The following is a 119943-nucleotide window of genomic DNA, read 5'->3' as shown; positions in this document are numbered from 1 at the left end:
CCAGTCTCATTCCATACAGGATAAATCAAAAGGAACTTGGGAATCTTTATTCATAACAAGGGAATACCAAAATTCTTATGCTCAAGCTAGTTTAGGAAACTGCACTCACCCAAGGCCACATTTCTTGGAGAGCCAAGGAAACAAGACACCCTACTTATATGCTGGCTCTGTTGCTGACCTCATTGATTATCATTCTGTAAAAGCAAATGGCTGCCTACCCCAGCATCAGGTCTTCCCTGGTTGCCCAAACACATCCTCTTGGACCCATTTCTCATTTTCTATGGCCAATCAGTCACAAATCCTTTAAGCTTTACTTTCAATGTCTATTTTTGCCTTTCTATTGTCTATCATAATAATCTTCTCAAAGTACCACTGTTCCTAAAAGGCACTACTCAAACTCTCCATGGGCTTCCCAACCTGTTCAGAAGTAAAGTGTAGATTCCCATCTGGTCCACTCTCTCCTCACTGACCCTGATTATGGGCCTCATTCATGCCCTTCCCCTCGTCAAAACTACCCTTTCCTCTTCACTCCAGCTCTCCAAATATTATTAATACCCTTTTTCCCACGGAGTGCTCCAGTCACATGACCATCCCATTTCTCTGACATTGTAAGATTCATTATTTGTTGCTTACTTTGACAATTTAATTTTTTTTCCTTCCATTTTGTCTTAGCTATTTTATGTTATTTTCGATTGTGACAGGTCAATGAAAACAACTGAAGGACATATAGTAGCCTCTTAAATGAATGAATGAATTTATCAAATAGTACTATTTCTGGGGTGAAATACATGTTCTCTTTGAAAAAGAAGGCCCTATATAATCTGGCCTATGAATTCTAAGGCATTTGTGTGTGTAGAACATGAAAGACCAATTCTAGACATTTTCTTGTTTATTTTGGTTAACTTTTATCCACAAAGTTGTACTATGAAATGGGCTTTTTGTTTTCTTGCTTTCAACATAATGCCAGTTCATTGCAAGTAAATTGCCAGTTCAATGAAATAGCATATACCTACCTGCAGTGACTATGGTTTCAGAAGCTGAAGTTGGAATATAGAGTCTGACAAATGATTTTGTGCTGTTTCCAACAGCAAGAGGCTCCATGGGGGAGATAATCTGGTGACTTCAAAAACTGCACTCTAAGAGATATTTCAATGATTTGGAAAACTGAGATGACATATATAAAATCAGGATTTTCCTGGAAAATCTGGAATGGTGGCCACCATGCTCTTCAATGACTCACATTGTACTAGAGTTATTGAGGATACAAAATGTAAGGCATGGAATGTTCCTGCTACTGAGGAGTTTATGGTATTGTTAGGAAAATAGAACTTCCATAAAGAAAATAGTTACAGGGATTTTAATAAACAACACTAAAGAAAATAAAATCCTACAAGAATTTTCACCAATAGAATGTGCCAAAGCTTTGTTTTAAATTATTATTATTTATTTAAATTCAATTAGCCAACATATAATACATCATTTGTTTCTGATGTAGTGTTCAATGATTTATCAGTTGCATATAACACCCAGTGCTCATCACATCAGGTGCCCTCCTTAATGCCCATCACCCAGTTACCTCATCCCCCCTCCTACCTCCCCTTCCTCAACCCTCAGTTTGTTTCCCAGGGTCAAGACTCTCTCATGGTTTTTGTCTCTGATTTCTTCCCCTTCAGTTTTCCCTCCCTTCCCCTATGATCCTCTGCACTATTTCTTATATTCCACATATGAGTGAAACCATATAATTGTCTTTCTCTGATTGACTTATTTCACTTAGCATAATATCCTCCAGTTCCATCCATGTTGATGTAAATGGTAAGTATTCATCCTTTCTGATGGCTAATATTCCATTGTATATATGAACTACATCTTCTCTATCCATTCATCTGTTGAAGGAGTGCCAAAGCTTTGTATATAGTATTTCAGATCCTCACCAACCATTTGAAGAGGGGATTTTTATTTCCATTTTAGAGATGAGGAAATTAAGCTTGGAAAAGTTGAATGACGTGCTCAAGTTTACACAGTGGTAATCTGTGGAGGAGGGATTCAAACCCAAGTTCTTTCAGGCTCCAGAGCCTCTGTTCTTTCCATTCTGGTGTTGATCCATCCTCTCTTCTACTGTACCACAGCAGAGCTCACAAAGTGATGGTAAAAATTGTTATTTATAATTTAAAACATGTGCACAGAACCAAGACTGATGGGATTACTAGGTTTTCCTCTTTTTCAAAATTATCTTAAAAACTGTTATAATATTTTATACATAAAAGAGGGAAAGAGGTGACACTAAAGATAGAATACGTTACATTTGAACCACCCATGCTTTGTTGGCTCTCATTTAATTAAATTGTTTCTCTTCTTTGGCAGGCAATTATATGGAATTAGCAAGATGAATAAAAATAAACTGATTCCTGATTTCCTGGAAGTAGTTTCAAGGGGTGATGTGGAACTCATCTGTGACTATATTACTAAAATCCATTCCATCCTTGGAAACCTTAACTTTCAGCATCCAAAGACTGGGAATACACCTCTCATTACTGCAGCAGAAGAAAATCTAGCAGAGGTACCATGTGATGTCCTGGGGCCCATGGGTAATCTTCTAAGCTAAGGAGTCCAAGAATGAGCTGCTTACAAATAGCATAATCACTTACCTCTATAAAAGAATGCCTGAAGGCAGGCTTCAAAGGGAATAGGAAAGGGCTTAGAATGGGGACAAGAGGATGAAAAAGACAAATTTCACTCAACTGAGCAGGTTGATGCCTCTATAAGTTCTTGAGAGTCTAAATGCAAGTGGACCCTCAACCCTGCCTAGCTAGCCATCTAAATAGCCTCTCTCTTAACTATATTCTTAGCTTTTTTCTCTTTTGACTCCTTTCTATTAACACTTTTTAAACAAATTATAAAATGTAGCATATATGTTAAAATATATATATACAACCTAAAGAAAAATAATGACATTAACACCCATGTACCTACCATCCAAGCCAAAAATTAGAATGTTTCCATGCCTCAAAAGCCTTTTATATTCTCCTCCTGAATTGTGTCCCCCACCCTTCATAATCATTATTCTGAATTTTGGGTTAATCATTTCCTTTGTTTTGCCATCTCTGCTTATATTCCTAAATAATGCATTATTTACATTTTCCTGTTTTTGAACTTTATAAAAACAAACTCATACTACATGTGTACCTCTGTAACTTGTTCCGTCTCTTTGTTATTGTGTTTTTGATATTCAACCATTTTGAGACATATAACTGTGGTTTTTTGTTTTTACTGCTGTCTAGTAATACATTTATGCCACAACTTATCTGTCTGTCCTACTTTGAAGGACATATGGGTGCTTTCCATATTTATGTGATTACAGACAACAATGCTACTTTCCATTAGAATTTAATATGCTTAGGTATCTCCTTTCTGATGACACATAAATAAACAAACACCTCCACTGATCCCACATCCTCCTCCAACCACATCTTTTCCTCTCTCAGACTTCTTCATCTGCAGATCTATGTCAAGAACTATGAAAGATCTAAGATTTTACTCTGCTTATAAGCTAACAAGTTAGCCTGCCCCAATTTCTTAGATCCTTGGCATAAGGAACAAAACTGGTTCAGAGACAAAGGGCACTTTATTACTCATAACAATAGGATTACCAGAGTATTATCAGTTTTGTATCATTTCCCTCATCCTAATTCCCATAGGACAGTAGGAAGAGGACCAGATGACCCCTGTTTAGACAGTAGGTTAGATTGCAGCAGGAGAGGAACTCTAAATTTAGGGAGCCCAAATCTTTTATAATGGGTAGTAAGCAAACCTACTCTTTGCTTCCAAGGCTGTTCACTCTACAAACAAGCTTGAAAAGAATGTCTGAGGCAAAGGCAGTCAGTGCCTCTGCTCATACAACTTGTAGAAATGTGAGAAACCCAGAGAGACTTGTTTCCTAAAAATATTTACATTTCACTTCTACATTGTCTTGGCTCCTGGTGAATTTTCCCATGCACATACCACTCTGATTAATCTGACCAACAGAGGCTGGAACCACATCCATTAATTTGTCTCATACAATATTCAGTCAAAGCTACTATCAATAGAACTCCAAGCAGTAGAATGAGGCCATTTTGTAAACTGGTGTCAACCATGCCATCAATGGTCCTGAACCCCTCCAGCTGAACAAATCCTGTCAACCAGATGGCTTTCTCCTTAAGTTTCTCTGTTGATCTTCTCTCTTGGTCCAAGGCATCAACCCAGGTAAAGCAGTCTGTAGTAGCCATTGCACAGACTTCACCTTGACCCACAAGGAGGAAGTCTAGGGCAGTTCTATCATTCATAACAACCCTGGCCAGTGACTTGACTGCTGACCTGAATGTCTTGAAGGGATGAGGTGGTATCATTGATAACTTTAGCTAAAGGCAGAAACAAATTTTGTTCTACTTTTTCTAACTGGACATCTGTCTGAGGGATAATTGTCCACAAGGGGCACATAAATGACAAGTCAACTATCCCCCAGGGAAGCTCCCTCAAGTAACCAATGGTAGCTTCATTTTGGGAAAGCTCTGAAGTTATCTGAGGCTACATCATCTACTGATGGTATTTACTTAAAGATTTGAAGGTCTCTTTTGACCACCCCTAAAGCATAAGTCATTATGTTTTCAGGAGCCATATAAGTTAATGCCAGGTTTCTCTATAAGAGGTATAATCTTGGGGGTACCCCTTGGGGACAAAAATATGGTGTTCTCAATTGTTGGGCTCCTTTGAGTGGGACCTGCATTAGTCAGGGGGCACAGGTTGACAATGTCTCCATGTGACCTCTCAGATGGCTGGTTAGTCTTAGGATTCTCAATTTAATCTGAGTAACTGAGTCTGGTCCTTGATTTGGGAGGATTATCAGTCCTGTTTGTCCCTGCTAACAGCCAAGCAGCATTCATCCACCCCCACAGAATGAGAAGTGATGGCTGCGGGAATGGGAGTGGGAAGAAATCTGGAGGTGTAGACAGGTGTTTTACATGGAAGGTGTAAGAGGTGGGGTTGTTGACTGCAGTTAGTAATAGACTTTTTTGTAAAGCTAAGGGAACTGGCAATCAAGTCATGATCAGGGCTGTCCGGCAAGGAATAGAAGACCCAGTAGTCAGTCACATGTAAGGTGCTTTGAACAATTTGGGAGAAACTCTCCAGGACATTTTCTTTCATGAAGAAAATTTCCTGGGTGTTTCTAAAGAACAAAGGTCATCAATGTCTCTCCCTTCCCTGTACTTCATAAGGTTGAAAATGCTCTCTCTTTAGGTACCCTCAACCACCACAAAGTCTGTGTATCCCATTTCAGTGGCTCAGCTTCACCCCATAACAGTTCTCTACTTTGTGCCCAGTCTGTGTTGGTGGCTGTGTTGCCATGTCTAATATGATGATGGATTAAAGCAGCAGTGGAGGAAATCTGGGTTGTATAGCATCAATCAATAGTTTTATTCCAGTCTATCTCATCAGAGAATGGACGCTTGCCACGGGCTTCTACATGACTTGACCCAGACAGTTTGCTTCCACAGTTTATGGCCCTAAAAAGAAGTGTTTTTAATCCGCCAGTCTGTAATTTTCTAAGTGGCAGGTCCAACAGCCAGACCATTGGCAGCAGCCCAAGAATCAGTAAAAATATAACAAGGCTCATCAAGGGGAGTATTGGCCAGAGCTATGGGAACAGCCTTGAGTTTTACCCACTGAGTGGAACAACCATGTCCCTTGCCAGTTCTGCATAGCTGGCACTGAGGCCAACCAGCTGCAATAGCCCAGTGCACACATCAGGTTTCATCTTGACTGAACCATAATTGACACAGGCCCAGGCACTTAGGGGAATCCCTATGAATCAAAGTACCCTTAAGCCAGAAGTTCTGCTTCAGGTGGTGGAGTGGGGGTGGGGGGGTAGAATTTCCAGCAAAGGAAAAGATACCATTTTTTCATGTGAAGCAAAGATGCCAATGTGTCCAGGCTAGTTACATTCTTAAATACACCATTTCCATTGGACAAATAATGTTTGTTAGGCCTTTCCTACCTTGTTAGTCATTGAGTTCTGGTTTCCCCCAAATGGAAATATTGGACATGAGACCCACAAGATCTCCTTGGATTAGGCATTCAGTTTTGTTTTTTTGTTTTTTTTTTAAAGATTTTATTTATTTATTTGACAGACAGAGACACAGCGAGAGAGGGAACACAAGCAGGGGGAGTGGGAGAGGGAGAAGCAGGCTTCCCGCTGAGCAGGGAGCCCGATGCGGGGCTCAATCCCAGGACCCTGGGATCATGACCTGAGCCGAAGGCAGATGCTTAACAACTGAGCCACCCAAGCACCCCTAGGCATTCAGTTTTGACAAAAACCTACTAGCAAGCTAATATCTGATTTTATTTAATTAATTAATTAATTAATTTTTTTTTTTTTAAGTAATTTCTACACCCAACATGGGACTTGAACTCACAACCCCGAGATAAAGAGTTGTATGCTCTACTGACTAAGCCAGCCAGGCACCCCTAATATCTGCTTTTTAAAAGTGATATCCCTAGTAGACATGCCGAGGAGGCAACAAGTCCAAATCCCAAGAAATGCCTCCAGATAGAGACTGCCCCCCTTTGCCAGAAACTCCCCAATTGGCAAAATTATCAGTCATAGGGACTCAAAAGGATCAGTAATTCTAAAGATACTAGCACTTCTCTACATACTAGCTCATCATGATCAAAAGAATCCTCTTGATACTTAATGGGATGGGGAAATATACATAATATATTAATTCCTATTACACATTCAGATCGAAGCCACAGCAATAATCCACTGAATTGGCCCAAAGGGCCCCACTTATAGAATCATATTAGCTTTCCTTCCCTACTACAAACTTTGCTCAAACACCATTAGCTGAATTCAGACACCCACTTTTCCCAAGGGACTAGACAGAATGGTGACTTGAAATCTGAATCTAAGAGAGCCATAAAAGTTTGAGTCTCTCCTTCCCCAGTGTTCATCACATAGCCATGTCAGTGGCTATGACCTTCAGGCCCCTTTGAAGACTGGGTGTCCTTGGCCCCACTTAAAATGATCTTTCTCCTTAAAGCAGCTGAGGTCAAGGTATAGGGGGAGGGAGGGATTAGGAGCATGGTGAAAGAGAGTGGCTCCAGACCAATAAGCAGAGGATATTTACTTTTGGTTTCCAGAAGCATTGAAGCTTCTTGCTGTTCAACAAAATGAACTTCCAATGTTTTTGGTCCATACAAAGCTCTTTATCAGGTGGCAAGGTCATTATTACTGACACCATCTATTTTAGCCTCAGGGATCCTTGACTTAGTGGCCATAGCCATATTGCTTTCTGACTGGAACTGCAGGGTTTGCACCCTTTGGTTGACTCCAGCTTGGCTTTCATAGCAAGGCCTTTTTTTTTTTTTTAATTTTTTCAATTTTTTTAAGGATTCTATCTTAATCTGAATCATTTGCTGACCTTTTGTCATGATAACATCTTTACATTTTCACCTGGTTTTAACATAAGGGATAGGGGAGTTTTCCAGGGTAGTGGGGCTAATCACAAAAATTTGCTAGATTTCTTTGTGTCATTTTCTCTCTCTCTAATGGGTCATCTTCATTAGTATTATAACCCAATCCAGGCCAATAAGAACCTGAACACTACTTCTGTGCTTTATCATGGGACTTGTCTGTCTCAAGGAAATCTTTCCAGGAGGTCCAAAGCTCCCTTACAGTAGCTGAAACACACTGCAAAAAATTCTGAGACTTTTATCATCATTAAATGGATCTAAGCTTGTCAGCAGGAAGGGCTGAGCTATAATATAACTATTATCACTCTTTCTTAACAAACATAATGCATCTCACTACCCAGATCCCAAATGAATGAGCCAAAGTTCAAAGCCTGGTTTTTGCCTGTATCAGTCATGAATTTTCCTTCTTTCCTGCTCAGTGGAGATATCCATTGCTGTAACTGTTGTCTGAAAGGGAGTAGAATCTTCTGCCCACCCAGGACAAATCTTGTATTATTTGTTATAGTGGCAGGGACCTGAAGCCGACTGCCAGATTGTTGAGGAAGATAGCAGCCATAGAAAAATTATCAAAAACCAGGGAACAGTTGTTTTTTGAACTTATTTCCTGTTACCCAGCCTTTAACTACCTCCCAGTTCCTTAAAGAGGCATTGGTAGTCAATAAAATGGAGGATCATTTATTGCCCAATTGACCATACAGTTTGGTCAACATATTTGCTACCACTTCCCATGAACTTTCTATAAATCTCATTAGTTACCCCATGAAGCCCTCATTCTTCCTCTATCATTTCTATCTTTCTCATCATCTCATCTTTTGCAAAAATTAGTAACTGTGAAGCATCTGAGATTTTTCCTTAAGTTAGCCTACCAGTTTCAGTCTGGCAGAAGACACGAGACTCCTGGGTCAGAGGAAAATGACAGTTTACTATTCACAACTGTAATGGCCAGAGTATCAGCATTTCCTTCAGTTTCCACAAGGCAACATAAAGAAGTGATACCTGTACATGCAGTGGGTTGAATAAAAAGAGAGGAAACCTGAGCTTAGGAAAACTGAGTCTTTTACAATAGACAGTAAGCATGTTTTCCCAATGCTCCCAATGCTCCAGAAAGAGACACTATCTCTATCTTGCAAAGTCATTCACTATATACACTTCTTTGAAAACATGGTCTAGAGCAAAGGCAGTCAGCACATCTGCTCACAAAACCTACAAAAACACAAGTTCCTGGAGTTTCTGGAGAATTGTCTTCCAACAGCCCCTCTAAAGAGTGTTCTTCTGGTCAATCCTCACTGCCTCCACTTTCTCACCTCTTCAAACTACTGCAGTCTGGCATTGTTCCCTACCAGTCCACTGAAACTGCTTTTGCTGATATGACCTATAATGTCCTTTATGACCTTTCAGGTATTAGCAGCATTAGATACCAATTTTTCTTGAAATGCTTTCTTCCATTAGCTTCCTTCTGGTTTTTCCCCCACCTCCCAGGCAGTATCTCTCCAGTCACATTATGAATTCTTTTCTTTCCATCCATTAAATATTGGTGTTCCTTAATGATAAGGGGGTGGCTCCTAATTCTGTATCTCAACTCACATCTCTCACCTGAATACCTTTGTGTGTGTGTGTGTATGTGTGTGTGTGGCAGATCTCAAACATAGCATGTCCACATTGTCTTCATTGTTTTTCTCCCCAAATCTAATTCTCCTGAGGAACACCAGCATCAGTGCTTTCCATTTTATTAAATAGCATCAGCATCTATTTATCTTAAATCATTCATTTACTCATTCCTAGACATTTATTCATGTGATAAGATCTCTTGCAATGTGGACTTACATGCTAGTGAAGGTGAAACACAACAAATAAGGAAACAAAAAGCACTTAATTACATTACAAATTGCTGTTAGTGCTTTGAAGTAACCAATAGAGTGAATCCTCTTTTAATAAGGTGGTCAGGAAAATCTTCACTAATGTGGTTACATTTATGCTAAGACTAAAGTAATGATAAAGGATGACATTTGAAGAACTGTTGGGGAAGAAGGGATAACGGAGATAAAGCCTCTTGGTTAGGAAAAAACTTGCATATTTGAGGTAAAAAGGTGACTAGAACTTGCAGCGGAAAGGGGAAGAGTAGCATAAGATGAGGCTGGAAAGGAAGGCAGGGCCCAGACCCCGTAGGACAACCAGGCATGCAAAGGCATTTTTTAAAACTGCTTTAGTGAGATATAATTCACATACCATACAATTCATTCATTTAAGGTGTGGAATTCAGTGGGTTTTAGTATATTCACATGAATATACAATCGTCACCATGGTCAATTTTAAAACATTTTCATCATCTCAAAAAGAACTACCCACCTCCCTGCCCCCCCAAAAGAAACTCTGAACCCTTTAGCTATCTCTTTCTATCTTTCCTCCTTTTCCCTGCCCTGGCCCTAAGCAACCACTAATCTACTTTCTGTCTTTAAATCTTCCTATTCTGGACTTTCATATAAATGGAATCATACAGCATGTGGTCTTTTGTGATTGGCTTCTTTTACTTAGCATACTGTTTTCAAGGTTCACGTTGCAGCATGGATCAGCACTTCATTCCTTTTCATAGTTGAATAATATTCCATTATATGGGTATACCACATTTTCATTATTCATTTGTCCATTGATGGAAATTTGGGTTGTTTCCATGTTTTGGCTATGATGAATAAGGCTGCCACAAACATTTGTGTATAAGTATTAATGTGGTCATATGTTTTCATTTCTCTTTCATTCCACTTCTAGAATTCCTAGGGGTGGAATTACTGAGTCGTATGGGAACTCTGTGTTTAATCATTTGAGGAACTGCCAGAATGTTTTTTAAAGTGGCTATACCATTTACAACAGTGTATAAGGGTTCTGATTTCTTCAGAACCTTGACAACACTTATTATTTTCTGACTTTTTGAATCTATCCACTGTAATGGGTTTCAGACAAAGGTATTTGGAAATGGAGAGACCTATTAGAAGGTTGTTGCATTGTTTCAGGCCAAAGATCATGGTGGCCAGGTCCTCAGTGGCAGTAGGGAAACTAGACAAAAATGGACTGAAGTGAAAAACTTGGGGATTATCTTGATTTCTGGCTCACCATCAACACCCATATCTAAACGGTTCTATCTCCTAAATATTCTTGGATTATGCCCTCAGTTGCTACAGTTCTACTACCACTTTCCTGATTTGGTACCATTTTCTCTACATGAGGCCACTGAGTAATCTCATTGGTCTCTCAACTTCTGCTCTTCCCACAGTGATTTTTTTGAAGTGCTGATCTGATCATGTCATCTCTCTGTTTAAAATCTTTCACTGGCTTCCCATTGCCCTGAAGATACAACTCTAATTCCTAAAGGGAGTTGGTAAAGCCTTTCAGGATTTATCTGCTGTTGACTTCTCCATCACATTTCCTTACCCTCCATCCCCCATCCTGAGCTCCATGTCTAATTTAGACTTCCAGAGCTTTGAATGTTATTTGTTCTTTTGTCCTCTGTATTCGTCATCTTGGGCTTTCCATAGCAAAAATACCATGGTTGAGTAGCTTAAACAATAGAAATTAATTTTTTCATAGTTCTGGAAACTGGGAAGTCCAATATCAAGATTCTGGCCAATTTGGTTTCTGGTGAGAGCTTTTTTTCTGGCTTATAGATGGCCACTTTCTCTCTGTGTCCTCACTTGGCAGAGAGAAAGAGAACAAGTTCTCCTGTCTCTTCTTATAATGACACTAATCCTATCAGATCAGGGCCCCATTTCTAGAACCTCATCTAATCTTAATTACTTCCTAGAGGCCCCCTCTCCAAATACAGTCACATTGGAGATTAGGGCTTCAACATACGAATTTGAGAAGAAATAATTCAGTCCATAGCATCCACTGTACTTTGTTTACACTATATCCTTTGCTTGAAACAATCTTTCCGCTAGCCTTTGCCTAGTTAACTAAGTCTGATCCCTCAGTTCTCAGCTTGATAGACATCATTTTCTCCACGAAGTCTTCCTGGACCCTCCAAGACAGCTTAATTCATTTCTTCTAAGTGGCCACCTTCAGTCTCCTATATTTACCCTATCATTGCATTTATCACACTATGTCACAATTGCCTTTTTATATGTCTCTGTTCCTCATTAGTTTGTAAATGCCTTAAAGCTTGGTTCCTGCCTTGTTCATTGTTGGAGTCTCAGCACCAAGGACAGTTCTTGACCCATGTTAATCACTCAATCTTATTTGTTGAGTTGATAAATTATTGTTGATAAATTATGTATCAACATTTTGAATAGCATTTATTTGCTCCCTAGACATGCTTGTGGAAATATTTGTACTTTCAAGAATGTATGTCTAAATTTGGGGGGTTTATATTTTATTTTTTTTAAAGATTTTATTTATTTGAGAGGGAGAGAGAGTGCAAGAACAGGGGGAGGGAGAAGCAGACTCCTGCTGAGCAGGGATGCTGGGATCATAACCTGAGCCAAAAGCAGATACTTAACTCACTGAACCAACCAGGAGCCCTGGGTTTTATATTTTAAATTACAGATCATACTAATAGGACTTGGATGCTTTATGTGGGTTTAACATAATATACTCACAGACTTCTAGTTTTAAGAAAAGAATAGTATCCCCAAGGGGTGCCTGGCTGTTAGAGCAGGTGACCCTTCTTTTTTTTTTTAAGATTTTATTTATTTGAGAAAGAGGCAACACAAGCATGGGGGAGGGGCAGACTCCCTGCTGAGCATGGAGCCCAATGCAGGGCTCAATCCCAGGACCCTGAGATCATGACCTAAGCTGAAGTCAGATGCTTAACCAACTGAGCAACTCAGGCACCCCAAGCATGTGACTCTTGATCTCAGGGTTGTGAGTTCAAGCCCCATGTTGGGTATAGAGATTACTTAAAAATAAGATCTTAAAAAAGAAAAGAATAGTATCCCCAAATCATCCATGTCATGGAGATTTTTGTTTTCCTAACTTAAAAAAGGCAAATAGCAATCATCGGCATTCAAATCAATTCTTCATTTTTATGCCCCTCTTATTCTCCTTTCCTACATCATGAATCAAAGCCATGTCTAACTAAGTTTTCTGAGTAGCCCTGAAGATACTATTTGCACTCAAAAATGTAAATAAGAATGTTGTGGTGTTGCAGGTTGTTGAATTTCTTCTGGAAAAGGGAGCAGATATCACCCTTTGTAATTACAGCAATCAAACCGCAGTTCATGTGGCTAATTGCGATGTGCAAAGACAACTCTTGGCCATCAATGGAATCCAGGCTCCCCAAATGCAACTTCTACAAAGTTCATGGCAAGGCGATCTTGAACAACTTCAACACTTGCTGGTAAGTTAAATTGATGTTTGTTTCTGCCTTTGGATAGGTGGGTAGGTGAATGGTAAGAAAGGACTACATAGGACTCCTTTTAAAGAAAAATAAGTTCTTTGCAAATGCAGTCCCAGAAAGTTTCAGGAAGAAAATAGGAGAAAGAAACAGGATCAAAGAGGATACTAGGGTGGAAAACAGGATAATAAAAGAACACAGCAGCAGCCTATTTCCACCTTCCTCCAGCTGGATGTTAGAATCACACAGCACCCATGGGAAATGACATGCTCCCAGGATGCCCCTAGAGAACTGCTGTCAACTTGCTCAGAGGAGTTCCCTTGACATCATTGCCATTTGTACAATTGCTGTTTAGATCCCTTTGGACCAGCTGCACTTATTATCTTTATCCTGAAAAGGGAATCAGAGAGCCTATGCTTTGCATAATATTTAGTTGTAACCAGAGGAGTTAAGAGGATATGTTTTTTAAGTGCTTTCTTCTAAAGGTATTGATCTTCTTGTTTAGATCTTCTAGCCACAGATATGCTTTCCCAAAGTAACTTACAAAACCATATACATAACCAAGGACTTTAATTGTCGGTGACCAGCAACTGTCTATTCTTGGTATTTACCTTCAGAGATACTGTCAGATCACATGATCTTCCAACTGAAAGAAAATCAATTGCTGCTAGGAAACAGTTTCTTCTAGTCCCTATGGTAGAGACACAAACAGATAAAGAGAAAGTGAACAGAATTCTGGTCACCTAGAGTTCAAAGAAATCTACAACAAAATCCAAAGGACTCTTTAAATTCTTTTGTTGTATTAAACCATAGTCTAAAATTGCCATATGTCATAACTGAAGCTTAGAACACTTTTGAAAGACAATAATTTTATTTCAATGGTATTTGTAACAGTTGTTATAATCCAATATGTTTTCATAACCACATTTTTTCACCCTAAATATTAGCAGCCACTTTTTGAGAAACTGGTGCCTATAACTGAATCCAGAACTTAATAAGCAGATATGCTGAATTAATGTGCTATTGCAAGGCTACTCTCAGCTCAAACCTTTCATGTTGGTTCTAACTAATAATAAACATTGATATAAGAGGTAGTTTCTTTTCAGAGACTGAAAAAAAATATTAACTAATTAATTCCCACAGCACCCCTCTGAGGTAATATCATTATCTTTAGTTTGTCCCTAGAGAAACTGAGGTAAAAACATTGACTATACTGATATGGCATAAAGTGAAGTAGAGATGGAAATTAGTGAGTTACTTTGGTCTACAAAATAAGCAATTTGGATAATTTGGCCTTACAGTGGTTTTTCAGTTCTGAATTATCCAAATTAAGTTTTACTTTCATTAAAGCAGCAAATATCATCTATATACCCACCTACATTTGACTGTTCATATACAGTTAAATGAGCTACCTTATTATTGTGGATCATTCATTCACTACACAAATATTTATTGAGCGTGTGTCAAATTCTACTCAGTGCTTTTCGTATTCTATCTCCAATCATCAATCCTCTCCCTGCCGCAGAGGCTGGGAGTCTGCTTTTCCTTCTCCCTCGGCCTCTCCCCTGGCTCAGCTCATGCTCTCTCTCTCTTGCTCAGTCTCTCTCTCAAATAAACAAACAAAATCTTGAAAAAAAAAAAACCCACAGAGAAGACATTGTTTTTCCTACTGACAGCTGAGGACTCTGAAGGTCAGAGAGTAGGATTGCCAGATTTTGCAAACAAAAAAATACAGGACATTCAATTAAATTTGAATTTCAGATAAATACCAAATAAATATTTTAATATAATTATGCCCCCAGTGAAAATTATTCATTGCTTAACTGGATGTCCATTGATTTAATCAAGTGTCCTTGGGCGCCTGGGTGGCTCAGATGGTTAAGCGTCTGCCTTCGGCTCAGGTCATGATCCCAGAGACCCGGGATCGAGTCCCGCATCGGGCTCCCTGCTCCTTGGGAGCCTGCTTCTCCCTCTGCCTCTCTCTCTCTCTCTGTCTCTCATGAATAAAAATAAATAAAATCTTTAAAAAAAAAAAAATCAAGTGTCCTTGATATAACCTTATCAGTGAGGTTAAAGAATGAGCTTACGGAAGTAAAATTCAAACCCAAGTCTGTCTGTCTCTTAGGCCTGTGTTCTTTCAATTCATCAGCCCCTCCTCAATATAGATACTGAGAAAGAATGTACTGAGGTTAAAATGAAAATTTGGCTAAACAAGGAAAATGCAAAGATTAGTATAAATAGTCACACAGTAAAAACATAACAGAAATTAAGCTTCTTGTTTTTAAAGGCATCTGAAGAGTTCCTGGATATAAATTTCCCAAACCAACATGGCTTGACCCCTCTGATGCTGGCTGTGAGGGATGTGGATCTGTTTGAGGGTCTTGATATGTCAACAGTCTACAGACCTGTGGAGGTTCTGTCTGAGCTCCTCAAGCATCACGCGTGAGTAAGAGTGGTCAGTCAGCATCAGTGGAAGAGGTTCTATGTCACTGTTATTTTTAGAAGTCACTTGTAAACCTAAACATATAGATTGCTTTTTGCAGTCAAATGCTCTACCACTGAGCTATACCCCCATATAGATTGCTTTTTAAAATTCTACATATTGGGGTGCTGGCTGGCTCAGTCGGTAGAGCATGTGACTCTTGATCTCGGGGTTGTAAGTTCAAGCTCTGCATTGGGTGTAGACATTGCTTAAAAATAAAATCTCAAAAAAAATTTTATATTGAATTGAATGCACATGCATGTTCATAAAAGAGACTTAGCAGTTGCAAAGTGATGTACAGATGTTAGATGTTGCTATCTATTATTCTTAGGATGTTGACTATTTTTTTGTTTAAATATTATTTTGATAGTTATGAGGAGTGTCAAATATTTCTTGAGTATGTAGCTCCTTACCCCCAAGTTGTTACTAATTATTTCAGAAAACATTGTCAATTATCAAAAGCAATTTATAGTAGTGATTTCCAGTTATCTAAAAATTATTATATGCCCCAAAATGCTCTTTAGGAGGAGGGTAAGTAAACAATTAGCTTTTTTTAAAAAAAAAAAAATCAGGATTAATATACAGTTTTTCATGTTGGAATTGCAGTTTCCTAATACTGTTACCTAGATATCTTATCATCAAATAAGAACAGATGGCCCAAATTCTTTCTCAGTATTTCATGAGAATTTTGTTTTGGGAATAAAAGAGGAAAAGGGAACTACAAGAACAAAAGTGCAGTTAAGAACATGAGCTATTGTAAAAGGATCAGTTAGTATAATGGGATAAAGATGAAGGTTTGAAGCTACCTTAGACTTCAGAGTTAAGAAACAACTGAGGAGATTGTTTAACACGGAGATTACTGGACACCACTCCGGAGATGGTGTTCAATAGGCCTGGAGTGGGGTCCGGAATATAGGAAATCAAAAAATGCCACATTGAGAAACACTAATCAAGGCAAACGAGCAAAGTCAAGTGCCAATGAGTTAAGTGACTTACTTACTGCCACATATCAAGGCAGTGGCTGTCCCCTGATTCTTGGTCCTATGCTATTTTTTTGAATCATGACCTTTGATGGAGAAAAATCCATAAGAGAGTATTGTTGCAGATGATAAAACATCAAAGAGAAACGAGAAGATCATGTAGAGGGATTTTATGACAAGATCGCTCCACTCAACCAGAGCCTGTGAAATAAACATGTCAGCTGAATTTTAAAGAGAGATTCTATGCCATTCTACTATTTTGAATGATAAAAAGCTAGCTGTTAGCATTAGAAAAAAAGAATTATCAAGAAAGTAAGCAGTTAGCTAAATCACTGGAAAGAAAAAAACCTATCAAGTCAGCTATTTGGAATGGTAAGACAACAGTTTATCAGGATGTTTCAATCTTTACTTGATTTACTCATCATTAAAGAATTATGAAAACTTTTGCCCAAAGTTGGACATTTTCTGCAAATATTGGAATGTTTTTAGGATGGGAGTGGGAATAAGATATACAGCATAATCCTTTTACTTAAAAATCTTGAAAAATTGTCACTCTCTCTTACATTTTGAAGTTATTATTGTCAGCTCCAAACTATGTTATTACTTTTATTTATTTGATGTCAATGTTTTTCCCTCATATTGTTTTTTTAACAGATTTAACTAAATTATCTTTGATGTTGATTCTATTCTTCCTAGAGATCCTAAACTCTGTGATTTTAGTGGAAAATCAGCAATACATTATGTGTCACAAATACAAAGTTTTAGGAAACAGCAGTTATTGGACATTCTAATGAATTCTATGCCAAAACCAGGTAAATACTTCTATCCCACTTTCCCCTTATTGAAAAGCCTTATTAGAAATCTTTCTTTTTCTACATGTATTTGATGGATTCATTTAAAAATATCAAGGCAACAACAATTTATGGAGCAGTGACTATATACAAGGCCCATGACTAGGTATTCTGGGGGATGCAAAGAAATCTAAGACATAGTCCAAATTCTTTTTTTTTTTATTATGTTATGTTAATCACCATACATTACATCATTAGTTTTTGATGTAGTGTTCCATGATTCATTGTTTGCGTATAACACCCAGTGCTCCATGCAGTACGTGCCCTCTTTAATACCCGTCATCAGGCTAACCCATCCCCCCACCCCTGTCCCCTCCAGAACCCTCAGTTTGTTTCTCAGAGTCCATAGTCTCTCATGGTTCGTCTCCCCCTCTGATTTCCCCCCCTTATTCTTCCCTTCCTGCTATCTCCTTTTTTTTTTTTTTTAACATATAATGTATTATTTGTTTCAGAGATACAGGTCTGTGATTCAACAGTCTTACACAATTCACAGCACTCACCATAGCACATACCTTCCCCAATGTCTATCACCCAGCCACCCCATCCCTCCCAACCCCCACCACTCCAGCAACCCTCAGTTTGTTTCCTGAGATTAAGAATTCCTCATTATTGATGAGGTCATATGATACATGTCTTTCTCTGATTGACTTACTTCGCTCGGCATAATACCCTCCAGTTCCATCCATGTCATTGCAGATGGCAAGATTTCATTCCTTTCGATGGCTGCATAATATTCCATTGTATATATATACCACATCTTCTTTATCCATTTATCTGTTGATGGACATCCCCTAGGCTCTTTCCATAGTTTGGCTATTGTGGACATTGCTGCTATAAACATTGGGGTGCACGTACCCCTTCGGATCCCTACATTTGTATCTTTAGGGTAAATACCCAGTAGTGCAATTGCTGGATCGTATGGTAGCTCTATTTTCAACTTTTTGAGGAACCTCCATACTGTTTTCCAGAGTGGCTGCACCAGCTTCCATTCCCACCAACAGTGTAGGAGGGTTCCCCTTTCTCCACATAACTGCCAACATCTGTCCTTTCCTGACTTGTTAATTTTAGCCATTCTGACTGGTGTGAGGTGGTATCTCACTGAGGTTTTGATTTGGATTTCCCTGATGCCGAGCGATGTTGAGCACTTTTTCGTGTGTCTGTTGGCCATTTGGATGTCTTCTTTGGAAAAAAAGTCTGTTCATGTCTTCTGCCCATTTCCTGATTGGATCATTTGTTCTTTGGGTGTTGAGTTTAATAAGTTCTTCTTTTTTTTTTTTAAAGATTTTATTTATTTGACAGAGAAAGCACAAGCAGAGGGAGAGAGAGGGAGAAGCAGGCTCCCCGCGGAGCAAGGAGCCCAATGTGGGACTTGATCCCAGGACCCTGGGATCGTGACCTGGGCCGAAGGCAGCTGCTTAACCGGCTGAGCCACCCAGGCGTCCCAATAAGTTCTTTATAGATTTTGGATACTAGCCCTTTATCTAATATGTCATTTGCAAATATCTGCTCCCATTCTGTTGGTTATCTTTTGGTTTTGTTGACTGTTTCTTTTGCTGCGCAAAAGCTTTTTATCTTGATGAAGTCCCAATAGTTCATTTTTGCTCTTGCTTCCCTTGCCGTTGGCAATGTTTCTAGGAAGAAGTTGCTTTGGCTGAGGTCGAAGAGGTTGCTGCCTGTGTTCTCCTCAAGGATTTTGATGGACTCCTGTCTCACATTTAGGTCTTTCAACCATTTTGAGTCTATTTTTGTGTGTGGTGTAAGGAAATGGTCCACTTTCATTCTTCTGCATGTGGCTGTCCAATTTTCTGAACACCATTTGTTGAAGAGACTGTCTTTTTTCCATTGGACATTCTTTCCTGCTTTGTCGAAGATTAGTTGACCATAGAGTTGAGGGTCCATTTCTGGGCTATCTATTCTGTTCTCTGTTACATTGATCTGTGTCTTTTTTTTTTTTTTAAAGGTTTTATTTATTTTTTTGAGAGAGAGAGAATGAGAGAGAGCAGATGAGAGGGGGGAGGGTCAGAGGGAGAAGCAGACTCCCTGCCGAGCAGGGAGCCCAATGCAGGACTCGATCCAGGGACTCCAGGATCATGACCTGAGCTGAAGGCAGTTGCTTAACCAACTGAGCCACCCAGGCGCCCGATCTGTGTCTGTTTTTGTGTCAGTACCATACTGTCTTGATGATTACAGCTTTGTAATAGAGCTTGAAGTCCGGGATTGTGATGCCACCAGCTTTGCTTTTCTTTTTCAACATTCCTCTGGCTATTCGGGGTCTTTTCTGGTTCCATACAAATTTTAGGATTATTTGTTCCATTTCTTTGAAAAAAGTGGATGGTATTTTGATAGAGATTGCATTGAATGTGTAGATTGCTCAAGGTAGCATTGACATCTTCACAATATTTGTTCTTCCAATCCATGAGCATGGAACGTTTTTCCATTTCTTTGTGTCTTCCTCAATTTATTTCAGGAGTGTTTTATAGTTTTCTGAGTACAGATCCTTTGCCTCTTTGGTTAGATTTATTCCTAGGTATCTTATGGTTTTGGGTGCAATTGTAAATGGGATCGACTCCTTAATTTCTCTTTCTTCTGTCTTGTTGTTGGTGTATAGGAATGCCACTGATTTCTGTGCATTGATTTTATATCCTGCCACTTTACTGAATTCCTGTATGAGTTCTAGCAGTTTTGGGGTGGAGTCTTTTGGGTTTTCCACATAAAGTATCATATCATCTGCAAAGAGTGAGAGTTTGACTTCTTTGCCAATTTGGATGCCTTTTATTTCTTTTTATTGTCTGATTGCTGTGGCTAGGACATCTAGTACTATGTTGAATAGCAGTGGTGATAGTGGACATCCCTGCCGTGTTCCTGACCTTAGGGGGAAAGCTCTCAGTTTTTCCCCATTGAGAATGATATTCGCTGTAGGTTTTTCATAGATGGCTTTTATGATATTGAGGTATGTACCCTCTATCCCTATACTCTGAAGAGTTTTGATCAAGAAAGGATGCTGTACTTTGTCAAATGCTTTTTCTGCATCTATTGAGAGGATCCTATGGTTCTTGTTCTTTCTTTTATTAATGTATTGTATCACATTGATTGATTTGCCGATGTTGAGCCAACCTTGCAGCCCAGGGATAAATCCCACTTGGTCATGGTGAATAATCCTTCTAATGTACTGTTGGATCTATTGGCTAGTATTTTGGTGAGAATTTTTGCGTCCATGTTCATCAGGGATATTGGTCTGTAATTCTCCTTTTTGATGGGGTCTTTGTCTGGTTTTGGGATCAAGGTAATGGTGGCCTCATAAAACGAGTTTGGAAGTTTTCCTTCCATTTCTATTTTTTGGAACAGTTTCAGAAGAATAGTATTAATTCTTCTTTAAATGTTTGGTAGAATTCCCCTGGGAAGCCATCTGGCCCTGGGCTTTTTTGGGGGGGGGAGGGGGAGATTTCTGATGACTGCTTCAATTTCCTTAGTGGTTATAGGTCTGTTCAGGTTTTCTATTTATTCCTGGTTCAGTTTCAGTAGTTGATACATCTCTAGGAATGCATGCATTTCTTCCAGATTATCTAATTTGCTGGCATAGAGTTGCTCATGATATGTTCTTATAATTGCTTGTATTTCTTTGGTGTTGGTTGTGATCTCTCCTCTTTCATTCATGATTTTATTTATTTGGGTCATTTCTCTTTTCTTTTTGATAAGTCTGGCCAGGGGTTTATCAATCTTGTTAATTCTTTCAAAGAACCAGCTCCTAGTTTCATTGATCTGTTCTACTGTTCTTTGGTTTCTATTTCATTGATTTCTGCTCTGATCTTTATTATTTCTCTTCTCCTGCTGGGTTTAGGCTTTATTTGCTGTTCTTTCTCCAGCTCCTTTAGGTGCAGGGTTAGGTTGTGTATTTGAGACCTTTCTTATTTCTTGAGAAAGGCTTGTATTGCTCTATACTTTCCTCTTAGGACTGCCTTTGCTGCATCCCAAAGATTTTGAACAGTTGTGTTTTCATTTTCATTTGTTTCCATGAATTTTTTTAATTCTTCTTTAATTTCCTGGTTGACCCATTCATTCTCTAGTAGGATGCTCTTTAGCCTCCATGTACTTGAGTTCTTTCCGACTTTCCTGCTGTGATTGAGTTCTAGTTTCAAAGCATTGTGGTCTGAAAATATACAGGGAATGATCCCAATCTTTTGGTACCAGTTGAGACCTGATTTGTGACCTTGGATGTGATCTATTCTGGAGAATGTTCCATGGGCACTAGAGAAGAATGTGTATTCTGTTGCTTTGGGATGGAATGTTCTGAATATATCTGTGAAGTCCATTTGGTGCAGTGTGTCATTTAAAGTCTTTATTTCCTTGTTGATCTTTTGCTTAGATGATCTGTCCATTTCAGTGAGGGGGGTGTTAAAGTCCCCCACTATTATTGTATTGTTGTCGATGTGTTTTTTTGCTTTTGTTATTAATTGGCTTGTATAATTGGCTGCTCCCATATTAGGGGCATAGATATTTACAGTTGTTAGATCTTCTTATTGGATAGACCCTTTAAGTAGGATATAGTGTCCTTCCTCATCTCTTATTACAGTCTTTGGTTTAAAATCTAATTTGTCTGATATAAGGATTGCCACCCCAGGTTTCTTTTGATGTACATTAGCATGGTAAATGGTTTTCCACCCCCTCACTTTCAACCTGGGGGTGTGTTTCGGTCTAAAATGAGTCTCTTGCAGACAGCATATCAATGGGTCTTGTTTTTTTATCCAATCTGATAGCCTGTGTCTTTTGATTGGGGCATTTAGCCCATTTACATTGAGGGTAAGTATTGAAAGATATCAATTTAGTGCCATTGTATTGCCTGTAAGGTGACTGTTACTGTATATTGTCTGTGTTCCTTTCTGGTCTATGATACTTTTAGGCTCTCTCTTTGCTTAGAGGATCCCTTTCAATATTTCTTGTATGGCTGGTTTCGTGTTTGCAAATTCTTTTAGTTTTTGTTTGTCCTGGAAGCTTTTACTCTCTCCTTCTATTTTCAATGACAGCCTAGCTGGATATAGTATTCTTGGCTGCATATTTTTCTCATTTAGTGCTCTGAATATATCATGCCAGTCCTTTCTGGCCTGCCAGGTCTCTGTGGATAGGTCTGTTGCCAATCTAATGTTTCTACCATTGTAGGTTACAGATCTCTTGTCCTGAGCTGCTTTCAGGATTTTCTCTTTGTCTCTGAGACTCTTAAGTTTTACTATTAGATGTCGGGGTGTTGACCTATTTTTATTGATTTTGATGGGGGTTCTCTATGCCTCCTGGATTTTGATGCCTGTTTCCTTCCCCAAATTAGGTAAGTTCTCTGCTATAATTTGCTCCAATATACCTTCTGCCTGTCTCTCTTTCTTCTTCTTCTGGGTTCCCAATTATTCTAAAATTGTTTTGTCTTATGGTATCCCTTCTCTCGAATTCTGCCCTCGTGATCCAGTAGTTGTTTATCTCTCTTTCTCAGCTTCTTTATTTTCCATCATTTGGTCTTCTATATCACTATTTCTCTCTTCTGCCTCATTTATCCTAGCAGTTAGAGCCTCCATTTTTGATTGCACCTCATTAATAGCCTTTTTGATTTCAACTTGGTTAGATTTTAGTTCTTTTATTTCTCCAGAAAGGGTTTCTCTAATATCTTCCATGCTTTTTTCAAGCCCAGCTAGTATCTTTTTTTTTTTTTTTCAAAGATTTTATTTATTCATTTGAGAGAGAATGAGATAGAGAGAGAGCATGAGAGGGGGGAGGGTCAGAGGGAGAAGCAGACTCCCTGCTGAGCAGGGAGCCCGATGTGGGACTCGATCCCGGGACTCCAGGATCATGACCTGAGCTGAAGGCAGTCGCTTAACCAACTGAGCCACCCAGGCGCCCAAGCCCAGCTAGTATCTTTAAAATCATCATTCTGAACTGTAGTTCTGACATGTTACTAATGTCCGTATTGATTAGGTCCCTGGCAGTCAGTACTGCCTCTTGTTCTTTTTTTTGAGGTGATTTTTTCCGTCTTGTCGTTTTGTCCAGAGGAGAATAGATGAATGAGAGAACAAAATGCTAACAGGGTAACAACGTCCCCAGAAAAATATACACTAAACAAATCAGAAGAGACCTGAAACTGGGGGAAAAGAAAGGGAAAGAAAGAAAAAAGAAAAAAAAAGTAAAAATTATAAAAATGAACAAACAAACAAAAACAAAACCAGAATATGATCAAATATGATCAGGCTGGTGCATAGATCAGTGCCACACACTAGATTTTGGGCGTATTTTGGTCCGTTAGAAGAAAGTGCCTCCCAAAATTTTAAAGAAAGAAAAACTTATATATGTACAAAAATAAGGGTTAATACGATGAAGGGATGGAATATGACTGTAAAGATGAAAATTATAAAAGATTTTATAAAAGGAATTAATAAGGTAAGAAGTTGGTTGAAAAAAGAAAGAAGAGGATTTAAAAAAAAAAAAAAGGAAGAGAATGTGATCAGGCAGGAGACTAGAACAAAGCCATACACTAGAGATTTAGGGTATATTTTGGTCTGTTAGAAGAAACTGTATCCCAAAATTTTAAAGAGAGAACAACATATATATATATATATACCAAAAATAAGGTTAACTACTATGAAGGGATAGAATATGACTCTAAAAATGAAAAATAAAAATGTTTTTTAAAAAAGGGATTGATAAGATGTTGGTTGAAAATGGGAAAAAGAAAAATTAAAAAAAAGTTAAAAAAATTAACTTTGAAAGAGTAAAGAATCATGGTAAAAAAGCCATGAATTCTATGTGCAGTATTCCCCTAGCGCTGGAGTTCTGCCGTTCTCACTGATTGGTAAACCTGGTCTTGGCTGGCTGTTCTCGCTGATCTTCTGGGGGAGGGGCCTGTTGCCGTGGTTCCCAAATGTCTTTGCCGGAGGCGGAATTGCCCCGCCCTTGCCCGGTCCGGGCTAAGTAATCTGCTCGGGTTTGCTCTCCGGAGCTTTTGTTCCCTGCAAGCTTTCCGTACAGCTTTGGAGGCCGAGAGTGAAAATGGCGGCCTCCCAGTCTCCGCCCCGGAGGAGCCGAGAACTCAGGGCCCCGCTCCTCAGTGCGCCCCCAGAGAAAAGCAGTCAGTCACTCCCGTCTCCTCGGTCTCCGGCTGCACTCCGTGCTCACCCGGCCTGTGACCGAGCTTTTCTATCTCTGGCACCCGACCCCGGGTGGAGTCTCCAAATCCAGCAGATCCCTGCAGTGCGCTCCCGCACCTCTCCTCCCGGGGGAGGAAGGGGAGTCTCCCCGGATCTGCCGCTTGTCGGGTCCCTGCTGGAGCAGCAGTGGCCCGACTGTGCCGCGGATCACGGCTTATGGCAACTCCGAGCCTAGAGCCCGCGCCTGGGCTCTGTCTCTACAGCCGGCTTCCCCGCTCCGATACCTGGGAGCTCTGCCGCACTCAGGCACTCCCGGTCTTTCTGTGACCCCGAGGGTCCTGAGACCACACTGTCCCACGAGGCTTCTACCTCCCACTTAGCCAGTGGAGCGATGTCTCTCAGCGGAGCAGACTTCTAAAATTCCCGATTTTGTGCTCCGCGGCTCTATCACTTGCCAGAAGCGGCTGACGAAGGCCCCCTCCCCCGCCGTCTATCTTCCCGAATATCGCCTCAGATTCACGCACGTCCTACCTTCCAGAAAGTGGTCGCTTTTCTGTTCAGAGAGTTGCTGCTATTCTTTTCTTCGATCTCCTGTTGAGTTCGTAGGTGTTCAGAATGGTTTGATCCCTATCTAGCTGAATTCCTGGGACCAGAAAAAATTTAGGTCTCCTACTCCTCCGCCATCTTGCTCCTCCATGGTCCAAATTCCTGAAAGTGTTCAGTATGGTCAGGGAGGCATCACGTAAGTCAGGAGAGAAAGAGCTTTTTGTGAGCTTGAAAGGGGACAAGGGACAGACCATGGTCCTTAAATGCTAGATAGGATTTGGAAAGAAGAGAGAGGCACCTGGGTGGCTCAGTTGGTTGGGCGTCCAACTCTTGGTTTCTGCTCAGGTCCTGATCTTATGGGTTGTGGGATAGAACCCCACCTCGGGCTCCTTGCTTGGTGGGGAGTCTGCTTGAAAGAGTCTCTCCCCCTTCCCCTGCTTGCTTGGATTCTCTCTCTCTCTCTCAAAATAAATAAATAAATCCTTAAAAAAAGGATTTGGAAGGAAGAGAAAAAGACACAAGGTTTGATATAGGTGGGGAGAAAGAGTCTGAGCAAAGACACAGAAATAGAGAGAAAAGTAAAATGAAAAAAGTTCCACTGAGCAACATGTGACCTTGTGAAAGCTGCTTGGCTTTCTTGTCTGATTGGCTTTTATTTGAAGCTTCTGGTCAGGGAACAAGGCTATCCCTAGTAAGGTTTCATGATAGAGGTGAGACCCAATCTGGTCCATCATTGAGAAACGATGGGATTTGATTTGGTGGAGCAGAGGCATCATGGTGTAAGTGAGCCTCGCTTATCCGAGGGGCAAACAAGAGACTAGAAAGTTTGTTTTGGGGAACAGGAATACATAGTCAGATCAGATACCTAAAGAAACTGGGTCCATTGAAGACTGATTGAATGCAGATTTTTTTTTGATAAAATAGAGTCACTAAAGAATTTTAAGCCAGGGAATGATGAAAGCCATGTTTTAGGAAAATTAAACTGTTGTTATTGTGTAGAATGGATTCAAAGGAAGGGACTCATAGCAGGGAGCTCTATTAAGAGACTGTGGAAGTGCCTGTGTGTGATGACAAGGACCAGAAAAGAGTCCCGGGCTTGGTGTGGGACTGTGCCTGACGTGTGCTGGGTGCGGTGAGCCCAAGAGCTGTTGTAAAAGAAGAACTGACGGAACTTAGTGATGTAAAGCCGACAGAGACAAAAGTCGAGAGAGTTCAATCAAATATGATTCAGCCCTGGGAAGGGGGGAGATGGAAAGACAATCAGCAAAAGAGAAGACCACTCTGGTTTGGTGAGGATATTGAAGGTAATGGGTTCCAAAGCATTGCATTTGTTGGAACCTTGGGACTTCCAAGTAGCGATGTTCTGTAGGACAGGGCTGTGGGAAGGGATGATTTGGTATGTTCGTTTGGGAGGTCACTACAAAAAGGAGATTGTGAGGATCTGGAAGTGGGTAAGATCACTGGAGGATTGCAAGGGGCTGAGCCCAGGAGGCATACCCACAGTTAGAGAGTGGTGTGCACATAGGGACCCAGGGCAGTGAGAAAGAGAAGAGGGAACTGGGAGAGAGTTGCTAGAAGCAAGGAGTGGGAAAATGCCAACTTGGAAAAGAGGTTGCAAAGCAGATGTGGTAAGGAAGTGTGAAGTTTCAATGACAGGATAGAGGCAGAAGATAGATTGCAAGGAGTAAGGAAGGAAAATTTGGTAAAGAAATGGAGGATCTGAGCAGAGACAAATCTTGTGCAATTTTGTATCAGTTACAAAATAAATGGAAGAGCCATCGAAATAGGAAGAAGTTTTCATCGAAGAGCCTGCCTTTATTTGAAGAAGTCACGATAGCAGGAGGGGGATGCATATGAGAGCAGTCCCAGGAACTAACGGGGAGTTCACCTTTTGGTGTTCAGAACTCTGCCAATTTAATGTGGCTTCAAGTGCTAGACATAAAATGTGCCTGGTCTTGATAACTATAGAACAAATGTAATTTCCAAACCCATTGTTAGGGGTTTCACTTGGCAACTTTGCCTAACTTTTGTTTTTTTAAACAAACAAAAACCCATCCATTTTGTGGACTCTTGTACTCACAACCTTCCTGTGAAAATTGTTGCCTGAAGTTTCATCAGGATCCCAGACCACTATTTTAGGAAAATCTTGGACAAAATGGAACTGGTTTTAGAACCAAGAGCTAGATCTTTCTATGAAATTGATAGAGATGAGTCTTATTACAACACATTATTCTGTTTCTTTTGGCAGAAAGACATGCTGAATCATTGCTTGACATTTGTCATGATACAAACTCTTCTCCAACTGATATGATGACAGTTACTACAAACCAAAATATAATCATCAGCAGCAGTGAGGTAAGATGTTCTCTTTAAAGAAACTAACAAAAAATGGATAACCTACTCCATCTACAACTTCATTTGTATTGCTTGAATATTTTATAACAGTCACATATTACAATTATATTTTTAATCACAAAGTAATTGAAAGCACAATTAATAAGACAGTGTTCCACAAATTTAATCTCACAGCAGTAATTAACTAATCAACTCGGAGTCTTGAGCATTGTGTGTGTGTGTGTATGTGTGTGTACATCTAATACCACAGAATATTGAACCCATGCTAAATAATAAAATATAGCTTGTGTTTATGTGTGTTAATGTGGAAAAAGAGAAGACCATTAATCTGATCATTTCAAATCCATCAGAGGGTACCATAAAGAAGGTGCCTCTTCTTGGCCCCAGTCACAATCCCCCCAGCCCCCCCCCCCCCCCGCCCCATCATGATGAATGAATCCACAAAAAGTCCCTCACAGGTCAGTAACAGTACTAGTAACAAATAGTGTAATCCATAGAAAACTGTGAACTGATACACAGTATATACAACAAACTGGTAACAGTGGTTGCCTCCTGGGAGAGAATTGGAGACGAACTGTGCACTGTGTCCTCATTTGTACCTTTTCAATTTTTATAAAAATTAACATAGCCCAGACAGTTAAAAATATTGCTATCCTATATTTTTTTGGTAAGAAAAAATATGGCCACAAATTGTTTATTTTTAAAAGTTAATGGGGGGGGGGGTGCCTGGGTGGCTCAGTTGGTTAAGCATCTGCCTTCAGCTCAGGTCATGATCCCGGGGTCCTGGGATGGAGCCCCGTGTTGGGTTCTCTGCTCAGCAGGGAGCCTACTTCTCCTTTTCCCTCTGCTGCTCCCCCTGCTTGTGCTCTCTCGCTCTCTCTGTCAAATAAATAAATAAAATCTTTATTTAAAAAAAGTTAATGAGGTATGGACTATAATATTTATCAACAAGGACTTTTGGAGATGGTGGAGTAAAGACTTTTCAGTCCCTTTCTCCTCCGAAAAATCATCCCAAAACAACAAAGAAAACAAAAACCAAAAATTTAATTTGAAAAAATTTCTTGGGGCACCTGGGTGGCTCAGTTGGTTAAGTGCCGCCTACAGTTCAGGTCATGATCCCAGGGTCCTGGGATTGAGCCCCGTGTAGGGCTCCCTGCTCAGTGGGGAGTTTGCTTCTCCCTCCTCCTCTGCCCCCACCCCGCTTGTTTTCTCTCTGTCTCTCAAATAAATAAATAAATAAAATCTTTAAAAAAAAAAACAAATGTTCTTGTTTTGAAATAATTATAGATTCATAGGAACTTATAAAAATAGTACAAAGACATCCTGTGTAAACTTCACCAGCTTCCCCCAATGGGAACTATTATCATAACTATAGCAGATTGTCAAAACTGGGAAGTTGATATTGACACATTACAATTAACTAAACTACAGACCTTGCTTGGATTTCACTAGAATTCGCATACATTCCTTTTTCTTTCTTTCTCTGTGCGTGTCTGAGTATACAATTCTGTGACTTTTTTTAAAGATTTTATTTATTTATTTATTTTAGAGAGAGAGTCCCCATGCTGAGTGGGGAGCCCCACGGGGGCTGATCCCATAACCCCGAGACCATGACCCGAGGCGAAACCAAGACTCGGTCACCCAACCAATTGAACCACCGAGGCGCCCCTGGTTCTGTGACATTTCATCCCTTGAATCACCAGAATCAAAATATGAAACTGTCACCACAAGGGAATTCCTCTCCTACTACCCTCTTTATAGCCACACCCTCTTCCTTTCCGTAACCCCTGGCAACCACTGATCTGTATACCATCTCCATAATTTTGTCATTTTGAGAATGTCATATAAATGGGATTATCATACATAAAAACTTTTGAGATTGGCTTTTTCTACTCAGCATAATGCTCTTGAGATAGATCCAAGTTGTATCAAGTTTCTTTACGTTGCTAAGTAGTATTCTATGGCACAAATATTCACAGTTTGCTTAACCATTCACCTGTTGAGAGACATTTGGGTTGTTTCCAGCTTGGGGCTATTATATATAAAGCAGCTATGAGCAATTGTGTATAGATTTCTGTACAAACATGAATTTTCATTTCTCTAGGATACATGTCCAGGAATCCATTTACTGGGTTATATGGTAAATGTATGTGTAACTTTTAAAAAAACTGTCAATTTTTCAGAGTGGCTTTATCATTTTATATTCTCATCAGCAATGAATGAGATGTCCAGTTTTTCTGTACCCTGGCCAGCATTTAGCACTATCAGTATTTTTTTTTAAACTGTCTTAATAGATGTATGGTGGTCTCTCATTGTGGTTTTAATTTGCATTTCCCTAATGACTGATGTTGAACATTTTTTCATGGGTTTATTATTCCCCATTAGCATAAATTATTCAAACTTTTATCCATTTTCTGATTGGATTGTTTGTTTTCTTACTGTTGTGTTTAGAGAATTCCTTATATGTTCTGGATATGTGATTTGCAAATATTTTCTACTAGTCAGTAGGAAGAACTGGCTTGTTATTTTCACCTTTGTAACATGGCTTTCATCAAACAGTTTTTCATTTTGATGAAAACCAATTTATCTATTTCTTATGGGTCTTAATTCTCATGTTATATCTAAGAATTCTTTTACTTGATCTGGGTCCTGGTTACACAAATGTTCAGTTTATAAAAATTTACGAGTCTATGCACTTTTCTGAATGCATGCTACACTTAAATTGAAAGTAATGCCAAGGGGAGGGGTATGCTTTCAAATATCTGAGAAAAGAATTGTTTTCAACCTCAGATTCTATATCCAAACTATAAATCAAGTATTAGGGTTGAATAAAGACATTTTTCAGACATACAAACACTCAAGCACTTTACTTCGCAAATACCTTTTAAGGAAGCTACTATGTGCCCTATTAAATCAAAGGAATAGAGGGGCAGCTGGCTGCTCAGTAGAGCATGTGACTCTGGAAACTGGGGTTGTAAACTCAAGCCCCATGTTGTGTATAGAGATTACCTAAAATAAATAAATAAATAAATAAAATCTTTTTTAAAAATTAAGGGAATAGATAAAAATAAAGAAGGAAAATTGGACCCATGATGCAGGCAATCTGGAATCTAACACAAGAGAGAGAGAATCATTGGTATAATGGAGAAGGCAAGTTCCAGGGCGTCAGCCATGTATCTGGTCTAGGGAACAAAGAGCTGAGATAATTTGGGGTGGGGGAGGGGAGAAGAGCAGGATAATGGAGATTTCCAGGAAGGAAATGGAACTAATATATTATCTGATATATTTAGCCAAGTGGAGAAATCACTGGAGGTTGGAAAGATTTAGGCATTAAAAAATATATAAGAAAATGAGTAAAACAAAACAGAAATAAAAACGGGGTATAAGAGTATGAAATTGTCTACTATAATAAAAAATCAGTAGGTAATATTTCATTTTCGTGACTTAGAAGATAGCAGAACAATAGTATTATCTAGAGATCTGGAAGAAAACACCAAAAGAAACAATTAAAAGACTGGAAGTGGTTATCTCAGAGAGAAAGGGTGGGGAAGGAAAATGATGACCTTTTTGTTATAAGTTTTTTTACCATTATTTGACTTTTTAAAAATATGCAAGTTTGATAAACATTGAAATTAATTAAAAATTAAAATATAGAAATGGTTAGGGCATCTGGCTGGCTCAGTTGGTAGAGCATGCAACTCTTGATCTTAGGGTCGTGAGTTCGAGCCCCACATTGGGTGTAGAGATTACTTAAAAATAAAATCTTTAGGGGTGCCTGGCTGCTTCAGTTGGTCAAGCCTCTGCTTTCAGCTCAGGTCATGGTCCTGGAATCGAGCCCCACATCGAGCTCCCAGCTCAGGAGGGAGTCTGCTTCTCCCTCTCCCTCTGCTCCTCCCCCTGCTTGTGCTCTCTCTCTCTCGCTCACTCTCTCTCTCAAATAAATAAAATCTTAAAAAAAATAAAATCTTTAAAAATATATGTATAGAAATGTTTAAATCAGGACTCCTTTGGGGCATGGGGGATGAGGTAGAATGGAAATGTGTATTTTTTAGTACTATTATTACTATTTTTTAATATTAAAGAACAGCATAGGGGTGTCTGGCTGGCTCAGTTGGTAGAGCGCACGACTCTTGATCTCGGGGTTGTGAGTTCAAGCCCCACGGTGGGTGTACTTAAAATCTTTAAAAAATAAAAGAAACCCAGCTTATTTAATACTATTGGAATATTTTCCTGTGTGCCTTTATAACTTTTTAGAACAGGTTAAAAACCAAAAACCAAACCAAAGTTGCTTTGATACACTGGTCCTCCACAGGGGGTGATCTTGCATTTGGCAACATTTGGAGACATTTTTGGTGTCACAACGGGTGGAGGTGGCACTGGCCTCTAGGGGGTAGCAGTAGGGGCTGCTAGAGTGCGTAGGATCGCACCCGCAATGGCGAGTTACCCAGCCCTAAAGGTCAGTGGTGGTGAGGCCAAGCGACCCTGCCAAGCAGCAGGTTTTATCACAACATTGAAGGTTGTCTTGGTTTTGGTTACTAATATTACATAGTAATTGAAATAAAATACCTAGAGACCAATCTTTAAAGCGACGGTCATACATTAGAAATTGATACACAAAAACACACTTACTTTTCATTTTTTATGGTATGTTTAAGTAATTTTCTTTTGTAAAAGGACTAAACACCCCTTTACAGCCGTACATGTTTTCCCCATGCAATTTAAAAACGTTTATTGAGCCTTCACTCTATATTTTTCTTATTATGATTGAAATAACTTTGAACTCATTTCTGAGGGAGAAATAGACTCTGACTATTGAACTTGCCTTTTCTCTCTCATGCTTTCTCTCGGGTTTAAATGGTAAAACCCAAGGTCATCCTTCACTTCTGTTCTTTGAATGAAAGCTTGTTTTTCTTTATGGCTGTCTGCAATAGGTTTTTCTAGTTTACAAATAATAGGCAGCTGCCTTGCTTCTGGGATTGCCCTCTGGGAGGCTTTACAGCCTCTCCCAATCTCCTTTCATCTAAGGAGAATCTTCCTTCCCAATTTAATTACGTATGATTTCTCTGCCTCTTTTCTCTTCTGTATGTTTGGGATTCTGTTGTTTGCAGATGAGAATGCTGTACTCTTTTTCTAGTCTAGTGTTATCTCCTGCATCATTGTCAGTGGTTTATGAAGTCCATTTATGTTGGGGCTGTGCTGTTCTAATATTTTCTCTCCTTCACTCATGACTGAGTGTCATTATTTCAATTGTCCTCCTTGTGGCACCCAAGTACATCTTAAAGTCTTTCATATTTAGCATTCTAAAGGAAATTAGAAAATCCGGAGCTGTTTCTGTTTTAGAGTCTTCATTTACATGATAAACTTCAACGTGTATATTATTCCCTACATCCTTTTTGTGTATGTGTGATGTTTATGGTTTTTCAGTTTATTCTATGGAAGAAATTGTTGTCAGGTACTTACAGGTATCACATGTCTTTTATTTTTTTCCTGTACAAAACTTACAAATGGGTTTTAATATCCTTTCTCTTAATTTTGCTTACTGTTATTGATTCTTTTCTTTATGGTCCTTTTTTTAAAGATTTCATTTATTTATTTGAGAGAGAGAGAGAAAGAGAATGAGCGGGGAGGAGGGGCAGGGAGAGAGGGACAAGCAAACTCCCCGCTGAGCAGGGAGCCTGATGGGGGGCTCAATCCCAGGATCCTGAGATCATGACCTGAGCCAGAGGCAGACCAGCTGAGCCTTCTGGTTCTTTTTGAGATTCTTTATTTCAAAAGTTTCATGGTAGCAAGAAAGCAGAGGGTTTAAGAGCTTTGGAACCAGACTTCAGAGTCTGAGTGTGATTCCTGGCTCTACCATAGGGTAGCTACATGACCTTGATTAACCTCTCTGGGCATGTGTGTAAAAAGAAAACAATAGTTCTTACCTTTAGAGTTGGTGTGAGGATTAAATTAGTTAATATGTGTAAGTTGTATAGAGGAGTGTCTAACCCTATATATGTAAATGCTAGTCATCCTCATGGATTTTTGTGGGTAGGTGTGCACACGCTCTGCGTCTTCCAGCTTTTCCAAAAGGACCAACTAATAAATGAACTGAGCAGCTGAGACTGATCACAGCTCATTAATTAACATAGACACCTGATGTGAGAACCAGTTGCATATTAAGACTTCCATATGAAGACTGCTATTTTCCAAAGCTTAGCATAAAAACTTCATTGAATCACTGTAATTATATGAAATCGTAGAAATATATTTTGAGGTCTCATAGAGTGTTCCAGAGTAAGGATCCAAAAAAACTATATATATATATATATAAAGGAAAAATTCAGTGGTTAATAAACATGTGAAACTATCTCTAAATTTTTTTACTAATCAAAGTATGTACATTCAAAGAACAATAAGATGACCCGTTCCATATATTACATCACTAAAAATGAAAAGTGATGATAATTGATAATGGAGAAGATGTAGCAAAACACCCTCATGCACTGCTGGTAGAGTGTAAGTAGTAACTATAAACTTTGCTTCTAAAGTAATGTGTGGGGGCACCTCGATGTCTCAGTTGGTTAAGCATCTGCCTTTGGCTCAAGTCATGATCCCAGGGTCCTGGGATCGAGCCTCGCATCGGGCTCCTTGCTCAGAGAAGAGTCTGCTTCTCCCTCTCCCACCCCCCTGCTTGTGTTCCTGTTCTCACTCTCTCTCTCTCTCTCTCTCTCTCTGTCAAATAAATAAACAAAATCTTTAAGAAAATTTTAAAAAGTAAAGTAATGTGTATAAAACAACTTAAAAATGTTCATACTCTTTTGATTAATAATTCCATATCTAGAAATTTACTCTGAAGAAATAATACAAAATTGGGGTATTCATTGCAAGGATGTTCATAGCACTATGTGTAATAATGAAGAATTAAAAACTGCCTAATAAGCATTATGGGCTTATATGGTAAGACTCATGGGGTTAACTAAACATGACCCTCTGATAGATATTTGTTGAGGGAAAGAATTTACAATTACATTAAAATAATGTTTACTTAGTAAATTGCTATGTAATTTGTACTTGTCTTCAGTGAAAAAGCTGGATAAAACAATGTATGATGCAACTATATTTTATAAATACTTTGGAAAAAGACTAAGGAAGTACTATTTCTATGTTAACAGTGTTTGCTTTTTATTTGTACGATGATAGATTTTTTTCTATTGCATTTTTAAAGATTTTTTTTAATTTCTATATATTCTAAAAAGAGTTCCCTGCTCCCCCTTTGTAAATGAATGGGAAGGAGAAGAAATTTGCCACATAGTGGTAGAATTTTTGAAATGCAGAGAAGAGCAAGCAGTGAAATTCACTACCGTCTAGTATCAGGGTGAACCCGCCCGGGTCTCTTATTTGCCATTGACAACCGGGATAGTCTGAGACAGGGTACCTAACCTTTGCCAGGAGATAGAAAATGCTTTAAAAGCAGGTACTGCAGGGGTGCTTGGGTGACTCAGGCATTAAGTGTCTGCCTTTGGCTCAGGTCATGATCCCAGGGTCCTGGGATCAAGCCCCGCATCAGGTTCCCTGCTCAGCAGGGAGCCTGCTTCTCCCTCTCCCACTCCCCTCTGCTTGTGTTCCCTCTCTTGCTGTGTCTCTGTCAAATAAATAAATAAAATCTTAAAAAAAAAAAAGCAGGTACTGCTGCGTAATAGGTATGACTATGAAGTTATTATGATTCAATACCTAAAACATTTTAATGGCAGTGTAAATAAAGGACTTTACTTCTAGTATTTTCTGTGATAGTTAAAATGAACAAAGTGGGAAAGATTCCCAAGCTCGACTGGGAATGAATGAATGACATATCAGAGGCTTTATGATAGCCTGCCCACCTGTGTGACAGGCATCTGTGTTTAGGGCAAAGACTTTTTATCCAACAGTTCCCTTAAATAGGTAGCTCACCCAGATAATAGAAACCAGAGAGCTAATTGTAACTTACCGGTTATGAGGTGATATTTTAACTACTACTTGCATCTATCACTGTTCTAGACATTAAATAGGGCAAAATCACTGGCAGCAACAACTCCTAAGGGAGGACCCTATCGACAGCAATGAATTCTAATAAGAAAACACTTCTTATTTAGGGAGTTAGGATTACTTTTCATAAATCAAGTTGGCTTTCAACCATCGTTCTTAGCATAATGATTACTTTCTAGAAAGGAGGTTTTTCCTTCCTTGAGAGGTTGCATGCCATGATTAGATCAGAAAGCTGTCATAGTGAAAACTTTAATCAGCTTTGCTGCCTCCTTTCAGTCTAGAGATATCTGTAGCTTCCATATGGGGCAGGGATTTCCATCCTCACCAAATGTAAATGATGCCCCAGGGAGGCATTATGGAAAAAATCATGTTCCTTTGGGGCTGTTCACTGCTGTGGCCAAAGGATTCTTTCCAGTTTCCCACCCAGATGGAATTTGTGGCAGCTTAGCAGCCTGGATGCTGATGTGATAAAAAGTATAAGATATTGAATTTCTATGTGTCTATGTGATTTCAGCTTTGATCTTCATTTTTGATTGTGCAATTAATCATGTCCACGTCTGTCTGAGCCTGGTGCTCCAGGAGGAGATACTTTTCCCATTATTTTAGTCCTAAATACATTCTCCAATTTAAAAGGAATCCACAGTGTGAAACTTTAGCTTAGAAAAATCAATATTCATTCTGTCAACAAAGTAGTACATTGAATAACTGAGTTGCTATTTCATGATATTGCAGGAGTTTGACCAGGATGAGGACTGCAGTCATTCCATATTGGTTAGTGAAGGAGGAGATCCAAGTGGTGATGGACAAGATTGGCAACCCAGGACAGAAGGTATCTGGCTTCTGTCCTTGATGTGTTCACAAAGATAACGCTGATTATTTGGCTCCCCCCCACCCCCACCCCAATTTCAATAGTGCTTGGTAGAGAACTTTAAAAACACAGAAAAGCACAAAGGTCAAGAAAACACGCTCACAGTCCTATTCTTTGGTCCTTTTCTCAGTCAGAGAGTCTTGGCCACTTGCCGGTCAAAATGGCCATCTCTCTTATGTCTCTCTCTTGACTCACTCCACTCCAGCTCAGCCGGCCATCCTCTCCCCCTTTCCTTTTTGTCTGATAACATCTCTCCCCCAATTTCTTTCCTCTCAGAATCTTCCGTCAGCTCCAGGGATCTGTTTTCTTCCAGAACCAAGCATTTCTCCATCAGCTGTTATCCCAGAGCTTCTCTCTTCAGGAAAAGATGGGGGGCTGAACAAGGCACTAAAGCCCCAAGTCTCAGTCTTTTGTTCCGTGAGGACATAAGTCTGGAATTTTCCAGAACAACACCCATTCCAAATATGTTATCTTGTCATTTGCCTGAGTGGCTTTGCATTTAATAGACCACAAGGTATTTGCAGATTCTCACTTTCAGAAAATAGTCTCCACAGCGATCCCAATGATCTGCTCACCTACAAATTTATTAAATTAAATGTTTATTCACACTGCTACTGTTTCTCTTCAGCAATTTTCTGGCTTCCATTTCTAACTCTCCAGGGAGGCTGTCCTCTTGGATTCTTTTCTCCGCAACCCGGTGAACCTCCCCAAACACTGCAGCGCTGTCCCAACCACCCTCTCCTTTGGCCCATTATGCGATGCTGCCCTCTCCTGGGCAGCTCCTGCCTGTCTCAAACTGACTTGGACTCTCCTTTCTCCAGGCTGAGGGCGGAGAATAATTTAGTAACATTTGAAATAATGAACACCATGAAACCTCAAAAACCTAATTAAAATGAAAAAATCCTGGCCCTCTTCCAAACACCCCTTGTGGTCTGACTTTGACTTTCGAACACTTCAAAGCAGAGTTCTCAGAACAATTGTGTCCCAAGTACCCTCCAGGAGGCTAGATAATTTGCTTATTCTACTCAATTTGGAGATGACTTGCCATTTGAGGTGCAGTTAATTCTTTTGAAATAATTTATAATTTTTATAATTTTAAAATACACCGAATTTTCATATAGGAGCCATAACACACGGGTAGGTAACCTCCCCGCTAAGCTCTTGCTTAAAATTTGAGCTTTTATAAGGGGTTCCAAATTTGAAAGAAGCAGTTATGTTTCTTTTTTTTTTTTAATAATGTGCCTTTTATTTATTTTTTTTTAAAGATTTTATTTATTTATTTATTTGAGAGAGAGAGAGAGAGAGAGAAACAGCATGAGAGGGGATAGGGTCAGAGGGAGAAGCAGGCTCCCCGCTGAGCCGGGAGCCCAATGTGGGACTCGATCCCAGGACTCCAGGATCATGACCTGAGCCGAAGGCATTCGCTTAACCAACTGAGCCACCCAGGCGCCCAGCGTATTATGTTTCTGATACATTTTCTTCTCATAGTTATTAGTCTATAGTAGTTACTCTTTTAAGTCATAAGTCTGAAATAACAACATTTGGGGCACTACTGTGCGTTGTATTCATCTTAAGTATCAATATATCTCTTTAACCCCCATTTATGTGTTTCTAACATACTCGAGGCTGTTGATATTTAAGTGCTGGAACACCGTATACTTTCTGCATATGCCATATGAGTATCCTGATGTAGATATACACATTTAATCATTTAGTTTATCTCTGCATGTTCACTGTATTCTATTCAAAAGGGAGCATCACTAAAATATATATAAACTCTATGATGTTTAGATCACACCCACAGACTTTAACAGCTAAATATTCCTGCAGCATGCATTGGCTTAATTATAGGCTTTTATAGATGGTAATTTATAAAATACAATTTATGGCTCCCCTAAAAAAAATCCCTCATCCTTTTCCTTAGTATAAAAATCTTCTTGCACTCGTCAATCAGCTACGTTCCTAGAACGATTATCAGATACAAACCTTGAAGACTACGTTGAGCATGGAAAATTACTCTCTTCATAAATGGAATAAGAACTTATTTCCTAAAATTACTGGGCTTAAAATTTTTTTTTAAGATTTTATTTATTTATTTAACAGAGAGCGACATAGCGAGAGAGGGAACACAAACAGGGGGAGTGGGAGAGGGAGAAGCAGGCTTCCCGCGGAGCAGGGAGCCGGATGCAGGGCCCGATCCCAGGACCCTGGGATCATGACCTGAGCCGAAGGCAGATGCTTAATGACTGAGCCACCCAGGCGCCCCTGGGCTTAAAAATTTTTTAATGCAGTGTATCCATCAGGATTCTTAGTTGCAGATAACAGAATCTACTTTTAATTGAGTTAGAAGTGAAGGAAGTTTTAAAAATATATTAGAAAATTCACAGACCATTGAAAAGCCAAAGGAGAAGAACAGACTCTAGGTTCGATGTCAGGAAGAATTCTTGTAACCACATCTCAAAACTGGCTACTCACCTCCACATCATGCTGCTCTGCCACAACCAGGAAGTTGCTCCCATATCATTCTTGGAAACTCATCCATCTGCTAACAAGCACATCAGCAAAAACAATGACGGCATCTTAACTTTTTTCATAACTCATGTGAATCTGTCTCTCAAGTTGGCTTTCTGAACTCTAGTGGCAAAGGAGACAGGAAAATGTAGTTTAAAAAAAAAATCTGTGTTGAGATTCATGACTTAGGAAATTATAAAAATGTGGAAAAGGTGTCAAAATATTTTGAACTTTAAGGCCCATCAATTTAAACAGAACAAGCAGAAAACACAGGAAAGAAAGATGCTTCTGGAGACAATAATTTTTCATCACTGAATGAATTAGACTCGGCCAATTTTCAGTTTTCATTTTAATAATGGCTGAACATTAGCAATTTAATGATCATTTTCCCACTTTGAATATCAGTTTCACTTCTTTTGTGAAATTACATTTCCGGCTATATTTAAATGTTGCCTCTTAGTTTCTCCTTGCAGTAACATTTTCTGGTGGGGTTACCTTTACCTCTTCTTAAGTGGAAGGATACACAGGAGCAAGTGTTTTACTTCTATATGTGACAATGCATCTTTTCTGGCCCACTGGGTAGGTTCAGAGGCTCCCACGACCATTCACGCTACTCGAGAGACAAAACGGAGAACATTTGTATGTTCCCAGCTGATTTCAGAGTCAGTACGTTCTATAATCTTTTCCCCCCCTATTTGGGATCAACAATTAGGATGGGGCCATTAGTTCTTAACAATTTCCACAAAGGTAGGTATTTCTTATTCTTGCTTATTCTATCTTTGTTTCTTGGTTGGAAAAAAGAAATCAACCAATTAACAAACTAGTGAACACATTAAATTTGCTTAAAAACATTCTGGGTTTATGAGTTCTCAATAACTGTAAAAGTAGTCATTCTTAAGAACATGTTCACATGAATACACTCTGCACAGTTTTCGAACTTCCACAGCAAAGCACTAATTTCACTTAGCCTTTGTAGAGAATAGCCTTTTCACTGATGGTTTAGTTATTAGGAATGCATGCTGATGGTTTTTCTTACTTTAACGTGTCAGCTAGGTTTTGCACTCAGAGATGACGACAAAAATGTTATGAAAGACATCCATCTCCCTTCCAAGTATGAGAGTGGCCCTGAGCATGTCACACAACCTCGTGGTTACCAGTTTCTTTGTCTATAACATGAAGGGCTTGCATCCGATGAGCTCTAAGTTCCTTCCGGCTCTGTAATTCCAAGCCTCTCATTTTGTGCTGATAAATAGTGTGGTGGTAGGATCTTTGAAAAATTTTTAAGAATATATTGACCATCCAAGGGAAAACCTCATTTTTAGAGAAGTGCTCATTGCTATTTTATTAGAAAACATGCAGTCATGTCGTCATATTTGGAAAACATTGGGAAAATCAAATTATTATTATTATTATTATTCAGTAACTTTCCCAAGGTCATCCATGAAGAACAGAGGAGGGATGTAGGTCCAGATCTGTCTGATTCATACCTTCCTTTAATCTTCTCTGCTCTACTTCTTTCCTAGCATTCCATCAGTGGGGCTGATTAAAACCATAGCTCCTCTAGACATAGGGAGACTCACTAAATGGTCCTGAGAAGTAACACAGATAGGACTGAATCCTGGGACACGCACTGGGTCATTCTAGAAGGATACGCCTCTGTGTTCCCACAACACCATTTGTACACTTCTATCACAGTGTTTAACTTGATACACTCTTGGCTTTCTTATTTGCTGTCTTTACTAAGGTCACAGTTGCACCTTATTTCTGTATCTTCAGCATAAAAAGTTAGGCTTGGCATCTACTTAACAAAAGTTTGTTGAATGGAAAAACATGAATACATGAACAAACCTTAAAGTAGCATGGTTCACACTAGTTTTTAAATGTAAATTTAACATGTTATATTGTAAGCAAGCATTGATTCTGCAAGTTGGAACTTTCTGTCTTAAGGGTTATACTGGAAATCATTCCATGGAATCAGATAGGATTTGACCAAAATTCATATACAAGTGAGTTCCTAGGAGGCAAGAAAAATGATCTCATTTAAAGTTCACAATGGTTGTGTGAAGTAGGTGTCATTAGTTGCACTTTACAGAAGGAGGCCTTGTTTTCTCCATCCAGGGAGAAAGCATTGCTCATCATAAAACTTTATTTTATACCTGGAAAGTTTTGTTATGTACTTTTTTTGCTCATGCATCTGTCATTTTTATGTCTTCTTTGGAGAAATGTCTGCTCATGTCTTCTGCCTATTTTTATTTATTTTTATTTTTTAAAAAAGATTTTATTTATTTATTTATTTATTTATTTATTTATTTATTTATTTATTTGACAGAGAGAGACACAGCGAGAGAGGGAACACAAGCAGGGGGAGCGGGAGAGGGAGAAGCAGGCTTCCTGTGGAGCAGGGAGCCCGATGCGGGGCTTGATCCCAGGACCCTGAGATCATGACCTGAGCCAAAGGCAGATGCTTTTTTTTTTTAAATTTTATTATGTTATGTTAGTCACCATACAATACATCATTAGTTTTTGATGTAGTGATCCATGATCCATTGTTTTCGTATAACACCCAGTGCTCCATGCAGTACGTGCCCTCCCTAATACCCATCACCGGGCTAACCAATCCCCCCTCCCCCCTCCCCTCTAAAACCCTGTTTGTTTCTCAGGTCCATAGTCTCTCATGGTTCATCTCTCCCTCTAATTCCCCCCCCGCCCCATTTTTCCCTTCCTTCTCCTAGTGTCCTCCATGTTATTCCTTATGTTCCACAAATAAGTGAAACCATATGATAATTGACTTTCTCTGCTTGACTTATTTCACTTAGCATAATCTCCTCCAGTCCCATCCATGTTGATGTAAAAGTTGGGTATTCATCTTTTCTGATGGCTGAGTAATATTCCATTGTATATATGGACCACATATTCTTTATCCATTCATCTGTTGAAGGGCATCTCGGCTCTTTCCACAGTTTGGCTATTGCAGACATTGCTGCTATGAACATTGGGGTGCATATGGCCCCCGAAGGCAGATGCTTAACCGACTGAGCCACCCAGGCGCCCATTCTGCCCATTTTTTAATTGGATTATTTGCTTTTTGGTGTTGAGTTGTATAAGTTCTTTATATATTTCGGATACTAACCCTTTATCGGATATGTCATTTGCAAATACTTTTTCATTCACTAGGTTGTCTTTTAGTTTTGTTGATTGTTACCTCTGCTATGCAGAGCTTTTTGTTTTGGTGTAATCCCAATAGTTTATTTTTCCTTTTGTTTCCTTTGCCTCAGGAGACCTATCTAGAAAAATGTTGTTATGGCAACATGATATTACCACCTGTGCTCTCTTGGTTTTTTTTTATGGTTTCAGGTTTCATATTTAGGTCCTTAATCCATTTTGAGTTTATTTTTATGTATGGTGTAAGAAAGTGGTCCACTTTTTCATTCTTTTGCATGTAGCTGTTGAGTTTTCCCAACACCATTTGTTGAAGAGACTGTCTTTTCCCCATTGCATGCTCTTGCCTCCTTTGTCATAGGTTAATTGACCATATAATCGTAGATTTATTTTTGGGCTTTCTAGTCTATTCCACATTCTGTAATTATTAAAAACAGATTAGCTAAATAATCAGAAGTAAAATACTCAGTTCCCGGTTGCCACTGGAATTCATTACTTTCTTCTTTTTATCACCGTCATGTGTTTCTATAGGTGTTGAGATTATTGTTACTTTTCCAAGAGATGTCAGTTATCCCCAAGAAATGAGCCAAGAAGATTTACAAGAAAACAAGTAAGGAATTTTCTTTGAAAGGTTAGACTGAAATTTAAGTATGAAGCGATACTTGTGTGATTCACCCTCCAAAAAACACTCTAAAGCAGGGGTTGTAATAAATATTATCATGGCAGGAGCTGGATAATACACATTTTAGTCTTTATGGGTCATATGGTTTCTGTTGCAATGATTCAGCTCTGCAGTAGTAGCTTCAATGCAGTCATAGACAATATGAAAACAAATAGGTATGGCTGTGATCCAATAAAATTGCAAAAACAGACTGAAGGCTGGCTTTGGCCCCTAGGTCAGAGTTTGCTGACCCTACAGCGGTGCCACTTAATATGTGATTTTGTGGTCCTTCTGTTACCAGTCCATGATGAAGTCAGGACAGAACATGAAAATGTAAACGCTTAAAAAGTTGTATTACAATTTGACCAAGTAATTTTAGGTTCACTGATCTGATAATGAAAAAACTGGGATTTGTTTTCATGGTTTTGATTTTTTGCTTTATTCTGATAGTAGTTCACTTTTATTATAAAAGTGCTACAAAAGTTTCATTCCACAATGGATTGGAAAATTTAAAAACCGGTCCTTCCCCAAAGATAGTTTGAGAAGTCCTGGGCTGGTTAATGCCTTTAGAGAAGGAAAAGAGTGCATCCCCTGTGCCTGCACTTTGCCCCTCTGATTTCTCTGCTCGAGGAAATAGGGACTGGGGAAACTATAGTGTGGGGTGCAGAAGGCAGACGATGTGGGGTGTGAGTCAGAGGGTGGAAGAGGTCTTGTCCTTTCAAGAATACAGCTCTTCCACTCAGCAGCTCCACTTGGAAATAGTTCTCCAACTCTCTGGTGATGTCAGGCTGGACTGAGAAGTGGAGATCCAGAAGACATGCGGAATGAGTTTTGAATGAAACTGTGTCCTCCTCCCTTTCAGTCAGATAACCCCAGTGCATCGAGAATGGGCACGAGCACATGCTGTTTCTCTCCCAAATGAAATCGAGATGGTGGACTTCAGGACAAAGACGCTGACCATGGGGCCTTTGCTTCTGAAGAAAGAGGAAAGTTCCAAGGAGGTCTGTGATGAGAATGTGGGCTTTTTCTTACCAAGACCTTGCTTAGAACCAAACATTTCCACATCGGTAGCCAGAGAAGATGTTCCTCACTTTCTGAAGGGACAACAAAGAAAATCTGAAGGTGAGTTCACTTAATTACAGTGATCCCTTTATTCTTCTGCCAACAAATTATCTATCTATCATCTATCATCTATCATCTATCTATCTATCATCTATCATCTACCTATCATCTATCTATCTATCTATCTATCATCTTTTTCTTGAATGTATGAAAAATCTTAACCGTGAACTCATATTTAGTTGATGTTTACCTGTGGGAATCTTGAGGGCTTACACGGAGGATGCCTTCCTCCAAGATTTGAGTTTGCCACTCTGTCTAGCCCAAGACTTATTTACCAGAGAGCACAATGGTGCCAGCATTTTCCCTTAGGACAATGCTGTCTTTGATATTTGCTTGCCACTGTCCTAAACCAATTGGCCTAAACCTCCAGGGACAAACGTGTAGCCCAACAAGGTGCATTTACTGGCTTACTGCAATAAGATCGCATAGCAGAGAAACTGTTAGGGTAGGGTTTTTCGTAGGGTGCATTTCCAGTAGCTTCCTGAGAAAAGGTGCATAAAGTATATTAATGATAGTTTTTCACTGTCTCTGTTTCTTTTGAACTCCGTTCTTTCCATTTGTCTTGTTCTCTGTATTTTCACATTAGTGGCTTTTCTCACATATCCGTTGTTCCTTGACTATCTGTTTGTATTCCCTGGTGCGCCAGGGAGTGTGTTGAATGGGCAGAGAGAGACCTAGATGGTTGAGTGAGGGATTCCCCAAGTGTCAGTGTGCACAGATAGCCTTTTGTCTCGGTCAGTTCTTCCTGGACAGGGATAACCAAGCCCCTGACGATGGGTTGAAAGGCTGGGACTCACCTGTCAGTGTGTAGGCTTTCCCTTAATCCTTTTATTTTCACTCCAGCACCTTGTTTCTGCTCTCACCTATACCTAGCTCCTTAGTATCTTTGTTCCAAACTCTCCAGAAAGTAAACTTCCAGCCATCTGCCAGGAACAGAGAAGAGCAACTCCTGATGAGTGGGGCAGGACAGGGAATCTGGAAACTACTTCTTCCACAGACTTACAAGCAACCCCTTGTTTCATCCTCACCTTCGGAGGTAACCAGTGTCTTCAATTCCTGCTCCTTTCTGGAGTTCTTATTCCTTATTGAGTTCTCCCCCTGCAGGCACTGAGCAGAACAGACGACCACTCAATATTCATCCATTAAGTTTTCACCATGTAAAATTTTGTTGACTTGGCTCATCTGCTGTCTTGTCCTCTGGGCTTTTGTTGTTGTTGCTGTGCTTGTTTACTCCTTTTTAATTTCCTTTACTATCATTATAGTGAGAAATTTGTGGAATGGAGAAAAGTGGGCACATTTGATCTTTTAACTGGAATTCTATACACATGTAAAAGGCCTTCGACATATATTGCCAAGATACCGACCAGCAAGATCTCACCTCTACATTCTCACCAGAAGTGTTTGAGTGTTTTTCTACCTCATGTCGTGCCTTCCCAACACTGGATAATATTTATGCACATATTTAAAATAGGTTTAGAAAGGTTTTTTTCTTTTTTTTAAATCAGGAGGTTATACATATGCACCCAATTATACATTATATTCTGTTGTATTTCTGGGATTAACTTGTAGCATCCTCTTAACAGGGAAACTTCAGCCTCTACAATATGACCTCTTAGAGGGCAAGGATTTTGTCTTTGTTGTTCACAAGGATATTGCCATCTTCTGGGATGGTATCAGTCACTCATCAGGCACCTCAATAAATATTTGTCAAGGGGTGCCTGGGTGGCTCAGTCGTTGGGTGTCTGCCTTCGGCTCAGGTCGTGATCCCAGGGTCTTGGGATCGAGCCCCGCATCGGGCTCTCCTCTCAGCAGAAAGCCTGCTTCTCCCTCTCCCACTCCCCCTGCTTGTGTTCCCTCTCTCGCTGTGTCTCTCTCTGTCAAATAAATAAATAAAATCTTTAAATAAATAAATATTTGTTGAATAAATGCATAAAGAATTGGAGGGTGGTTGTTTTTTGTTTTAAAGATTTTATTTATTCATTTGACAGAGAGAGACACAGCGAGAGAGGGAACACAAGCGGGGGAGTGGGAGAGGGAGAAGCAGGCTTCCCACTAAGCAGGGAGCCCGATGCGGGGCTCGATCCCAGGACCCTGGGATCATGACTTGAGCCGAAGGCAGACACTTAACCAACTGAGCCACCCAGGCGCCCCAAGAGGTCTGTTTCTAAGTCAAATTTCAAAATGGCAGCCTGTGGCTAAAATGGACCTGCAATATATTTTGTTCAACCTTCAAAGCACTAAAAAAAGGGGGTAAGAGGGAAATTTCACATAAAGTCTCCAGCTCTCTGGCTTCTCTTGACAACTGGAGAATCTAGCAGTACTAGATTATCCATCTGGAGTGGACAGCATCACTTGGAACTGTGTAGTGGATGTCTTTTTAGTTGGGGCACATAATTTCAGCTTACTCCTATCCCTAGCTGTCCCACTTCATCCATTTAGTGACCTGCTTTGACCCTGGACACGTGGGAACTTTTGGTTTCAACTTTAAGCTGTGGTGGTGGGCGGGGCTTTAGGGACGATTCTGACTTTTTGGTAAGAGGACAACAACTAGGTCCACACAACGTAGTAAATCCCATCTATGATCTATCCCATGTTTAAGTTCAAACAACCGTCTCCTATTATACATGAATATTTATTTCCACATTTCTGTATGGTCCAGGCTTTATGAACAAAAAGCACTAGGAAATGAGGTTAAAAGATGATTGAATGATAAACATGTCTTGGAAATTAGAATTAGTGTACTGCTCCAGAAAGATTCAGACATTTATTTCCTCAGGAGCTGTTTGCTTACATTCCAGGATAATAAAACCCAGAGATACATTTCCCCTTTCTCCTGGAGACATTTGCTTACATTTCATAGTAAAGGTCTCTCTTTCTTGGGAGAGAAAGATGGGTCGAAGTACCAATCAATCTGAGTCTCATAATTTCAGGGTTCACTTCTGTGGTGCTTCTCCACAGGTAAACGTGGTGCTCACTGTGCTGCCCTGTGGGGAACTGGAGTGTGGGAAACTGGTGCTATGATGCTTTGTGCGTAATGAATGCTCTGTTCTCTGATCCAGAAAGCTTGTATTTCCTACCAGAATATAAACATAAACATAAGTATCATTATGAATATGAATGTAAATGTAAATATACACACATATATACAAATGTTATGTGTGTATATATATAATATGTATATTATATATATAATATGTATATTATATATATAATATACATTTACAGTTGGCCCTTGAACAATGTGGGGGTTGGGGACACTGACATAGAAAATCCGTGTATAACTTTTGACTCCCCAAAAACTTCACTACTCATAGCCTACTGTTAACTGGAAGCCTAATCAATAACATGAACAGTCAAGTAACACATATTTTGTATGTGTATTATATACTGTAGTCTTACAATAAAGTGAGCTAGAGAAAAGAAAACGTTATTCAGAAAATCATAAGGGGGCACCTGGGTGCTCAGTCGGTTAAGGGTCTGACTCTTGGTTTCAGCTCAGGTCATGATCTCGGGGTCATGGGATTGAGCCCCATGTCGGGCTCCGTGCTCAGCACAGAGTCTGCTTGAGATTCTTTCTCTCTCCTTCTCCCTCCCCCTCTACTCCTCCCTCTCCTCTCTCTTTCTCTCAAATAAATCAATAAAATATTTTTAAAAATCATAAAGAAAATAGATTTACAGTACCCTATTGTATTTATTGAAAAAAATTCACGTATAAGTGGACACACGCAGTTCAAACCCATGTTGTTCAAGGGTCAACTGTATATAAAAAACAACATTATATATAAAACAGCATCCCCCTTCCGTGGTGGTAGCCTTAAGTGGTTTTTTTTTTTTAGATTTTTATTCATTTATTTGATGCGGGAAGGGGCAGAGGGAGAAGCAGACCCCCCACTGAGCAGAGAGCCTGATACGTGACTCAATTCTGGGACTCCAGGATCATGACCTGAGCCGAAGGCAGTTGCTTAACCGACGGAGCCACCCAGGGACCCCTTTTTCCATTTTTTTTTTTAAAGCCTTAAGTTTTCTATAATCATTCCATGTGGATTACAACTTGAAAAACTCTTAATTTTAACTTTTCCTCAAATGTTAGCACCAAGATCACTCCACCTCCAACTCTGGCTTAAGACCTACTGCGTTCACTCTATTATTAAGAATATCTAATTATTTTATTTTTTCTTGTTATAGAGTTTTCTATTTCTGATATGAAGTACAGTAACCGAAGAATCGAGGTAAGATTAGTTTTAGCCTTTCTTTTTTTTTCTTTTTAAGATTTTATTTATTTATTTGACAGAGAGAGACACAGTAAGAGAGGGAACACAAACAGGGGGAGTGGGAGAGGGAGAAGCAGGCTCCCTGCTGAGCAGGGAACCCGATGTAGGGCTCGATCCCAGGACCCTGGGATCATGACCTGAGCCGAAGGCAGACGCTTAACCATCTGAGCCACTCAGGTGCCCCAGTTTTAGCCTTTCTGACTTAAGATTTGAAACCAAAGAACCTCTTGTTAGAGACAAACTCTATCAAAGAACTCAGAACCAAAATCCTCAGCAACTATAGCTTGGAAAACAACAGCTCACAGATAGTTTATAGAGTCACAAATAACTACTGGGAGAGTTATACTTTGCCATGTACATTTCTTTTCTGGGGTGTTTTCTGTTCACTACATAATGAGGTAAGTAACTCTTTTAGACATATTTTAATTTGTCTTCTTTTAACATGTCTAGAAATTAGGTAAACTAATTTCCCCCAGTGGTAGAAAGATTTTCCTAGTTGTCGAGTTTGGAAGTATAGTTTTTGGAAAGATTCTTGTGACCCTCTCAACTGTCGGCCTCTACTCTGTCCCATGAGCCTATGAGAAAGTGCATAGGTACTGCTTAGTGTTGTAAAAAGTTTATTGGCCTTAAAAACAAATAACAGCTGCTACTAGGGAGATGTTTAAGGCCTGGCAGAATCTGTCTTTATTTCTGACGTTACGTTTGATTGAAGAAAATCATCTCTACAATAAAAGTGGGGGATTACACTGCATTTCACTACTTCTAATGCCTAAGTCTCTAGTCTCAGCTTCCTTTCCCTTTCTTCTTACACACAGGTGGCAATACAATGACAAACATATAGCTCTCAGTTGCCATGCATGATCCCTGCCTATAAGTATGGTAATATAATTAGGTACCAAATCTGGGAAGAACCACAACGGAAAGTTAGTTTATAGCTTAATGACCATAAAGCTGAATTTATATATTGGGTTACACTGACCTCTAGAGGTTGCTGATAATAAAAACTAACTTCATTTGGGAAAATAGTTGAGAGGGCCAAGAAGTAATAACCATTCAGGGTTGCTAGCTTTCAAGTGTATAGTGGGGCACCTTTATAAGCCCCACCCAACAAAACAACTCAGCAAAATATGAAGGAGTAGTTGTGCTCCAGATACAAATTCTGAGTTAGTCTGTAACCTAATGATCATTGTTAAAGTAACTGTAACAGATTTTTTTTTTTTTTAAGAGAGAGAACAAGAGAGCATGAGCAGGGGCGGAGAGGGGCAGAGGAAGAGGGAGAGAGAGAATCCCAAGCAGACTCCTTGCCCAGTGTAGAGCGCAACACAGGGCTTGATCTCACAACGCTGAGATCATGACCCGAGCCGAACTCAGGAGTCGTACACTTAATTAACCTTAAGACTGAGACACCCAGGTGCCTCTGTAACAGAAATTTTATGCTGTTCTAAGTGGGTATTTTAAAAAATCTTATATCGATTCTATGGAAAGGAAAAGGAAAAGAGGAGAGAAATAAAATTTCTCATCTTAAAATTTTAATGTTTACCTGGGGCGCCTGAGTGGCTCAGTTGGTTAAGTGTTGGACTCTTGATTTCTGCTCAGGTCGTGATCTCAGGCTCCTTGGATCGAGCCGCACATCGGGCTCCACAATCAGCGGGGCATCTGTTTCTCTCCCCCTCTCTCTCTTTGCCTCTCTCCCCGCTCACACACTCTCTCTCCCTCCCTAAAATAAATAAATATTTTAAAACAATTTAACGTTTACATTATAGGGCCCTTATTTTATTATAAATACATAAACATGAATCTTTATAGCTATACCAATCTTGGTTTTTATTTTTTATTTATTTATTTTTTTAAAAAGATCTTATTTTTAAGTAATCTGTACACCCAACATGGGGTTTGAACTCACCGCCCCGAGACCAGGAGTCACCTACTCCACTGACTGAACCAACCAGGCACCCCCAACAATCTTGGTTTTTAGAAGTATTGTTTTACCAAAAATCCCAGGCGTGAGCTTTTAGTTTTTAAAATTGGGATCTCTAGTGGACACCTGGGTGGCTCAGTTGGTTAAGCATCTGCCTTTGGCTCAGGTCATGATCCCAGGATACTGGGATCGAGTCCCACATCGGGCTCCTTGCTCAGCGGGGAGCCTGCTTCTCCCTCTGCCTGCCACTCCCCCGCTTGTGCTCTCTCTCTGTCTCTGACAAATAAATAAATAAAATCTTAAAAAAATAGATAAATAAAATTGGGATCTCTAGGATAGCCTTGTAAAGGCCTCCCTAAATCAAATCTTAGAATCTATCTGGAATGGATGGGGAGATGGTAACTGGGTGATGGGCATTAAGGAGGGCAGGTGGTGATGAGCACTGAGTGTTATACGCAACTGATGAATTGTTGAACACTACATCTGAAACTGATGATGTACGATGTGCTGGCTAATTGAATTTAAATAAAAAAAGATAATCTCTCTGGATTACTTTAAACCACTTGATATGATATGCATGTACGTTTCTGCGTTCATTAGCCTTTTCTCTTTTCTTTTAGTTCCCTCTGCCACCATTGTCACTTTTGTCCAGGAAACCTGGTGTTCATACAATCCCCCCAAATCACAATGATCCAAAAGAGAGAGAAAGAAATATTCTGAACTTCATATCCTTTGTACCTAAGCTCTCAGAGCCCGGAAGTCGATCTGAGGAGTTTAGACCATCACACAAGCAGCAGGAAGCTCCGTTTAAGGTGTTTGTGGATCAGACTCTCAGGTCCTCTGATAGCTCCATTTGGTCCAGAAACATGTGCTCGTTTTGGAAGGCTAGCCATCAGAGACAACACATGGAAATGGAGGAGAACAGGAAATCCAAGGAAACAGAAGGAAGTGACAAAATTGCAATCTCTGACTTTGAAAAGGGACAATCTTTGGGATCCTTTGGAAACTGTGAGGAGAGCAATTTTCCTACAGATTGGGAAGTGGATCTTGACTGCATTGGTCATGAAATTCGAGAAGCAGAAGAAGAGAATTCTCAACATCTTTCATCAGGAAAGAAAGAGGGTTCAGTAGCCAGAAACTGTAAACAAGACTGTGAAGTTGGGTGTACCATGCCAATCAAGTTCCAAGAAGCCCAGCATTCAGAAGTAATTCTAAGGCAGGATGAAGAGACTAGAAATGATCAGGCTGATTCCAAAAGTTCTTCAGTCCAGAAAGGGGAAGCAGTTGAGCCAAATCATATTTTAGAAGAGTGTACTGTACATAAAAGTTTGTCCAATATAGTCCCTGATGGCTCTACTGAAGAGCTCCCACAAGGTCATAGAGGCATAGAGACAAACATAAAAATATCAGTAGCAGAGGCCACCAAACCAGAAATGAATGCAATGGTACCTCTTATCCACATCACTATCCCTGGACATAGACCTCCCAAGGAACTGGCAATAGCCAAACTGAGCCTCCAAAAAAGAAAGGGCACTCTTCAAAACAACAATAGCTTCAACATACTTGCACACCAAGAAAACGACGGGCATAAGATGAAAACCCACAGAAATAAGTTGGAGTCAAAGACCAAGACCAGTAACAGGACACCCCAGAATTTCATGATTTCCCTTGAGGGTTCCATTAAGCCTACCATGCATAAAACCAGCAAAAAAACTCAAGTTTTCCCTGCTTTGGGACTTGTTGACCCCAGACTTCGGCAGTCACCCAAGTTTCAAAGGAGAATGCCACAGGTAGAAAAGAAGCAATCAACTTACCGGGCTCTGAAACCTAAAAAGCAATCTTTTCCTTGCATCTGTAAGAATCCAGCAATGAAGAAGTCTCCTGTTCCTCTCTCTGCTCAACCAACAGAGCCAAGACTAAATTATTTAGATCTTAAGTATAGTGACATGTTCAAAGAAATCAATTCAACTGCTAATGGGCCTGGAATCTATGAAATGTTTGGGACTCCTGTTTATTGTCACATGAGAGAGGCTGAACGTCAGGAGCACAAATATTACCGAGAGATATGCTCAGCTCCATCTGGCAGATGTATTACCAATAAATGTCGATCGTCACACAGTGAGAGAAGCAGCAATAGCAGAACAAGATTTTCTCAGAAAAGACCACACATTAAACCTGCAAAGCCTTCGCTTGGCATTAAACAAAAGAGCAAAAGTTTAATTTCTAAAGAAAAGGGTTACAAGGCCGTAGGTAGCAACTTACAAGACATTGAAAATGGTGATGATATTTCAGATCCAGAGTGGCAGATAAAGTCTTCAGGAAATGACTTTCTCTCTTCCAGTGATGAAGGTCAGCCCATGAACTTGGCTCTGCCTCAGAAGCGGTCCACTGCACAGAATGGATTCCTTCCTGTTACAGATTTGTCCGCTGTTGAAGAAGTCTCTATGGAAGAGTCTGCTGATGAAGGAGACATTTCTAACAATCAAATACTTGCCACGAGCCTCAGAGATCTGCATAAACTTGAAGAACTACATCACCAGACCCCATTTGTTCTTTCAGAAAATAGCTGGGCAGTGCCCAGTGAGAAGGGTTCCAATAAGCATGTACTGCAAGAAAAGCAGAGTACAGCATCTCTTGGTAAAATAAATGCCAACCAAATTTTGACTAACGATATAGGGTTCGAAAGTGTTTTAGATAAGTCTGAAACACTTACGAGTTTCTCTTTCCAAGAGAAACAACAGAGTGCATCTTCCCAAGCATATCAACATTGGGCACATTCTTTGGATCATGATAGTTTAGCTAATGAGTCAATTACATATCACACATTTGGACAAACTTTAAATGATGCAAATTCAATTTCGCAAGAAATTCTAGATTCTGTGAAGAATGAAGAATTGACAGATGAACTATTAGGATGCCTAGCTGCAGAACTATTAGCTCTTGATGAGAGAGATAACACCTCTTATCAAATAATGGCAAATGAAACAGATCCTGAAAACCTAAATCCTGTCTTCAGTAGGAGAGGAAAAACCACGCCAGAATTGGGCGGAGAGATGACAAATGTTAAAATACAGGTTGGTATAATTAGAATCAGTGATTCATTGAGGCAGGAAGGGTCCTCAGAGACAGTCTGGTTCAAACTCCTTATTTTCAAATGAGGAATCAGAAATCCTAAACAACTCAGTAGTTTTGTCAAGGTCTCACTATTTGGTTGCAAGTTTGGAATCCAGATCCCCTGACTGTCAGGCTAAGATGTTTTCTTTTTCTTTTTTAATTAATTAATTAATTAATTTTAAATTAACATATAATGTATTATTTGTTTCAGGGGTACAGGTCTGTGATTCATCAGTCTTACACAATTCACAGCGCTCACCATAGCACATACCCTCCCCAGTGTCTATCACCCAGCCACCCCATCCCTCCCACCCCCTCCACTCCAGCAACCCTCAGTTTGTTTCCTGAGATTAAGAGTCTCTTATGGTTTGTCTCCCTCTCTGGTTTCATCTTTTTTCATTTTCCCCTCCCTTCCCCTATGATCCATTGTCTTTTTTCTCAAATTCCTCATATCAGTGAGATCATATGATACTTGTCTTTCTCTGATTGACTTAGCATAATACCCTCTAGTTCCATCCACATCGTTGCAAATGACAAGATTTCATATTTTTGATGGCTGCATAATATTCCATATTGTGTGTGTGTGTGTGTGTGTGTGTGTGTGTGTGTGTGTGTCTGTGTGTACCACATCCTCCATTCATCTGTTGATGGACATCTAGGCTCTTTCCATAGTTTGGCTATTGTGGACATTGCTGCTATAAACATTGAGGAGCACATACCCCCTTCAGATCACTACATTTGTATCTTTGGGGTAAATACCCAGTAGTGCAATTGCTGGGTCATAGGGTAGCTCTATTTTCAACTTTTTGAGGAACCTACATACCATTTTCCAGAGTGGCTGCACCAGCTTGCATTCTCACCAACAGCGTAGGAGGTCCCCTTTCTCCACATCCTCACCAACAGGCTAAGATGTTTTCATTACACCGCCTTACTTCTGGAATTCAGCTAGCCCGACACTGCAATGACATCACTTTAGGTACATTAATATAGCAAAACTATTTATTTAAAGTAGGTCAGTATTTTATTCAGTGAAGATGTTTTCCATCAACAAATAGCAGAGAGATAATCATGGGTAAAACATTGCTCTAGGTGGTATGTGAGATAGAAGGAAATGCACAAGTAGCTCACCAGCTAATTCCAAAACAGATATGAAGACATGAAATATGAAAACTTTAACGCAGAAATATTGGTGCCTACTGTGTTTCTGGCACTGGGCTAAGAACTAGAGACATGATGGGGTACAAGACTTAGCCATTGCTCTCAAGGAAAATAAGCAACAATCATGAAAAATTAAAAAAAATTATTTGGCATGGGAGTAGGAGTGGGGAAGAAGAATATCAACAGATCCATTGGGTTTTGTTTTGTCTGTTTCAATTCTCACTGAATTACATGAGCCTCGTGTTCTACTCAAATTTTAAAGACAAATGGTAGGTTTAGCTGAAATATTTATTGAGCACTGACTCAGGCTATATCACACTATCTCAGGATCAGGAACAATTATTTTAGTCAGTTGATCAAAGTATACACAAGGCAAATAGTTATATCATAGCTAGGTTTATTGAGAACTTACCATGTAGGAGCGAGATATGTTACATTGTCTTCTTTATATGCTTCATAACACTCTATGACATAAAAAGTCCCCATCTGGAAGATGAGAAAATTGAGGCTTAGAAAGTTAACATAGTCAGTGAGTGGTGGGACCAGGCATTCTGCTTCCAGCCCACACTCTTATCACTACAGAGTGAGATTATTCCTTGTCCTGAAACACCAGCTCTGCCCTCATGGTGAATTTGGTTTCTGTTGGGGGTAGGTAGTGATTCAGGGAGGCCTCCAGGCTTAGGTAAGAAACGGGGATATGTGTGTGCACACTTGTGTGTCTGAGATGAGTCTACCACTCTGCCATTTTAATTTTTTTTAAAGATTTATTTGAGATCGAGAGAGAGAGAGAGAGCACATGTGCATGCACATGCGTGCAGGGGGTGGGGCAGAGGGAGAGAATCTTTAAGCAGACTCCCTGCTGAGCCCAGAGTCTGACTTGGGGCTTGATGTCAAGAGATCATGACCCATGAGATCATAACCTGAGCCAAAACCAAGAGTCGATCGCTCCACGGATTAAGCCACCAAGGCGCCCCGCCACTCTGCCATTTTAAATTTAAGCAAAGCTAACAAGCTAGTAAATATCAGCAGCCCGTAACCCCATCCTGTAATGGTGGAGTCAAAACTGACTTTTTGCAGCCTTTTCCTTCCCAAGCAGTCCTTAAGTTTAGTTTGGATAGAAACATGAAAGGATGGGGAGGAGGTACCCAGATGGCCTTTTCATTCCTGAGGAAGGTACGCTTGCAAGGCAGTCTTGATCATAATGGCCTTCACCATGCATCTGCGTCACCATCATTTATTTTTAAGAACTTGTGGAGGAGATCAAAACAAAGCGTTTTTGGCCCTGATCAACCAGTTGGAAAAGATGGTCTAAATTCTACAGAGATTCTTGTTCCCTGACTTCTAGAGCAGGGCTTCTCAAAGCTTACTGTGAATGCAAATCACTTGGGCATCATGTTAAAATGTAGACACTGATTCAGTATGTCTGGGGCCCGAGATTCTGCATGTCTAACAAGCTCCTATGTGATGTTGATTCACCTGTCTGCAGATTCTCCTTGGAGGAGCAAAGGTCTAGAGGACAAGGATCGTCATTCTATTCAGCTGGTCTTGACCACACTTCAGTGTTGTGGCTGTGTGTGAGGAAGAGAGAGTGTGTGTGTGTGTATTTGTGTATGAATGTGTGTATGTATATAGGCTTATGCATATATGTGTGTGTTTGAGTGTATGTTTGTGTCGTGGAAATAACTGAAGAACAGACAAAAGCTATTCAGAGCTTGCTCTAGCAAGAGTCAGCCACTAACACTTGTGTTTGGCAGAGACTCAAAGGCAGGCAGAGGAGTGGGAAACCTTCTTGGAGGGAGAGAAGGGCAGCTTTCAGTATGCTCTGATTGGAGGCTCTTGGCAGGGGGATACTAGAGGTGGGCTAACAAGCAGCATCCTATATGACTAATTAGGGGTGCATATTTGGCTTTCTCTAGTTGGTCCCGAGTTAGAAGAAAGGAAGACTCTACTTTCCAGCCATCTTCTCCATCCCAATGACTCAGAGTTTAATGGTGACTTTTCTTTTTGTCTCATTGTCCCAGAGGTGTAGTAGTGGGTTTAGGATATTCAACAAGGAGGAGAAGTTTCTCAACTCAAATGAAAAGAAGACATTTTCTGAAAATAGTTCAAAGTATGAAGAATGTATCCTGTGGACAAAGGGCGAGATCCTTGGGAAGGGAGCCTATGGTACAGTAAGTTAAATGGGAAACATGATGAAACCCCAAATCCCCACTCCTCCTTGACCCACCCTTTCCTTCCTAATCCTCTCGTGCCCTCCCCACGCTGTAAACTCTTTGACTTGGAACTTTTTCAGTTGGAAGTGATAGGAAACCCAACCCAAACTGGCCTGGGGGAAAGAATGTTCACTGGTTTATGTAACTGAAGGGTCTGGAATAGGTGTGGCTCTGGACATAGCTGATTTCAGGGGTCAAACAATGTCACTAGGGTCTGGCCTCCTGTATGTCTCCTAATGGGTCTCATTCTCAGGGTCTATGTGGTGGGGCAATGGCCAATGTATTTCTAACCTCTCATTCTCCTGGGTCCAAGTCCAGTGGGAGAGATGTCTCATGGTTCAACAGCTCAGGATGTTACCAGAAGTTGGGAGAATCATTGTTGAGTAGCAAAAACAAAAAAATGTTCCTTACAGTTTTTGAACTGCATCAGAGACCATCTAAATTCCTAGCACATTAGATGGTATTTACATAGATTGGTAAAAAGAAGACCGATCCCCAGATAAGACAGGCTATTTTCCAGCTGGGGGACATATCAGCAAGAAGCTGGAAAGACATGAAACCACTGAAGACACATGATGGGGTCACTGCCAAATTACCCCAGGACCTGCGTTCCTCTCTCTCCTTAGAGCTTTAGCACTGAAATAGGCGTTTCACTTATTTGGTGAGGAGTTTCCCCAATGTAGTCATGTAGATATCTGTGAGGTAAGAATTATCACCTCCATTTTATAGATGAGAAAAACTGAAGTCAAAAAGATTATACAACTTACCCAAAGTTACATACCTGGGGAATGGTGAGGCCAGGATTCTAACCAATCCAGGCCACTTGACTCCAAGCCAATATGCTATCCATTCACCATGCTACTCATCCCCATTTTGGCCTCACTGAAACATTGAATTTGCTTAGGTACTTTGCATTTAGGTAGGGATGTGTCAACTTAGAAGAAGACAAGGGTTTGGGAGGAGAAGGGAAAGACGAGCGTCACCTGAGGCATTTTGTGAACAGGTTATATAATTTAAATTTAATAATAAGGTTTGCTTCTAGGTATATTGTGGTCTTACTAGCCAAGGACAGCTAATAGCTGTAAAACAGGTGGCTTTGGATACTTCTGATAAATTAGCTACTGAAAAAGAATACCGGAAACTGCAGGAAGAAGTAGATTTGCTCAAAGCACTGAAACATGTCAACATTGTGGCCTATTTGGGGACATGCTTGGAAGAGAATATTGTAAACATTTTCATGGAGTTTGTCCCTGGTGGCTCAATCTCTAGTATTATAAACCGTTTTGGGCCATTGCCTGAGATGGTGTTCTGTAAATATACAAGACAAATTCTGCAAGGTGTTGCTTATCTCCATGAGAACTGTGTGGTGCATCGAGATATCAAAGGAAATAATGTCATGCTTATGCCAACCGGAATAATAAAGCTAATTGACTTTGGCTGTGCCAAGCGTTTGGCCTGGGCTGGCTTAAATGGCACCCACAGTGACATGCTTAAGTCCATGCATGGGACTCCATATTGGATGGCCCCGGAAGTCATCAATGAGTCTGGCTACGGAAGGAAGTCGGACATCTGGAGCATTGGCTGCACCGTGTTTGAGATGGCCACAGGGAAGCCTCCACTGGCTTCAATGGACAGGATGGCAGCCATGTTTTACATTGGAGCACACCGAGGGCTGATGCCTCCGTTACCAGGACACTTCTCGGAAAACGCAGCTGACTTTGTGCGCGTGTGCTTAACCAGGTAAGAAACTGAACACAGGCGGAGGAGAAATCCTCAGGGAGTCCAAGATGGCTGACATTTCCCCTGCAGCTTATGGCCCACAAAAAAATCAAGCAGGGAGTGATTTTGTACTGAAAGGAATCATGATTAACCACATTGGGTGCCTGTGCTCCTCATTGCATCGGGGTAGGGAGGGTAATGCCTCAAGTAGCAGGTGTCTCAATTAAATGTCTTATCAGGGACAGACAAATCAATGGGTGTGTGAACATTGCTACAGATCTACTTATTTATGAGTGGGACGTCTTCCGAGGGACTGGTCATGGTGCAATGATATCACCTGTGCTTAGATTCCCCTTTCCTGAGCTGCCTTTCCTCTCAAGGAACCAGTGTTCTCACCTCCTTCCTAAAACCGGCTCTCAGGAAAGTATGTGAGAAAGTCATTCATATTGAGGGGTTGATATGAATTGACTGATTGATGACTGACAGATTTAATGTATCGGTCCCCCCAGAGACGCTGGCATCCAAAATGAGGGGAAACATTTGAGCCTTTGAGCCAAAGGAACAAATCTCTAATTGAAGCATTTCATGCATCAAGTGTGGGGAATAATTGGGGAAGCAGAAAAGTAGCAGAAAGTTGTCTGTTTTTTCCTGTTCTGATGCTCCCTAGTATCTATGGAATAAAATGTTGGGTAAAATGTTAGAAGGGACCTTAGAGATTACCCACTTGTGTGGTTTTCAAACTTTTCTTAGCCAGGCACTCTCTGCTCATATGAATTTCTTTGCTTTTTTTTTTTTTTTTAAATAGACTTCATGCCTAGCATGGAGCCCAGTGTGGGGTTTGAACTCACAACCCTGAGATCAAGACCTGAGCTGAGATCAAGAGTCAGAATCTTAACTAACTGAGCCACCAGGCACCCCTCATATGAAATTTTAATTCAAAGAATAAAACATAAGAGCAGAGAGATGGCTCTGGTTAAAGTATGTGTGTATGTGTGTATGTGTATGGTGAGGGAGAGCTGAAGTGTAGGGTGGGGTGCTGGAGCCCACCCGCCTGGCCTCTGTCCACACCTAGTGAGGCTCAACATTTAGTTGTACATGCAGGACGAGGAAGGCTGTCTTGCTTTCAAAGAAGTGTGCGTTCTTTTTCCTAGATGAAAAATTCTAGTGCTCCAGCTTTAAGCAAGCCTACATGGCAAACTCCAACTCCCGGAATGGGTTCATTTTTTTCTTTCTTAATGAATCTCCAAACCCACAGTTCTCCCTGCCTGCTGACAAATGTGCCTCTCTCTTTCAGACTCTGTCTCTCTTTGCCATCATGTGTACCAGTGTCCTGGTTGATTTCAGGGGATTGCTCAGGACGAGGCAGGAACACATACTCCATGCTCCAGTTCTGGGCATCCTCAGATGTAGACACCATAGGCGTTCCAGTGTGGATTTTGTGGACAGAGCCCCAGGCACAGAGCTGCCCCTTGTTCCCCGCAAAAAACCTCACACAAGAGACATAAAGGTGTTAGAAACATCATATGAACCAGTACTAGTTTTGGAATTGGTCTTAGCTCTTAAGACTACTATAGTTGCTCTGTTCTGAATTGAACAATTATCTATTATTGATCCACAGAAACTACATGCTATTTTCATTTTTCTTTTGAGTTGTCATTATTCACACACAGACACACACACACACACACACACACACAGAGAGCTTTAAAGAGAAAGGGTGAAATCTTTTTTATGGCTCTCCTTTTGAAACATTGCTTCATGAACTAAGCAAGACACAACTCGTACCATTAATGATAAATTAATAGGGTTGTTGTGAGAGTTAATGTAAATTGCTTAGCAGAGTATGGGGCACATAATTAGGGCTCCATAGTTATTAAATGTTTGGGAGAATATTAATACATCTTACCTAATTAGCATCATATACAAGCATAAAATTACCTCTTGAAATTCTTTTTTTTTTTTTTTTTTAAGATTTTATTTATTTATTTGATAGAGAGAGACACAGCGAGAGCAGGATCACAAGCAGGGGGAGAGGGAGAGGGAGAAGCAGGCCTCCCGCAGAGCAGGGAGCCCGATGCAGGGCTCGATCCCAGGACCCTGGGATCATGACCTGAGCCGAAGGCAGACGCCCAACGACTGAGCCACCCAGGTGCCCCACCTCTTGAAATTCTATGGCAAAGATCCTAAGGACTCTAGAATCTTGCCTTATGACGATATTCCTTGGAGGTGTGGATAGTCAGAAATAAAGTGGGGGGGAGGCACTGCTAAAGATTCAGAAGTACAGATGACTAGGTGTTGACCAGAAGAAGGACTGAATAGATCAGAAATGAACTTTGGGGAGCAATAGGATGTGTGAGTGGGGGTACTCCTACGGGCAGGTTGAAAATCTGGGAAGGGGTGCCTGGGTGGCTCAGTGGGTTAAGCATCTGCCTTCGGCTCAGGTCATGATCCCAGGGTCCTGGGATCAAGCCCGTCGGGCTCCCTGCTCAGCGGGGAGCCTGCTTCTCCCTCTGCCTGTGGCTCCCCCTGCTTGTGCTCTCTCTGTCAAATAAATAAATAAAATCTTAAAACAAGAAAGTTCTGTGAAGTCAGGCCAAGGCAGTTAGCTTTGTTGCAATAGGCAGCGAAGAGCAGGGGACTGTAAAGAATTTGGGGCAGATCATGCCGTAAAGAAACTGGCCTTTGGGAAAGCAAGTCGGATGGCAGTGCATCGAAGGACTTCACACGGAGCTGCTTGAGACTGGAAGGCCAAGCAGGAATCCAGAGCTTGGACTTGGATGGTGGTGGAAGCAGTGGGACTATAAAGAGAAGGGTTCCAAAACATTCCAGAGGAAGGTGAATCAGGACTTGGTGATGGGGCATGATGGGACTGCATGGTTTTGAGTATAGATAATGGAAGAAATAATAGAAAGTTGTGAAAGAGGAGCAGGGGAGGGAATTGAAGAGGGCCCACCATTTAAGGAAATTTTCGAAGCTATGGGATTGGAGCTCAGGAAAGCAAATGAGATTGGAGGTCCATCTTTAGAAATCCGAAGGTTGGTAGCTATAGTCATGAACAACTTAAGAGGGCTGAGGAAAATTTTATTGAAAATGCTCAGGGGAGAAGTAACAACAGACATAGCAGCAAGTCCAGCACGTGGCTGAAGGAAAGGAGGGAGGGAGGGAGGGGAGTTGTCCCAAGGCCGGAGAAGAACCAAGAAAAGTTTCCTCCGAGTCTATGCAGAGATCGTTTTGAAAGGAGGGGCAGTGAATGCTTCAGATGTTCCTGTAGAGATGACAAGGGGGATGAACTCATTACATTTGGTAAGGAGAGGATCATGGCTAATTTTACGAGGGCAATTTCTATAGAGAGGAATGGGCCAAAGGGTAACGTTTGGGATAATGAATGTTGGAAAAAAAAAAAAAAGTCAATGGGTTTGGCTATGTTAAGGAAAGAATTTTTGGAGAGGAGAGATTTCTGCGTATTTGGAAGACAGGAGAAAGGGCTTCCAAAAGTGGAGGTTTTATTTCAAAATAATTTATGGTCACTGTATCTTTATGTCCATTTTCATCTGGGCTATCCTGGTAGTTATCCCCTGCACCTCTCCCCACCCCCCCACTGCCTCCATTCCCTGCCACCCAAATTATCAAAAGATAGCCAATTTAGGCAAAATAATGTCTTTGGAATAGGTCATTGCAGATAACTATTGACTGGTTCACGGCTTCATTGTTCACTGTTTATTGGCAAAATTTTAATTTGAGGAAAAATAACCTAAACCAAAATAGTACTAAGTGTATAACTGTCTCCCATTACTTTGCTCACCCAAGAGTGCCCCAAATGGGATTATTTCAATTAATCACCAAAACACATTTAAATGTCTACATCTTTTATTTTTTATTTTTTTATTATTATTTATTTTTTAATTTTATTTATTTATTTGACAGAGAGAGACACAGCGAGAGAGGGAACACAAGCAGGGGGAGTGGCAGAGGGAGAAGCAGGCTTCCCGCGGAGCAGGGAGCCCGACGCGGGGCTCGATCCCAGGACCCTGGGATCACGACCTGAGCCGAAGGCAGATGCCTAACGACTGAGCCACCCAGGCGCCCCTACATCTTTTATTTTTTAAAAGATTTTATTTGAGAGAGAGAGAGAGAGAGAGGGAGTGCACAAGTCGGGGGGGGAGGGGCAGAGGACAAGGGAGAAGCAGGTTCCCTGCTGAGCGCAGGGCCTAACATGGGGCTCGGAGATCATGACCTGAGCTGAAAGCGGTCACTTAACCGAATGAACCACCCAGGTGCCCCTTCTTAAAGGCTTTTTTAAAAAAAGATCTTCGATTTTATTTATCTTGAGAGAGAGAGAGAGAGAGAGAGGGAGAAAGAGTGGGGGAAGGGGCAGAGGGAGAGAGAGAATCTCAACCAGACTCCTCACTCAGCGCAGAGCCCAACACAGGGCTCGATCTCATGACCCTGAGAACATAACCTGAGCCAAAATCAAGAGTCAGATGCTTAACCAACTGAGCCACCCAGTTGCCCCCTTAAAGGATTTTCAGTTCTGGATTCCAGTGCCTCTAAGTTTTAAAAGTAAATTTAATGCTAGTTAAAAGTGCATTAAATTGTACATCTACAAGTGTGGGTCTTACTGTGTATAAATTACACCCCAAACTGAACAAAAGTACAATGGGAAAGTAGGGCCTAGTTTTTAATAATAGTGACTACTTTTTGAACTATCACTATGTGCCAGACACTGTTCAAAACTTGTATATACATTATTTCTCTCAAGGAGTTAAGTGTTATTGTTCTCCCCATTTTACTGATGAGAAGAGTTTAGGTCACTGACCTAAGCTCACACAGCTAAAGGCTTAAGTGTGGACTCAAATCTGTTTGGCCAAGATTGTACATCCATTTTTATTTAAAAATTTTTTAAAGATTTATTTATTTTAGAGAGTGCACGCACGTAAGCAGGGGTGGGGGAGGGGCAGAGGGAGAGGGAGAGGGAAAGAGAGAATCTTTAAGCAGACTTCCCACTAAGTGCCGAGTCTGACGCGGGGCTTGATCCCAGGACCGAGATCATGACCTGAGCCGAAATCAAGTCGGTCACTTAACCGACTGAACCACCCAAGTGCCCCTGTACTTCCATTTTTAAAGTTGGCATTTTGAGTCAAGTAGATCCAGTTGGGAGGCACTAATGGGGTGCTGTTTCTAAATTGTTTTTCCCTTCTTAGGGACCAGCATGAGCGACCTTCTGCCGCCCAGCTCCTGAAGCACTCCTTCTTGATAAGAAGTCACTGAATGTACATCCACTTTTCTCTCCAGTTCCTTTATAGGCACTCTGTGATTACTTCATTGTGGGAATGATGGTTAAGGGACCTTTGTTTTCCTACTACTGAGTCAACTCAACCCAATTTAACCAGATCCTGCAGTGTCGCTAACTAGTAAGTTTGCTACGTATTAGCCTCCTCAAGCTTCAGGCATGGTTACACATGTATATGAGAACATTTTCTTCAACATAACAACAAAAAACCTATTCCAGTGTTTACAGCTTTGGACTGTCCAGGAATTACAATCTCTATTCCTTTGTAGGATTCTACCTTTTAGTTTTGGTCTATCAATTTTAATGTCCTTAACTTAAATTGTAAAAACAAAAAAAATTGTTTTGGCTTGGTGGGTAAAGACATTTATTTCTTGGAAAGGAAACGAAAGGAAGGTGAGAAATTAAAAACTAGAGAGATGCTAGATTCTGTTTACTTTGGCAGCAATCTTAACTTTGCAGACTACAGGAGCCTCAAAGTTAACAGGAAGAGCTAAGGGCCTTGGCATTTCATTATCAGAGGGTCCCCTAAGTTTCCACCTACAAGAAGCTGTACTGTTCAAGGTGGCTCCATACACCTCAGGCTGCTTTCCCTGTAATTTATAGTATGACTTGAAGACTTCACTTATTTGCAGGGTGCATTAAGTCATGGCACATCTAGAACTAGCTAAACCTAAGCCTGCTAGTAGGACAAAAGCTAGATCTGATCAAGGGGAGTGGGTCAGCATATAAATTTTTTCAGGGCTCATTTCACCTAAATGATGGACATCCCCAGTGAGGTCACTTTTTTTTTTTAAGGATTTATTTATTTGAGAGAAAGAGCGATAGAGCAAGCAGGGGGAGGGGCGGAGGGAGAGAAAGAATCCTCAGGCGGACTCCTGGCTGAGTGCAAAGCCCGACATCAGGATCCTGAGATCATAACCTGAGCCTAAATCAAGAGTCAGACGCCCAACCGACTGAGTCACCCAGGTACCCCCTGAGGTCACTCTTCATTTCTAGAACACTGATAAACCTCACCAGAAAAAGTGGACAAGTTGTCAGAATTATTACAATGCCTTGTTTTAAGTTGGTGGAAGAAGCATTGTTAATTAAGGTTTCTACTGCTGTGATTCCACTCATCTACTAAATTTCATTGACACCTATTGTTTTGAACTATTTCTATAGAATCTTTTTACTGGCTGCTATCATTTCAAAGTGGCACAATTACAAACTAACTTCAGGTGTATTCTAACACCAGTTGTCAGGCTTTGTCAAAATCAAGCTGGTTCTTCAGAAGTTTTTGAGAAGCAACTGAAATGCAGTCAAGCTGAGATAAAAGATTTTACTTTGGCCGACATGTTTAGATACGTCTTTCTGGGTATACCTTCCTTCTTTGTAATTTGTACAGTTTTCTCATATCTGATAATTTAAGAGATACGTCCCTCATTTACTTGTATATCAGCATAATCTGACAAAATGAAGTATTTTGTTAAAGTGGTTTTTAAAAAATTTTAGTTGGGATCTTAAGCATTCTTTAAAACCTGGATGGTTTTATCTGATTTAGGAGCAAATAAACTACACATGGGAAAGGCTAGGGAGCAAAGCATATTCTGTACACACGTGTATCATAGCAATGGACACATGAAGTTGGTGCTAACAACCCTAACCCTCTTTATAGAATACTGAACACAACTTTGGAACAGAACCTTCAAAATTTTTTTCAGTAGGTGACCCTTGGTCCTAAGAGTTTTCTGTTGTTTTGTCATTCCTTGTGTTTAAGACATAACAGGCTGGAACTCTGCTCTTATCATTGCCCAGATTTTTGCTCCCTTTTTATCTTCCTTTGGGAGGAGTGTCTGAGAGGAGATAGGGAGTAGAGTTAAGTGGTCACGGGAAGGACTAGCATTTCCTGAGCTCTTAATATAAAAAAGCACCTCATTTAATTCTGTTGTTTGGGTTGGTTTTCTCATTTTGTTAAAGAACGATAGGGTTGAGAGCTAAGTGACTTTCTCAAGGCCATCTACTGGTAGGTGGAAGTCAGGACAGTCACTCAGTAATGTGTGTGACTTTACAGCCTGCTGCCTCTCAGCTGTGTGGTTTATAAATACAGTTACATCGTTAACCAAACAAAACCCCACTGCGATGCTGATTAACAAATTCCACCAGTCCAGTTAGTGACTTTGGTTACTCTAATGGTGTGAAAAGCTTTTCCTTTTTCACTTAGCCACAGCTCCCTTTTCACCACTCACAATGCTTGTTTTTAATTATATTCCCAAGTACACTTCATTATGTACTGAATCTTCCTGTCTGCTCCACCAAAGGAAATCTAACTCCCCAGAGCAGTTCCAACTCTACAGCACTTCCCTAACTTGAAGCTACCTTAGTCCTTGCACAGGAGACATTTCTCAGTGGCGGAGTGAGGACAGCTGCCAGAATGGCAAAGAGCAAGCTCTGGAGTATGGGACTGGCGTGTCCAGGACTCCACCATCCACTTCCTCCAGCACGACCACTACAGCAGTCCGAGGCCTTCTACACTGGAAGGAATAGGTCCAAGATAAAAACCACTTAATCTGCTCAATGAGCAGTCAAAAGCCTCCATCACCTACCAGGTCATCTTTATTCCTCATACGTGCTGCACTTGCAAGTATTAATTCAGCTTAAAGCCGCTATGTAAGGTAGAAACTTGCATTTTAAAAAAGCTTTCCAGGAGATTCTGTCAACATTAGAGTACCCAATGTAGGCAGTCTGCATGTTCACTGGTGATCACTACAATTAACAAGAGTGCAAAACTGGAATAGCAAACAATTCTGAGGAAAAGCTCAAGTACTTTGTCCTACTGACATCACTTCTCACACTTGTGCAAAACTATGGCTGAATTCATCTGTAGAGTAATTGCTCTTATGGATTATAACTTGAAAGGCTAAAACAAAACTCAAACCTAAAACTGACCTTGGGTATATGCCCTGACACTTGTAAGGTCTAAAAGCTCTTAATTTCATGGCAATAAAAGAAAAACCCTTTCATCTGTGAGGCTCTTCACTGCTTTGGAGGGTGGTACTGGGAAGGGGGAAGAAGGCAGTTCATACAGCAGAACTAAAACAAAAATGTACAATTGTTTTCATTATATTGAGAACAGCAGGGCAAAAAAAGAGGGAAGAAACAATGGAGTAGGATGTATTACAAAACGGAATTACTAACTTTGGTAAGGTGGAATTGACAAACTTTGTAATGTTCCTAAGTAAAACTCATGCAATTTATTATATGCTAATACAACAAGCCCTTACTGGTGTTATCAACAGAAGATTAAGACAACTCTCTTTTAATTGATTTCAAAACATTTATTTTACATTTAGGCTTAAGATGCATTTTAGAGAAAGTAACTTTTCTATCCTAGTTTTATTTTATTAAAGCCACTGCATGGCTTCAATTTTCTTTCAAGGGGAAGGTGCGGGTAAATTGGTGGGGAAGGCAAGGGGTTGGAGAGAGCAGCAATAATAAAGTAGTTTATGATTAAATATTTTTTCACGGATAACTCCCCTTCCAGATAATTGCAACTCCTCTTTGCTTTTTGGGGAGGTGATTCAACAGTTTAACCAAGAAAATCCCGAGGTATGAATTAGAATGAACAACTTAAATTCTGGAAACAGTAGGCATGCAGTTTAATACACACCCAACTTTAATGCACCTGGACTGGATTTCATCATTCCCTCCAATAGCTAAAACATACCTCTACCAAGAATCTCATCAATGCCACCTATTTAGCCTTCCCTGATCGCCCAAACCTTAAACCTCACAACCCTATGAATAGGTACATTTTGTAGGTAAGGAAATCAAGGCACAAAGTCAGGTAATTCACCGCAAGGACATCAGCTACCAAGTGGTGGGTCTGAGACTAGAATACAGACAATCTGAATGAACTCAAAGGCCACACTCCTTGAAGATTTATGAAGTTACTCAGATAAAGAGAAACTTAACATTAAGACCTTATTTCCCAGGGACTGAAAGTTATTTCTGACTCACATTAACAGCACGTTACAGCCTTGGATTTACATTTTCAATAAACAAATTTTATTAATAATTCCTCGTAATAGATACTGTCCTGAAATTCTGTAACTAACTAAATTCATGCCACAAACACAAATTCCTGTTTTGGATTTTCTATCAGCAAACACCCTATTCAATAGTCCTTGGGGGTTCTGAGCATATTCAGAAAACAAAATCCCAATCACTGCGGACAACAAATGAGTACAGGTCAAGTTTTTCAAACCAAGTGAAGCTGCTTGAAAAATACACCTTAAAAGAAAGAATGTATTCATTACTTAACAATAGGCAAATCAAACCAACTACTAAACAGGTTTTAAGCGAGGCTTCCGCCCAAAAGTTGGAAATAAGGGAAATTAGCTCTCAGAATCTCCTTTGGGGTTAAAGGTGAATGGGTGAACTCACCTTTATGAAAACAATTACTCCTAGCCATACAACCTTCAATGTATCTTGCTTATCAACCTATTCTAAAGAACCTGTCAGGTGAAAATAGATACTAGTAAATTATACGGGAACAGAAAAAGAGGAGTCACAGAAGCAAAAGCTGGCTGTGCCCAAATCGACACTGTGGAATAAAAAATGGATGCATATAAAATCTTAAAAAAAAAAAGGGGGGGGGGGCGCCTGGGTGGCTCAGTCTTTAAGCGTCTGCCTTTGGCTCAGGTCATGATCCCAGGGTCCTGGGATCGAGCCCCTCATCGGGCTCCCTGCTCCACGGGAAGCCTGCTTCTCCCTCTCCCATTCCCCCTGCTTGTATTCCCTCTCTCGCTGTGTCTCTCTCTGTCAAATAAATAAATAAAATCTTAAAAAAAAAAAAAATGGATGCATGGCCAATCAGACCTAAAACACTGAGCATTCCAGACCCACTGGCAAGATCATCTCTACTATAAAGGCAAACTTCCCTTACAAAATAAGCGCACTTCTAATTTGGCTTACAGCAATCAAATTTCAGGTATTAGAGGAATTGTGAATTCTCAAATTAATACACTGGTATCATAACTTGGTACCCTAGGAGGGCAGAGACAGAATGTGCTGTTTTCCAACGCAAAGATCCCCATCTAAATCAGCCTACCATAAATATCCGGGCACACAAGATTACCAAGTATCATTCTGTGAGCTCAGTTAACGCAAGTTTCCTGGGTGTGGGATTCACTGATCCTTCATCTGGGTAAATGCAGTTAGTGAATCCTACTGCCTCCCAAGAAAGCCTCTTGAGCAAAAGATTGCTAAATCAAAGATTCTTCACAAGAGCTCTCAAATTTTTCTCAGCAGAGATCTTAAAAGTCACCTAGCAATTTAAGCACAGTAGTAGCTAAAGAAACAACTGCTTACTGTTTAGATAAAATGTGGAAATGGTGAGATATTTTGAGAATATAACTGTCTTCCTTCAGAGCTACTACCATGTTAAAAAAAAAAAAGAAAACAAATCCTCCTTACTTATTTCCACAGTAAATGCAAAATACCCTAACATATCTAATCGACCCAAGATACTTCTACAGTACACAAGTCATGCATAGGTATGCACTGGTTTATTTCTAAGGTTGGTTATGGAATAAAACCCAGCAATTTAAATTCTCAAATATAACCAAAAAATGTGCTTAAAATGCTAGGAAAGGCAACTGGTAACTAACAAAAACATTTAAAATTTGGTTCTCTGAAGAAGACCAGTCATTTCTTTAGGTCAAGGAAGACAGACAGACCAAAAAAAAAAAAAAAGGTATTCTACCTAATTATAATCTGTTGGTACAAAGTCATGCAAGCACTTCTCATGACATTCCACACGAAACCACTGATATATCATGGTAGAAATCTGGACTCAACAACTCTAACCAGAATGCACCTGCACACACAGAGAAAGATCAAGATGCACCTGTGACTGCTTTCAAAGACAAACCTAAGAAACAAACTTCAGGTTCAACAACAAAAGGGAATTGGGACATTTTGCAAGGTCTTACCGCTAAAGGATACCGCTAAAGTTTGGTACAGCAGGCCTTCCAAGAATGTTTCAGTGAAAAAACACTCTGCTTTTTGGTTCTGAAAACATATTTTAAAGTAGCTAAGGCATATATTTAGGGGGCACAACTCAATACTGGAAAACTACTTAAAAGAGGTAGAAGTAAAGCCTTTCTATGCAATGTGCTTCTGCATAAAGGTAACAAAACTATGATCTAGGGAAAAGACAACTGAAAAATGAATCACTCTTTTAAAGGATGTTCAAAGATAATGCTTTTTAATATTTCAAATATTAAAAAAAATCTCATCAAAAATGTAAATCACCTTAACAGTACTTTGCACATGTGGAATTTCATACCTAAATTTGATGATACTATTTTGGTTTATTTATGGCTACTTACAAGAAGACTCAATAATAATGTCCATTCATTGGAGTCTTTTTCTTTGGTTGAGCCTATTGGGACCAGGCTGATGAACTATTTTACGCAAATGAGATGGGGAAAACAAATTAATGGTAGTATGAGTAATAGGGGTTTTCATTTAATGGAAATGAAACTTAAAAGGATTTTCATATTCATCCCCATGGTGGTTTTAGAACCTATAATCCTCTTCAGAGGTTAAAGAGTTTGAATAGCTCACACAATCCTGTACAAATTACAACTGGCTGCCCTTTAATAAATAAAGTCATTGTAAAGAATTACATTTACAGAGTGAAAAGTGAATACATAGCATTTCAAATTCAATTTTGGAAGTACTAATAAGTACTGACCCATAACAATATATACTAGCTACCTTTTAAACTGTCCATCATTAGCACCAATAAAGATTCAACAAAATTACCTTTATTCCCACATCTCAAAACAATTCTGCAAATTCTTAGTGAAGTTTAAGTATAGTCACAGACCTTAAATATTCACATTGTTTTCTATGTCATACTGAAAATAAGTTCACTACTTTTTTGGATATTCTTTACAAAATCTTAGTAAAATTCCTGGTATTATCATCCCCCATTATACAGTAGCACGACCACCCTATGTTGTTTCACATGATAGCTCCTTAGAGGTTTCACATCTAAATTACCAAGAACAAAACCCTTCCCCGCCCTCATCTTGCACTCAGCTTAATTCTATACTAGTCCTCAGATTATGTACCACTGTAAAAGTATAACTGTATCAAAATTACCATGTTTATGGATACAATAATATGCCATACAGAGCAACAAAGTTACATGTAATGACAAAGATTACTAAAGTTATGCAAGACAAAGAACAAATGTTAGGACATGCTAGCTAGGCAAAGTCCCTAGAAAGAGGCTCCTAGTATCCTAAGTTCAAATAACATTGACAAAATAATGAACAATTATCTTAAAAAAAATTATAAAGCTACTGGCAAATTAGGTAATCGCTAAATAAAGGTAGAGCACGAGATTAAACGCTCTAATATTTACAACTGCAACATACTTGAGTAAAATTACAATTGTGCACGTATCAGTGGCTTTGTAACAAAAATAATTCATATACATAGAGGAAAAAATTAAGACAGTTTTCAGTTCAACGAAAGTTGAAAATTCACCCCATCTAAAGACACTCAACAGCTCAAAGATTTACCACAGAATAAATTCAAGATTAGCTGATAAACCGGAGCCACATTACTGGTGTTTATGACAGATTTTAAACAAGTTAAAGTCTATTGTTTGTTCAGAAGTTAGATGACTGTGCAAACTTGACCTCAACAGGAATATACTGAGATGTGCAAACAAATGTAAAACCTCCACTAGCTTGTTTACCTGGAGGCTAACCCTTTTTTCTCACAGAGCTTCCTGATAACAACCATAAGCTATAAATACAGGTACAATGCACAGTCAGTGATCTTTTCTTTTTATTTATTGTTAGAATATAAAAGAACTGAGAGAGCAACAGGTTAAGTTCATTTCTATAAGGAAGACTGCATTTACCTGAAAAAGAAATATGGCATCACACACAAACACACTTCATGGGAGGAGTATGTTTAAGAATATGGTGTCATTCTGAACACTAAAGGAAAAGCAATCCCTGTTTACTGTTAAAATATGTAGTGTTAAAGTTCTTTATTTAAGAAAAAAACTTACTAGTTCTTCACTATATAAGTTTCGTGGATTTAGTTTTCAAATCACAGTAATCTACATAACCATTATTAACAGCTCTGTGTTTATAGTACTGCAACAAGCCGACAAACATTTCAAATGCACTTCACATCAAGAGTATGTAAACTTTATTTTTTCCTCTTCAAGCCTTCAGAAAATTAGGGGCTATTTCAGCAGCCAACCTGGTCAGAAGCTCTGAAGGCAAAAGTTCAGTGCCTCACAGTGTAAATACATGACCATCTGCGGCACTGCATACCCATCTGGTAGTGAAGTGTCCCCCCCCTTCAGTGGCTTCCAGTAAGGCCTAGAGTTTAAGGTTAACATGAAAAAGTGCCACCTTTGTTTTAGATTAGTGATGGACTCTGACAAGATAAAATAAAGTTATATCGTTATACTTACAAGCAGCTCCAATCCTGAGTATTTATGGTAATATCTAAACATACAAAAATGTATGTACATTTTTCTCCACTTTCTTGTAAACAGTTGTCAGTATACTGTTTTATCCCTTTATCATTGAAACATGCAAATCATACATACAAGTATAAATACACAAAAGAAAACAATTTACACTCATTCAAAAGCCAAGCAACAACAACAAAAAAATAGCTACAGTATTCAAATTATAAATAATGAATGCTTGAGGCATCTTATATTCCTAGAAGCAGCCAGCCATTCATCCTAATGTTCTTAGCTGCAATTGTAGAAATACTGAGTTTTGCACCTTCCATGCTTTTACAGTATTTATAACACTATCATATGTGGAGATAAAGACTTGTTTACTATCATCTCTTCTTTTCAGAATGAAGAATAAAGCAGCACTTACAAATATTGATACAGTGGCAGCAAGAGCAGGTGTTACCACTGCTAGATCAGGAGAAAGTTTTCCATTCTAACCATTTTTAAATTAAAAAAGTAAAGGAAAAATGGACCTAAACAAATGATTACATGTTCATTCCTTGGGCACTTAACAGCGAGTCCAGCATGTCGAATGTGTCTTTGTAGTCCATATGCTGGCTGTTTGTACTGTACTCGTGATTGACATCAGGACCGTTGGTCTCCACTGGCTTCTTGTCCAGTTTCACGAGGGTGCTGAGATGTCCGTAGCCCACCTGGTATGTGACAGGGGGAGGAGGGGGTAAGGGATGGTTAAAAACAGAGTTGTGAGAGGATATATACTGCTTAACAGAGGAGGAAGAACTAGATGAACTACCTGAACTTTTGGAACTTTTGCTCATTTTGGAGTGATGGTTGTGAGATGCATCATTGACATGCAGCTTCTTCCTTGAAGAGCTGGAACTAGAGGAAATGCCATCACTGCTCAGGCCGACGGGACTCCTCAGAACAGTGGGTGGTATTCCATCAGCACTGTGTTTACTGCCACCGCTGCTGCCGCCACTATGTGAGTGGGAATGCTTGTGACTGCTAGGGTGGTGGCGGTTTGAGGGATGGTCCTTGTGCTTCTCCTTATGGTCTCTGCTAATATGTGGGCTCGAATGCTTGCTCTTCCCACTGCCCTCATCGGAAGAGCTGTGTCTTTCTGAGGAAGAAACTTTGATTTTCATTTTCAGTTCTTCTTTACTAGCACTCTTATCAGTGGGTGGTATTGGAATCCGTAATTTCAGTGATCCGCTCTTTTCCTTCTTTTCCGCCATGTATTTTTCAGGTTTTTCCGTATTTGTGATGGGAATTTTCATTTTAATGGGAGAAGTGACAGAACTGCTGCTGGCTGGCTGTGACTGCACGTGTTTGTGTTGCTGTTCTACTTGGGCAGCTACATAATGATCTCTTACATCCAGATCAAGGGTTTCTAGCTTACGCTTTTCTCTATATTTATCTAAAGACATTTTCTGAGGAATTACTCCAGGAGTAGCAGAAATTGGCCCGTGGTGTTTACTGCTCCCTGCTTTATGAGCATATTCTTGCTTAATGGATGAATGATCGGAAATTTTGTCCGGTCTGTGATGTAATCCTGAATGCAGTGATATAGAAGGTCCCTGCTGGAAGTTGATGTTGTACTGGGTACCAGACAAAGATGTCTCTTGTTTCTGTGAATACATCTGTTCTGTCCTTGCTGATTCTTGATGTTGAGGCCATTCTTGGTGTGATGACAAACCATAGGAGGTACCTGGCATTCCTGTTGCCAGCATTGACAAATTATCAGATGTATGGCTGTCTTGAACAGAAATATTTCCTGAATTTAGAGGTACTGGTGCAGGGAATGCTGATGTAGATGGTTTCTGAAAACTTGGGTTTGTAGGCACACCAGTAACGCTATCTACTAAAATGGAATTCTGGACCAAAGATGAACCAAGAAGTGGCGTTTCTGAAACTTGTCCATCTACTTTTGGTTTCTTAGCCGCCTGATTAGCCTATTTAAATAAAACACAAAAGAAGCAATGACAGCAAAGGAATTTAATACAAATTTCCTTGCTTTATAAAAATCTATATTAAATATATGCAAACAAAATCACCTGGGGTTTAAGGCTTTATGTCACCAGTAAATAAATGTCTTATTTAGAGGCCCAAAAGAAGGCTGTAAAAAGTGGAAACCACTGGTTTCAGAGTTAGATACAGGTTAAATCCTAGCGAGCATTTGAGAAAGTAATTTAACTTGTCTAGGCTTTAATTTGCCCATTTGTAAAATAAGGAGAATATTTCCATTATAATCACCGTGAGAATTAAACACACAATTTATAAAGTACTTAACAAAGTCCACTGGACACAGCAGTTGAATAAACTATGAGTGTATGCAGCTTACAATACACTGTAATTATCTAGGAATACTGGAAATAAGGATATTTAACCAAAAAATTCAAACTGGTTAGCTATGTAATTGTTAGATAAGCGACAAACTGATATGCTATTAAACCCTGCCAATTCTCTTACCCTCCAGTTTCGAATCCTCTTCAACCTACTAGGTGTTTTCTCCAATATTTGTAGAAACTCATGTGTTAGCTCTAAAAATAAAATTTAAATTTAAAACTTAGAAGGTGTCTTTAGGATTTATATTTCTCTCAAGTGGGCAATATTAAAAAGGGGCCTCAAGAGTTCATCTACTTCACTGTCACCCTTCTATTCAACCTTCAGCAAATATAGAAGTAGACACAGATCTGAACTGCTATATTCAAAGATGAATTCTTAAAAAAAAAAAAAAAAAATCACTCTCCCCCCACCCCCATGCTTACTCAGAATCTCTGGAAAATTTAGTAGCATTAAAATTCCCCCCAAATAGAAAATCTTCATTAGGCAAACATCATAGTAATAATTATTGCAGGCAAGATCTATCAATAGATTCTTTAAAATTAATGGACAAAAGTTTGAGGAAAAAGAAGGTATCTGTGTAATCCTAAAATACCTTCCTCAAGATATTTAATTACAAAGAGAAGACCAGTAACTTTACAATGGAGAAACTCAGCAGATATCACCTTAACCAAGTGATCAGAGTTATTATTACCAGTAATAAGGTATACACTTTGAGAAAAACAAAACAAACAACCCTTGATATATGATGTAGCCCTTGATAAGATGCACAGGGTAAGGTACAACCCATTTCCCATTTCTGTGGTATTCTTGCCAAAAATACATAATTTCAATCTAATATTGAAAAATATTAAACCCCAATTGAGGAACATTCTATACTATAACTGACCATTATTTTTTCTTTTTTTCTTTTTTTAAGATTTTATTTATTTGAAAGAGAAGAGAGCACGTGTGCGCAAAAGCAGGGGGAGTGGCAGAGGGAGAGGGAGAAGCAGACTCTCCACTGAGCAGGGAGCCTGATGTGGGGCTTGATCCCAGAACCCTAGGATCATGACCTGAGCCGAAGACAGATGCTTAACTGACTGAGCCACCTTGGCGCCCCCGACCATTATTTTTCAAAGTGTCAAGGTCACAAAAGAAAATGAATGATAGAAAAACTGACATAATTTAGAAGAGATTTAAGGGGCATTTCAAGCAAATGGAACATGGGATCCTAGAACAGAAAAACTGAGGACATCAAATAAAACCTATAGTTAGGTAATAATATTGTAACAATGTTAATCTCTTGGTTTTGATATCATGTATATAAGATGTTAACATTGGAGAAACCAGGTAAAGGGTATATAGAAACTGTACTATTCTGTAGTTTAAGTTTAAAATTATTTCAGTGTTAAATGAAAAAAATTTTTCCATCTATACTCAGATTCCTAGTAATTATTACTCTTAACTATTAGTAAAACCACCCTGGTCATATATTTTTACCTCACTTTTTTCTTAAATTTGGGATTACAGTGAGATGACTCACTTTTCCAAGGTGGTGCAGTGATGAATTCTACTTTCCTAACCCCAAAATAGTGCCATTAATAAAGCTATTGACCACTCAAGACAAATATTCATACCAAATGAATTACAATATCATGTAATATCAATAATGCCAATTCAGTAGAGACTACATAGATTCATTTATTATTTTTTAGTATACACAGTAAGCTTCTCTATGAATGATTCTAGGCAAATATGCCAAGACTGATAATGAAAATTCAGACAATACGAAATTTTTCTTGAAGCAAAAAATATGCAAAACCTCGGCACTTATTATATGTTCATAAGCTGTGTTAAACCTGCTCAAGATTCATGAACTTTTTGATCCAATTTGAATGAAAACAATCTAATGCCTGGACTACCATTCTTCCTAACCTGAAAAAACCCCCACCTTTTTCTACTTGGACACTTAAGAATCTGTCAAATAATCACTGCTAATCTATTAGTTATGTGCACAAAAATCACAGATGATGCTTAAAATAGAGCTTTTCCCTTCAAAGCTACTATACAGAAAAAAATTCAAAATGCAAAAAACACATGAGGGTTTGTTATTAATCAGAAAATAAAAACTCTGCAAAGCAACAAATGTTACAGGTAGGCCAAGTCCAAGCCAACGGTGTTTTTGCAACAGTCATTAAATGAATTATTTTAGTGAGCACTAATGCTTAGACACCAGGCTAAAATTCAGATATATCTTAATATCTTAAACTGTTACTTTTCTCTCTTTTTTTTTTTTTGTGATTAAAACACAGAGAAAGACTGCTATAGGAAATGCTGAAATTGTCAATGTCTTAAATGTCCCAGATTCCTACTCAGTGGCTCTCCAAATGAGTAAGAGACTTGAGCCTTTTCAGATGGAAGCAGAGAGATTATTTAGGTGGCCCTCACTGTGTCAAAAAAACCAACTTTATAACTTAAGAGCAGTGTTAAGAGGCAGACTACTTGCTTTTTGTGAACTTTTGTTTTAGGATCATGTATATAAACTATTTTTATTCAGATTACACCTACTTTATCTTATCTTTTAACTGCTGAAGTAAGATGGTGGCATCGATAACCTATTTTTCAAGTCATAGATGAAAAAAGCCCCCACTTTTAGAAGATGCCATTTCAACTCATTTAAGATTTCCTTCTCTCATTTTTTAAAAAGATTTTAATTATTTATTTGAGGGAGGGTGGGGAGAACACAGAAGGACAGTGAGAGAGAGAAGCAGATTCCCTGCTGAGCTGAGAGCCTGACCTGGGACTCGATCCCAGGACCCTGAGATCATGACCTGAGCCGAAGGCAGACGCTTAACTGACTGAGCCACCCAGGCACCCCTCCCTTCTCTCTTGTTAAACTTAAAAACAAAACAAAACAAAACAAACCTCTGGCAACATAAGGAAAAGAGCATAATCATGTGGCAGTAATATAGCATGAGATACATACTCTGTGAGAAATTTTTCAGGGAAAAAAAACCACAAAACCCCAAATCAAAAAATCTAAAAAGGAAGCATATTTTACCAGAAAGGTAGGCAATATTGCAATTATGACCTGTACGACGTGTTTGTAAATGAACACAGCCACACCCATTCATTTACAGATTGCCCAGGGCTGCTCTGCAGCCCCAGTGGCAGAGTTGTGTAGTTGGTATAGACAGAAGGGCCCATAAACCCTAAAATTAGAGTTACTTTTGGCCCTCCACAGAAAACAAACATCTAGGTTACAGAAACGTGAGATTTTATTGGAAGATCATATTCAAAACCCAAAGGGGTCTCTATGTAACATACGTCCTCAGTAGCAACAGATATAAATCCTATTTTCCCATTAGCTTCAATTTTGCAACAGAAGTTAGGGAAAGCCCACAAAAAGAGTAAGCTGAAAACCTAACATACGAATTTAGGTGTATCTTCGGTAAGAAGTGTAATCTATTTCCTTTCTGAAATCTACAATACTTGGTTAAAATGTCTGAATCCCCAAGAATCTCTCCTACCTCTGGTCAGCTTCTCTTATCTCTAACCAGAGAAATTTCTTATTAGGACACCCAACTCCAGGTTCACGATTTATAGAATTTGTACCCCGATTTTGTCAATTCATATTTAGTAATGCAAGGCAATAACGACGCACGTCACTATCAGTGGAACTACAGAGCAAGGAATGTTACCCTGAAATACCTTTAGCTCACTGCTTCACATGTTCTACAGTAAGTTATAACCGAATACCAACCTATAGCATTACAAATCATATATATGTTTTTTGAAAAGTCCTGAAGGCTTTAGATAGTCATTGGTAGTTAAAACATGTTCAAGGTTTTTTCTTTCTTTCTTTTTTTTTTTTTTTCCTTTAGGCTAATGAATCCTTATTTTCATCACGTTCACCTGACCATGTAATTATACTTTTTAAAATTCTATTACCAAATTGTTAATATGAAATTGTAGTTATGTTTTTAAGGAGTCTCTTATCTCTTGAAACACAAACTGAAATATTAATAGTTGAAGAGATATCTGGGATTAATATCAAAATAACTACAAAGGGAGGGGGAAATGTTGGAGCGGCCAGAACTGGTAACTGTTCACTTAAGTATGAGTCACGGGGATTCGCTTTTTTTCAAACCTATACAAAAAGTAGGCAGACTTTTTCCATAATAAAAAAATGTTTTCAACGTAAAAAAGGATTTATTTTTCTCTACTTACCATCTAGTAATTCTAGAGTAACCGTAGGATCCACATATTCCCACCAATGTTTTCCATCAGTTGACACAGGAATCTCCCAATTGGACCATTTGCAAGCCAAATGAATACATACACATGCTATCACTGTTGGTTTGTACTGAAGACAGAAGGTGGTAAGGTGGAGACTGTTGTAGAGCAGGTTTGAAAACGAAGAACCATAGTAATTCAAATATGTAAAACAAAGAAAAATATTTACCAATAAGATTAGAGCAAAAACATAAACGTTTTCTTTTTTAAGTCTACAGTACAAAACCTTATTAAAAACTAGCACTATAGTTATAAAATTCTAATACTAAAAAACCTACATAGATTATGAACATTCTCTACATTCTGACTCCCCAGATCATTATACTATTATTTTATTAAGACTACTAATATATTAATATTTCTAAATTTTGAAGTATTTTTACTTCTTCATAAAAGGAGAAGACAGTATATTTCCAATAATCAGCATATAACATTTTAATTTTTTTGTAGTATTTTTGTTTCTTTTGTAATGTCATGGCAAAAAAGTAAAGAAAAAGCAGAAGACTCTGTAAAATTGACAAAGTAATTTCAACATCACATTATAGAATCAGGAATTCTACCATTTGATGTGGGTTAACAAACATAATTCTCAAGTCAAAGAGAATCTAACACTTATCTATGTAAACCTCTGTCTTCTTTTCAGCAAAGCCACAGAGAAAACTTACCTTTTGGTGAACAGCTTCAAGGCCCAATGCTGCTAAGTACTAGAAAAATGCTACCTTTCTCCTTCTGCTATATGCCCCAAACTGGGCATGTAACATGTTACAGCTAGCTTTTTCTAATGAAAGTTTTATATTTAGTACTTTGTTTTTCAAAATTCCAAGGGATAGAGGTTAAATCCCAACAACATATACCTAAGAAAATATATTCGTATTTGCCAATCCAAAGCTTTACATAAAACTTAACAGTGTCACAAGAAATCAAGGACCACACAATGCTAGTTTGGTCCCCTCCTCCCGAATGACCCATTTAAAAAACAAATTTAAGGCATTAATATAATCAACCCAGAACAGAATTATCTATTAGATATTAAAGGCTTTAAAAAATTATTCTTCCAGTTCAGTTCAGAATTGATGAAAAATGTTTATCAAGAGCAAACCCACACCACTTTTTCTTTATGTAAACTGAAAAGGAAATAAGTTTTTTTAAAGTAAAAATTGTACTTAGTCAAATCTAGGCACTGACAGGACTTGGCTACTTCTGATTTACAACTAGTGGGTATTATCTGGAAAAAAAACCCAAGTTATATAAATTTTATTTATTAAAAAAAAACTTTTATGATTAAAGTTAAGATTGGATCAATGTGAAATTTAAAAAAATTGTCATTTAACTATAATTGTAAACTAGAAATAGCTTTATACTTACCAAGTTGCTCGAATTTCTACGTTAAGTTTAGCTCTTTGTAATCTTTAGCTGCTATTCAGGCTACCAATTTTAGACTTATGCACTCACAAATCGAGAATATGTCATCAGAAAGCACCACTACACTTCACAATGTGCATTTAACCCCTCTGTGCCAAAAGTCCCTTGTACAATACACCGCAAAGCAGACAGGAAGGTACCACCACAGTAGATGGTCCAGTCTCCTGTTGCAACAAGGGTAAGAGACACATTGAGGGGGCCCTGCATTAAAGGAAGCTATAGTGTGCTACAACAGTGCAACAAAGAGGGTCAGGATAACAACCTGTTGGTAGCCATGAAATAGGATGTCTGTGCCAAATCCTTGCTTGCTGTAAGAAAAGAAAAAAAAACGAAGACAATACTATCAGCTTTAATGTGCTACCATCAAAAAGTTCTCAACACAACAAAAACTTCAAAGTTTTGTACACAAAAAGTAAATTTTACTTACTACTTACAAATATCACAAGAGCGCCATCATTTTCTATACTACTGAAAATCTTCAACAACATTCACTCAAATGTTTCTTGCTATCCCCCAAAGATCTGAGAAACAAGCCGATTTGCTTTTAGCTAGCCAGTTACAAGGGCTAAACTTGTTACTAAGTTAAGCATCTAGTCAGCTAAAAGTTGCAATAAAGCATTCTCCTGGATTTAAAAAAAAAAAAAAAGAAGAAGAAGAAGAAGAAAAGATTTTGAAGTCTAATACAAAATACAAAGAGTTGCCTGCCAGACTTAATCCTCAGTCATCATATTTAAGTTGGCTTAAGTACTTCCATCCAAAGAAAAGAAAACAAAACCCCCACCCCCCCAAACTCAAGAGAGCACAAACTGCTCAGTTTTTCATGCTACTAAGCATCAACAAGGAATAAACGACCTAGAAACATCCTAAGGGCATAGATATAGAAAACTCCACTACATATATTTTTCTTACAGAATCCAATAGTCAACTTTAGAAAAAGATATAAGTACTCCGGGGAATCAGGATGCTTCAACACTGGTCCCCAAAGGAAAAGCAATTTTTACCAACTAGCTTTTAAGACATTGAAATTGAAAACAGTCCCCCGCTCACTTTATCTGATTTCTTATTCTCCCCAAGAGGGATTCTTTTGCTATAATTTCCCTTTTCCCCCAATTACATTCATAATCATTGATGTACCTTTCCCCTCTGCTCACCTAGGATCAGTTCACCTCAACTCACCCCTCTCTAACAGGCCTCAAATTTGCCCTCTATTTTTTTCATGGCACCTGTAATCCCTGCTGCCCCATGTGGATCACCAACATAAGGTATACAAAAGGGATTTGGGCTTAGCAGAGCTGTGCTAAGGAAGAGTGTCAAAGCATCAGATGTCTTGGAGGCAGTGTGACTTATGTATGGCATTCTTTCCTGGTGGGGAGGGAAGGAGAAATCACAGAAATGAAAGGTCCCTGTAAAATGACATTAGCCAATTCTGCAGCAAAGTAGCATAATATCAACTTTCTCAAGTCCAGAGGGGGCGGGGAGGGGGCACGAAGAACTTTAAAGAAACCAAACCATTTACCACCCCCCTGCCCCTCAAAGAATCAAAATACGTAGAGAAGGAAGTAAAAATAATTTTAAATTGCCGTAGCAGTTTTTACCTCAGAATATATCTAAATTCAATAACCTATTAACAGTGTGCAACAGAGGAAGAATGTAGGGAAAATGTTTGTTAGCTGAAAATTTTAACAGAGCAAAGAAAAACAGACACCAAACATGAAAGAATGTTTTTAAATGGAATGAAATGTAAACTATAGTTACCTGAAATGTTAGTCAGACAAAATGGAAGTTAAACATATGTAAGATTTGTACTAAAATTTAAGAATTGGTCACATTTTAAGCATTAACAACAACAAAAAATTAGATTTAAATATTCTGCTTTGGATAAAACATCAAATTTATAGTTTTTGTGAATTTTTAAAAACTTACTATTCAACTTTGCAAATGAATGGACTTGATGTCTCTAGCTTTAGATACAGGGGAACATGTACAAAAGCTACTGAACTCTGATTATGGATTTTTGAAGAGGACTCAAATTTCACAATGATACTAAGCTGAAAATTCAGTTTCATCTCCTACTAAGTACATATATATATATTTTAACCTATATAAATATCTTTTTTCATTAGGCTTAGTTTAAAGCAAAGTTACATGGCTCCCCATTATTCTGACAAAACAGCTTATTCTTTCAAGTTTTTAGGAAAACTACTCTAAAACTTTTTTTTTCTTAATTCAAACATATACACTAGTTATCTAATATAATTCTATACTACACTGAAATTCTGGGATGAAAATGTGCTCTAAATTATATTCCAATAACCATGAAGTACAGGAATCATAATTAAATATGTTCTACAAGTCATAACATGTACTAGCTATTCGAATCAAAAAAATATAAATGGGACTTTCAGAAATCCATGTCTTAACAATGACACTGTGATAACAGGTTTGTCTTAAATGTAGCCATTAACATAATAAAATCCTACCAGGTATATGAATTAAATTTAGAAGGAATAAAATGTGAGAATATTCAGGTAAACACTAAAAAACAAAGCAGAGCCTTTAAAAGTCTTACCCATTTTGTTTGGAATAAACCTAAAGAAAAGAATCTGGGGGTAAAAGAATGAAACTGCAAAATTTCATTTTCAAAAAGTAACAGAAAAAGGCACAATGAAAGTTCCAAGTGGTTGCTCTTAGTACATTAACACTTCAAATGGGAAACAGGAAAGTAGAAGTAAGAAGTAGTGTAACAACATGCAACTGTGTAAAGAATATATCTAGGGATACAAGAACAGATACATAGGATTCATTAACAAGAGTAGAAAAATGTATACCACATGCTTCATAAGCAGTAAAGCAAATAATACAAAAAGTTCCTACTCCTGTTTTAAAAGGTTTAATAGGCACATCACTTGCTGTCTGTAGCATACTATGTATTTCCCCAAAACACACAAAAAAGAAATTATTTTCAATAATGCTAAAGAACTTTGAAAAATGTATTAAACCAATTTTGTTCAAATGAACACGGGGAAAATATTTCCAAAATGGCAAACCTGCTAAGACAATTTTTATCTGAAAGATCTGAGGATGGCCTCCAAATTCTTAAATTGTCATCATTTTTCTAGAAGTCAATGAAAGCTTGAGATAGACCAGAAATTTTCTGCGTGTATGTGTCAATGGCCAACTTCTTAAATATTAAATGAAATGGGACTGGCTTAGCCTAATGGGGAGGTGGGGAGAGTCTTAATATTTGGAAGCCCTCCAATTTTTTAGTGAAAGGAGATTCTCCTGTAAGTTTAAAGGAAACTAATTCACCAGGTAGAACCACATACAGAAGTAGATGAATAGGTAGATGTAGGACACCAAAAGACGTTGCTTCAAAACGACATCTCCCCATTTTGATAAAACTCATTCAAATCAATTACAGACAATAAAAAGCATTAATACTTAATTTAGAAGTTTCAAAGATCACTTACCTCTTACTAACTGGGTACATTTCACCACATCTGTGTGTGGATGTTCAATGGTGATCTCAAAACCTGAAATGAAAAGCACTTTTTTCCCAATCACTTACCACACTACAATACTTGCCTGAGAAATGCCATGTGTCAGCACAACCATAAATGTGTATAATACATCGTTCATTATTAAAAAGATCCAAAGACACAGTTATTTTGACATGCTCATTATACCTTCAATGACGAGAAATAATTTCTTCTCAAAAACAATGTTCCACTTAATGAAAACTGGTTAACAAAGCTATTCGTAGATTGGGGTGATATTTATTAAAAATTCTGAATTATGATTAGTTTGAGATTACCCTCAGGTTAAAAACAAAATTATGGAAAATATAACTATTAAGCAAATAATTCAACTATGTAACATATTTTTAAACGTATTACAACTCTTTCCGAAGATGTAAAAAGAATATTTTTCATAAATATAATCCCTGGGCCATAGTGGGATAAAAAGGACCTTTTAAATGATTTATAGTCCTCTTATTTTCTTAGTATGCCTTAGATGAGAGGGTTTCAAAGCTAAGTATAATTAGCTTATAATTACACTTCATTGATAATAAAGTTATTAAGACAAGTGAACCTTGTAGGCTCAAGATTCTTTAAATCACTGTTTCTAAAACCAAAGATAAAATGCTGAAAGAGCTTTCAATGTCTAAACAACCCTTAGGCAGGGCATGGTTTTTCCTTTTTTTAAAAAGTGGAGGTCACATCTAGTGTCTTCAGAAGCAGTAAACGAGTAACATCCTGACAAACAGGTAATCTAGATTTTTAAAATTGCTGTGTGATCTATTCCTACTGTAATTAAAACTGCAAAATCATACTTTAATCAAAGCCACAGAAGTGTATCTTAAAAATTCTAACATTCCCCTTAAAATAACGTAATTTTCCTTTTAACCTTTATTACACAAATCTTTGTAAATTTCATATTTATATAATGTCATATAATAAAGCAATAACATGCTAAATCATTGGATTTGGAGCTAATAAGATTCTCACTTTTATTTTTATATCTTTTTATATTATAAAAACATCAAACAAGTTATATCTATTTCAAACAAGCTACTTTTCTTAAAAAAAAAAAAAAAAAGTCTGTCATGATGGGAGGCTATGATTATCGCACTTCTTTTCAACGTTTGGGAATGGAGTAATAAATAAATAACTACCATAATGAATAATGGCTACTTATGACACACACACTATGTGGTACATGTTTTTTATATACTCTCTCTCATCTTCAAATTCACAATGTTAAGGCAGACATTATTTCTCCACCTCGCATATATAGAATGGAGATATGAAAGGTAAAACAACTTTGCCCAAGCTTAAAAAGCAAGTCAAAGGGATATGGATTTTAAACCAAGAGCTCCATAAAGCCCATGTTATTCCCATCATACACTGCTAAGTTCTTCCAGAAGTAATATATGACTTCACACAAGACAGACCTTGTTAGGTCTCAATTTCCTCAACAATAAAGTGAAAGATTTAAATAAATAATCTTTAGAGGTCACTTAAATTGCAAAAAACTTGAAGACAATGTAACTTTTAGAAAAGGATGATCATTTAAATAACTACTGTGTCACATTAAAAATGTGATAAATTTATTAAATACTGACTATAAGTCAGAATATTTGTACACATTACAATCATATGCAGTCTTTCACAATGAAAACTATGTTTACCATTCAATTAATGGTAAATGAAATTTTTAAAAAAATGGTTTCCTTATAACCAGGTAATACTATTCTGGCCCCAAACATTGTTTTAAAATGAAACTTTGTTCAATGATAAAATTATTCCATCTTTAGGACACCACACTGAAGAACACAACACAAAAATAATATCTGACATAAGTACATACCTAGGGTTTGTAGCATTATGGTTTCAAGTAAAACCAGTTCTTGAGTCTGTTGAAGGTAAGCCTGCCAGGTAAAAATAATAACATTAAAATGCTTAAGATAAACACTACTAGACTATGGGACCGTTAAATCATTACAGAAGAATCAGAGTAGTTTGGAAACACAAAAGAAATAATTTGAGGGCGACAGACAAATCCTATTTTCTACAACCAATCTAAATTGAATTACTTCTAATACAGAATATGTAAACAAGGTAAAAAAAAAACCAACAAAAAACCCCTAAAAAGACAACAATAACATGAAAGGAGGTAGAGCTTAACTGAAAACAACAAACCCTCCAGCCTGTAATACAAAACTTCATGTAGGCACTGGTGCTTCAAGACATACTAAGATAGGAAGCACCAACTCAAGCAAGAACATCAAATTCAAACCTGCCTGTGAAGAAAAGACGCATAAACTCACTCTAAGATATTTCATGTAGTAATTCCTTGATGGTGAGAGTAAGTCAGTGAGTTATTTTTTTAGAACTTCCTCTCTTCAAAAAGACAAAATAAAATCAAAGCAAACCCTCAAATCTCTAGGTTAAAAGAAAACATTTTAGATATAAAATATCAAAAGAATGTATCATACACCCATGGGGAAATAGAGGGCCTTCTCTTTTAACTTCAACAAATCATTCCCCTACTGTAATTACTCTGGGAATAAAGAGTATGAAAAATTTCTACCATTATCAAATTTCTTAAATTATGACAACTGAGTGTAAGGTGATAAAAAACAATACATCATACATAAATATTCATGTAAGGACATGTTGCTAAACTCAGAGTGAAAAGCACCTTTATTTATGTCCCATTTTAAAAAGGTCACTAGATGATTTTTTTAAAGCATAGATTTCTATTATTTGAACAATACCCTAAGTATTCACCAAAATTAATTCTGAATTTGTAAAGTTAATAGAAATTACAAGAACAATCTCTGAATAATCACACATTCTTTATTATTGAATGGTTACATTAGTATCTCACTCCCTTAAAGCCAACATCTAAGATAAAACTTGTCATTAATAAACTCAGATATACTTTAAAAAAAAAAATCAGATACACTTTTTTTTTGTATCAGATATACTTAATCTGGACTTTAGGATTAACTAAATGAAAGTAAACTAATATAATCTGGCAGTCATTTAGTAGTTAAAAGTTCCCGATAAAGGAACTCACCTATAATACAAGTGCTGGCAAAGTGAATTTAAAGGCCTAGAATTCTAGCTTCTGTTTTAAGATGTCATAACATTTTAAAATGGCACTTTCAAAATGGTCTATTAAAATGCTGATGATGAACAAGCTGTTTAGAAGTTAGCATTACTCTTGAGGAAAATTAAAATATGAAAAAAACCCTCTCATGAAAGTATGGTAAAACAGCATCTTTATGGATCAGTATCAGAGAGGTAACTATTAGTATATATGCATTAACAAAGGAACAATTCTGTAAAATTACTATTTACTGTTCTAGAGGCAAGTCCAGGGGTTTTTTCTATTTTTTTTCATTGTTGACAATTTAAGAGTTATTTATCTCTGGTCTCAAATGGACCCAAACAATGGAGATGATATGACTTACCCTCTACATACAGCATAGGTTTGCTGTGAGGATAAACAACAAAATGTGAAACACTTATAACCACCTTTGAATCACAGCCTTAACATGATTCAGAACGACACTGAAACTCATGTACATACATAAAATATGTTTCTGTTAGATCACTCCCCAGTATTACATCCTAAATGGTGAAAGAAATAAGCAGCAGTTGGAAGGCAACACCAATTGAATTATTATTACATACATCACATTTAGTATCCAGCAGTGGCTCTAAGGGATGAAGACAAGCATGTGCTACTTTGATAACATGTTCAAGTTTTCGAGCCTGTTCTTCCACTTTTGCAGCCAAAAATAATGCGGTAGGTGATATTATCTGCAGAAAAGATAAACATTTGGTGATTTAAAAGTAAAAAATTTTGGAAAAACCTTCTATTTTCTAAAGGAGGGGCGTGCAAAGAAGGAATGGAGTATTAAAAGTATGAACTGTGAGTTGGGCTAAGATTGATATAAGAGTTTTAATAAAGGGATTCATTAAATAAAACTAGTTACCCTAGTCTATAAAACCTGCTTTACTTGTTTTGCAAATAGAACACCAAAGGGAAAAAGGAAAAAGACTTCTATTTGGGCTAACTAAAAGAAACTTTAAATCTTACTAATGCATATTGTGGAGGTAAAGGGGGAAAAAAAAAAACCTCAAGCAAAATAATAAAGCCATAGCTTAAAAAAAAAAAAAGTAGTAAAATATACCCAGATTTTCCTTCTTTTTAGGTACAGCTACTACTTTCTAGGGTTCTTTTAAATTAATCAACAATTCATTGTGTGGCTAAGAGCTACATAATACCGCTTTCGGGACAGAAAAAGGGTCTATAAGGCAAAATGAGAAGATTCTGAACGTGATTACTACCTAGTATCTGTATTACTTCACTATAGCGTATTAAAAGTAGCTAAGAAAAGAACAAAACAGAACAAAACCCAACCCAGGGAATAAACATGTAAGATAAACCAAGAGAGCAGAAACACTGCCAACAGATCAAGAAATATGCAATTTTTTTTGGCTTCAGTAAGTTATATGTTCTTGGGATTGAAGTATAAGAACATAGCACTACAAAGACATTGACTAAGACAGAGAAACATCAATTTTGAGCACTATTTACCCAAAAAGGTAGTAATAAACCAAATTAATTGCTGACTCAGAAAATAGGCACATTCTAAATTCAAATAATCAAGATAACACAGAAGAAATTTCTCATGGGAAGATGATTTCTAAATGATAAGATTCAGATTCATTATTTTTCAAGAGATGAACACTGAGTCTCACTGTATCTTGGGGGTCATCAATCACTATATAGAAACAATGCCAAAAGAGGGAGGGGAGGAGAGATAAGAGCATAAATCATGCTACATGATTTGGGTAGTTAACACGAGGAGAAAGTTTCTGATACAAGGAGGACTCTTTCCTCTGAGCTTTTAAAACAACTTATAAATAATGCTGAACCATGAAATTTAATCACTGGGTTTTGGATCTGAAAGGGACCTTCACTAGTCCAATTGCATTTGCAGATGAGTAAATGGGGTAAAAATGACTTCAAGAAATTCACTTCCTGATGTATACATGTTTAAAACAGACCTAAAATTAAGTGAGCTTGGCTCCAAACAACCAGTAATGTTACCTTAAAAGGACTGAGTAATTTCAACTTGGGACTTTCAACTTACTTCCATCCTTCAGAATTAAAATTACAACAAGGAAAAGATGTCAAAATTGAGAATGCTCAAAAAAACAACTTATTCTTAGTTTTCACAGACTGAGAATAAACTGTTATCTTTACAACAAATTTAATTAAGCAACACCAAAATTAGTTAATATTCTTGAAATACCAACTAAACTTAAGCAGTCATGCAGGCAGGGGGTCTTCTGAAATGTAGAAAGTACAAGAGAGTGGATAATCATTTCCGAGCTCAGTTATTTCTTCCACATGCTGAAAATTTCCTACACTGCTACCTACTTTGTTTGATTAATTCCTTTTCTATTTAAAGGCTTACCTCATCCTAAGGAAAATTCCTGAGTCAGAGTGAAGTGCCCTTCTTTATTCAACAGGAAGCTGCATACCTCTATTATTGTACTTTCACTGTATTCTAACTTCTGGCTTATTAATGTTGTCTGCCCTACCAGTCTAGAAGCAGCTTAAATATAGAGACTGAATTACTCATTCAGGTTCCCATTGTCTCCCATTGTGCAGCTGCTGTTCAATGTATTTGCTAAATGAATGATATGTGGATAATCCACAAATAATTATAAGGGCAATGTTAAATTCGAAGTATTCCAAATCCCACAGTAAAATCTAAGAGCCAATAGCATGGGGTAAGAAATGCAAGAAACAATAAAGATACTCTCAGTTTCCCACAATCTCTCACTTTTTATCTAAGTCATGTCTAAGAGGGGAATGGCTAAGCCAGCCATCAAATGCCAGAACTATTTACAAAAGAGTGAAGCAATACAGACTCAAGTCCAATGTCAAATTACACCGAACTTAATACATAAATGTCCTTCTTAACTGCCAGATGATCCAGGATTTCTCTTACTCGCCTAAAAGGTACCTCTAAAAGTCTCCAATGAGGAGTTCTTGGTAAAATCTCTTAGGATTCCCAGTCACCGCTTCATTCTCTTCAGACTTCTTGTAAGCCTCAATACCAACAAGTACTTTCAAACCACACTGCTTTTCTCCTTACAAGATAGTCTCAATGGAAACAAAGTATGTGTACTAGTGAATGGTTCTAAAGTTCTACAAATAATTAAAAAAACCAAATGTTCAGAGAGCTAAGCAATGATCTTCAGGGTAGATTCCTGGTTTATTTACCCACACTCCTCACAGAAGTCTTTCTGTTCCCTCTAAATAGCGTTCAATTCTCATCCTCCTCCAGTGCAACACTAATACCCAACACTCTTCCAAAGTTCTGGTGAAATCCACTAACTCCATTCACATTTCCTCCTCTATAGCCTGCAAACATTTTACTCCATCAGGGCTGTAAAAACAAAACAAAACAAAACAAAACACCTTTTTAGATAATACTTTGTGAATATCCACGTGAGGCTTTAATTTTAAGGATGACTAAAGAAGGTAATCAAGTTAGGTACTTCTGCTTCTTTGTATAGAAAGCTGATTTTGTTGTGTGGCTTATTGAAAGGAAAAGAATTCCAAAAGATCTAAGTAATGGCTATATTATTAGTTGGTCTGTGGCTTTTAAAGGTGAGGGTCCTTTTTGAAGGCAACAAACATTCATTAATGCACGTAAACTTGGTTCAAAGTCAAAGAATTCACACCAGTATTGGAGCAGATACTTGGTTTGAGTGAGCAAACAACTACAAACTGAGATTTAGTTCACTGGGGACAGGGACCGTGCACTATCCATCCTTGTGTTATCTAATTTAATAAACCTTCTTGAATTACTATAATTAAAGGAAATAAAAACTGATTTTTAAATAGTGTCCAGAGTTTGCCAGCCTAGCAGATGCACAACTATTTCAAAGGGATATTATGTTCTCAAAACAAGACAAATTTCTACAGAAATATACCATACAAATCATGGAGAGGGGGAGGTGGAGGTGATGAAGCCAGCTGTAGCACAGTAGTCAGGCTGCCTCAATGGAATCCTGGCTCTGTTATCTGACTAGCCTAGGCAAATTACTTATTCTCTTTGTGGCTCAGTTTCCGCATCTGTAAAATGGGAGAAACAGTATCTGCTTATAAAACTGTGGTGAGGATTGAATGAATCAATATATGTAAAGCACTTAGAATAGTGCCCCAGAGTAACAGGACTCAAATACTATCATTACTATGTTGTAAAATTAAACAACTGTGTATTGCTACTGCTGATCTTAAAATTAAAAAGCGATTGAGCATGCTTTTAAAAATTCCTTTCTTTCTTGCTCATCTTCCTTTCACAGTTAAACTGAATTCTTTAAAGGTTCCATGGTAGCCCTAACTAAGCAGATTCAGACACACTGAAGTGATGACACACAACATTACTTCAATCACTTCAATACACCAGTATTTCTTTTGTCCCTTCTCCCTCCAGCTGTTGTCACCCCCTTCTCTTTTTTTAGTCCTTTATATGTTTCCATTCCTAGCACTTGATCTGACTCCCCTCCTTCTCCATCTTTTCTCCTCCTGCCCATTCCTGGCCGCTGTCTCCCCTTTCTGCTCATGATGCCCTCACTGCTGACATTCTTAACTCTCCACTGCTGGCTTCAACCTTGATATTTGGAGGCAAGGTCAGTTAGAATTAACAAAAGCCTGGGTAATTTCTAAATCACTAATGATGGCTATACCAGTCAGTTTCAAATGAATCATTCTGGTCTTTATTCTTTTAGTAATTAATTTTGTGCATACACCTTGTGTGTACATCTGTATTTAAGAACTAGCCATAGCTGGGCACCTGGGTGGCTCAGATGGTTAAGCGTCTGCCTTCGGCTCAGGTCATGATCCCAGGGTCCTGGGATCGAGTCCCACATCTGGCTCCCTGCTCCCTGGGAGCCTGCTTCTCCCTCTGCCTCTCTCTCTCTCATGAATAAATAAATAAAATCTTAAAAAAAAAAAAAAAAGAACTAGCCATAGCTGTTTCATTACTCAAATTTAAATTTCCTAATCCAAAAGAGTCTTAACAGTAGCAAAGAAAAGACTTCCAAGTCCACCTTCTATCTGCTAATACGTCATCAATAGGCTTGTTCTCATCTGTTCTTAGGCTTCATCTTTAGGCCCTACAGGCCGGTGAAGCCACTTCTGCCCTGTTCCTTAACTGCCCCCAAACTACCCTCTCTCCTAAGACTAGGATAACTATTTTCCTGTGCCTTCAAAAGCCTTCATTAATGAATATACAGTTAGTTCTAGGTATCACAGCTCAAAATTGGGAAACCACACACCTAAGGCTATAGTTAAAGAAAAATGGTAATGGCGTAACTTTAGAAGACTCCCAGAAAGGTCCTAGAATAGGAAAAAGGAAGTAGAAACTTAGATATAATAAGGGGGGTAACAGCCCCTCAACAAAGAAAAAAAAAAACAGAATAAGTCAAAATGTCCATTTGTTTAAAACAAAGATCACTAAGCTTGACCAATTAGACAAAAATTCCAGTACAAAGCTAAGTGGTTCATATCCTTAATTTTGATGCACTGAAAAGACTGACATCTCAGTATGACAGAAAATGTCATTAACTCAGTCTGGTATTTTCATTGTTTTCCTACCTGTATAATTATGCATGAGTGTAATACTGTCAACATAACAAAATTTATACTGAGAAATAAAAAAGTCTTCAGGTTGGATGTTATTTGGGATTTCTAATTACATCTAAAAGAGAGCTGGTTTAATAAAGACTGACTAGTATTCAAGTACTGCTTAAAAGCAGTAATAATTAAAAGAACAAGGCCTGATTTCCATAGACTAATTACATGATATTTAAAAGTATTTAAATGCTTAATGTAACTTGGCATTTAAAAACTTATTTATGGAGCCTATGTTACCATTATGAATCTGTTACAAAAACAAAAAAAAATTCAACTTACAAAGTACATGTAGCATTTCATAGTTAAGTCTCTACTCTCAGCTCCTTATACACTCAGCTCCTACCAGCCAACAATAAATAGAGATTACTGGGAAACAAGTTGCATAGGTATTCAAATATCCCACATAAATCTTTAAAAGTCCACTTTCCTTCAGATGGCTAAACAAGTAAGAACTAATATTATTGAAGACTTAATATTGTTTTGGATAGTATTCCCTAAACTGATGTACAGATTCACACATTCCCTGTCAAAATCTCAACTTTTCCGCAGAAACTTACCAGCTGATCCTAGAATTTCTATGGAAATGCAAGAATAGCAAAAGCAATCTTGAAAAAGAAAAACAGAGTCAGCAGACTCATACTTCCTGAATTCAAAACTTACTACAAAGCTATAGGAATTAAGACCACGTGGTAATAGTATAAGGAAAGACATAAAGATCATAAAATACAATAGTTTCCAGAAATAAACATTTAATTCAATGGAGAAAAAAAAATCTTTTCAATACACCATAAACACAAACTAACTAAAAATGGATCACAGACCTAAATGTAAGAGCTAAAACTATAAAACTCTTAGAAGAAAACAGGAATAAATCTTCATGACCATGGATCAAGCAATGTCTTCTCTGATGCGACATCAAAGCCCAAGTGACAAAAGAAAAATCCTAGTAAATTAAATGCATGTATTACAGATGAAACCATCAGCAAGGTGAAAAAGATAACCCATAAAATGGGAGAAAATATTTGCAAATCCTGTATCTGATAAGGGATTCGTACCAGAATATATGAAGAACTCTTACAATTTAATAGAGAGACTATGCAATTTAAAAAAATGGGAAAGGGGAGGCGCTGGATGGCTCAGTGGGTTAAGCGTCCGACTCCTGATCTCAGGGTCATGAGTTCAAGCTCTGCCTGGCGTGGAGCCTACTTTAAAAAAAAAGGGGGGGGGGAAGGGATAAGTAGATATTTCCCCAAAAATCATACTACAAATGGCCAATAAACACATGAAAAGATGCTCAATAACACTAGTCATTATGGAAATGCAAATCAAAACCACAATGAGATGCTTTATACTCACTAGGATGCCTATAATAATAATAATGATGATGATGATTAAAAAAAGACAGACAATAACAATTACAAATGTTGGCAGGGATGCAGAGAAATTGGAACCCTTAACACATTGCTTGTGGAAGGTAAAATGGTATGGCTACTTTCTTCCAAGATTACTGAGGTCTAGAGTTACTATACAACCCAGCAATTCCACTCCTAGGTATATACCCAAGAGAAACGAAAACATATGTCCACACAAAAAATTGTACAGGGTTGTTCACAGCAGCATTATTCACAATAGCTAAAAAGCAGAAATAACCCAAATGTCCATCAACTGATAAACAAGATGAAGTATTATCTACATGATGGATGGAATGTTACTCAGCAGCAAAAAGAAATGAAGCACTGATACATGCTACACGATGGATGGATCTTGCAAACATTATAATAAGTGATAGACCACATTATTATATAATTTCATTTACATGCAATGTATAAAAAAGGCAAATCTACTGAGAGACAGAGAATGGTTGCCAGGTCTGAAAGGGAGGGAGGAATCAGTGAACAACTGCTAATGGGTACAGGGTTTCTTTTTGGGGTGATGAAAGTATTATAAACTTAGACTGTGATGATGGCTGTACAACTCTATAAACACATCCATTAAACTGTACATTATAAATAGGTGAATTTTATGGTCTGTGAATTATCTCAATCAAGTTTTTTTTAAAGAAGCTTATGTCAAAGACATCCCCCCCCCCCCTTTAAAAGACATCCCTTTTACTTCCAACAAAGGACATTTCTAGGGGTGCCTGGGTGGCTCAGTCGTTAAGCATCTGCCTTCGGCTCAGGTCATGGCTGCCTGCTTTTCCCTCTCCCATTCCCCCTGCTTGTGTTCCCTCTCTCCCTGTCAAATAAATAAATAAAATCTTAAAAAAGGAAATTTCTAGGAAACCAAAAACCTAATCACAGTACAATAAACACTGGTAAACAACATTCATGTTAACCCTGTATAACTAACTTTATAGCACATCTGTTAATTTAAAAGTAAAATGGTATAATATATACCATTACTTAAACAACATTTAATTTTGACATTTAAATTACATAATTATTTCAGAAAACATTTGATTTGTTTGGTTAACAAAAATAATATGAACAGATGTTTAAGTCTACATAAAGTGAACCATATTATTAATTCAAGTAGCTACTCCTATGAGTCACTGAGTTAGAGCAATACAAACTAAAACTTCTATCTAAGGATGTGGGGAGTGTGTAAAAATTTGGTTATCTTCTTGGAATCAATGTACCTTCTAAAGACTGCCCCCAAATCCTCAAAATTTCCTTTCCCTGCTCAAAGCTATTTTTTTTCTAAGCATGAAACTATGACAGTTTTCATGATCTCAAGATTTTTGACCAGAAAAGAAACATTATCATTACTTTTTCAACTTCTAAATGAGCCCTCTATTTAAAATTAGCTTGAATGTGCAAACTTCTTTTTTTTTTTTTAAAGATTTTATTTATTTATTTGAGAGAGAGAGAATGAGAGACAGAGAGCACGAGAGGGAGGAGGGTCAGAGGGAGAAGCAGACTCCCTGCCGAGCAGGGAGCCCGATACGGGACTCGATCCCGGGACTCCAGGATCATGACCTGAGCCGAAGGCAGTCGCTTAACCAACTGAGCCACCCAGGCGCGTGAATGTACAAACTTCTTTAAGAACAAATTACTACAGTGAGATCCAACAGTAATCTTGTTGACACACACAAATGTCTATACTTTTCACTAGTTTAACTGGTACTACTTTTTAAGAGTTTATAGCTCAAACCAGCACCATCAAATAGAAATGTGAGCCACAACTGTAATTAAAATTTTCCTAGTAACCATGTTAAAATAGTAAAGAAACGTGAAATTAACCCACTTCCAGTTAGTGGCTATATTATCAGCACAGGTTTAAACCCACAACTGGCATTCTAAAGAAAAAATTCATTAAAATGATATGAAACAGACTGAAATGTATTAAATGTTCATAGGCATTACAAAATAGCTCAAATTGATTACGTTCCTAGTCATTCCCACAGTAGAAGAAGACAAACTTTTTTTCCCCCTCTCTTATTAGAATATAAGTCCCTTAGGAAAAACACTATTTCTTATTTATTTATTTTAAAAAAATCATAACTTCTTTGCACACTGCTTGTCATATAACATGCACTCAATGTTTGTGGAGTAACTACTGTCATGTAAACACAGTATCACATAACAAAGTACAAACCATTAAAGCTGTAATATTTAAAAATTTAACGCTGAACAAGTAGGTGAACTTCTACAGTCACTTTTTCTTTTTCTGTATCAGATTCAAATAATTTAAAGAAAAATTTCATTTTACATGTTTTTCTGTAAATATGATATCAGGAGTACTTAATACACCACCCTTACATCTAGAACCATAAGTTAGTTAAGAATAAAATTTTAGATTTCCATCATTTCTCCCACTGTAGAGTATATAGCAATCTAATTTGATTTTCCCTTAAAAAATTTATTTTACCCAATTTTACGCACTAAAAACATCTTCAGAATTCCCGTTGTTAACTGCCTTTAAAGTCAATTTATAAATTAGTCTTTACACAGAGACCTTTGTGTGTCTTGGCTAATAAAAATACTCAACATACATTTGTTAATGTAAAAATCTGCTCTATTCTATACATCAGTTAGTCTACAAATACTACACTACCAAACTGTATAAAATGCTTTCTTATTTCTGAGACAAATGAGCTAAAGTTACCACAGAAACATATGAACTATCAAGACTAACAGACAGGGGCGCCTGGGTGGCTCAGTTGTTAAGTGTCTGCCTTCGGCTCAGGTCATGATCCCAGGGTTTTGGGATCGAGCCCCACATCGGGCTCCCTGCTCCATGGGAAGCCTGCTTCTCCCTCTACCAGTCCCTCTGCTTGTGTTCCCTCTCTCACTATGTCTCTCTCTGTCAAATAAATAAATAAAATCTTTAAAAGAAAAAAAGACTAACAGACACATGAGAGTGTGTGTGTGTGTAGAAAATATCTGATTTGAACCTTTTACAATCATCTAATTTTGGGGGGAAAAAGCTGCCTTATGAAGACTTTATAAAGACTTGTATAATATAGAGCCCAATACACTACATCAGTCAACATCTCTGTACTTAGGCAGGCAGATTTCCATGTTTCAAAATAACATTAAAGTTTTGTGGGAGAACATTCTAGAGTTCTTTTCAGAATTCATTTGCCAAAAAAAAAAAGATCAGTCAAGAATATCACATATGCTTTTTATGTCTATTGATAAACTATCCCAGATGGATCATATGTTCCCTCTTCAACAGGATGAAGTTCAAGTGACTTAATTATTCCTAAAAAATTATCCTTATCTTCTTAGAAGTTCTTAAACCTATTAAAGTTGTCCCCTGAACAATACAGGGGTTAGTAGTGTTACCCCCCAATACACGTGTAACTGACTCCCCCAAAACTTGACAATTAGCCTACTGTTGACTGGAAGCCTTACAGATAACACAGTCAATTAACACATTTAGTATATTATATGTACTATATACCGTATTCTCACAATACCTCATTTTTCTCAAATTTTTAGTATTTCTAGGCTATGCAGTTTGTCATTGAGTTTTTTTCAAATTGTTGTAAATCTCTAAAAAACCTCCAATATACTTACTGAAAAAAATCTGTGTATAAGTGGACCCATGGAGTTCAAACCTAAGGGTCAACTGTACATTTAGATGATAGTCTATTTCTGTGTTTGGAAATTAGTGTATCATCTCTTAAAGTGACCGACAATTACCTTTTAATGTTTTATCTGAAGAGTTCTGAGAAGACAGTGGCAGAGGTGGTAACCAAATCCCCATAGAGAAACAGAGTAACAAGAAATATCAAATAAATATCAACAAATATCCCCAGAGATATTTATAACCAAACTACCTGGCAAGGCATTCCTAGGAAATTCCAAACTACAAATGGGTTAAGGACAAAACTGGCAAATATGTAGCCATAATACCTACTCAGTATCAGCATCTATGCAACAAGAAGCAATGGAAAGTAATGGGACGTTTACTGGACTTGATAAAAGAACCTCAAAATAGCCCACAGACATTTAACTGGAAATTATGGTGGGCCAATTGGGGAACAGCAGCTGAACTTGGGAGGAATTCTGTCAAGTTCAATAAGTGAGTAGATGCCAGAGGCCTAGAGTAGGGCTTAAAGGGTTGAAGCTAACTTCTTATGTACTTTTCAAATCGATTGATCTCCCAAGGCTCTTTTCCAGGACTTCATACTGAAGAGAAACTTTTGAGAACCAAAGCAGAACTGGCAGGATAGGGGGAAGGTAAAGAGAAGATAAAAATGAGGGAGGGGAACACAGCCAGGGAACCTCAGAAAGCAAGATGCTATATTTCTGTATATGTAACTGGAAAGTATTTAGGCCATACAAAGATACTATAAGAAAAAATTAGAAGAATTAACCCTAAGCAACAAAAATCACACTAGAAAGAACAGCTCAAAAAAAAAAAAAAAAAATCAACAAATGGTACTGGGGAAACTGGATATCCACATGCAAAAGAATGAAATCAAACCCTTACTTCACACCACATACAAAAATTAACTCACAATGGATCGGTGACCTAAATGTAAGAACTAAACCTTTAAAACTGTCAGAAGAAAACAAAAAAAGTTCCATGGTGCGTTTGACAATGATTTCTTAGAAATGACACCAAAAGCATAAGCAACACAAGAAAAAATAGGTAGACTGGGCTTCATCAAAATTAAAAACTTTCATGCATCAAAAAAGCGAAAAGAGCTCACAGAATGAAAAAAAAAATCTGCAAATCACATATTTGGTAAGAAAGTAATATCGAGAATATATAAGGAACTCCTGTAACTTAAGAAAAACCCCAATTAAAAAATGGATGATAGACTGGATAGACATTTCTCGAAAGAAAATATATAAATGGCCAGTAACCACATGAAAAGATGCTAAACACCAGTAGCCACCAGAGAAATGCAAATTAAAACTACAACAAGATACCATTTCACATTCATTAGGATGGTTATGTTATTATCAGAAAACTAGAAAAGAACAAGTGTTGGTGAGGACATGGAGAACTTGGAACCCTTATGCATTGCTAATGGGAATTTAAGAGAGTGCTATACTGCTGTGGAAAACAATATGGCAGTTCCTCAAAAAATTAAACATGAAATCAAAATGTGATACAGTAATTTCACTTCTGGGTATATGCTCAAAAGAGTTGAAAGCAAGGACTTACGCAGATTTTCGTAAACCCACATTCATAGCAGCATTATTCACACAATAACCAAAAGGTAAAAGGAATCCAACTGTGGTTCATACATACAATGGAATAACATTCAGCCCTAAAAAGGAAGGAAATTCTGACACATGCTACAACATGGATCAATCTTGAAAACATTATGCTAAGTGAAATAAAACATACAGAAAAAAGGACAAATACTGTATGATTCCACTTATATGAGATAACAATAGTGAAATTCATAGACTAAATAGAATGGTGGTTGCCAGGGGCTGGGGGAGGGGAGAATGTGGAGCTTGCTCAATGAGCAGAATTTCAGTTTGAAAAGATAAAAAAGTACTAGAAATGGATGGTGGTGATGTTTGCACAACAATGTGAATGTACTTAATATCACTGAACTGTACACTTAAAAATGGTTAAAATGATCTTTTAAAAAAAAGAGAAAAGGGGACGCCTGGGTGGCTCAGTCAGTTGAGTATCTGTCTCTGGCTCAGGTCATGGGATCCCAGGATCCCAGGATCGAGTCCCGCATCAGGCTCCTTGCTCAGCAGCTCAGTGGGGAGCCTGCTTCTCCCTCTGCCTGCTACCCCCCTGCTTGCTCAGTGTCTCTCTCTCTCTCTGACAAATAAATAAATAAAATCTTGAGGGGCGCCTGGGTGGCTCAGATCTTGATCCCAGGGTCCTGGGATCGAGCCCCCATCGGGCTCCCAGCTCAGCGGGGAGCCTGCTTCTCCCTCTCCTTCTACTGCTCCCCCCTGCTTGCTCTCTCTCGTTCTGTCAAATAAGTAAATCTTTAAAAATAAATAAATAAAATCTTAAAAAAATGGTTAAAATGATAAATTTAATGCTATGTATATTTTACCACAATAAAAAAACCAGAAAAATTAAAACAGTAACACACCTCCAAACTAATAGATACTAAGGATTCAAAACACAAAACATAAGTAAAAATGATATGAAGTGGGCAACCCTCTCAGGTCCCCTCCCTCTTTGGGAGCTTTGTACTATCACTCAATAAACTCTGCTTCACTATCTCTCTATAAACCCTGCTTTGCTGCCCACCAAAAAAAAAAAAAAAAAAAAAAGATATGAAGTCACACATTGAAAGATCACCTGAGTTTATAAACCCAGAACAACCAACATTAAGACATACTGTAATAAAATTACTGGATTATAAAAAAAAAAAAAAAAGTCCTTTGGCCATAAGAAAACTAGATCACCACCAGTAATAGTGCTTTATGCCAGGAAAAAAAAGTGTTATATATTTAAGATACCTAAAAAAAGAAAGCGTGAGTCAAGAATTTTATACACAGTAAAACTGACCTTGAGTATAAACATCACAGATAAACTATTATCAACATGCAAAGATTCAGAGGATTTTGTTTCCATGATGTTCAAGAGAACTTCAAACAATCAAAATGAGTATGGAGACTTGAACAGAAGCACTGGCAGTAAACAAAAATAGTTACCTGTAGAACTAAGATTAAATAAGGATTAAAAGGAAGAGTTTTGTAATGCCTATTTAAGATAACGTAGCCATAATACGACTTTAAAAACCAGGGATGAGAGGGAAAGCAAAAGAAAAACATTTTACTGTTCTCAGTAATTATACTGGTGGTGATAGTACTGCTATTACAAGACTTATTTGTGTAATGTGGGGTTCAGTTAATGAGTGATGATGGGATGAATTCTCTAATCCCACATTTTTTTTTTTTAAGTTTTTATTTATTTATTTGACAGAGCACAAGCAGGGGGAGTGGCAGGCAGAGGGAGAAGCAGCTCCTGGCTGAGCAGGGAGCCTGAAGTGGGGCCCGGTCCTGATCATGAACTGAGCCAAAGGCAGACGCTTAATCGAATGAGCCACCGAGGCGCCCACTAATCCCACATTCTTAAGAACTACGATTTTGGTGTGAAAGGTCATAGAAATGTACCATAAAAGAGAGGTTAAGTAAAAAATGCTGCTGCTATCTTGAATCAGTGAACTCCTGAGGTATTATACATTTAAAATGAATACCTATTAAAAAAACCTGGTTAATGTATGCTTCATATATTTAATGTGTAAATGAATAATAAACATTTAATATACTAATGTGCATAGTAAATATATATTTACGGTACTATGTATTTCCTTACTCTCTTCATTGCAGATCCCTAGAAACAAGATGAGCACAGTAATAATGAGTATCCCTAGTGTCCAGCTCATGGTTTTGAAATAACCACTTCCTACTAAAACAAAGGAGGATTTCTTAAAGAAATGGCCATTCCAACTGTGGAAAAGAAAATGTACAAGATGAGCCTGGAATACCTTGCTGTCACAGATAGTGAGGAAGCTATCCAAGATTATTGGGGTATAGAGTTACCATATGGTCTAGAAATTCTACTCCTGCACCCAAGAAACCAAAACATATGTCCACCTAGAAACTTATACATAAATGTTCACAGGAGCAGTATGATAACCAAAAAGTGGAAACAACTCAAATGTCCATCAACTGATAAATGGATATATAAAATGTGGTATAATGGTAGTCTGCAAGAAAAATAAGTACTGATACAAGCTACAACACAGATAAACGTTAAAAACATTATGCAGTAAGGGAAAGAGGCCAGTCACAAAGTACCACGTATTGTAGGATTCCACTTACAGGAAAAGTCCAGAATAGGGTTGAGGGAAGAATGGAAAGAGATGGCCAACGGGTGTAGGGTTTCTTCCTGGGGTAATGAAAATTTCTAAAATTGACATAAAACTTTGTGAATACAATTAAAAACCCCACTAAACTGTATACTTTCAACTGATGAAATGTACAGTGTATGAATTATATTTCAACAAAGGTGGTACATGTAGGGTGAGAATCATGTATTTATCCTGCCTTTCCTTTATGAACTGTACAACTGGGTGTCTAAGTAGTAAATGAATTACAGCATTTCATTATAAAAATATTCCAATTAATAATGAAGAAATGAGAGTATCACAATGAGTGAAAGGATCTAGGCATTGAATATCAATCAACAGCTGCTAACATAGAAAGACAAGACATCAGGTAGCTCCTAATTAGATGTCTCAACACCTGTAGTTTTACTAAAGACTTACTCATCTAACCTGAGTTTGATGAAATTTCTAGATCCACCTGGCAATTTGCAGGGACTTCAAGAACAAAAGAACATAATAAACTGTACCATGAGTATACAATCAGCAAAATCCGGATGCTACAGGTCTAATGCTTTAGGTTCTTCAACAGATAAAATTTAAATGAAAGAAAGGGATGGAGGGGAAACTTGTATATTCAGAGACTTAAAAAACTAGTCAAATTTTTAATAATGGGCAAGACTAAACTGTGGCATTCAGGAATGCAGGATTGGGTGGTAAAACTATACAGAAACAGAAGAAAGTGATTACTATAACCAGGATACTGGTTATTTTATGGAGGGAGGAAAGAGACTGACATAGGGATGGGGCATATGGAAACACTTCTGGGAAAGTTAAGCAAAGTTCTCTTTCTTGAGTGATGGTTACAAGGTTGTTTGCCTTACTATAATTCACTAAGCTATAAATTTGTTTGGTGGTTTTATGTTTGTGTTGTACTTTACAGTAAAAACAAAACAAAACAAAACAAAACAAAAAAAGCCCGGGGCACCTGGGTGGCTCAGTCAGTTAAGCGTCTGCCTTTGGCTCAGGTCACGATCCCAGGGTCCTGGGATCAAGCCCTGTGTCGGGCTCCCTGCTCAGTGGGGAGCCTGCTTCTCCCTCTCTCTCTCTCTCAAATAAATAAATTAAAAAAAACTTTATACAAAAAAAAAACCCACTTCACCTCATAAATGCTCAGTTATGTTGAGGCAATAAAGGACACCAAATAGATGGAATACAATAGGATGTGAAAAGGACCCAAAGAATAAGAGAGAGAGAGAAATTCAGAAGTCAAAGAGTGGAGTTATCTTGGGAATGCTTCATGAAGAGTTGAAACTTCACCTGTCTTAAAACCTGACAGATCACTGTCACATGAAAAGGGAAGAGACTGCACCATCTCGAAAAAGAGGGATGCACAATGCATAAATGATAAGACTGATATATGGCTAACAGGGGAATTAATTCAAAAGAGGACTTCTAACAACTGTGAAACCAAACCCAACCCAACCCTTTTTGGGGGGGGCTGAAAAAGATATACATACATATACGCTTGCACAAGCAAAAAGTATTTCTGAAAGGGCACACAAAAACTGTTAATAGCACATGTTCTAGGGCAGTGGGCTTACACACTTAAATTGGAGGGAGGTTTATCATATCCCCCTTTCTACCATTTTCATTTACTATGTGCTTATATTAGTTTTCAAAAATAAAACATTTAAAGCTTGTCTCTGTGGAGAGGATGTATACAGAGAAAAATGTGTAAGGATTCATTCAACAGACTTGTGAGCAACAAGACTGATCCATCTTATTGACAGCTGCTAAATTATCTACTTTATGTGAAGTACTGGTGACACAACTGTGAGTAAAACCAAAAAAGAAACAAAACCCTGTCCTTAAATTGTTTACCTTCTAGTCTGAATGTGTGTGTCAGGGGACATTTTTACATTTGACTTCATCTACATTACTACATTTGAGAGAAATTTAGGGCTTTCACAATAAAAATATAAACAAAACCCTTTAGCTAACCCAAGTTCCCCAAAATGTTGGTTTTCTTTCACAAAAGGCAATCATGTATGACAACTTTATAAGCAATCTGAGTATAAATAAGCACAGTGTAAACTGGATAAAATCTACTTAAAAAAAAAGTCTTGAATAAATTTCTATTGCAAAGACTTCTTAAAAATTACAATGGCAGAATGCTGTATTATCAAAGAACAGAGACTATAGGCATTTCTGTAGATGGATACAAGAATAGCTTTTCTCATTTAAGCCTTTACAGGGGGAGGAAAGGAATGCAAAAAGAACATCTGCAAATTTTCAAATGAAATCTAGTCACTAGTCAGGTCAACTGAGAAAGATTATAAAGATTGTAAGCAAAAAGTGGTAAACAAATTTTAGCACAAGCAAAAAATACAAGTTTGCTTATATGTAGCAGCTGACTAATGTAACTCAAATGTATAAAATGAAACGCAGATAGGATCTAGATGATATATTCTTCGAAGTCATTATAGTCATTCCTTAAAATCATCAGTCCCGAATACTGTCCTTAACTGTGTACTCTTGGAACCTTAGCAGAAATACAGTACATTAAATAAGAACTACAATACATTTAAATCTGGCAGATTATATACAGTTCTGAATGCTGCAGCTCAAAATAAGAGGCAACGGAACTAAGGAAAGTTAAGAGAAGATTAAAATGACCACGTGATTTGGAGAGGTGCTATGAGAATAGACCATGACCACTAAAAACACTGAGAAAACAGTATGCTCTTTAAGATCTGATCTTAAGAGAACTCATTAGACTTGGAATTAATATAAGAAACAAAGGCATCATGAACTTGACTAACCAAATTAATGAACAGAGTTTCTAAGAGAAACCGGGTCAATATTTATTCTAAGACTGACACTGTAGAGGATGTTATCCCACAGTATAGAACTTGGAGGCACTGTTGGTGCCAGGGCTTTTATACTTCACTAGATTTATCTTGAGCTTGATGCTGCAAGGCCATTCTTTAATTACTAACCCCAATTACATAAACCTCACTGCATCCAGTGAGCAAAGGATAGACTTATCTAATTAGGTTACATATAAAAGTCATTTACTGCTGATAGTGATCCAACCCTCCAAGAGATACTGACATAAAACTCAATGATAAAAGACAGTTTCTGGGTCACTAACACATGTTGATGATGATTTTATTCTTAAACAATAGCACTTTAGATTTAGGGGATATTTTACTTTTAAATTAGTCAATGTGGGAAAACACAATGAATCCACATGAACATTAAACATCTTAATATAATTAATGCATGGTGTTTATTAAAAAACTAGATATAGTTTGTCCCTAGCATCTTAAATTTAAGCTTGTTAGGGTTTAATTTAGTGAATGGTGTTCAGTTTACTTTGCGGTGAAATTCATGCTTTTTGTAGTTTACTATGACATTCCATTATAACCCTACAAGAAAAATTTTCCCAATGATGTGGGGGAGTATGAATTTAAAAGTGACTCACATTCAATTTGAGACCACCCCCTTCACCCTAAAAGAATAGGGGAAAAAAAAGATAAAAGAGTGAGGCTGTGCAATTGATGCAAGTGCACCAGTACAAATATTAAAACCACTTTTGATATAATAGCAAAGGTAAAAAAGACAACAATGAGATATGAAGGGTGCAATGTTACTTTTTCAAATAGAAATTAACATCAGATTTCAATTGCTAATAACAATTTAATGTAAAATGCTGAAGTTTACCTTTGTACATATATAAGACACTAAGTGGGGTAATAAAAATACTTTGGCTTTTTATTCAATGATGGCATTTAAGTAAATTAGTTAAAGAATGCAAATGACCTGGGCTTCACCAGTCAATTTAAAGTTAAAGCTGTGAATTTTGGCTGTAAGCAAGGTATCTGTTTTAAAGCACACCAACCAGGCCACAGAGACAAATTATGAAAGAGTGAGGGTTCAAAAAGAGTATAGTCTTGTGGTGAGATCATTTACTGGAAGTAGAAAAGTAGGCCTGTTTCAGCAAATGGGACATCTGTAGCCACATCAAGAATTTCCAGAACTATTTTGACTTGTGACTTCTACCGGCATTTTCCAGGGCTACTTAAGGAAAGTCACATTTATATTAGTATTCATTAGTTTACCACTGCCTTTGGAGCCAATTTAAATAAAAATGTCATTCTCTCAATCTAAATGTTATTGCCAAAAAGGTTTCCTCTCTCTTCCATAACACTACCACTGACCTAAGTTCTGTGCGCAAGAAGTAACTAGGAAAACGGAAACAGAACAAGAATCACGTAGATTTAAAAGAGAAAGAGAAGAAAAGGAGCCTGCAGGAGACCAAAACGCCTTATGATCCGAAGAGATTAAAATAGGAATCAATCTAAGCTATGAAGCTGTTCCTTCCAATTAGAAGAAAGTATTTTAAGGACCTTTCAAAGATTGTTTTCTTAGCAAAAAGGTCTTAATGACAACCTACAAAAAGCATAAAGTCTTCCACGGTCCATTTTTTTCTACACACACCTTTCAGAATAGCATTCTAAAAACAGCTGTGATAAAAAGAGCAAAAAATATAGTGACAATTAAGACAGTTAAATATTTCTAAATAATGGGCAATTCTGTTAATGGATGCAACACAGTATGCATATTACTCTGAAAAGAACAGACCCCAAACTCACACCTTTCACAAGGTAAAATAAAAATTTCAACTCAACAGTACTAACTCAATTCTTCAAGATTTACAAGTTATGTTCTTTAGTCCTGGAGGATAAGTTTTACTTCAAAACTGATTATACATATACACACTTCTGACAATATATGTGTGAATTCAGGCAAATTTGATGTCTAAGTCACCAAAAATTTAAGTAGACTACTAATGCTGTGATAAAGAGGAACGTTGATACCTTAAGAAATTGTGTTAGTAAATGAAATATTTCTGCTAACCATTTAACTTTCAAAGTGTCATTTAAAAAGAACGTCACAATTAAATTAAGCCCAATTCACAGTATTTCAAACAGAAGGAGTCCAACACATTTAAGATGTACAACAGAATGACTAGGCCAAATTACACTGTACATTACAATCCGAAATTATTCAAAAGTTAAGTATAAAATTTAAACGAATACCGATGTAATAACTCTGAGTAAATAAACGTTTCTTATTACTTTTTAGCTCAAAAACCTGGCAAAGCCTTAACACAGTGCCCGGCAGCTTGTCATCACAAATTAAAAAACAAACGAGAAACATTTTGCATTTCAAGCGAAACGTTTATCACGCGGTTTACCTTCACTATTAATTACAACACTAAATCCAAAAGTAAAATCCACGACCAACTCTTTTCTGCGTATCCATTTACCTCAAAATCTGGTTATGGTAAAAACAATAAAATAGTACTTACATTTCTATTGAATTTGGTGAAAGAATGATGCATATAAAACCTGTGCATATAAACAATCGCAGTGTTTATTGTAAGCTGAGAGCTGGAACGTAACATTTAGGAAATATCCGAGAAAAACAAGATCTAATTTCCAAAACAATTCTGATGGAAAATTCCCGATCTACGGTGTTTTTCCAATGCTTACCGTTCACTCAAAACCAACCCCAAAACTATATATATATATATATGTATAAAATAAACCCTGCAAGGTGGTGGTAGGCTCGACGCCAACAGTAAAAATAAGTGCTGAGCATTTCACTCCAATATTGCTATTAAGCAAGCCCGGGAAGGATTTATCAATGGCTAGGACTGACTAAGCTCAACATCAGACAGTTGAAACGCGCGCGCGCACACCCATACAAAACCACGCCAAAAACATAAAGACCTCCAGTGAGCTCCCAAGGTACGAGACCCGCCATCAAACCAGCGAGGAGCGCAGGGAGAGGCTGCGGAGAACACTTACGCCTTTCAGCATCGGTAACCCTCCTACCTCTCGACCCCCTTCTCCGACTAGAAGTCGAAGTAGCCACCTCTTTTCAGCGATAATCCCTAGGATTCCCTTCTGGCCTACGCGCCACTCCCATCCCCCGCCGCCACCACGCGCGGCCCCAAACAGATTACACAACGCAGCTTCCCAGCCCGCATTCCCGGACTCCTCTCCTTCCCTCTTTCATTGGCCGCTTGCGGCCTCCCGAGCCCGAGCCTCCCTTCCCTTACAGCGCAGCCGAGGCCCAGAGAAGGCCGAGGCGGCGGCGCCATGTTCGCGGTGCACAGGCCCGGCGACCAGGCGACCAGGCGAATAGTAAGGGGGGACAGGGCGTGAGCGGCGGAGGGCCAAGAATAGGAAAGGATACACATTGAGACGCTGTCCCATGTCCTGGATAAGGTTGGCCGCCTGCTGGCGATATGAGAGCTCTTTATCCGCCTCCACTCCGCAGCGGCGGCTCGGCGTATTTTCCAGCTGTTCCCGAGTAAAGAACCAGCGAGAAGAAGCTCCACGGCCCGACGCCATGACACTTCCTCCTCCGCCCGCTCCCTCACCCACCCCCCTCCCCTCCCGGCTCGCGGACTCCCCGCCAAGGCCGTGCGACCCCGCCCCACTCCGCTCGCCGTAGACCACGCACCGCCCCTTTTCACCCCCGCCGCCGCCCGTGCGCGTGCGCAGGGGCCGCCCTACCGGCTCGCCCCAGTCTTTTGCTTTCTTTTTCCTGCCCCCGGTCTCGCTCTCACGCTCGGGACCACAATGCCCCGCGCCGCTTGTCATTTGGAGGCGCCCGAAGGTGGGGGGTCGGCTGGGAAGGAAAAGGTCGGCGCGATGCATGCCGGGCCTAGGATTGGCGGGGCGAAGGGTTGGGCGGAGAGGAGCGAAGGGGCTGGCCCTAGGTCGCGTGGAGAGGGAAGGCGGGCAGGCGGCTGCGCAGTGCGACCTGGGCGTGGACTTTGAAGTCGGGGCGGGTTCTTGGGCCGGGAGTCTGGCGGCGCTTTAAATAAAGCTCTACTCTGTCGGGCGCGCACGGCGCAGCCTCCATTTTCCTCCAGCTGTAATCTGCGCAGTCTCGTAGGCTTTCTTGGGAGTTGTCCACGATGGAAAGTCTCCTCCTACTGGCGGCTCTGGGAGGGAAGCACCTGGAAGAGTGCGGGAGAAACAGCGCTCCACGGTTGTGTTGCACTTGAATTCCACAGCAACTTAGGCTGTGGGACTTATTTTTGAGATGTCTGGCCAAAGGTTATCAAGTTAGAAAGAGGAGCTGAATTTTTAAACTAGATTTCGAGGCCATATGGGTAGTGTGTTTTTAAACCAAGCTATGATTTAAAATAGAAGGTTAGGGGAGGAAGAGATAAACATGTTTTGTTACAGTTAAAACTGTAACACCGCACGTATCGACTGATTAACCCCTTCTGTCCTTTTAAGAGAGTACCGCAGAGCTCAGTTCTGGGAGTAGATAGGTCTCTGGCTCTGAGCCAATGCCTATTGTGTGTGAATAAAATCTGCCTTTTAAAATTTTAACTATTTGCCAAAGACAGAGTACAGGCAGACATTTTTCTAAAAGGCAACTGATAATGCTTTTAAGTGAGTTCCAGGCATTTGTCCTTGTTTTTGGGCTCCTATGCCCAGTGTACCGCTGTTCCTTTGCTTTGCTTGCCCCTGTTACGTATTCTATATAGAGCTATTGATTTGGTTGCAGTAGGCAGTTTGGAATAGTTGTCTGCATAACTGTATTTCTTACCTCCCTTGCTTGCTTCCCATCTGTCCCTGCTTAGAGAATTAATAGGATAGATTGATTTAAAGCAACATTTATAGGTGCTTACTCCAACACTCATTTATGATTAAAAACTCTAAAAAAACTAGGAATAGAACTTACTCAACTTGATAAAGAAAATTTATAAAAACCCTCCAGTTAGCATCATACTTAATGGTGAGAAACTAGAAGCTTTCCTGCTAACAAGGATGTGCCCTCTCACCACACCTTTCAACATTGTACTGGAAATCCTAGCTAATACAGTAAGAAAAGTGAATAAAAAATGAACAGATTGGGAAGGGAAAAAAATGAATTTGTTCAGGGATGACATAATTGTTTTTGTAGAAAATCTCAAAGTATTAAAAATGTGGAGGGGTGCCTGGTTAGCTTTGTCCGTTAAGTGTCCAACTCCTGATATCGTCTCAGGTTTGATCTTGGGGTGGTGAGTTTGAGCCCCACACTGGGCTCTGCGCTAGGCATGGAGCGTACTTAAAATGTAGAACCGGTGATTATGGCAAGATCTTAAGATACAAGGTTAATACACAGGAATCCAATTGAAATTTGAAATTTAAAGTATAATATCATTTACAAAAAGTAATACTTAGAAATGACTCTAAAGGGCGCCTGGGTGGCTCAGTCGTTAAGCGTCTGCCTTTGGCTCAGGTCATGATCCCGGAGTCCCGGGATCGAGTCCCACATTGGGCTCCCTGCTCGGCGGGAAGCCTACTTCTCCCTCTCCCACTCCCCCTGCTTGTGTTCCGGCTCTCGCTATCTCTCTCTCTGTCAAATAAATAAAATCTTTAAAAAAAAAAAGACTCTAAAATATGTACAGCATCTATGTGTAGAAAACTACAAAACTCTAAGGCAATCAGAGAAGATATAAATGGAAGAATATTCTGGGTTTATGGATTGGAAGACATCATTTGGAATCAGTTCTTTCCAACTTGACCTATAGACTTCAATGCAATCCCAAAGTTTTAGCAAGTTATTTTGTAGATATCAACAAATTGATTCTAAAGTTTATATAGAAAGGCAAAAGACGCCCAAATAGCCAGCACAATCCAAAGAAGTTGGACTGATACTGCCTGACCACAAAGCTACAGTAATAAAGAGAGCATATATTGGCAAAAGAATAGATAGATCAATGGAACAGAATAGAGACCCCAGAAATAGACCCACAAAAATAGTCAAGTGATCTTTGACAAAGGAGCAAAGGCAGTTTAATAGAGAAAGGATAGTCTTTTCAACAAGTGATGCTAGAACAACTGGATATCCATATGCAAAAAAAAAAAAAAAGAAAGAAAGAAAAGAAAAGAAAGAAAAAGAAAAATCTAGACACAGACCTCACACCGTTCACAAAAATTAACTAAATGGATCATGTCTCTAAATGTAAAATGCAAAACTATAAAGGTTCTAGAAGATGGCACAGGAGAAAATACAGACAACCTTTTGTTTGGCAATTATTTTTCCATACAACACCAAAAGCATGATCCGTTAAAGAAAAGATTAAGTTGGATTTCATTAGAATTAAGGACCTTTGCTCTGTGAAAGACACTGTAAAGAGAGTGAACATACAAGGAGAAAATCTTTGCAAAACACACATCTGATAAAGGACCTGTATCCAAAGTATAAAAGAAGTCTTAGAATTCAACAGGAAGAAAACATCCCCATTTTTAAAAACTGAAGCAAAATTAACATACAATCTTATATTAGTTTCAGGTGTAGAACATGTAGGTTCAACAATTCTATACATTACTCAATGCTCACCACAATAAGTGTAGTTATCATCTGTTACCATACAACATTATTACAATATTATTCACTATATTCCCTATGCTATACTTTTTATCTCAGTGACTTACTTATTTTATAACGGAAAGTTTGTACCTCTTAATCCCCTTTATATATTTCACTCATCTCTCCCACGAGCCTCCCCTCTGGCAACCACCAGTTTGTTCTCTGTAAGAGTCTGTTTTGTTTGTTTGTTTGTTTGTTTTTACATTCCACATATAAGTGAAATCATACTGTATTTGTCTTTCTCAGTATATTTCACTTGGCATAATGTCCTTTATATCCATCTATGTTGTTACAAATGGCAAGATCTCACTCTTTTTTATGGCCAAGTAATATTTGATTATGTGTGTGTGCGCACGCATGCACACACATGCATGTGTGTGACATCTTCTTTATCCACTCGTCTATCTATGGACACTTGGGTTGCTTCCATATCTTGGCTATTGTAAATAATGTTGCAATTAACATAGGGGTGCATCTATCTTTTCAAATTAGTTTTTTCATTTTCTCTGGGTAAATACCCAGTAGTGGAGTTACTGGATAATGTGCTATTTTTATTTTTAACTTTTTTGAGGAACCGCCATACTGTTTTCCACAGTGGCTGTACCAATTTACCTTCCCACTGATACTGCATGAGAGTTCCTTTTTCTCCACATCCTCACCAACGCTTGTTATTTCTTGTGTTAATTTTAGCCATTCTGACAGGTGTGAGATAACATCTCATTGTGGTTTTGATTTTCATTTCCCTGATGATGAGTGATGTTGAGCATCTTTTCATGTGTCTGTTCACCATCTGTAAGTTGTCCTTGGAAAAATGTCTCTTCAGGTCCTCTGCCCATTTTTAATTGGATGATGATGATTATTATTATACTGGTGTTGACTTGTATAAGTTCTTTATATGTTTTGGATATTAACCCCTTATTGGATATATCATTTGCAAATATCTTCTCTCATTCACTAGGTTGCCATTTTGTTTTGTTGATGGTTTCCTTCACCATGCAAAAGCCTTTTATTTTGATATAGTCCCAATAGTTTATTTTTGCTTTTGTTTGCCTGAGAAGACATATCTAGAAAGATATTGCTAAGGTCAGTGTCCAAGAAATTACTGCCTATGTTTTCTTCTAGGAGTTTTATGGTTTCAGATCTTTAATCCATTTTGAGTTTACTTTTGTGTATGGTGTGAGCCAGTGGTGCAGTTTCACTCTTTGGCATGTAGCTGTCCAGTTTCCCCAGCACCATTTAGTGAGGAGCCTGTCTTCTTCATTGTATATTCTTGCCTCCTTTATTATATGTTAATTGACCATGTAAGCATGGGTATTCTGTTCCATTGATCCGTGTGTCTATTTTTTATACCGTTCTGATTATTACAGCTTTATATTATATCTTGAAATCTGGGATTGTGATACCTCCAGCTTTGTTCTTTCTCAAGCTTGCTTTGATTGTTCCAGGTGTTTTGTGGTTTTATGCAAATTGTAGTATTATTTGTTCTAGTTCTGTGGAAAACACCACTGGTATTTTTGTTACCGTATCCAAGTTTGGCTGCTTGAAAGGCCATTACTGAAGAGACAAACTTTGATTGCAAAGGAATTTGAGCTTTATTCAGAAGGCCGGCAACCTGAGGAGAAAACAGACTCTTGTCCAAAAGCTAATGCCAAGGTTTCTGCCTGGCCCAGGGGTTTTTAAAGGGATTTAGAGTGGTTAATCAGCAAAGGGAATGCAGTGACCTGCAACATTTCTTGATTACATGAAGACTTGATGATGCCAGCTCTAAAAGTTATCTCAGTGTTTGGGGACTGTGTGATGGGGTCTGGTTCTTGTTTCATCATGTGTAGGAGTACTCTGTTCCTTCACAGAGGAGGGCCAGGTTTACAGATACACAAAGGGAGGTCAGTAAAATCATTTGGGTGACCTAAAAAAAGAAAAAAACATTTTGCTAAAAAATTTTTAGGCTAATCAGAAAGCTGCGTTGGCTTCAAACAGAATTTTTGGCTTCTGTGTCTTGGGAAAGTTCTGGTCCTTCATTCCTCAAAGCCAGTGGTTTGCAAATCTCAAAGAAAGTAAATTAGTTCTGTCACAAATCAAGGGTCTTAGGTCAGCAAGTGAGGAGTGTGTCAACTTGAAGCAAGTTAACCCTTAGGATCAGCTGGAATGCTGTTACATTTTGATAGGGATTGTGTTAAATCTGTAGATTGCTTTGGGTAGTATGGACATTTTAACAATGTTGATTCTTCCAATCCATCAGCATGGGGTATCTTTCCATTTGTGTGTGTCATGTTTTATAGTTTTTAGAGTACAGGTCTTTCACTTCTTGGTGAAGTTTATTTCTAGGTATTTTATTCTTTTTGGTGCAATTATAAATGGAATTGTCTTAATTTCTCTTTCTGCTACTTCGTTATTAATGTGTAGAATGCAGCAGATTTCTGTATGTTGATTTTGTATCCTGCAACTTTACTGAATTCATTTATCAGTTCTAATAATTTTTTCAGTGAGTCTTTTTTTTTTTTTAAGATTTATTTATTTATTTAAGAGAGGGGGAGCGAGAGTGTGAGCTGGGGGAGGGGAAGAGGGAGAGGGAGAAGGAGGAAGCAGACTCCCCGCTGAGTGTGGAGCCAGACTAGGGGCTCAATCTCACCACCCTGAGATCATGACCTAAGCCAAAATCAGGAGTTAGACACTTAATCAACTGAGCCATTCAGGTGCCCCTTGGTGGAGTCTTTAGGGTTTTCTATATATAGTATCAACAAATAGTGACAGTTTTACTTCTTTCTTACCAATTTGCATGCCTTTTACTTTTTGTTGCCTGAGCTGTGGCTAGGACCTCCACTACTGTGTTGAATAGAAGTGGTGAGAGTGGATGTCCTTGTCTTGTTCCTGACCTTAGAGGAAGTGCTTTCAGTTTTTCACCATTGAGCATGATGTTAGCTGTGGGCTTTTCATATATTGCTCTTACTATGTTGAGGTATGTTCCCTCTAAACCCACTTTGTTGAGAGGAAAACATCCCAATTTTAAACTGGGTAAAAGATCTGAACCCACACCTCACAAGGAAGATAATACAGGTGGCACTTAAGCATATTAAGATATTCAACATTTTATGTCATGAGGGTGTTCTTAGTTATAGTTTATCACTGCAAAAGAGTGGAAGTTGTCCTTGAATTGAGGCTTGGATGTTTTGGTACCTCTATGCAACGAAACACTGTCCAGGTATTAAAAAGAAGAAGGCATCAAAGTGCTGAAAGAAAAAAAACTGCCAACCAAGAATACCTGGCAAAGTTGTCTTTGAGAATTGAAGGAGAGATAGAGTTTTCCAGATAAAGAAAAGCTAAAGGAGTTCATCACCACTAGACTGGCCTTACAAGGAATGTTAAAGGGACTTCTTTAAGCTGAAATAAAAGGGCCACTAGTTAGTAACAGGAAAACACAGGAAAATGTAAATCTCACTGGTAAAGGTAAACACATAGTAACAGAATAATCTAACGTTGCAAAGGTGTTGGGTTAATGACTTATAAAGCTTGTGTGAAGGTTAAAAGACAAAAGCAATATTAACTGTAACTATAATTTGTTAATGGATAAAGAAGATAAAAAGATGTAAATTGTGACATCAAAGATGTAAAATTTGGGAACTGGTTTTAAAATTGTAGAGCTTTAGAATGCATCCAAACTAAAGTTATCAACTTAAGATAGACTGTTATAAAAAGAAGGCAGCTTAAAAAAAAAAAAAAAAAAAAAAGAAGGCAGCTTATATGTGGAATGACCACCAAGGTATTAAGTAGAAAAAAAAAGCAAGATGCCACTGTCTGGGTAAAATGAGCAAAGGAATCTGCACGTGTAAGTACTTGTATAATCATCAATGATCTTTGCAAGAATACCCAAAAGAATATGTAAAAATGGTTCCTTCTGGGATAGGTTGAATTTGATCTCTTTGAACTCTTCTAACATATTCATGAATTGACTTTTCAAAAAAACTTAAAAATTTTAGGTACCTAATAAAAGTGAACAGTATTTTTGGGTGGCTCAGTCATTAAGCGTCTGCCTTCGGCTCAGGTCATGATCCCAGGGTTCTGGGATCGAGTCCCACATCAGGCTCCCTGCTCGGCAGGAAGCCTGCTTCTCCCTCTCCCACTCCCCCTGCTTGTGTTTCCTCTCTCACTGTGTCTCTCTCTGTCAAAATAAATAGAATAAAAAAAAAATGAACAGTATTTTATATTTAGAAATGGAAACTTCACTTTTGTTCAATTTGATTGGAAAAGAGCCTCAGAATCTTCTCTTAAGCAAATACAAAGTGGGTATTTATTTTCATTAAGTTAATCTTAAGTAATTTCCTGGAATATATAGGTTGGTGTTTTCTGGTTGGGTAATAAAAATTGGGTTGAGTCAGATCTGGTTTACTTCTTAGGAGAGATCAAAAAGATGGGGAAGGGTACTGTACAAGGAAGAGAAATGCTTGGATGGCTGTGAATAGATGTCCTTTGGAATCTGATGGTGTGGGATTTTTTTTTTTTTCAGGGATATATTTTGGGGCGTATGTATATTAGATAACAAGGGAGAGAAAAGGCTAAAAAAGTGATTTTCCTGAGAGAATTTTGAGATTCTGGATATGAGCAGTGTTGTTTTAGGGCCAGAAGATTCTTTTCAAAATTCAGCTCCAGTCACGTCATCCCTTACTTAAAGACTTCATTGCTTTTTGACAGATAAAATTCTTTTTTTTTTTTTGTAGTTTTTAATTTTATTATGTTATGTTAGTCACCATGCAATACATCATTAGTTTTTGATGTAGTGATCCACGATCCATTGTTTTCGTATAACACCCAGTGCTCCATGCAGTACGTGCCCTCCTTAATACCCATCACCGGGCTAACCAATCCCCCCTCCCCCCTCCTCTCTAAAACCCTGTTTGTTTCTCAGGTCCATAGTCTCTCATGGTTCATCTCTCCCTCCAATTCCCCCCGCCCATTTTTCCCTTCCTTCTCCTAATGTCCTCCATGTTATTCCTTATGTTCCACAAATAAGTGAAACCATATGATAATTGACTTTCTCTGCTTGACTTATTTCACTTAGCATAATCTCCTCCAGTCCCATCCATGTTGATGTAAAAGTTGGGTATTCATCTTTTCTGATGGCTGAGTAATATTCCATTGTATATATGGACCACATCTTCTTTATCCATTCATCTGTTGAAGGGCATCTCGGCTCTTTCCACAGTTTGGCTATTGCGGACATTGCTGCTATGAACATTGGGGTGCATATGGCCCTTCTTTTCACTACATCTGTGTCTTTGGGGTAAATACCCAGGAGTGCAATTGCTGGGTCATAGGGTAGCTCTATTTTTAACTTTTTGAGGAACCTCCACACTGTTTTCCAAAGTGGCTGTACCAACTTGCATTCCCACCAACAGTGTAAGAGGGTTCCCCTTTCTCCACAACCTCTCCAACATTTGTTGTTTCTTTCCCTGTCCATTTTTGCCATTCTAACTGGTGTAAGGTGGTATCTCAGTGTGGTTTTGATTTGGATTTCCCTGATGGCTAATGATGATGAACATTTTTTCATGTGTCTGTTAGCCATTTGTATGTCTTCTTCAGAGAAGTGTCTGTTTATCTCTTCTGCCCACTTTTTGACTTGATTATTTGTTTTTTGGGTGTTGAGTTTGAGAAGTTCTTTATAGATTTTGGATACCAGCCCTTTATCTGTAGTGTCATTTGCAAATATCTTCTCCCATTCTCTTTGTTTTGTTGACTGTTTCCTTTGCTGTGCAGAAGCTTTTTATCTTGATGAAGTCCCAAAAGTTCATTTTTGCTTTTGTTTCATTAGCTTTTGGAGATGTATCTTGAAAGAAGTTGCTGTGGCCGATGTCAAAGAGGTTACTGCCTATGTTCTCCTCTAGGATTTTGATGGATTCCTGTCTCACATTGAGGTCTTTCATCCACTTTGAGTTTATCTTTGTGAATGGTGTTAGAGAATGGTTGAGTTTCATTCTTCTGCATGTGGCTGTCCAATTTTCCCAGCACCATTTATTGAAGACACTCTTTTTTCCATTGCATGTTTTTTCCTGCTTTGTCAAAGATTATTTGACCATAGAGTTGAGGGTCCATATCTGGGTTCTCTATTCTGTTCCATTGGTCTGTATGTCTGTTTTTGTGCCAGTACCATGCTGTCTTGGTGATCACTGCTTTGTAGTATAGCTTGAAATCGGGCAACGTGATGCCCCCAGCTTTGTTTTTCTTTTTCAACATCTCCTTGGCGATTCGGGGTCTTTTCTGATTCCATACAAATTTTAGGATTGTTTGTTCCAGCACTTTGAAAAATGTCATTGGAATTTTGGTCGGGATGGCATTGAAGGTATAGATTGCTCTGGGTAGCATAGACATTTTAACAATGTTTATTCTTCCAATCCATGAGCATGGAATATTTTTCCATCTTTTAGTGTCTTCTTCAATTTCTTTCATGAGTGTTTTGTAGTTCCTGGAGTATAGATCCTTTACCTCTTTGGTTAGGTTTATTCCGAGGTATCTTATGGTTTTTGGTGCTATTGTAAATGGAATCATTTCTCTAATTTCTCTTTCTACAGTTGCGTTGTTAGTGTATAAGAAAGCAACTGATTTCTGTGCATTGATTTTGTATCCTGCCACATTACTGAATTGCTGGATGAGTTCTAGTAATTTGGGGGTGGAGTCTTTTGGGTTTTCCACATAAAGTATCATGTCGTCTGCGAAAACAGAGAGTTTGACTTCTTCTTTGCCAATTTGAATATCTTTTATTTCTTTTTGTTGTCTGATTGCTGTTGCTAGGACTTCTAGTACTATGTTGAACAACAGTGGTGAGAGTGGGCACCCTTGACGTGTTCCTGATCTTAAGGGAAAGGCTCTCAGCTTTTCCCCATTGAGGATGATATTCGCTGTGGGTTTTTCATAGATGGATTTTATGAGCTTGAGGAATGTTCCCTCTATCTCTATACTCTGGAGAGTTTTAATCAGGAAAGGATGTTGTATTTTGTCAAATGCTTTTTCTGCATCAATTGAGAGGACCATATGGTTCTTCTCCCTCCTCTTATTAATGTGTTCTATCGCATTGATTGATTTGCGAATGTTGAACCACCCTTGCATCCCGGGGATAAATCCCACTTGGTTGTGGTGGATGATCCTTTTAATGTATTGTTGGATCCTATTAGCTAGGATTTTGTTGAGGATTTTGGAATCCATATTCATCAGGGATATCGGTCTGAAATTCTCCTTTTTGATGGGGTCTTTGCCTGGTTTGGGGATTAAGGTAATGCTGGCCTCATAGAATGAGTTTGGAAGTTTTCCTTCTGTTTCTATTTTTTGAAACAGCTTCAGTAGAATAGGTATTATTTCTTCTTTGGATGTTTGGTAGAATTCCCCAGGGAATCCATCAGGCCCTGGACTCTTGTTTTTTGGGAGGTTTTTGATCACTGCTTCAATCTCGTTACTGGTTATTGGCCTATTCAGGTTGTCAATTTCTTCCTGTTTCAGTCTTGGCAGCTTATAGGTTTCCAGGAGGGCCTCCATTTCATCCAGATTGCTCAGTTTATTGGCATATAGTTGTTGATAATAATTTCTAGTAATTGTTTCTATTTCCTTGGTGTTAGTCATGATCTCTCCCCTTTCATTCATAATTTTATTAATTTGGGTCCTTTCTCTCTTCTTTTGGATAAGTCTGGCTAGTGGTTTATCAATCTTATTAATTCTTTCAAAGAACCAACTTCTAGTTTCGTTGATCTGATCTACTGTGTTTCTGGTTTCTAATTCATTGATTTCTGCTCTAATTTTAATTATTTCTCTTCTAATGCGTGGCTTAGACATCGTTTGTTGCTTTTTCTCTAGTTCTTTAAGGTGTAGAGTTAGTTGGTGAATTCGGGATTTCTCTATTTTTTTGAGTGAGGCTTGGATGGCTATGTATTTCCCCCTTAGGACCGCCTTTGCAGTATCCCATAGGTTTTGGACCAATGTGTTTTCGTTCTCATTGATTTCCATGAATTGTTTAAGTTCTTCTTTGATTTCTTGGTTGACCCAAACATTCTTGAGCAGAGTGGTCTTCAGCTTCCAAGTGTTTGAATTTCTGCCAAATTTTTTCTTGTGATTGAGTTCCAGTTTTAGAGCATTGTGGTCTGAGAATATGCAGGGAATAATCTCAATCTTTTGGTATCGGTTGAGACCTGATTTGTGACCCAGTATATGGTCTATTCTGGAGAAAGTTCCATGTGTGCTCGAGAAGAATGAGTATTCTGTTGTTTTAGGATGGAATGTTCTGTAAATATCTATGAGGTCCATCTGGTTCAATGTATCATTCAAAGCTCTTGTTTCCTTGTTGATTTTCTGCTTAGATGATCTGTCCATTGCTGAGAGTGGAGTATTGAGGTCTCCTACAATTAACGTATTGTTATCAATATGACTCTTTATTTTGGTTAACAGTTGGCTTATGTATATGGCTGCTCCCATGTTGGGGGCATAGATATTTACAATTGTTAGATCTTCTTGTTGGATAGACCCTTTAAGAATGATATAGTGTCCTTCTGTGTCTCTTATTACAGACTTTAGTTTAAAATCTAATTTGTCTGATATAAGAATTGCTACCCCAGCTTTCTTTTGAGGTCCGCTGGCATGGAAGATAGATCTCCATCCCTTCACTTTCAGTCTGGATGTATCTTTAGGTTCAAAATGAGTCTCTTGTAGACAGCATATGGATGGGTCCTGTCTTTTTATCCAATCTGCAACCCTGTGCCGTTTTATGGGAGCATTTAGGCCATTCACATTGAGAGTGATTATTGAAAGATATGAATTAATTGTCATCATGTTGCCTGTGAAGACGTTGTTTTTATAGATTGTCCCTGTAAATTTCTGTTGTAGATCACTCTTGGGGTCTTTCTCCTTTTATAGAACCCCCCTTAATATTTCTTGCAGGGCCGGCTTAGTGGTCACATATTCTTTCAGCTTCTGCCGGTCGTGGAAGCTCTGCATCTCTCCATCCATTCTAAATGAAAGCCTTGCTGGATAAAGTATTCTTGGCTGCATGTTCTTCTCATTTAGTACCCTGAATATGTCTTGCCAGGCCTTTCTGGCTTGCCAGGTCTCTGTGGATAGGTCTGACGTTATTCTGATGTTCCTCCTTCTGTACGTAAGGAATCTCTTCCCCCTAACTGCCCTTAAGATGGTTTCCTTGGTTCTAAGATTTGCAAGTTTTACTATTACATCCCGGGGTGTTGGCCTGTTTTCCTTGATCTTAGGAGGGGTCCTCTCTGC

At 38.5% G+C, this 119943-nt stretch overlaps 2 protein-coding genes across 12 annotated transcripts; one reads left to right on the top strand and one right to left on the bottom strand.

Annotated features, from left to right (window-relative positions):
• The first annotated feature begins 17084 nt into the window (after positions 1-17084).
• Positions 17085-63153, top strand: MAP3K19 (mitogen-activated protein kinase kinase kinase 19). Of its 5 annotated transcripts, XM_036106926.2 has the most exons (10): positions 17085-17106; positions 27061-27167; positions 35904-36000; positions 42241-42319; positions 43233-43492; positions 47678-47721; positions 50302-52755; positions 55975-56124; positions 57209-57906; positions 63087-63153. In XM_036106926.2, the coding sequence occupies exons 1-10, from the start codon at positions 17085-17087 to the stop codon at positions 63151-63153; spliced, it is 3978 nt and encodes a 1325-aa protein (XP_035962819.2). The 5 variants fall into 5 exon arrangements, with proteins under 5 accessions (XP_035962819.2, XP_077926838.1, XP_077926835.1 ...); XM_078070712.1 differs by lacking the exon at positions 50302-52755 and having other exon boundaries at positions 55975-56092; positions 57321-57906; XM_078070709.1 differs by lacking the exon at positions 50302-52755.
• A 6252-nt stretch (positions 63154-69405) lies between these two features.
• CCNT2 (cyclin T2) lies at positions 69406-107716 on the bottom strand. Of its 7 annotated transcripts, XM_036106935.2 has the most exons (11): positions 107512-107716; positions 106619-106700; positions 104729-104755; positions 86933-87061; positions 85098-85158; positions 83198-83260; positions 79990-80035; positions 78240-78403; positions 74154-74224; positions 72478-73636; positions 69406-72376 (listed from the first exon to the last, which is right to left on the bottom strand). In XM_036106935.2, the coding sequence occupies exons 1-11, from the start codon at positions 107667-107669 to the stop codon at positions 72309-72311; spliced, it is 2028 nt and encodes a 675-aa protein (XP_035962828.1). In that variant the 5' UTR covers positions 107670-107716; the 3' UTR covers positions 69406-72308. The 7 variants fall into 7 exon arrangements, 6 of the variants coding, with proteins under 6 accessions (XP_035962828.1, XP_035962826.1, XP_035962829.1 ...); XM_036106933.2 differs by having other exon boundaries at positions 69406-73636; XM_036106936.2 differs by lacking the exon at positions 104729-104755.
• Positions 107717-119943: the final 12227 nt, after the last annotated feature.

The sequence above is a fragment of the Halichoerus grypus genome, chromosome 4, assembly GCF_964656455.1.
Source record: "Halichoerus grypus chromosome 4, mHalGry1.hap1.1, whole genome shotgun sequence".
NCBI classification, from domain to species: Eukaryota; Metazoa; Chordata; class Mammalia; order Carnivora; family Phocidae; genus Halichoerus; species Halichoerus grypus.
The sequence above is the reverse complement of the archived record's forward strand: the minus strand, read 5'-3'. Positions and strand labels throughout refer to the sequence as shown.

What these genes read in the sequence shown, in the direction of transcription:
- MAP3K19 (XM_036106926.2), top strand. Translation starts at nt 17,085, where the DNA reads ATGAATTCTATGCCAAAACCAG. An exon ending in ACAGTAACCGAAGAATCGAG is followed by an intron (nt 47,722 to 50,301) that starts GTAAGATTAGTT and finishes CTTTTCTTTTAG; the next exon opens with TTCCCTCTGCCACCATTGTC. An exon ending in GTGCGCGTGTGCTTAACCAG is followed by an intron (nt 57,907 to 63,086) that starts GTAAGAAACTGA and finishes TTCCCTTCTTAG; the next exon opens with GGACCAGCATGAGCGACCTT.
- CCNT2 (XM_036106933.2), bottom strand. Translation starts at nt 107,669, where the DNA reads ATGGCGTCGGGCCGTGGAGCTTCTTCTCGCTGGTTCTTTACTCGGGAA. An exon ending in TCACCAAATTCAATAGAAAT is followed by an intron (nt 104,756 to 106,618) that starts GTAAGTACTATT and finishes CTATTCTTTTAG; the next exon opens with GGTGAAGGGGGTGGTCTCAA. An exon ending in AGAGGATTCGAAACTGGAGG is followed by an intron (nt 73,637 to 74,153) that starts GTAAGAGAATTG and finishes TTATTTAAATAG; the next exon opens with GCTAATCAGGCGGCTAAGAA.